The following is a 121,923-nucleotide window of genomic DNA, read 5'->3' as shown; positions in this document are numbered from 1 at the left end:
GGGAGTTTTTTTTTGAAAAGGACAAATTTAAAATAGATCTATTGGTTTTGGTTGGGTTTTTTTGTTTTGTTTTTTTTTTTGCCAATAATGCAGTAGCATAGAAAAATGCACATATTCAGCTAGGTCAAAAAGAACAAGATACGTGTATGGCTCAGGGACACATTTTCCTTGTTAATGAGTAACCAGAATTTTTCTTAGAAAAGCAGTGACCCAGAAACTGTATGTGAGCGTGGGCACTTGTGTTTATTCACATGTGCATTCATGAAAAGTTGTGGCCAAATCAAACCGTGGTTCTCTTTGAGCTCTGACTGGTGGCAGACTGGCACGGCCTACGCTGCCCTCAGCATGTTCGTACATTGTATTAAGATATTAAGGGCAATTGAAACAACATGCCCTCAACGGCTGGCAGGTTGCCACTAAGGCAAGATGTTTTCTTTCCAGTGTTTAGACTGGTTTTTACTCCAGTAAAAATACCCGCTGTGATCATCCAGCTGGGATCACCGTGGGCTGAACTGACACGATCTGCTCCCTTTTATTGCGAGGCTCACCGGGAGGGTTGAAACTTGGAGTTTTCTCACTCTGGGGCACAACTGAGCCTTCTGAGGATCAAAATGTTTTAGCCTAATAAAGACTCAGGGGCTTGACAGTGGGAAGCCTGAATAAGCCAGCATTTATGGGAAATTCAGCCAGGTGACGTAACAGTCCCTTTTGGCAAGAGCTCCAACACCATCAGTAAGGACACTGTGATGAGAAAGGAGGTTGCACTTCACTTCTGGAAACTTAGGAGTCAGTGACAATACTTACATGGAGCAAAGTCCTCACTTGGTAACAGCAGGCAGAAGCAGGCTGTGCTGAGTAGCACAGGGGCAACGTGGTGCAGAAGCCGAATGTTACATCAAGCAAACTCCACCACTTACACCTACACACAAGTTTTGCCTCTGAGCCTCTTTCATCTTTATTTAGAAGAATTTTAAGTAACTTGAGGCAAGGATATCTCTTGCTGTACATTTTTAGTGAAATGGGTCCCTCGTCTCAGTAGAAACTGTTTACTGCAATACAAATAATAAAAAGAACACATTTAAACATCAGTTGCACCAGTTTTATAGGAACAGACTAAAAAGGCTCAGTCTCAGTCTGAGCTTTTTCCTCTCATTATGAAAAAGTGTTGAGTCTATGCCTTCTATTTGGGAAAATACTATGGAAGCTAAGGGAATTTGTCTCGTTTCTTTGCAGTGTGTTCTGAATGTGTGAGGATGAAGAGAGAAGCTGTAACGTGGAAACAAAAAGGGCAGCAGAAACCACAGGTACTTTTGTGCCTACATGCATATTCATGACTTGCCGTGCAGAGTCAGGGACATCTTTGTATTTTTTGAGTTTCAAAGCAATGCGAGTTTCTTTACAGCCTATTCTGTAGATTTTTAGTTGTTGAAATCTCCGCTATGAATAAAACTGAAGAACAAAATCCACACAGCCGAGCCTTTTTTTTTTTTTTTTTTTTTTTACTTATTATTCTTATTTGACACTCACATTACAAAATTTAGAAACCAGACAGTTCAGGCAAACTGTTAAAACACAGTATAAATTAGGGGGATTTAATATATAAATTCTATACATAGGTAAGTTAGCTCGAACATGACTGACAAAAAAATTCCATAACAATCTTACCACAACTGTATAAAAAGGCATGGGAATAGGATGGGCACTATAATCATGAATGCAGGTTAAGACATTTTCCACAACAGCTATAAAGCGTAACAATGACCATGCTATTCTTGCAGTGTTTATGTGGGGTACAGTATGCATATTACCATTAACATTTTGCAAGATCTATGTACAGTCACAAAATCATAACAGCCACTTTCAAGTAACTTCACTGTTTCCTGCCTGTGCAATTAATAAAGTGTCAATATTTGTTCTGAGGACTTCTAACAAAGCTACATCGTTTGAGTATTATGGATGGTAGATGGATTTCAATTTGACCTGAAAATGCTAATCATAACATGAAATTGTTCAATTTAAAGAAAAAGATACAGGAAAAGCACAGCTCCTCATTATTATCACTCACATGATCAGTATATACCAGTCTTGTAATCCATATTTATTTCCTAGCTTAATTTTTTTGAAAACGAAAACAATAATTTAGTTCCCATTTTTCTAATAAGCACAGTTGTAAAAAGGGGTTACACCAGAAGAAAATCAAAACCTGGATATCTTTATGGGGTAATTTTTTCAAAGGATGCGCTTCCCAGGTGACCCTGGGGCCTGTCATTCAACCTTTGAATTTCTCAGTCTGAATATAAGGACAAGTTCTGATTACCCATTTTTACTCTGTGCTTTTAGGTCTGTGACTAAATGTTTTAGAATAGTATGTTCTTGGAGTTTAGGTTTAAGACAGCTGGCACTGTCGCTAAAAGTGAAAAAAAATCTTAAAATCTGATTTCTCACCTTTACAAGCTGATGAACACTTGCTAAGAGTTCTGAAACCCAGAGGATAATTTATTTTCCATCTGTGTTGCATACTAGCAATGGTGTTTTTACAGACAGACTCCTAAGGGAAGTACTTGTACATTTGTAAGACTCGTATCTTGAAACACTTGAATTTAATAGTTCTGTGCGCGCATCTTTCACTAAGTATTAATAATTAGAAGGATTCTATTAGAAAATTCCTTCTAGCTCAAGGCGAGGACAGACTGTAAGCGATAACCCAACTTGGGCTGTTATGGAAATACGAATGATGTCAACTGTCCGGACTACACCTCCTGTTTTCTCAACTCTTACCCATGGGACAAATATCAAGAAATCACCACCACATGTTTAGCTGTTTCAAAAAGACTGGAATTTTAGAAGCATAATTAAATAATGAAAGCAGTAATGTAGTACTGACCAGTAATTGTTCACCAAGGAAGTCACATTTCTCTGAGAAGTAGCCGGACTATGGAACTTTCTGGTCACAAATCCATTAAAGGGGCCTTGCACCTTTTAGAAGGAAGTTTCCTGTACAGATATTTAACTTACAGGACTCATGAGCTCTGAACTCGTAAGTCTTCTGCATTCAGGAAGGCCTGGGAACATTGCTGTACTGCAGCATTAGTCTGGGTTGGCAGTTTTAGGGCCACAGGGATGAAGGCAGAAGGACTCCTGTTCTGTTCTGACAGCTCTGGAGCACGACTATACAGCCCTTGGTATGGCAGAGAACTAGAAAAATGTTCCTATGGCATTCTGCAAGAGCTGCTTATGAAGCAAAATACCGCTTCTGGGGAGGGAAAGGCATCAAGGGAAGAGCGAGCAGTCTAAGCTGCTCTGAATTTACAGCATTACAGCCTGCGTCTGGCCCCAGTGCAGGACAGGGCATCTGGGCAGGAGTTACTCATACTTAGCTTTTTTCTGTAGCTGAGGTTATAGCCTGAGTTTCAGTGTTTTGCACCTGTGCAGCGTATGAAACACCACCCATACAACCTATTAGCTTCTTACCTACACCTTGCATAATGTACGAATGCAGGATGTGATGCCTTGTTATGAGCATTAGCTTAATGTATTTTTTTGCATATCTGAAAATATGCAAAAAGAATTTTAAAATAAATTAATACAAAACAGATGAGCCTCCTGATCTGTTCCATCAAAAAAAGTAACTTGTTTTCTGCCTCTGCTCAGCTCAGAGCTCAGCTGCTCCACAGAGCAGCCAACAGTGGTTGCAGGGAAAGGGACACACTCTAAGGCAGCATGCTTTCATCCCAACATATCCAATATTAAAATAAAAAGTATTGGTAAAGATTTCTGTGTCAGTATTTCACTGTGTGTTCTCCTGCCTTACCCTGCCCAGCTGCCATTGATATTAACAGGGATATATGCACAGCTATCTTGGTCCACTCTGCTGCTACGCTGTGAAAAATGGAAGTTAACAACCATCAAGGTATTTCTCATAATTTTTTTAAAGTATATCTTAAAATCTCTGTCAAGTAACTAACAAATTCTTCACTGTTGAAGTCCTTTAGAGCAGGGATCCTCAAACTTTTTAACCAGGGGGCCGGCACGCAGATGAAGTGGCAGGCAGTCATCTGTGGCTGCTTGGTTTCCCCCCCCCCCAACCCCTGGCGGGGTGGTGGTGGTGGGGTTCTGTAAATACCGGGGGCCGGATTGAGGACCCTGGGGGCTGTATCTGGCCTGCAGGCCGTAGTTTGAGGACCCCTGCTCTAGAGGAACCTCTTATAGTTCAAAGGATCTTGTAACCATTCTGTCAGATGGATAAGGAAGTAGGCTTTGCTCCAGGTGAGCTTCCAAGAACTTCCTACCTTTTCTAAGGGATGTGTCCCAGCATCAGAAATGAAAGAGTGCAGGCCTCTTGCATCATATCCAAGATATGCGTCATATCATGAAAGACTGATATGAACTGCATGTCGGCTTTGTACAGGATCATCTAACCACCTCTGCACCCCGCTGCTAGTGTGCGTGCTGCCACAGGGACATGATATGCGCGCGCTGTTCCCCAGCCACAGCTCCGTAATGCCCTGCACCAACCACCGAGGTCATTTCACTCGACACACAACGTTAAAGACGACAAAAGAAAAGAAGGTCTTTGGCCCACAGCTGAGCCTCTGAGTAGTGACAAAGGGGCTTTCCCTTTGTCACAAGTTTCCTTGTTTACTCCCTAATCTCATTCTGTAATTACAACAATGGAAATAATCAGCTCACAATCAAAGGGATTTTGATTTCCAATGAGAGACACCTGAGACACTAAGGCTAATCTCTACCAATCTAAAAAGAAAAAAAAGGCTCTTAAAGGCAGAAAGTCAAATTTTGCTCTCAGATGCAAATAAATTCATTGGATCAGATTTAGTCCTTGAATTGCTGCTGAAACTTCAACAATGTCAAACAAACCTTTTGGTAGGGCTGGATTTTCACCCTATTAAATGCACCTGCCCATCTGAGAGTTGCACCTGGCCCAAAAGAAAAGCCAATTGACTGGTTGTCAACGTGATTTAATCCTTATGAATAACTTAAAATGGTACTATAGTTCATAATTGCAGGACTGCTCCAAAACCCATCAAAATCAACTGGAGTTTTTCCTCTGGCACGTCGCTGTGCTTGGGTTCAGTCTCATTCTATGGAACACAGTCATTGTTAGGTCAAATACTGTTAACTATGTAACATTTTTACACTGATATGCAGAACTATCTCTTCTACTAACATGTCTTTTTATTAATAACTCCATTTACATGTTCAGTAATCTGAGCTGTGTTCTAAGCTGGATTTACAGTCACATGCGAGCCAGTGCTCATGTGCTTTAATAAGAGGTGCGTAAACTATTGCAACAAAACATGACAAAGTAACCAAGGTATCAGTAAGGGACTGGCTTGATTTTGAGTGATTCACTCACCACTGACCATATCATAAAGTATTTTCAAGATGAGAAAAAATATCTCTCTATGCTTAAATTGTTTCTTATTTGAAGTGCTTTAGCAGCTGTGTCCACACTTTGTCCAAGTGCCATCTCAGCAGTGGCTGGGATTAGTTTGCTTCCAGATCTGCAGCCCCCTACGTAGGCAGGGAGCTTCCAGCCAGCCGCGTTACCTGGACTGTGTTAACCGCCTGACAGAGAGGGCATCGACATGCCAGCTCAGTGTGCTCTGGGGTGCACAGGGTTCTTGTGCACCACACTCATTTCAAGAGGTTTTTGCCCTCAAGATTCAGTCACGCCCAGCAGACCTATATCCGTCCACCATTAATTAGGTAATGTGATCGATGCTGATGTGAAATTGAAGGCAAGATTGTATGGTTAAGTGCCTTTTGAAAGGCATTGAGCAAGTTCATCTACTGACTTCAACACAAGCTGAAGGCACACAATTCCCTCATCTTTTTTCACTGGGCTTTTTATCTTGCCCCACGTTGCAGAATGGCACGCTCAAGAAATTAAAAAACAGGACTTTTGCTACCACTGTGGTTACACTAGAGAAGATAAGAGTGATTTCATGTATTTGGGTCTTTTAAAATATTGCTGTATACACAGAAGCTAAGTTAATGCTTCTGAAAGACTCTGTTATCATATATTCACATCTTACTACCTTAGGGTTTTGATACTAACACTATCGGTCTAGTTTCACTCTGTTCTCTGTGTGGTATTAGTTCAAGCAGCTGTCAGGGAGGCATATTCATGGAAAAGAGTGGAATTAGAAAGCCATGACATTACTACCAGTAATTTGTCTAGATGTTAGTCTAACGACTATGTGCCTTATAGTGACCTTAGTGCTTGGTGTTAAGTGATACTGCTTTCTTTTCAGCATGGTAGGAGTTCTTTACACATTTATAGCAAGAAAACATTAATTACTGGAGGTGCTTTTCCCTGTTTTCGTGTAATGTTAATACATCTTTGGAAGAAGCCTCTTCCCCAAATTGTCACCCTTTGTTTTCAGTTGTACTCACGCTTTGTAAAACCCGTTGGTGAAGCAAGGGCTCTAACCACTCTGTCTGGAGCTGTATACCCTAGTTAGGCCAAATATGAATTACAAATGCAACCGACAGCTGTAACTTAAGGCTTACATTGTTTCTATTTAAATCAATAGGATTTTAGCTACAAAATTATGTGAAGACAAGCTATGGTTCCTAAAAATCTGTTTTTTAAAAGCGCTGTCTTCTCATTTAAGTTGCTCTGTACTCTCATCTCCAAGTCATTTTGCAAAGAGGAGACAGCATCTCTGGAGATCGAATACTACAGATCAATATGCCACACCCCCCTATAAAACAGTAACTACCTCAGTTTTCACCAAGAGATGAGGATGTTTAGCACTTCTGAAAAAAAGACCTTTTAAATGTGTGACTACATAAAGGCTTAAAGATAATTCAGTGCTTCTGACAGTCCCACTAAGCCCTTAACACCTACCTAAATCTGACCTTTATGCTTCTGTTTTAAGCACTAAGGTTTGAAAGTTTTGAACTATGAAAGTGGTTTAGTTTGCAACAGTGATAAACTTTATGAGATCTAATTTAACTCATACTTACAAAATTGCCTAAATTCATGGAAGGTGCCCAAGAATAAAGTATTATCATGAGAAATCACATTTTGATTCATCTTCAGGGTGTTATAATGTCAGCTCTACCAGCTTCTGTTGGCTCATTAGAAAAGGAGTGAGGATTTGCATTTTAAAAAGCAGGGTTTAAGAAAGGGCCCATCCACCTACAACGGGTTTCAGATAAATAATAATAAAAAAAAAATCCACAATGAAGTCACACTAAGCCTGTTAAAAAGATGCAGTCATTAAGAAAAAAAATGACCATTTAGCAAAAACACTTAAGCATTAGCATTGTTGTAGATATGTTTATGGTTATTGCTCTGGATTTGGTTGGAATTTAACAGGCTTTTAATGACATCATTTTGGAAATGGTTCTGCTTGAAGGAACGGCTATGTATATGTTTCTCTGTATAGCTCTCAGTTCGTGTACAAAAATTAACCAACAGCATATTAACAGTACTACCAGCAGAGTGATCATTCCCTGGCTGGAATGATGTTGCGCCATCCTTACACTTAGTTCTTCCATACAAAGCTTGAATAAATACATGCTATTTTTATGTTCTCCCTGCTTGAATTTATGTGCCGATAGACCTATACAAAAAGGAGAACTGAAGTTCTGCCTCAAGCCCCTGCAGATGCAAATCTAGAAGAAGCTGTCCTCATCTCAGCAGCTGCAAAAGCAGTGGATTCTGGGCGGCCATGACCCAGACTGCAGAGGTTTCCATAGATCATAACCCAACATAAGACCTGCACTGCAGACACTACAAACCTTTAGTATATCACATACTGCCTGTCCCAGGCTGCTGCACTCCCGGACCAGCTCAGCTGTCGGAGCTGCTCTCAAACACGAGCTCACCAATGCCTTACATTTCAACAACTCACTCAGGCATGGATACCTTCTGAGGCCTGGCCGAGGGCAGGAACAGTTCCAGTTTTCTGGCTAAATGCATAACCCAACACAGCCAGGTTTTGTGATTAGCCTAATTTTTCAAAACACTGAAGCCACCTGGAATCCCTCTGTATTGAAATAAAACTATTACTGATCTCAAAGAAAGGGTGACATCCTTCTGTTGTAGGCAGAGAAAGACTGGACCATCTGAAAAGGCCAGCATCAGGTCAGCAATGAAATGCAAAGTTCAATACTGTGTGGCATTTAGGTTTCACTTAAGCTTTTTCAGGCTTTTTCTAGGGCAGGTAGGAACATTCCTTCCACATACAAACGATTAGTCTACTGTTAGGGCTTAGTTTTGAATCTAATATCCATATAGTTCATTATCATTTAATATGTGTTACAATAGCACCTTAATTATTGTACAATTTTAAACACAAGACATAGTCCCTACTTCATATTACCTGTAAGGAAATGGCGAACACAGTTTAGATCCTAAAAATAAAAAAAGAGAAAAATGGCTATCTACTCACAAAAAACAAATTCTTTAGTGCATTCACTCTAGTCTGAAACCCTTTGTCTTTTTAAAGCATACCATGTAGTTCCCAAATTCAGAGCAATTACCCACCCCTCCCCCCTTCCTACCCTCTTAAGTATCATGTTGCAAAATAAACGGTACTGTATTAACGGGAACCTGATGGTAATGCAGTATTTTTTTTTCTTGAAGGGTGATAAAACCCTCTAAAAGATGCATCTCAGCATCAAGAAAATTAGGGAATACACTACATACATTAAATAGAGGTAAGCTGAGTCCAGAGTCACTTGCTTCTTCAGTTCAGCTGTAGATGGGGTGGTGGTGGGTCTTTACGTGATACCGCCTACACTGGGCCCTCCTCAGATCTGCCAAGATTCACAGTAAGAAAAGCAACAACAGTGGTGGGAAGAATTAACTAAGCAATAGTCATACTTCAGATTATTCTCTGTAAAAATTCATGGGGTTGGTACGACTGTCCCATGCTGATGTGGTCTGTGTGTGACATACATGTATACATATGAGTGAGCAATGTCAGTTTTCATCTGCTGGAAGCTTATACCTGTAGCAGTCAGTGCTTTGTTCAACAAGGCTGGGGGACTGCTCATGTAAGATTAAGTTCTTCTTTCTTCATTCAGCAATTAACCAGATTGCTGCTGTGTCTGTGTTTGATTTACTTTTGCAATCCTCAGAGGGTTTAAAGAGCCGCTGCCTGAAACACCTGCTTCTGACATTTTCGTGCGTGTTTTTTGCTTTCCCTTTTTTATACTTTTCCATTCTCTTTTGCAGTACCATGGTTCTCCACACTCCTGATTTTCTTCTGTTCTCCTTCAGAGGCAAAAGTTACAGTGATCCTGACGCAGTTTGGGCACAGCCACAAATAGTCTGTTTGTCCTTCCTATGTCTTATAGTTAGAAAAGCGTCATTGTGCGCACAGTTCTGTTGATTGCGGTGGATGAATCCAGTTCATCCATCATGTTAGGCAGTCAAAAAACCCAACAAAAACTCAAACAAAAAAATTGTCTAAATCCCAAACAGGCATCTTTGGAATCAGTAGTGCAAAATCTTTGCGGATTCTTTTCCTTGACCTACTGCAATAACCTCTTAATCTTCAAGTCTTTCCTAAAATAGTGGATCTGTAAATTCAAAACATAAGAACAATGAAGGAAAAAAAAAAACAACCCAGCAAATATAAAGGTGTGGTTTTGTTTGTTTGTTTTTTAAGTCACTCTCTCCAGGTTCTCACTTACACCAAACCGTTACACGTACATCTCTTGTTATGAGATGTAAAGTCTAGGAAGATCCAGTTAATCTAGGGCATTTTTCATCTACACCAGGCTTCTTTTGCATGCGTACAGCACTGTATAAATGCACAAGTGGAGGGTATTCTTTAAATGGTGGGTAATTTGAGATTACAATTAGCTTTTATCAGTGCAGCCTCAGCTCTGTAGATTAGTCCTAAATGAAAAAGGACTGTTTTAATGAATAATGCCAGCACTTTACAAGCTTTGACTGTAAATGCTGCATTTTGGAGGTACTTAAGAAAAGGGCTGATAAAATGAGTGGTTACCTTAACGATTTCCACCTGTCTTTTTCTGTCTGGTTTTCTGGACTTTCACTTTCATAGGAAGCCAGATACAAACCTGGAAAAGGTAAATACATATTATTCTAACAGTAACTCCCTGTCTCTCTGGATTCCTGCATGTCCTATACTGTACCACACAGCAAGAGAAACTTTAAAACTTCATGGTCCACCAGGTAGCTGGTAATCGGTAGGACACTGGTGTTCAGCTCCTATGTCTACCTTTGGAAAGCTGTAAGGTTAATCTTGATGGAACAGTATATGAGCCCAGAGTTAAAATATATTAGCATGACCGTAACAATATTAAACAGTTAAATGGTCTCTGGTTTTGCATGTAGAGATCTGGGCCCGTTTACTCCGCCACAGCGCTGCTACCAAAGTGTTACATGAACACTGAAACAGAGAGACAGTGAGAGCTGACAACTAAACAAATAAACTTCGTAAAACTGAGAATATTCCTATCACTTAACACAACTTTCCTGGTGTTTTTAAAGCTTATGGGGACATGGTATTTTAAATGGATACAAAACACCCTCAAGGTAAGAATGAGTTACAGAAACCAGAGAAGGAACACAGCAGAAGAAAATAAACAGGTCTTTTTCTGCAAAACTTTGCAGTGTAGGATGCATTTTATGACACCAAAATGTGTCTAGCCTGTAGAGCTTCCTCTGCAAAAGCTGGCACTGCATTAATATCTCACTGTCTTCACAGAATTTATTTTAGGTACGCTGTCATTTGCATTCACACATATTTCCTCATTTGACTGTTTAGTGATGCTTTATTCTTTAATGCTGGAACCATCTCAGTATTCAAGTCTGTGCTGCAATTCAATGGCATTTTAATATTCAAGTGCTGGCCCCCCATTCTGCCACTCTGTGACAAGCATCGTACAGCTGCATTTCACATACCACTGCTGCATCTCTCTTAATATATCCTCCCACCTTTTACTCAGGGCAGATCTTTCTCCCCTGCACTTCCCCCTGGGTAACAGGGAGGCCTGCTGTGCCTTCTGCAAAGGGCATCTCATGAAAGCACTATGAATAGCGGGGGGCACATGGTCTGACATGCTGGATACCGAACTGAAGAGGACAGATAAGTATAGAACGAGAGTCAGAGAAATAATTTCAGAACAGGGCTTTCATAGTTACAGCTTAAATTAATTACTAGAAAAGGTTTTCCTAAAAATTCTTTTCTGTAGATAACTCATTTCTTTGCTGTAGTGGAGGAGGTCAGCTGGACTACCATTGCCCTGGGCTGCGCTCACTGAGATGGCCGTGTTGGTTTGTGGAGGAGATTAGTTCTGGCTCCATCAATGACAGGATGAGTGGCGAGGGGACAGCTGTCATTCATGGCGGTCCACAACATAGATGTGTGGCCTCTTCGTGATCACAAAAATAGGGCCATAACGGCAACTTCCTAGACCGTGCCTTATAGAGGAGTTATGGACAGGAGAAAAGCGATCAGGCAGCAGCTCCATGAGCTAGAAGATTGTATTTGAAAAAACACATCGATAGACTGCGGATAAACAGGCAAATGAGCTGCATGACAGGAAAGCTAGGAAAGAACTGGGACTGGTCAGTGAGAGAGATCACCAAAACATGGATCAGGGTGTTAATTAGTAGTGATGAAGAGACGTATTTTCAGTGATTAGAGATTGTACAAAAGTCTTACCATCTTCAGTAAAAATGGGAGCCGTATGCAAGTAGTGGATGATGTTAGGGTCTTGTTCAAAGGGACATTCCACTTGCTTCCATGTTATAAATTCTCCTACTTGCTTAGCCAGTTCCAGAAATTTCTGTAAAAATAAAACCATTGCACTCAGATGCAGTAAGATTATCTCAGTAAAACAACCACATCCAAGCAGAAGACCAGCATCCAGGATCCCTTGTTCCAACCGCAAGGACATTAGGAGAAAAGTGCCTTGTATGTTTTAGATGGATACATTTTCACAGTTCATTTACAGGTGAAAGAGAGAAGAAAGGGTGCATTGCGCTTCTTCTTACAAGCCATCTTGGTTTGTACTTAAAATGTATCCATGAATAAAGGTATGGGTTGCACATATGTGCTCTAAGAATAGAGGACATACACTTTGATGAAACAGGAGGGAGCAGAATTAGATATAAATTACATAAAGTGGAGTGACTCCAACGCCTTGCAACTCTTCAGGCCTTCTAACACGTGTGATATAATTTAAGGTGATGCCAGACTCAGCGTTTTAAGCATTACTCACTATCTCACAATGCCAACGACTGAAGGAGAAATTTAATGCAACCAAAGTGATGCTGAAGAAATTATTTACAAAGAATTTGAGAGCTCAGGAGCTATTTTCTTGGTGACACTGGGCAGTTCTTTCAGAATCACCTCACCTCTGCCCCTCCACCGGAATGCAAGAACGCAGCCATCGCAACGCACAGCAGTGCGGAACACACAAGCGCCTGCACACTGCCACCAGCAACCAGTCGTGTTAGTGCAAAACCATCTGCTCCAGCAGAGAACTGGGGTCACTCCAGGCAGGTGACTAATACTACCTAGTGCCAGGGCTGTGGGGGAATACAAATCCTTCTACTACACTTAATAGAAATTATTCTATGTAAAACCTACAGGCAGGAGATAATACATTAAAATCCTTACATCAGCAGCATGACATTTACCTCATGGACACAGTGACTGTACCCTCTATGTAATTCTGCTTGTATTCTAATTTTTCTTTAATGACCACAAGTAATTTACGTCTTACTTTGCTAAACTTTATTAAAAATGAGAAAGGGCTAAAAAGGCAGATAAAGTATAAAACATTTTATAGTGACTTGTTTATATGCATATGTAAGAAAAATAATTTTCCATGTTTTCTGAAAAAGTCGTCTTCCCCGCCAAGCCATAAGTCTCATTTATACTGCTGACACTGTATTTCTAGCAGCCAGCTGACATCAAGCAAGTCAGGATGATCTGCTTGGAATTTTTATATAAAATATACATATTAATTCTTTTAAAAAATGTTCTGGGGTTGGTTTAACCATCATGCTATCACTTGAGATTGTCCATTTTGGAATATTCGGTCTTTGTTGGTCTGCACTGAAATTGCAGGCAAATGGTCTCAGATAGTCTGCTGGAAAAGGATAGGTAAAAACATTTTTCAGATCTTACTTCAAAGTTGACATGTCCATTTGGAAGGCGATTAGCACATCCTTCATTCAAAAAATAGATGTCTTTGATCAATAGGCTGAAGAAGGGGATCACAATCTGTGAAGAGAAATGACAAAACTATTATCTTTCCAGTTCAGTATTTTCTCTGCATGAAAGAGTAACTCAGGAGAGAGAAGGAAAAAAAAAAAGAAATCTTAACTCTTCAGTGTGCTATGGACTTAAAAAGTACAATGACAGGCAAGCAGAAGGGCTGTAGGGTATAGAGACACCTTCAGCCATCAGGAGATCACACAATGAAATGAAGACAGTGTTCACTGAGCACAGTAACATGACTAAGAAAATACTTAATAACCCAGTTTATTATGAACAGCATGAGTGTCTGATGACAAGATCAGACAGCAAAGAGCAAAACAGAACTGCAGAACACTTCTCTGTTGGGTCTTTAGACGCAAAGATGTTGAATATACACATTGAGCAATTTAAAGACAGCTAGGAACCAAAGAACCAGTATTGCCCCTGAACAGGAAAGACAGTAAAATTTGATGACCAAGGACTTGTCTATGGACAGTTAATCAGGAGCTGTTTCATTTTCAACAGCTCCATATACGGCTGCCTCTTGAGGCATGAAATTTCCTTCCTGGTGCCTGATCAGTTCAACCTGCTTCTCCAAATTAACCCGCAGACAGCAAGATTGGAAATCTTAGGTTAGTTGACAGGAAACTGCCAACAGTAGCCAGAGGGATCATCATAGTGCTCAAAATAAGCTCTGGGCATCATGCAGGGCAAAGTGGCATACAGCAGTGATCCAAGCCTTTTCTCTAACCCATCAGAGTCAGGTAATAATTTGCTATAGAAAAAGTCTATTTCTGGGTAATGCTCTTGAAATTAATGGAATTACAGCAGGGATAAATTTGATGCCAGATGTTCTACAGCAGAAAGCAGTAACAGCGCTCCTGAAGCACATCCTCAGCACTTCAGCAGAGACCCAGAGCGCAGCTGACTCTCTCCGGGTCCTCTCGTGTCACAACTCAAAGGGAAAAGAAAGATAACACAACAGAGCAGTCCATGACAAAGCTGACCCACACACCACTGGGTACTTCAGTACTCCGATCTGAGTGCACCCACCTCTGCCGCAGTGGCACCGTGACACAAAAAGGCCACCTGGAGGGTTTGAGCTATTAACCTCAGCTGCCACCCCTGTAAGTATTTTCCTGTGGCAGCAACACCTGCTTTTTAAGCCACTAAGCATAAACTTAATCATCATGAACTTAAAGAAAAGCACATCACATGGTAGTGTCCAAATGTTTCCACTGGTCTATTTGGAAATTAACTGAACTGTAGCTTGTTCAAAGCACACCAAAGTTAAAATGCCTCCATGGCATGCAAGACCAGCCAAGGCAGCAATCCTTTAGTTAAGGATTTAATGTTGTACTGTTATTCCATCTCATGCTGTACACCAGCTGTAACTGGATATGAAATGGACCTACTACAGGACTGGCAGCTGCTATTTTCCAGGGTACAGCTCTCACGATGCAACAGTGAGTGCAAGTCACAGGCACAGAAACGCTTGCGAGGAGTCTGTAAGCCACCACCAACTCTTGCTGTGAAAATGGAAGCCACTTTCTGTTTCAGCTACAATACAACATGCAGTATACTGCTGAAGATCTGTATCTCTGCTGGCTTTTTTATGGGACAGCCATAGGTAAACTCAGCGCAATAGCCATAAGAAAGCCTGGACTGACACTCCAAGAGCCACTGGCATTATTGTCGTGATACATCCCACTGATACAATACAGGAATGGAAACAAAGCACAGCCTAAGCCCCCAAAATTCTGAGCCCTCCTATCAGGATGAGGTGGAGCAATTCCTAGTCAAACTGAGCCAAGTGTGTTTCAGGATTCATTTTTGTATCATCCAAACTAGATCAATCGACCTGAGTAAAGAATACAATTCAGTCTGATGTGGTTTGTTTTCTGCCCAAACTGATGGAACTCTGTATAAGCAGCGTGGTCTTACAAGGTGGAAAGACAGAGAGAGCTGGAGCCAGACACTGATCCCCAGCTAGAAATTACTGCCAGGTTCTGCCTGCACGCAGATGCGAGTTCTGCCCTGCTCCACACTGCCTGGGGGCTAGGTCACCATCATTAGTGGTACTAAACATAAACGAAAAGCCTTGCTGAGAGGGAAGGTATATGAATGCGGGCTCAATGCCATGCTAATACAGCTACAAAGCCACCAGTCACCTCAGAGCATGGGTAGAGCTTGTTCTCATCTGCATCCAAAAGGCGTCAAAGACATACCCTAGGATACCAATTCTCTACACATTTCCAGGGGATTTCTGTCTTTGGGTCACCATTTATTTCCCTAATAAAAATATACTACTCTGTATGGTTTATTTTCCAAATTTCTGTAGAAAAAGCAACAAAAGTGGATATAGTTACGCTCTAATGTTGGCTTCAATCCAGACACTTTGCTAGCACAAAATCTGGGTTAGTGCCAGAACCTCATATTTCACTCCCTTTTGATTCCTCCCCCCCATCCCATCCAACCCACTCACATGCTGAAGGACAATTGCCTCCTGCAGAAAGAAGCAAGCTAATGGGATCAGACATGTTCTTCCTCCACAGAATCAGACAGCAACACACACAGTACCGCACTGTACACACTCCCAACGTTTCAAAGCCACAGACATGCCATTAGCACAATGCCGGGGTTCCCAGTGGAATAACTTAATTTTGGAGGTGGTATAGGTCAGCTGACTGCACAGATAAAACCAGACTTAGTTCCTAACAAGTACACCCCCCCGATTTCTGCATGAAACATCAGCCCTTCTTCATTACCAGTTCTCCCACCCTGCACTTTGGCAGGTTTATTTCTGCTGCTGTACTGCATCTCTCAGGTTTGAGAGCTGCCTTGCCGTGCCTTTTCACAAGCCTACTCCTGAGCAAGGAACGAGTAGCTATAACTATACCATTTACGCACTGTGAGAAGGGCTGGAACAGGACTGAGCTCAGGGGATCCTCATGGGTATGTTGAGCCCCTTCCCCTATAACCTGCGCTGCAGCCTCGCACAAACACCCTGAGGATGAGGATGGAGCAGTGACGCAATCAGGCAGTGCTCTTTGTGCCAGAAGGCTGGTGTCACGTGGGGGATTTGGGTAGAGATCCGTACACAGAGCAGGAGGAGGGAGGGTGTCCCAGGTCACTGGCTCACCCGTCTCCCTCTGAGGATATAATTTAGCTCCTGAGCTATCCTTCCAAGACACCAGCCCTGAGGAGAGAAGAAAGCCTGTTTTTGGCGAGTCTGCCAGTTAAATATTAGCTCCTCTGAGCCTACAGGCAGGTTTTTTCCCTGCAAGACATAACCCACTGCTTGGTCTGCTGGTCTGCGACAAGAGCACTCCCTCCAGAGCACCTTCCTTCTCAAGCAGATGGACTAAGGCCTGAAGCTTCCATCTGTGCTTCTGGCATGGCCACTTGTCGAGAAGAGGGGCAGAGAGGATTGGGACCTCAGACTCTTGTAAGCACAATTCAGTTTGAAGATGAGCTTTGCTACAAGTTTGCCAAGAAACAACATAACATTTTCTATCAAAAAAGCGACGCATGTTCCTTCAATTTTATTCAAACTCATTGAAACAAATAATTGATAATCTTGCTTATAGAAAGAAACAAAATTTCTTAATTCCTACACTAAGAATTACATGATCTGCTTTATCTGACACTGTAAAATACCCAGTGTGAGTAGCTACCAAATCATATGCTTGAACATTTTCTTGAACTAACGTTATCTACACAAGGGAAATAGAATCTGGGCTTTTTTTTATGTAAACCAGATTCCTTTCAATCTAATAAACCTCTCTGCCATCAGTCTTAACCAGCTAGGGGTTGAGATCTGACAGAGATTGCTAACTTCTACAGGAAATTAAGTCAAACAGTAAAACAACTGGTTTGAATACACATGATGGCTGCAGAACAACTAAACTTAAGCAGCATCTCAGACTGACAGGTCCTCGCTGCAGTACATGAGAGTTAAAAGAATTTCTTTGCCAGTCACAAACATCCAAAGCCATCATCTCTTCTTTGCACAGAGAAGTGCTTTTCAGAACAACTCAGCATACTCCCATTACAGCTGACTCAGCCTGCGACCAGAGGCTGATCTCATTTCACTGTAAATGCTGTGAGATTCCATTAGCTTCAGCAGATTTACATCAAATTTACAGGGATGTGAGATTAGCATCTGGCCTGGCTCCTCTAGTGAATGAATACTAAATTCTATATTATGCTTGTTCATGCAGTATCTACTTTACCTTAGCCATGGTCTGCGCAGAGATTACCCATTTATGGCTATGTGCAATTGCAATTTAAAAAACCACCCTCTTTCATAAAACAAACAAACAAAAAAAAAAGAGAGAATTGAGTAGAGAAATAAGAAAATTAACAAGAAACACACTGGGGCACAAAATAGGAGGATCCTGCACTAACATCTTGTGAATCTGATTTTTGCAGCACCAGTGATACCTCGGAAAGCTACGTATCTGCCACGAACACTGATGAAACAGTTCTTGCTCACCGAGATGGCAGCAACAACCAAATGAAATTAAAATTCACAAGGACAGAACTTCACCCCAAAATCCACTGCAATGGATTCAGACTAGACTTCTTTGCAGGACTTGCAGTAAGTTGTCTTTCCCTAATGTAAATGGAGAACCAGCTCACCCCCGAGTGCCGTGCCCTTTGCTCTCCATCTCCAATGCACACCACACAATAGGGGCTTGTCTGCACAGAGCCTGGCTGGCACAGTCCTAACAAAAGCACAGTTCCACCTGGGCTTGCCAGGCTGATGCTCCACACCAAAATAAAAGTCATTTTAGTCTGGGATACCTGTTTCCGTCGGGTTTTTCAATCTAAACTGTGAATTTTTCAGGGATATAGAGATGCTTGCAACAAGGAGCAAGTCCACAAAAGCCCTGTGATCCATTTCAGACTCCTTTCAGCCACGGTTTTACATTTCCAAGCACATTCAGCAGCGCACAAGCCTTGCACCGGTGGCCCATGGAAGGGAGGAGAGCAGTTGCATCAAATCTTTGAGCCACTGGCCCTCAGCAGCAATGCACACCACCCATTTTGAGATAAATGGGATGTGGTCACACCTACCTTCTCCCTGTTGCTGTGTGCAGTGAGGGATCTGTGAGCAGCCCCTCGCAACGCTGTTCTGTAGTTATAGAAGTTACCAGTAGGGTCCATCTGGTGCTAGATACATGAAAGAAGATGTCTGGTTAGAAAGTGACCTGCCTCCTCTGAAGAAAACGTGACCCTTAGTTGTAATGAAGCCTGAACAGAGCCCAGCCTACATCTGCAAAAATCCACATACACCCAAACCCCCGTGAACCAAAGATACAAGGACAGATCTACAGATCATGGCTGTTTGTACCCTTGATTTTTCTAGTAACAGCTTACTGAGCTTTTATCTGAAGCATACAGGCTGCATATTTTGTATATGCCAAATCCTGAAATCCTCAATACAAAACCAACCTTGAGCCTTGTTCACTCGACATCCAAGGTGTAGCTTGGAGCTTTACACTCAGCGTTGTGTCCCTGACCAAACAAAAGTGGCATCAGGGAAGCACTTTGGCTTGCATATAGGCTCATATTTTTGGGTTTTTAGCTCCGCCTATTTATTTGAGTGCTCTGATTCACCTCTACATATCAGCAGCTTCACACCTTCCTCACTGCACCTGGGAAACTTCAGCCAGAATCTGGTCCTTAGCCTGTGAAACATGTCTGCAAATATCTCACACCTGGATAACAATGTGAAAATTCATGAACAAAAAACCCCAGAATATAATTCAAGCAATGTATGAGCACTTTTTTTTTTTTTTTACCTCAAGAATGAAAAATTTGGCTGTTTTCACTTTTGACCAGGTCTTCTTTAGCCTGGAAACTGGACTCATGTTCATTCCAGCTACGAGTGAGAAAGAAGAGAGCCATGGGTAAGAGCTGGGTTTCCTTTTTCATGTGTGACAGCGGACGGAGAGACCTGGTTAGAAGCTGTACTTACAAATGATTGCCATCAGCGAATTAAAATTCCCTATGTTAAAGCACTCTCGGGCAACGTCAATGAAGAATTCGATGACTTGTGCTCGCTGTTTCTTTTTTGCAGGCTGCGAATTAGAACAAACAAATATATCTATTAAGCATATGCAGAGTCAGAGGGCATCTTAGACATTTCTTCCATGCATAGCACGGGTCCCTGCACAGCTTGGGCCATCTGCTATTAGTCGCCGGCCCTAATTCTGTTCCAGCAATCCAGTGGATCCTGGTGACTGGCAGCCTCTAAAATCAACACTTTCATTGCAGTGATACAGAAGAAATTCACAGCAATTCCCAGGCTCGCCTCAGTTAATGTCTTGGTGCTCGAACAGGCAGCCCCAGCAGCCCCGAAGCAGTGCCCCGCTCCCTGCTCGCCTCTCTCAAGGCAGCGGGCACATCAGCACAGGCTTCCTAAGGGCAGGATTTCACACCCATCTAACAGCAGCATCTTCGTCCAAGACAGACTTTGTTTCACTGCATTAATCCCTTTCCCTCTTCTTTCCCTTTCAGCAATACAGCCAGGCCAAATGGTAGCTTGCATTTTAAATACAATTTTTAATTGGACTGGAATCACCCCATATTTTCCAAAGATTCAAATGGTAATGCTTGGAGCGACAGGCTATCTAGGCTGTTTATACTATTACTCTGTCTCCCTTCTACACCCTTTTCAAAGGAGAAAACATTCATTTCATTTTGATGCAGCCAAGTTAAAGAAACTAAAACCACTACTAAATTAAAAAAATGACTAGTCACAGCTACAGTAATGGGCAGCAGGACAAAGAGCCATGCAATGGGAATTCACATGCACAACAGAGCTTTAGGATGACAGGTAACAAATACAGCTCCACTAGAATCTTTTCCAGCAGAAATCTCACAGGATAATTCAAGGCATTTTTTCCTCTCGCCTTCCTTACAGGGTTCATTATTCCACAGTGCGCTCCTACTACATCAAGACAACAGTGTATCCCCCGTGTGTCGCCAGCTCTGTTTTGCAATATGTTTGCCATTTATCAGGTTGCTTCTCCGAGTGCAGTATTACTAAAACTTACCATCAGATGCTTAGCTAGGCCATGAGAAATAAACCCCCAGATTTGCTTATTAATGTACAATCTCAAACTGGTACTTCAGGCATGTGGTAAAACATGCCACATGCTTTTCACTTACCATGCAAATTTCTGTTGCTACAAGATAGCAGAGTCTATTGAACCATTTCACATAGGCCTCAAGGTTACTGGTCTTCTTCTGTTCACTGAAACAAGTCTGGGGAGAAAAAAGCACAGAAAGCTGTGTAACTGTTTCAGTTAGCTGCCTGGTTGCCAAGATGAAGGTAATTATTGGCCGCATCTCTCTTATGCACACAGAAGACCGTGCATTAACGGCCCCTTTCAAAAAGTCAGCAGGTAGACGGTGGCTGGCAGATGCACAGGGTCTGGCTGAGTGCGCCACACCACACCATTCACACCAGTATGTAGGAAACAGCCCCATTTTGCCTGTGGCAACTGTTCACCGACACAGCCTGCACTGAACCTTTTTCACTGGGATATTAACAGCCGGGGCACTGCAGGATTCAGACAGCAGCAATATGCAGAAAAACTAAGACAAGCACAGTCTTCCACAGCACGCTCAGTTTGTGGCTTTGATTCCAGGACTCCCTTCACTTCAGTAAATGCAGCCACCCACAGCCCTTTTCTGGAGGGGAGAGACCGTAATTTAGCAAAGTGATCAAGTGATAAGCAAGAGAAAACAGCTCCAGTTGCTTCTTTACGGAAAGAAAATATATTTTCCTTATTGAGTTTTCAGGACAATAGGCTCTCTAGCAACCAGGTCTGTCTTGCTGGCTGCTCTTCAACTTACATGCCAGAGATACTTCACTGATAAGAGAAGCATATTTTTCACTTTTTTATATGAAATTTAACATAAATTCCCATAGCCGATACAGGCTGTGGGAGCAGATACTTGGCTGAACTCTTCCAGTTCCTTTGACATCAACAGATATTTGACTTCAGCGGAGTGATAGGGCAGTTCACACAGCCTGAAGATGTTGCTTGGGATTATAAGAATTCAAGTCCTTTTCCCAGCCCTAAATTCTTAGGTTGTCCATCTAGGACACACTGCTCTCTAGAGTTCATGTGATTTATTTGAACATTCATTAACATCCACTAGAGGGTATCAGAGAATACTGATTTTTTGTTTTATTAAGATGATCATTTCCCAGAGCTACCATAAATACATGCCACTAAGAAGAAAATCACAATGCATAAACACAGCTCCATTAATGTCAATAGGATTACCCGTATTACCTAAGTTAAACGGGTGACTAAGACCCCATAAGAAATGGGGCTTAGTATGATTCCCAAGGTAATCCAAAGTAAGAAAATATTCACCTGTGATTCTGCACATGGGCAGAAATCACAATACCGTGCTACGGAACAAGTCTTAACAAGCCTGACATTCCTAGCCACTTTATGAGTAGACCACATAAACAATAAAAAACGTATTTTAAAAGTATCTAAAAAGTAAATGTCAGCTAGCAGCATGTAAGTATCAAACAAAACAAAGGAAGCCCAAAGCAGCCCCAGTCTACCCAGAGCAGTTGCTTTTCACGTGCTCTGTGGTATTTCTTGTTCCCTGTGATAGCAAAAAATACACGAAACCTAGGTTTTGTTCTGAACGTGGTATTTCCATCTCAACACTGTTGTCCTCTGCCAGGGCATAAGAACCACAGCTAATACCACAAAACTTGTAAAAAATGTGCAACAGTTACAGTTGAAACAGACTGCTTTTCAAAGGTTGAGCTTTATAAATGGCAACAATATTTAGCACCTCCCTAGCATCTTCCATCTGCAACTCAGAGTGCTTGATAAACATTTGTTAAGTGAAGCCTTTTGAAGCCCTCATACAAGAAAGATGTTTAATATGATCTCCAGCTGGAGGGAATTCAGACCAGAGCCAATTCCCTGTGGATAACAGGGGTGCTCTTTGTGGGTCCACATAAGGTTTGTGCCACTGTATAAAATGCTCTGCCAGGTCCCACATGATCCCTTCTGAATAATTGCTGGGAGCTCTGGTCAGCCCAGGCAAAGTGTGGAGAAGAGTTCCAGGCTACTTCTGCTTTCACCAGCCTTGCTGACTTGAAATCCAATAATTTGTTAGTGCCATGTCTTGTGTGAAAACTTTACGGCAGCTCTCCTTTACTAAGTAGATCCTCCTGGGGGAAGACATCTCCCTGAACTTAAGAGGCAACGCAGTGGTGCGTCCCTGCTTTGCACTCGTTATTTTCTCTGTCATTATGCACTTCACTGAAGTCACAGATACTGGGCAGCACCTCAGCGTTCAGATTTGCATTTGAAGAACACGCTTAACTGTCAAATAGCTTGTCATAGTTCTGTCAGATTTCCAATCCCACCATTATTTTCAGGCTCTCCACCTCTCATTCTAATCCTTCCCATCCACCTTAGCTGATGTTTCCTTACAGTTACCTTGTAACCCCAATTTCTCTTCACATCCTGGTGGCATTCTGTGCTGACCCTGCATCTGAAATTCCAGATACAGCTTCAGCCGTTGTTCGGTAATAAGCTAATGTACACATGTTTCCTTCTTCTTCTTCTTAGCATCCCTTCCCCTCTACGGCTTTATGCTGTTTGATTTCACTCACTGCTGCCTCCATCCCACTCTTCCAAAATTCACTCACATTTATTGCCACATTTGATCTCTTTCGTTTTACTTCACAACAGATTATTCACTGTTCATTTTCAGTTTTGTCCCTCATGTTTGCAGCAGGTTGCTGAAATCTCACTGTGTTCATGTTTCTGATGCACCTTTGCTACCTTGGGGTTCCTTCCTAAAGAATGTCAGAATACTTGAAACTCTTCCTGAAACCAAGTGCAGAATCTCCATAACTCCAGTAAGAGAAGGAGCCTGATGCTGCACTTTTTATTCAACCATCCATCCATCTTTTCAGCATTACAAGCTATTCTGGCGCTCTTTGGGCAGCACTATAAACAGAGGTCTTCCTGTTATGTTCAGCATCCAGTGATGAAATTCTGCCATTGATGTATGATCACAGTGGGAGCCCATATGCAGTTCAGGGGAAGAATTTTCCACCCTCTTTCTTTTCTGGCAGCATGTGAAATCCCTGATTCTCCCTCTCCAGCCAGGAAGTCTCTTTCCTTATTGAGGCACTCACTGAAATGCTCCTTCAAACCCCACTGGAATCAGTGGAAAGACTCCAGCTGGCTTCCACAGATTTTGGATGAAGCCCCGATCAGGCACTCCATTCCCTGTGGTGCTTTGGGTTAAGAACTATTGTGTAGAGAGAGAAGAGTACGTTGATTCATGACGCACTGACTCATTACTGTGGTGTCTGGGCACACACTATGGGCATGACATCACGTCCAGAGTCTTTATGCCTTCAGCGTGGGGAAGAGACATTCCCTGGCTGGGTACAGCCACAAGCCATCTGCCCTGGTCAAAGCAGGTTCGGAGGAACAAGCCAGAAAGCAGATCTAGGGTTCTGGCCAGTCTCGGGCTGGGACACACTCTCACCAGGAAGGAATGGCAATGACCTGCCAGTATGAGCTCTACCAACAGGTCCCATCTTTGCTGCCGGAATACAGGTCATCGGTTGGCCTGACCCTGATCAACATGTGCCCCAGGCCCTGCTCTTACAGATCTCATCACATCAGTTCATCTTGAACAAACAGTGATCACAGGAGGCACTTTGCACGCGGAGAAATCATACCTTGGTGCCATCCAGAGGGTCCTTATGTACAAATGCCTGCACAAACTCCTCAGGTCCAATGTGACTTAGCCTTTCCTATTAGAGGAGGGGGGAGGAAAGAGAGAGAGGAAGAAGTAAGAGAGCAGCCCAGAGTCTCTTCTGTTTCTCTTGGTAAGACATCCCCATTATCCATCAGCTCTGAATGGTGTTACTGAACTGGTAGTCAGCCAACTACCACCAGACATTAAAATTCATAAGAACAATTACGAGTTATTTCAGCATAAAGAACAAAATGAAAATAAACAGGTCTCATTGCTGACAAGCCACAGTAAGAGCCCCCTGCACTGCCCAGAGAGAAAGGTGCTGGATGCACAGGGGCTCCACCTGGGAACCAGCAGACCTCAGTTCTGTGCTTGGTGCTGCCACAGACCTGCTGTGGTCCAGCATTACTCAATAGCCTTGCTTCCCAGCTGTTAGAATGGCAGTGACGCTGTTATCCGGTAACCATAGCAATCCATTGCTCATCTGCACACACAGGCTCTGACACTGCCTCCAAACCCACTGAAGCTCAGGTGATGCCCCGGGGTGGTGGCTCTGTACCACTGGGGAAGGCAGGCGTTGCAAGATGCATGTGCTTACATTAAAGGCATTGCTTACACTGTAGAGTGTCCCAGGCATTAACCAAAACAAGAGTAAATAAAGCTTCCAGGACTTGCTTAGTAAACAACAGGCCATCTTCACCAGCTCCTGAACACACCTGGCAGTTCCAGCTGCACACTGGCCTTCTTACTAGGCTTTTCAATTCCCTTAAAAATGATTATTAGGGGGAAAAAAAGTATTTTCAGTAGGTTTTAGGCCACACAAAGGTATTTCAGAGGAGATATTTTGGAATTCCTACAGTCCAAACTTAGGACGCTCAAGCAACAATAAAATATACAGTAATTTTGCTTAAGTGGAAATTTTATGGCTATTCCTATGCTATTTCTCTTGGCTTCTCACCTTGCCACTGATAGCTGTACAGGACCCTTACTAACACATAACTGTTATTAAATAAGTAGCAAATAATTATTAATAACAAATAAGCATCGGACAGTTTCAGTGCAGTGTAGTTAGGTACCGTAACCAGTAAGCAGTAAGTGAAGGAGAAGGCAGAGAGCATTGATTATAGTACAGTGGAATGAAAACATGAAGCTGCATCAATTTTATAAGTGCAGCAGTGCCCCAGTTACAGAGAATCTCCCCTTGGAAGACAGTTGTACTGTGGAGGACAAAAAAAATGAAGAAAAAACTCCAGGAAACAGGACTTCTACTCTCTGGCTTAAGTTATGTAAAGCAAAGAGCCAACATTGCATGCTCTGAAAACTAACCAAGATGAGATGACTCTAAATTTGGGGTTTCTGAACTATTCCACTTCTTGAAAAACAGAATATCAACTACCTTCAGAATTCCCAAGGCTAATTCCATGATATTCACTCCAATCCATGGTCCATTTCATGGTTTGTTTTCCAGCCTTCCTCTCCAGGATCAGCAGTGTTTACAGGAGGACAGGCAGCAGGGAATCATTAGAGCATCAAGAGATCTGCAGATGGCAGCAATGTTTTATGTTCTTCTGTCAACATCCAGGAGGTCTACACAGAGGACCTGAACCTGGGAGAAGGGTGTGCAGCACAACAGTCTGTCCAACATCTTGGTACTGCAATTGGAGTGGTTACCCTCAAAAGCCTGTCTGAGAGTGCGCTGCAGTCCAGCGAGGGAAACAGCAGGACTTTGTGTGGGTGGTATTTGCACACCCTTGTATGTCCATGGACAAAGTCCCAAAGGGAAAAATGAAAAACATACCAGACAACTCAGACTCTGTGTATCTGCAGGAACAGATCTGAACTGTTAAAATGTCTTCCAAATTAATAAAAGGGCTAATAACCAGCCGTTTCAATAGCACCTTTAGGTTGTGGGGCTCAGAGCACTTTACAGAAGGGAGAATCCCTTCCTGAGATTATGATTAATTTTTCATGAATAAGCAAGCTGAAAAAGAAAAGTGACCCACCCCAAGATGCGCAGGAAGGCTCTGATACATAGCTTGCTTCCCAAGCATCTCTTAACCTGTCAAACCCTGCCTCCTGCTGCAGTGCTGATACAGCATGGGACGTGCTGCAGCAGTGCAGACAATTTTTGGTTCTGTCTGGAATACTTAGCAGCTGATGGCTTAAAATATCATCTCTGACTGCAGCAGTTGGGAACCATTCCCACTTACCAGCTCCACATGTGTCAGCTGCTGAGCCAGAGTGTAAGGGTCACTGCAGACGCTCAGGATTTCTCTCTGAATTGACGGAGGTTTACTTTTAAAGGCAACCAGTTTATCAGAGACAGCAGCACTGATCTTGACAATCCCTTCTTGCCCGTGGCTGAGGGTTGCAAGCTTCTGGTTCAGGGTTTGTAAAAGCTGATTCATCTTTTTCCAGTAGGCCTGGAGAGACAGGGCAAAAAAGAAATATGAACCACCCACAGAACTTAACAAAGGAGTGTTTTTATGCTGAATTCTCCCTTCTGAAAAATACTCCTAAGTCAGCAACAGGTTACCATTTTATTTTCAACACGGCTATTTCAGAATAACCAGTTGGCTTAATTACAGTTCTGTGCTCTGGACCAGAGAAGCAGACTGCAGTCAAGAGAAGAGGCAGGCAGTGCTGGTGGGTTGGGCTGGCACTGGTACTCACATATTCCTGCCAACATCAGGATCAGAGGAGAGGTAATGCTACAACACGGGTTACTGCAGCTTTCCGGAGCACAGCAGCATTCAGTACCTACCCTTTATGTCAGCTACATGTTGGCTGAGAACTCTGCTTGTTAGTGGTGCCTAGTCAACTCTTATTTATTAGGAATAAGAAACATTTCTAATGCTCTTCTCTCCATCCTTGTGAGCTGAAAGCAGCACAAGCATGCTGCTACTTGCTACCCAGCTGAAGTGGTGAGCATCGTGTAGCTTTGAGTATTTAACATCCAAAACGTTAATTGCTACTGAAGGAAGCTCATACCGTATTCCAAGCACAGCCATGTGCTCAGCAGGATGATCATTACTAAGTTGCTCAGGTTGTTCTCGGCGCTGGAGCAGCCCTTTGCAGACTGCACGGAGCTGCTGGCCAGGGAGGATGGGCAGAAATAAACGCCTCCAACTCTTCACGACTGACAGATGCAGATATCATAAAACTGAGACAACTGGTGGATGGGCTCTAAAGACATGGATTAATTGGAAACATCCTTGGGCAAAAGCCTCACACAGAGCGTGAAGCATACCCTGGCTGAGGAACACAGCCTCATGGGCCTTCCCAGCCAGAGAAAGGAGCATCAGGCATGGGTGCAATGGGTGCTTGCTCAGTTTCAAAGAGCATGGTCACTTGGGAAGACAGTTTGCAAGCTAGCCTACTACCAGCTCCTCTTCCAGCACAAAGACATACAGTGGAAAGATCCTCTGTCTGCTCACAAGTGGAGTAACTCCTCACCCCCCATCCAAACACCAAGTTGCCAGTAACATCAGTTTGTAATCTATCAGTGTGACAGAGCCTGCAAGGAGCCTTTCCGTCACATCTGTACTGCACAGCAGCTGTACACCCTGGCACCCTCCACACAGTCCTCATCATCACAAGAGGGACTTGGCTGCATTGTGCCTTCCCACAAAGGCCAGCACACACCTGTGTCACACCCCAAGTGGGACGCAGCCCAAGTGAAGTCTTGGGAAGTACTCCTGAATCCCATGGTTGAGATCCAGCCTTTGTCTTCCTCAGAGTTTTGTAGACTGCGGACAGTTTCCAGTGTTAGGCATTGACAGCACTCACGTTTTAAGTGTTCAAGGTACCAGAAGCCAGAGTCAGTGCTCTTCTCGCCTACACAGGATCCCGTCCGCACACTGGAAGCAGCATCTCCTGCTACTTCTGAGTGAAGAATAACATGCTGACATGTACCGTTTCCATTACAGACTGAGGCTGGAAACCTTGAGAACAACCCAAGTGTTTTAACTTTTGTTGCAATACTTTATAAATTTCATACAGTTTTTTTCTAGCAGAAGGTTTCACGTTGCTGAGGAGCCTCTCTTTTCACTCAAGGAAGAGGCTCTCTTGAGCTGGGCTGGAACATCTGCCATGTAAGCAGGATGTAGTCAGGCTTTTTTGCAAAATAGCACTGGGAAGTCTGAAATGAAACAAGCACCTAGAAGGCAGGAGGGACTTGTCTTGGAGAATGGCAACACATGTTCTATTTGGAAGCAAATCACACAGGAGTAGTGAAAATTTAGTGAGGAAGACGTAAAAATAAGTAACTGAAATATTTTTTAGAAAATAAGAAAATGTTATTTCAGTTTTCATCTGTTCCTGATGTATACTAGCTCCAAGGAAGAGAGACTAGCATTCTTCATGTAAAGCCTCACTCAGACAGATGGTCACACTTCTGGTTCACAAAGAATGCCCTGGACCCAAACTACTAACCGCCATCTAAGTATTTCTCCGGTTTACATCCAGGTGTGTTTGCAAATTTCAGCACAGTTTATGAAGCTCTATGAACAGAATGTTATTTTTTTAGTAGAAACTCAAATAGTGACGTATTTGCTATTTTGTGAACATATTTTGTAAACAGGGGAATTAATTTCGGGGGTGGGGGTGGCCACAGCACTGAAATCCATGTTTCCTACTGAATGTAAAACATTTGCCAAAAAACTTTTAGCTGAAAATCCAGTTCTCTTTCAAAAAGGAGTTTGGATGAGAAATCTTGGACCAGCAATGTCTGCGCATTATCAAATTTTTCACTGTTCGGATGAAAAGCCAAAAAGCAGCACAAAATCGCTTGAAAGACATGCATATTAGCCAGTCTTTCAAGAAATCCTTTACCAAGAGATCTAGTTTCACCTAGTTTTGTAGGGAATATGGCACAAAAATACAGATATGTCTATATCTCAGTAAATACAGTAAACAAAGACTCAGGTAAGCCAACCACCTAATAAAGAATGAAATGAGACACACTTAATGGACACAAAAAAATCATGCAGAAATTAGTGCTCTTGAAGAGACTCACTGAAAATGGGTTGGATGCACCCTTGCCTAGAAAGCTTTTCTCTGTGTGTTGGGGGAGAAATAATAATAAAAATATAATCCTGCCTTTACCCTTTTAAAAGCATTTCCTGCCTTCTTTAAACTATGCTCACTAACCGAAAACAACATTGTTCATTACCTTCAACATGCTGGTAATTATCTTGCCACAAAGTGACCCCCCATTGTACAAGGGCTGCATGCTGGACTCTATCAACCGTTTTCATTTCATTGCCACATTAACAGTCGAAAGGAGCACACTACTGTTTAATATTTAAAGAAAATGTTTCGTTCTTAACTGGGAAAGTTCCTCTGAAGACAGCAGGCCTCAGCAGGTGGCTTAGGAGCTCAAATTTTAATTAAAATTTCTAACTCTAAATGCAAATCACAGCACTTACTAAGAAATGCTTCTCAGCATGGACACCTTTATAAGCACATCACAGAGCCTTTAGAAAGTGGACTCTACAAAGGACAGGAGCATACACTGCAGAGGAAAATCCTGCATTGACCTACATGGACTAGATGACCTCACAAATCTTTCAATCTTTCATTTCTGGGATTCACAATGGGAACAACTTTCCTCCAAACAACTTCGAGGCACCACCACTCTTTTGTGCTGTCCCTTAAAGAAGGAAATTTGCATTTGTAGGATATGAGCTGTTTCTTAAATTAATTATTGATTTTGCTCAGGCACAATCACTTGCAATTACAGTGCCTAGTAATATTTGAAAAACAATGATTTTAACCTAATCTAGTCTGAGGCCCCCCAGGGCACCCATAAGCATTGGTACACAGCTATGCATGCTCAAGAGCAAATGTGTGCAGCGCTTGCTCAGGTTAGGCAAATAACCTATTGCTTTGCATGCAAAAAGTGGGTATTTAGCATTTATGGCTCTTCACTGGGACAGCTACTGCTTTCAAAGAGCACCTGCAAACCCCCTGTTCTCTACCCTTTTGGCGGGTTCCTTCTTTCCAGTGGACACGTGGTGGGTCTGTATGTGTTTCTCTCACTTCAGATGCTGAAGGGCTGCAAGGTGCCTTTCTTGGTGGTTGGCAGGGGCACGCTCATTGCCTCTTCCCCTTGAGGGAGAAGTTTTACTGTCTGATCAATGGAATTGAGGCCACCTTGTCTCTTGTCTTACCTCCACCAACGTGTCACACAGCTTCCCCGTCCCAGCCCTTCCCAGCCCAGCCAGCCGATCCCTATCAGCCTACAGCTACCCAAAGCTGCCAGCCGTGATGCCAGCACAGCCCAAGAGCAGCTGTTTCCATTTCTCTTTTGTTTCATGTGGGTAGGAGCATCCAATTTAATTTTCCTTGTGCTGCAACCCTGCTAATTCCTTCTCTCTTCCCTCCACCCCTCTCTTTCTCAGCCTCATGGGTATGTGCTTTTTGTCCTACTGAATTGCACCCATCTGTGACCTGAAGCCAGGCCTTGATATAGCCAATGGAAATGAATTCTCCCACATCCCATGGTTAACCTAGAACTAATTAGAGACTCTCTATGTACAATTTGCTCTTACCCTTATTATTTTTGTGGACTTTGTAGCATTTTTAATGTTTCTGAATTAATTTATGGGGTTCATCCACCTGAATTTGGAAGCAGGTCTCCCATAGACTCCATTCACTCTGTCCTACCCTGCCACACACAAGGCTCACACATTTGAACACCAAGACCATACAGCCACCTAGAGTGATTTTCTGCCAGCAGGTGACACACCACTGTCTCTGCCATTTTCATGCTCCCAGAGAAGCTACATGTTCATAAATGTATTTTCTTTAAATGTAAGGACTGTCCCTTGCTACGTCACCATGTCAGCCAAACAGGCTGGATTCAAGAGGAGCTATCTCATCCCACAGATCCAGTGAACCTGACGGGGATTCCAGTGGCACCAGTCAAACCGTGATCAGGGTCTGCTGCTCTGCGCCTCCTGCCTGGGTCCCTGCTTGCTCAAGCATAGGGCCAGTGAACTCCTTCACGCAGGACAGGAAGGAATAAGCCAAACCCTTGTCAGACTGACTAATGAAAAAGATGACAAAACACAAAGATTGTTTCAAAAAAATTACCAGGATGAAGACATGTATGGAAGTAATGGAAAATTAGATTTTGGCATAGGTGATGAGGGACATAAATAAATGGAGAAGGTGAGACAAGAAAGGACCATAAATGCCCTTGGAGAAAGGAAGCTTTCACCAGGTACCTTCAGGCACTGATGAGCCTTTTTAGCTCCCCAGTGCAATCACTTGACAACTGGCTGCTTGCTCCACTCCTCATTCACTACAGCAAACATCCTGGAGCGCTCCTTGAGCCACTGCTCCGCCAGGATGACTGGTCTCGGGTCATGAAACTTCACTCCTCTGCTAGGCTATAACTTGGGAGATGACAGCCCTGTTGCTATTTGAGTTGTGACCACCACATTCGGTCTATACTATGCCTTCAGCTCTTCCATCTGTAAGACGCGGATATTATTATCTTACAATTCAACGTGCAGTAGGATAAATTCCGCTGATCACTCCAATGCGTCCCCCTGTCACTGCCATAGGAGCACCTAAACTGAGAGATGTGGCTTTCAGGGAAGCTACTTCAGGTTTTAACTGTTAAAGGAGAAAAAAACCCCTGTGAGACTGTTGAAGAAGAGGCGTGGAATAGAACGTGGCAAAAGGAAGATCCAAGTGGGAAAACGAACTTAACATCTCCATGCAACAGCCCAGGTCAGGCGGCCTCACCTCATCACATGGGGCTATCCTGTGAATCATGTCTTTCAGATGGCCAATCATCCGCTCTTCCTGAAAGTCATACGGGAATGTCTCTGTCCACTCTGTCAGCAACTGTAAGATTTTGGGTCCAAATTTTCTGATCCGAGCCTGAAATGGAAACCAGAATGATAGGTAGAAATTGAAACACATTTACTCATTAAAGTCTCCCAGTACATATGTACGTCACTGAAAATGGGGCCAGATTTTCAAAGAAGGCACTTATGGTTGCACCTGCAAAATCTGCACACATGCAAACAAAGAGTGTGGTGCACAAGTGGTACAATTTGGCATGCAAAATATACCAGAACTTAGATGCATGCACAACTGTCTGTTTTACATGCAGATTTAAGTATTCTGCACATGCAATTGGCCAGTTTACGGCTGGATGGACATTTTGTTGGTGCAACCTTTATACCTTTTTTAAAAACATCTGGCCTTTTTGCTGATTTGAACCATATGTTCTTCCTTTTGTACTTACAACCCTCCTATATTTTCATCCTTCTCTGAAAAATAGATTGGAATGTATTTCTTGACCAACAAGGAGACATTTTTTTTGCTTCTTTGCTTTCTGGCTGTATGAAAAAACTGCTTAGAGACCAGGGGCAGATGTAACGTGAGGAAGAAAAGATGGACAAAACACCAGCATTTCAGTCCCTTTACCTGGGCTACTGATAATGTTGCTCTCTTCCCACATGAGCTCAAGGTCGTGACAGGACAAGGGCACCCACTCACATAACACACAGCTGATTGCCCACTTTACTTTTGGTGTAGATTTATCTGAGGATGCCGCAGTGCGAATAGTCAAGAAGATATGGGGCAAGGAGGGATATGTGGGGAACAGCACACCCGGTGCATTAGTGTTATCTCAAAGGACGGCCTGTGTAGCTGCTTCCAAAGCTTTTATCCTCCGTTATCCAAGAACATGTGAAAAGGAAATTGCGTTAAACAACAAACTGCATTTTTATTTACAGAAAACACAGACCAAAACAAACAGCTTTCTTCTGCATCCTACGTACTGTAGCTAAAGTGTACCCTGTAATCAGGAAAAATTATACTCTTGAGCTCCACAGCTCTCTGCTTTTCAACCAAGGTGGTTAAAATGTGTATTTCAGCTTTCCACCAACAACAGGTTGCAATGAACCACATCTCTAAAAATAACTGCTGTCAGCTAGCATTAAGCTCATGCTCAAAGACCAGCAGGTGGCTGCTAAAGGGAAAGCTTTATTGGAAACTACAAAGGTCTGGGGAGACATTTGCTCCAGCTGTGTAAACTGCTATTAAGAATTGAAGGAGAGGACTTTGTGCACGTCACAGGACACAGGCAATGGGAGGTCATTTGCGTGCAAGGTTTCAAAGTCAGCCCCACTCTCAGGAACACAAAATCAGCTGTGTCCCACCAACTCTGCGTTACTACAGGCCAGTCCAAAATGCAGATTCACTTCAGGCGAACAGAGAGATCTTCATAAAAATACAGTATTTCTCATTTCTTGCAAAGTTCAATGAGCAACAAAACTTCACAATGCCCACATTTTAATCCTCCTAAACTTGCATCCGTTGCGGCATCAGAGAGCAGAACTCAGAAAAAACCTCAGAAAAATTGTTTTGTATGGTGCATCTCATACAGATATTTCTATTAACACCAATGTATGGGCGACCCAAGCACCAGATTTCTAAGCAGTCTGGCTGATCGCTCTCCATAGTGAAGTGGAGCTCCTGTTACTCATGCAACCAGTTGCCTAGGCAAAAACAAGCACGTGTGTTCAGGTGTTGGTGATTCAGTATTTGATGCCAAAAACAGTGTTTCAAAGCTTGAAAGGCTGATCCTGAGACTAATATCAGAATTTGGGGTTTTTTTGAAAGTTGCAACTATCGCACACTCTTCTCCCCTCCACTGCACTGAAGGTGCATCTCCTGCTCCAGTAGGATAGGTCTTCATCAGTGCACCGAGGAGAGCTTGGGTGGAATCCCGCACTGAATAGGATCCAGTGGGATCCATCTCCACCACGCTGTCTGTGGGACTGCCAGAGGATGCACATGTGTTGTTACACACATTATCAGTCTGCACAGTCCCTAGGGCAAAACAGGAGGAGTGCCGACACAGGAACAGCTTGGATTTTCTCATTCTGTTGGCTTGTCACAGCCTCACTACTGCTTTAGCTCATTCCTGGTGTGCCAGACAGCGCCGCTCTGCAGCACGGCTGTGCGGACGATCTGTCAGTGCCGGCAACGGGAGGTTAGTGGGGAGCTGCATGCTGTTACGTAGCGTTCAAACTGACAGGTAACGCCAAGAGGAAATATTACTGTACCAGAAGCAAGGAAGCAAAAGGGCAGACGCATTAAGTAAAAATGGGAGAGTGGGGTGTCGACATCTGCAATTCAGTGTGTGAGGTTTACATCCTACCTCCTTGCATCCCGCACGCTTCATCAGAGCCTTAAAGAAGTTAAGAAGGAAAGTCACCTGGGAAGACTGAGACAGGGGGAAAGGTAAAATTAGAAGAAGATTTGAAATCACTAGTGCTTGGAGCATTGCTCTTGGACATGGATACTAGGATGTGCCAATGTCAGGATCTCAGCGGCAACTGTCATCCTTTACCGGAAAGTTTCATTCAATCCAAAGGGAGATAAAGGACACACACCAGAGCCCCAGAATTCTCTGCCCATCGAAAATACATCACATTTTTCTGCTGTAAAGATAAACTAACCTTGTCCAGCACAGGGTCATCCAGCCGCTGCTGCTCAATGCACTTGAGGCAAACTCGGGACAAAAGCTCATGGGGTTCAATGAAGAGTCTGGAACTCAGCAGGAATGTAAAGATATAGGCTTTCTGCAGGAGAAAGACAAGGAGACCTGCTGTAAGCAGCCACACAGTGGGTAATATTGGCCATAAAAGCCCCAAACTCCATGGTTTTTGCATTTCCACCGGGATAGACCTTTACTTCTAAAAGACATAAGCACTCCGGACCCTGAAAATGGAACTGCCTACAGTGGGTGCAGCAGCAGCACAACTAACAGACAGCACAACTAGGGGTGCACAGAGGCCAGTGAAAGCTAAATGTGTAGACACTCAGGCATCTCTGTGTTGTACCAGGTTGTGAGCTGCAGACGCCCCCAGATTGGTCACATCTTGCTATTGCCCTGCAGGTCTCACCCAGCCTGTTTTAAGAAATATTTCATTTATTCTACTATCTCCCCAAAATTCACTTCTATCAGCCAAGCCATATGATATGCAGTCCCACATCTGTGAAGCTGTGGGAAGCAGGCCTGTTGGATAAATCCTTGGATTATTTAAAGTATTCCAGCAGTGAATTTAAAATATATGCACGAATCCTCAGTTGTTTGCATCCTAACCCCTCCTGGCACCTGAATTATCTTCTTTCCCCCAGACCTAGCCCTGCTCCCGAGCAGCAGGTCCAATATTACATATCATACGTTGCTTAATGAAAATCTCACAGCCTAATCTGTCCATTACCTATTTTTATGGCCTTTCTGTTCTTTTTTTTAATTGATATACTTCTTTAGTACTTATTTTTAGCTGATCAGAAACTGAGCTGTGGGTTATTTAAAACATGCTGTCTGCTCTGCATTGATAACTTTTATAGTCTTCTAAACTGCCCAGAAGTCAATGCCACCCTGTGCTTTGAAATACAAACCTTTCCATAGAGATATATTAGCACTTAGAAGTCTTCCAGCCAAACTCCATCCTGAATTCCCCTCAGGATGTGCAAAATCCAGTGAAGTCAATGGCTTGCAGGACCATAAACCTGCTGCCAGTGCAGATCCTCACACTGTTGGTGAAGAAACGCTGAATATTCACTGACGGAGCAAGGATTAGAATCTGGACTGTGTTGTTCAGTGACTGCAAAGTTGGTGTGAATAAACCCCAGGTAAATTATGAACCCACCAGAAGGATCATCTCTGTTGTCACTGAGGGAACGCTTTGTACACAGACAAACCTGGATGAATGCAGCAGCCACTGCAATTCAGCCAATTTAATGCCAGTTCATTCCTGAAGTTTTTTGCTTCAGTCTTCATCTAAACCTCTCTGGGATATGCTGCTAGTTTTGATGTGCTCCGACTGCTATACCACTAATTCATCACCACCACAGCTTCCCCTCTCCCCTACCCCATTCTCTTATTTAAAGGCAGTATCAACGTTGGGATCTGCTTTTTCATGGGAACAATTATAGAGCAGTGAAACAGCAGTTAAAGCAATGCATCAATTTACCAAGCTTTAATTGTATGCAGCTTTTAAATTAGCCCTCAATTCAAAATTTAACAAATTTGCACTTTTGCATAAAGTGCTGCCCCGATTCATCAAAATTAAACTGTTTATTACACTGTGAATTGCTTACTTCAGGGTAGTAATCAGTGGTAGGTATCAGATGCTGGATTAGAGCATCCAGAGATGCTGAGGTAAGGTTTCCATCCTGGAAGATCATTCCTCCTTGTTCGTCTTCTTTTGAAGTATGTAGATGAGGGCTGAAGCCACATTGGGTAAACATACTGGTAGAACTCAGCGTTTGGGGCATGCCTTCCTACAACACAGAAACACCTGTATTAGGGACAAAAGCCACCAGATTCACAGCCACATCTGTCTTCTGGTTGATACGAAAAACACAAGCCACTAATGAGAGTTTCCTGTTCACAAAAATAACATGATCCCTTCATTATAACCTCTTTCATTGTTGTCATTGGCCGGTCATGCTTGTGATGGGAAATACACAGGAAAATGGGATGTTTTGATTTATGCGTTTGGGCCAGAAAGTGTTGACAGCCACTTTGGGCTCCCACCCCAATCAACAGTGTCTGTGATGATTCCCTTTTTGCTGCCATTCCTTGTCACTCCCACACTGAAGAGGCAAGATACTTGGGAACTGAATTCAGCAGGTTCCTGAGCAGAACACAACTGTTCGTTTGAACCTCTGCCCGCCTGAGAACGAGGCAGGGAGAATTTAGGGTGACAGAGGAAGAGAAAAGGGGTGTCACCTAAGGCTTGCTCAGGATGGACCCTGAGAAATGCTCTGTGGCTCCCGTGGGACAGGAGAGCTGTCAGTGAGCGAGGAGGTAGAAGCAGGACCAGAAGACAACTGGGGGAGGATGGAAAAATGAAGGGAGTTGGAGGGAACAGAGAAGATAGGAGGAGATGAAGAAGAGATTAAAGAGCAAGGAAAAGTGAGGAAGAGGGAGAAGGCAGACACCTGCACTATTTTTGGAGCGTGAAGTTAGTCAGTCCTAGATCTATACTTAGGTACTAAATAAATGTTTCAAAAAGAGCCTGAACATTCATCAACTTCACCAGAGATGCAGAGTCCTCAGCACCTTTGAAAGGAAGCCAGGCACGTAGCCCAGTTTCAAGCTCCCTGTATTTCAGTTCTCTGGGCTCTTCAGGTTGCATTCTAGGCTCCATCTCAATTTTGGGGCTTACAATCAGCTTTAAATGTTTCTTCTACTAAGAAAAGTTGTTTTGTTCCTGAATTGGTGCAGAGGGACGACAGATTTTGCCCTGAGGGCTTTCAAGCATCTCCAGCTGCTTCCAAAATCCATCCTGGAAGCTGCTCTGCTCTCAGCTAGAGGCAGCATTATAGGACGTGGACTGGTAAACGGACAGTGCATGCTCACTCCCAGGTCAGCAAATGCATCATCCAGAGCAAGGGACCCCATTACCTGACTATTTGCTTCTAAATATGATTTTACTTAGTGTAAGGGAGGGTGGGGAAAGAGATGATGGAAAGGAAGAGTCCTAGAGCCAACCCCTACTCCCCTGAGCAGCTACAAAACTCCCAGGACTCCAGCTCTCCCTCCTGAGCATAGCCTCCGCTGGAAGAGCAAGATCTGCACCCTGCAGCCTGCTGAGCTGGCACCGACCTCCCACGCAGGAAGGTGCTGGGCCACAGGCAGCCTGCTGGTGCTCAGTCACAAGCAGCCAGCAGATACACCTGACTTTTAAATATATTTCTCTGCCCTTTTCTGTATCCTGTTCCATCCACTTTTCTGCCTCTTTACCACCGCACACAACTTCAAAAGCTGCCCCATGGATATGGCTTAAAAATTTGAGCTTGCTGTTCTCCCTGACATCCATCAGTAGGTGTGCTGTGACCCAGCCAGCTCAGCTTCAGTTACACGCATGGTATGTTGTATTTACTGTTGCAAAAGCACCTCTTTACCTGGCACAACCCATCTACTCCCCCAAAGCTCAGGCTGCTCCAGCTTGCCAACTCAGAGCCTTGGGCCACCGAGGATGAGAAGGGCAGTGTGCCTGGAAGCCAGGCAGGGTGTGAAGCCCTGGGAGAGGCTGGGGGCTGGGTCCCAGCACCGTGGGAGATCAGGCTTTACGAGCAAAACTTGGGTGACTTCATCCTTCAAAGGAGGGACTGTTCCCTGGGTGGCAGCAGTGTAGTTACTGCATCTTATCTCATTCTGGGAGGCTCACATGGGGCGGGAGCGCAGGGTGCCTCCGGGATTTGCAATCAAGCAAGAAGGAACCAAAATGTCAAAACCAACAAATTCCTCCCTTGAACAAAAAATAAAATAGATGTCAGGGATTTTAGTTTAAAGACCAGAATATTTGAGTGTCATCCCAGCTAGGATGGAAGTTGAAGTATCTAGTTTTAATGACTGTGCAGATGTGCTTGTTAATAAGGCTCTGAGAACAACTAATTGCTGCTTTTTGTACACTGCTCAGACTCCGAGTAGTAAATGGGAAAGACTGCCAAATCCCATTTGTTACTTCTAACATGCTCTATGTTAGGTCTTGTTCCTGTGGCAATAATCCCAAGAAGGATTGCACGTCCATATAGATCAGGAAATAAATCTCATGGACATATAGCTGTCTAGATGAGGAAAAGAAAACGTTAAAACATCTGAGAACTTACAGGACACATCCTGGCTTCAGCCATAGAACAGAATTTGAAGTAATAATTTATTCAGTGCAATCCCTCATTGTCAATGCCATTTTTATTATCAAATAGAAACATATCTAAACAGGATATTGCCTGAACTTCTGCATCTCATTACACAAGAAATCTTGCTGAAATACATAGTAATGCTTCCTAAGAAAAAGTTACCTTTTTTTAAACAGCTGAATAAAAACAGCTGTACAACTGTCACAGAGACATCTGTCTTGGGTATTGTGAAGAAATTAAATATGACTTTTTATCATGCAGTTCTTGGTCTAATCTCAACTTTTCAGGCAAGGCCTATGTTGTATCTGAGCTGGTGCCTCGTTGCCACCTTACTTGAAGTTAACTGATCCTGTTCTGTTCACATCAGGATGAAGGCCAACTGTACAGAGACTAAAAACCTCTTGCACTACTAAGCTTGATACTAACTAACATTAATATTTGGCAGATAGGAATTTAGGACAGGGACTTCTCTCCTTGCAACAGCTGCTTTCTTTTTATGTACATGCAGTTTCTGAAATACTCTTTCCAAAAGTACTAAATAGGAACACGACCTTGCTTTGAAAGAGCCCAAACACGTGATTGCCTGCAGTAGGCAGATGAGGTTATGCTGTCAATCACTTACAGAATACAGAAACAAGAAGGAAGGCACTGAGAGAGGAAAACAAACAAGCAAACAACCTTAAGGAGATCTGTCTTCCTGTACTGACGGTGGTTTGGATGATGGAGAAGGCAGGCGGTGTAGATTGAGACAGACCCTTCCCAGAAGAGCAGAATGACAGGTAAGGGGAAACACCCCCAGGCTGCAGAAGGGAAGTTCCAGTTGAATGTAAGAGAAAATCCTCCCCTGGGCACCACGTGAAATTGGAAGAGAGACCTGGGAAGGATGTTCAACTTCCATCCTGGGAAACTTTCAAAACCCAACTAGAAAAGGCCCTGAGCAAACTTTGAAGTTAGCCCTGCTTCGAGCAGATACTTGGACTAATGACCATGAGAGGTCCCTTCTGATTGACTTTTCTGTGATTCTAATACAAATCTTCTTCAAACTGTTCAAGTATTGCCCCAATTCTGGGCTTTTAAATACAAACCATGGCAAGCAAAAGTCAAGCCCAGAGCATTAGATCGTATTTGTAAAGAAGTCCATGTTGGATGTAAAAACTTTATCCCATTTTTCCTGGAAAGAACAGCTCACATGGTAAAAATGGCTCAAAGCCTCACTTGAAAACCACTGGAACTTAACCAGGAGTCAGTAAGATTTAAGCATGTGAAAATTCAGTAATTGTATTTATATACAATTATATATATATTTTTATATATATATCTACACACTAATAAAAGGTAAGTGCTTCCCTGAACTTTAGTCCAATCAAGCACACAATGTTTCGCTGTTCCTCTCATTTCAGATGGAAATCAGATGCTAATTTCAACCAAAACTTGCAGGATGATACAGAGATCTCAAAAGCGCCTGGCTTCTTCCACGTGCCATAAAGCCCAGCAGCTGGTAGCAGAGAATGACCCAAATTAGTGACCTTCTGGGCAGAGAGCAACAACGTGAGCTGACCTGCTGCTGGGCTCAAGAGGACTTGTAACTTGTATGGAGGTGAGAGACCGTACAAATATATGAGCTGAAGGAATGGCACCACCAACCCCGCCAGGTACAGGGAAATCTAATCATGCAAGGAAAAGCTAAACCCCCAAGTTTCACAAGTTTCTGCTGCTCTTACGCGTACTTACTAAGACCTAGAAATTTCCAGCAGTAGACATACTGGAGGGCTGGTGCCCTGACTTTGGAACGAGATAGCGCTACACACTATCCCAAGACTAGACTTCATGCTTGTGGGTTCAGAAGGAGCAGAGATGCTTTGCTAACAGCACATGGGCTCTGGTGGCAGCGACAAGGGTAAAACAGAATGCACGCCTTGAAGGACCACTTTGATAAATGGTCCTCCAGAAGGAGCGCTGCTGGCGAGGGGATCTTAGTGAAGGGCACACTTCCACATCCCACCACGCAAAATGACTGATGATACAGGTGGCTGGCTGCACATGTGCAGCATTTAAACTATCTCTGTGCTCTAAAGGACTGAGACCCAGAGACGGGAAAATGTCTCTGCACCAGTTGAAAATAGAAAGGCAGACTGTTTCTGGGACTGGTCTCTGTGGGAGAAGGCGGGGCATATGGCTCTTTCCTTGCCTACAGAAAACCAAGGTTATAGAATGAAGAAAAAAGGAAACGGGGCTCAGCACTGGCATCTGCATAAAGGCAACATAAAATGCTACTGAGCTGAAACAGTAGCATTTTGCATTAATTTTATGAAAATGTTATGTCTACCAGCAGTGGCACAGTCCGATCAATAATCCCAGCTCTGTGCAAGTCGTGCTAAGCAAGAAGGTGCAAAAAAGGTCTGTCCTCACTTGTCGGGGCACTTTGCAGTAAGGTGTCCTCGTGACCCTTCTTACTCCCAAGGAGGAGCAGGACAACTGTGTCACACTGGATCATAGTGGGCTCCTCCGTGTTCTCCAAGATCTTGGTGTTGTGCATTCAGCCAAGGATGCTCTGATTGGGAAATGCAACAGCTCAAGCAACAGCTTGTTCAACTGTGGCTTTTTTGGATTATGAAGTCTGGTTTGCTGGAAGTGAGCCCGCTGCCACTGCAGAGGAAACGCACTTCTGGGTGTTACAGTAGTAACTGGAACAGGGAATCTTTGCTTATATTTATTTCTACCTCTACTCTTTTTTTGCTGTTCTTCTGTTTCATCATTCTTGGCTTTTCATGTTTATTAAAGAGTGCCTTGCCTTTACATTCTTTTAATATATTTCATACATTCGTAAGACTAGAAAAGAAATTTAAAAATAACGGCAATATACTGCTTTTTAATCTTTCTCTATGGGCCAGGGCAGCTCAATATTCCAACACAGTGATGAAAACAGATAATCCACAGACGCTTCTCACTACAAAAGATACTGCTTACACAAAAATATTTAAGAACTTGATTCACTGATCCAAAGCACAGAACCAAAGGATCACCAATGCTCGGGAGAAAAGCTGCCCACAAACTCTACATCCACAAGTGCCTTAAAACCCCTGGAAAACCAGTGCCCCAAACCTGGAAAACAGAGCAGGGCACGGCTTACAGACAGGACTGCCTAATGATGACTGTAATATGGGCCCATCAATCTGCAGCAAGAGAGGTGCAATGTGCTAGAGGGTGGCTAACAGGCTGCCAGCTCTGCCTCCCTGGTGCCAGCCCAGTGACCTGCAGCAGAACCATGAAGGTAAAAACCCCACCAGCTTTCCCCAAGTCCACTGCCTGCTGTCACAAATGTCCCCACGGCAAGTACAGTTAGTGCCTACGTGGACATGAAACGGTCAGGAAACATTTAATGTGATTTTCAGCGGCTTTGATGTGATAAGTGTTTTATCCTTTATCAAAAACTTAATCACACTGTTTACTTTTGATCTTCATTTCATCTCTGCCTTCCATCTGCTCTGCCTCTCTCAAGGGGAAACAAGAGCTGCTACCACGTGATGAATGGAGCTGGGCTGCAGACTTATCTTCCCACCCACTTAACTTTCAGATTAACAAAATAAATAAAACCCTTCCCACTTCAGGGATGAAAGGCACAAGCTTTTGACAATCTCCCACCAGAATTACAGGAGCTAGAGTGGATGGTAAGGAAAGGTGTGGAGGCTGGGGTGTCCATCCATGCCATATGGGAGGATCCAGTTTCACTCACTATCCTGACCACGACCGTGGGCTCCTCCTTACAAGAACTCAGGGTGTGCAAGTCAGTGCTCAGTGAGCATGAGCAGGGGATAAATCAAGGCTACGGGAGACTCAGGGTCAAGCAAAAGTTGGCAAGGCACAAACTGTAACAAATATACCTAGAGTGAGTCGGACGGACTGGTTCTTACTCCCGTCAGGGAACAGAGATTGATGTCTCCCATCCCAATCCTGCAGAAGTCTTTACTGTTCAAACTTTCACCAAAACTAGAGTTCAAGAAAGTGCAGATGGTTCACTAACACATTTTGGAAAAACGTATTGGAGAATTCTTGGCCAGCATTTGTAATCAAACCTATTATCCAACCATCACCAATCTCTCTATTTGAAACTAGAAGAACTTTGCTGAAGTATTTCCTCTGCTCCAAAAGCATCAGGAACTGAGGGATGGCCCAGATGACCTAATGGGCTGCACCGGGCTGCAGCTCAGAGCAGACGTACAGATCTCTTCTCCCTCTATGTTTAGTTGCAATGACACCAAAACCAAGGTGCTGTTTGCTCTAATTCACATCCAGGTGAATCCTGCCCCAAACAGAAGTCACTATGGTGATGAACAAACAGTGGGATAGGAAACTGGAGCCAAAGGTGATCTACTTAATGCCACAAGTGGGAGAGGAACCAACTCCCACTCCTATTCATTAGGCTTTGGGGTCCAAGCTCTGACCAGTTACCATCTAGGTGGCTTGGAAAAGACTTTGACTCCTAAACCAAGGCTCAAGTAGGTAACGACTGAAGGAGCAGAAACAATCGTGCAGTGGAGCAGGCTGCACAGTGATGGCCAGTTTCAAACTCTCTCCCGTTAACAACTTCACAGGCAGCCTGAGCACACCACCTGGAGCCAGAAGGGTTTAGCTGTTCACAGACGCGTTATTTGACACGGAGACTTTTCTATCAACGATGCTTCTCATCTCTGCTACACGCTTCCTGCGGGTCAGGACATGGCACGAGTTCTTCAGCTGTTCCCCATGAAGCCCTCACTTTCTGCCCCATCCCCTGGGGAACAAGCCCTGCTCCAAGCTCTCAGCCAGGACAGCACAAGACACAGCTGGGTCTCACCTGCCTCCGTACCTGCCCGGTGCTGTCCTACAAGGCCTAAATACTGGCAGGCTCGGCAGAAACTTCAGCAACAGATACTCATTTTTCTCTACATTACTTTGAGTAATTTTCCAGCTATTCATCTTTGCAGACAAAAAAATAAAAATTCAGAAGATAATAATAATGAGTTAAAATTCAGATTTTTCTCTACTTCTTTTGTAGGGAGGGAAGTAGAGGAAAAAGGATCAAAAGAATTCTGATGTTTCAGAAAACAAAAGGAAAACCCCTGCAAAGTAATTGCTTCCAGTTGTCAAGGCCATGGTTATAAACTTTTTTTTCAGCAAGAGTACCTGGCATTAACAAACTCAATGTATTTGATGCTGATTTAATTCGGAAACCGGTAGCAGATGTAAGTTTCTTTTCACCAGGCCATGAAACATTTAATTTACAGTCCATGAAGTTGTGAGATTGCAGAAAACTCAACCTGTCAATCCCAGTACTGTTGGAAATGGTTACATGAGCAATATAATGAAGCTGTACAACTTAGAAACACAAAAGAATCACAAGTGAAAAGAACCACAGGATACGAAAAGTGGGGAAAAAAAACACTTTAACTGCAATATTCTCCAAACTCAATAACAACGATTATATCTCAATATGGGCTGGCTCCCTTCCATTGCTACCCATTCCTTGCAGCAGCTGAGGCACTTCACTGAAATTCCCATGAACAGGATTGCAAGAGCAGCAAGTGAATTTAAGGGGTTTGGGTATCTAATCAGAATTAGACAATAATTGTATTTCCTTTGATCCCACCTGGTTCTCACCTCTTACTCATCTCTCCTCCCAAATCACTTCCCTAAAGAATTCACCCCCCCAGTCCTCTCCTGTGGAGCCTCCTTTGGGCGTTGCAGATCAGGAGGGGAAGGAAAACTCCTGATGAATCTAAATCAGCAATTGCAAAAAGCAACCTTGGGCAAAGTAAGGGAAAGATGAGCAGAGCAGCGGGGAGCAAGAGGACGGTTCTACAATGTGTTGTGGTGCACGGCACTCCAGAGCAAGGGGGGGATGCAGGCAAGGAGCCTCAGCGTGCCTGGAAAACTTTTTTCTTTTTCTTCTGTAAAGTTTCTTTCAAGGAAAGAAAAAGTTTTCTCTACATCTGTTTTGGCCTGAACTGAAGTGCTCTGACCTGCCCTGGCAGTTGCTGGAGCCTGCAGCTGCAGTGGATGCTGCTGCCCACCACCATTCCTGGGGAGGAGGGGCAGCGCGTGGCACAGCCCCAGCCCCCAGCACAAGGTAGGGATGGGGATGCACTAGGAAGCTCCGACTGAGGGGGAACAGGCTACAGGAGCAGCTAAGCTGCAACTCCCATGGGAAACCGGGGAAGCACCTAGAGCACAAACCCTCTTCATCCAGTTTTTCAAGGGAAAACTGAAACCAAAGTGACCTCTGCTGTAAAAGGCGCTACAAACTCACTCACACACTAAGCAATTCTTGATGGGCTTCCAACTTCTCCATAAGAAAGCATTCTAATTCAAAAGAACAATTCCAAATATTCTGACCAGCAAACGGGCCCAGCATCTACAGTGCCCCAGAACATGCAGAGCAGCTCTCAGGTCTCCATCCTCTCCCTGCTAGCCCTTGGGCGAGTCACAGAGCAAAGGCTGGTGTTCACAGCAGCCACAAAAATGATTCCTTTGCAGCAGACCTCCACACCAGAAGGGCCTGGGGCATGTGGCACCTGCAGTGTACATTGCAATGTGACAGAAAAAAGGTTCAACTCAAACACCAAAGAAATTACACAGCTCTACTCTCAAATATTGACTCCGGGCTAGAACAAGAGCCTTTATTCTCCAAGCTACGCACACAGCTGCATTCACAGGCAGCCAACAGGACAGGCATGCCTACATCTACCAGCTAAATTTTTTCCATCATGTCAGTAAGAATGATCACAGCTACTCTTGTACTAGAGGTTTATAAGAAATATCTGGCAGTCAAAATACTACAGTGAAAAAAACAACTACACTAACCAATTACCTCGAAATCTGATGGACATGCCTCAGAAAGAGACCCAATTTATAGGTAAGGAGGCATTAAATCAATTACCAGCATGGTACAAGCAAGAACAAGGTCACCTTGCTGAAGGAATATTTCTGTTTATGCTCATGTCAGAGTATTTTTTCAATAGAGAAAAATGAAAAGCTGATTATCATGAATTTGGTAGACTGGACTGAAGTAGAATGTAAATCAGAAATGAGAAGATTTATGGCCAATTAAATTGAACTCCAATCAAAATCCCATTCAGACAACAGTTCCCTGGAGGCTTCAATTTGTTAGTGCCACATTTTTTTTAATAACTTTCTTTCTCATGTAACATCAGCAATAATAAAAGCCCTTCAAAAACAAGCTGTGCTGCAAAAGCATTATTTATCTTAAAATGCCATCATTACCTGGAATCGGAAAGCATTGAAAGGATGCACCGCAATTGCTCAGGAACAGCCCCCCATAAAACTGCAATGAGTGTAAAGCTTTTTTTTTTTTTTTTTTCTTAGTTTCAGAACGATTTCTCTGGTTCAAGTCTGAGGTATTTCTCCTGAGTAAAAGCAATTTGGCATCAACCCTGGCATAAGACTGAACGCAGCCTCTGATGTCTCGGATCCTTTCCCAATATTGCACGTGAACTATGGGGCCAGTAGCATATCTGTGCCTCATCATTATCCAATTTTTAGTATTATTAGGAGGAGAACGCCTACCGATATATTCCAGATGCCCTTGACAGTATTCAAATGTATGCTAAAGCAGCAGTCTGGATTTCTCTCACTTTAGGCTAGAAAATCTATTTTCTGCTCTAATGTGCCTCTCTCCCCTTGTGCCTCCCCTTCCTCCCGAGTTCCTGGTAAAAGCCTTAGACAATATAAAAAACATTCTGGTGCATAGGAATTTTTTTTTTTTTTTTTTTTTTGAGCAAAATTTATCCTTCATCTTTCCTCAAGAAAAAGGATTTCCTTTTCCTTAAGGAAAGAAAAAGGATACATAGAACAAAAATAGAAGGAGAAAAATGAGAGTGCTTAAGAGTGGGAATGAATTACTGCACCTTTTGTTAAACAGAGAATCACAAAATTTTCCTCAAGTGAAGTCGGATCTCAACCAGGCATGGACAGAGAGGGAAATCCCGGAACAAAACCATGCAGGCAGTGTTCCCAGAAACCACTGACATCAACAGGAGCCTTTTGGCTCAGTTCAGTTGTCGCGGACGGGCCACCACTGTGACTGCCTGGAAATCAGTCAATGCTTGGATTTTCTTGCTTCAGCAGAAGTGGTGAGGAGAGGAAGTTATTTAAGGATAACTAACAGTTGTCAATCTGAAGGGCTGTATGGTTTTGTAGGGCAGTCTGGGCTGCGGCATCGAACTCACACTTATAAATGAGAATGCTGCAGTGGGAATTTTATTTCATATCTAAATACACGGGCATGACATCATGACTGCCTTCAGACCTCAGCAGCCACCGCCTCTCAGGAACTGCTTCTTCCAAGCCAAACCTGGAGGAATCAGAGCAGCTTAAAAGCAGCATGGCAGAGTCTGGCCCCAGCAACACCGACAGCTTTGCTTGAGCAAGGACGCCTCTCCCCATCTAAATGAATGCTGTCTCCACCGCATGCTGTCAGAATTACAATGGAAAGCCCGTAAATAAAACAGAAATGCAGATCTCAGTCCTCCTCTCATGACATCTTGGTGAGAACAAGCCCTGACAGGAATAAAAAACCTCCCACACTAAGTAAAGCAATTCTGCTATTTATGCAGAAGGAAGAAGGAAAGCTGTATATCAAACAAATAATTACAAGAGCAGCTTTATCAGTCCCTGCTGATTACTCTCAGCTCGGTTTGATGATTCTGCCAGCGCTCCGCAGGTTGTTCAGAGAGGTGCATGTCACAACATTTTACTCTCAGTTCCTTCATTTATTAGCACCTACTGCTACCTGTCTCTTAGTCAAAAACCTTGACACACATTCAGAAATTGGTCTCCTGGAGTCTGTCAGGGAGATTTAAAACCCTATAAATCATATTTTTATATGTACACATGCAACCTCAGACAGTCTCCACACACGCATATGAATGCATAATGATGTATTTCACGTGTTACATATGTATATGCAGTTACATAGAGGCACACACATTTTCCTATGAGTGCACACACCACCACCCCGCCACCCCCCCAATATGCAAACACAGCAATTCAAGTAACTTGCTCATCGCTGCTCCAGTGGGACAACATTTCATTTGACTTTTCTTCCCAAATTTGCTGGACTATTAAATGGAAGAGGGTATAATCTTCATCTCAGAATATATCAATGCCTTCTGAAGAACAGCACCAGAGCTCTGACTGTCACCAATGTCAATTTATCGCCAGTGTTAATTACGCTGTATTTGAGCAATGCTCAGTTACCAGATCAGCACAAATGTTTCTTGGATTTTTTTGCTCCTAATTGCCATGGTTTGCAAGCCTCCCTGAGATTTATGTCCAACTGCAAGGCATCCTTTGCGGCGAACACCTCTGGGCTTTGGTGTGCACTGCCCAGCCGTGGGGACAGACACCCAAGCACCCGATTCATGATGCTCATCCCCCCCCCTATCCTAAGCTCGCCTTTAAGAGCTGCGCACAGGATTGCAAGACTGGAAAACCAAGAGGTCAGAGCTGAGCCTGTCTGATGAATCCAGCCATGCATGCTTCCTAGCTAACTCCTCCCAAATATCCCCTCGGCCCTGGGCTCACGATGCACTGATGATGGCACTTGAACACAGGACCTCCCCCCCCTACCAGGGAAGGTGGACAGAGCACAGGGGCTACACCGGTGCAGCCAGCATCAGGCTCCGGTCCTAGGTATAGGTTTGGGTTATTTCATCCTAGCATCCCCGGCGTGCTCCAGACTGACAAGCAGGCTCTTGTGCTCTATGAATGGCATATGGACACATCTCCCTAAAAGAAACGAGCTCGTGAGCTTCTGGATTTCCCCTTCTGGAGCACCATCTGCACCTGCTCCCAGTCCCACCACCCGCTACTGCGGCATGATGCGAGGCTGCCGGGCACACGCCAGCGCTTGGGTGCTCAGCAGCCCTGCGCTTCACGGAGGCGAGAAAGCATCATCATCTTCTGTAGCCATCCCCAAATTTAAACACATTCACGCTAGAATACGCTCAACCCACGCAAGTTCAACTTTCCTTTGGAGAGGCAAGGAGTCTTCCGCTGACAGATTTTCTCTGGCTGCATCAAGCACTTTAAAAAAAAAAAAAAAAGAGGAGGAAAAGAGGAGACTCTGCTGACATTTAGGATGACATTTAGGATAACACAGCAAGTCTGTAGCTGGAAAATAAATCCCTCAACTTCAGAAAGAGGAAATTTTAGCTGCAGCCCAAGCACCACAGCAGGTGGGGGTGCTGGGCCCACGTGGGTCCTGCTCAGGCTCCCACACCCCAGGGAAGCACCACACTCAGCCCTGACCACCTCTTCCCCAGCAGGCGAGAGGCACGGGGGAGTCACCACTGAGCTGACTAATTGCTCATTAGCCAAAATTAACTCTGCAAGACAATTCTGTGATCACTGCTAAAAGTCTGTCATTAAAAGGGACTGCAGACATTAGTTCTTTGCTCCCTATCAAAGCACCAGCAAGGTGACGCTCTGGTTTCAGGATCAACAATCTGCTCTTGGAGAAACACGGGAATTGCCCATGGTCCAGCCAGCTCACCCGCCTGCCTCTCACGCTGGCTGCCATCAGACGGATCGTAGAAAGGGACAAGAGCACTGCAGAGGGCTGAAATACAACAGTTTGCTCACTACAGCTGCCTCTTTCTGCGCCCAAGTAGTTAGAGACTAGTTGATACCCCGAAGCACAAGGTTTAATAGCCATCCAAAACCTGCTATTGTTAGTTATTCTCAGAGCCCATATAAAAATTACAACCTTCAGGAACCAGCAAGCAGAAGCCTTCCGAGAGCTACGGTAGGGAGCTCAGTGAAACACATGTGTGTTTGAAGAGTTGACTTTAAATATTAGAGGACTATTTTTTTTCTTGGCATCATTCCATTGATTTTTGTGGCATAAAACCCAGGGGTGAATATGGTCCAAGATATACACAAAATGAGCTAAATTCTGAACTGCACTTGCTGACCTCATAACTCTCCAGCAGTCGAAATGTGGGTTACAAAGCCAATTTCCATAAAGGACATGTTCAGTTAACAGTGGGAGACTGTGCTGACTCGAGCTGTGTGAGCACACTGCTGAGATATTTCCCACATAATCTACATTCATTCCATACTTTTTGGAAGTGCTCCTCAAAAGATGGTGTCAAGGGTGCAAATCCTATAGATCAGAAAGATATGTGACCCGTCAGGAAGCACAGAGCTTTTTTAACTCATTATTCTGGTGCTTTGACAAGCCACAAACAACACACACTGTTTTTCTTCCCCCCAGCCTCCAAGGCTGCAGGGTAGGAGCTTGCTTAGCGTATGGGCAGCCCAGCTGGGGACATATACCACCCTTCCACAGTGCTTGAAAAAGGACATGCTACACAGGAACACAGTGAAAATCCCAACTTTTGTCTATGGATAGAGCCCAACATCAAAGGCTATATTCATTCATTCATTCATTCATTTCGCGCATTACTTGAGCAACAGTGAGGTTTTTAAAGCAGCAACTACCATTGTTACGAAATTGTACCATTTTAATAATAACAAACTACCTGACATAAAATTTGAATGTACACCAGAGCTGTTACCCCGTGGCTAAATATCTCACTCAATCTTCTAAGACTCCAGACCTGCCCAGACAGACATACACAATAGGACTTTAAACACTATAGGGGAATTTCTGGTAAAATTATGCATGTAAAGATATGCAAATACGCAGGATTTGCAAAAGGAAGAGACTAGTGTCACCTGTAATCTCTCAAGGCTGTAGATATATATATGCAATTGAAGAAAAACCTTGACTTTCCACTCCGCATGGGAAATTGGATGAATCACATGCTCAAATTAGGCTGCCATCACCAGGTAGCTGGGGCCATATTCTAACCATTTTATTTCTGTTCAGCGGCCACAAACTCAACATGCCCTTGAAGTCAGTGTGACTATACAAAAAGTACACTTCTGCTTCACGCGGATAAGGGGAGTCACCTCTGCTCCCCAGTTAAAACTGACTGCTCACGTAAATATTTACGGCTACAAGGTTAGACATCACATTTAAAAACTCAGTCTCTGGTTATTTGCAAATTTTATAACAGTGCTAATACCAAAACCACAAATGTGCAACTTGTCTTGAAATGTTTATTCAGCTAAATAATCATTTCAGTTTGAATAATTCTAAAGGAGCTGAGCCAGCAGCCTGTTTCAAACAAAGAATATTGACAGGAACGAGCAAACACTGGTTTATGCTCAATTTAAGGCGATAACTAGAAGAAACATACAGCCCACTGTCAACTGGATACAAAATAAGCAGTAATACATGATAGGAGAGAGAGCCCTCAAAGGCTATTTTAGTACTACTTAGAATTTAAATAATAATAGAGATTTGTGGTCAAGACAGCAGTGCATCCAAAACTTGCATGAATGTGTTCCCAGTGCAAAACACCCTGCACAGACCCAAACTTTGGGCACAGGACTCGGGTTGTGCTCACACAAACACTTACTGTCACAGGAGTTTGCAGAAGGATGGACACAGGACAAATGAAGATTTCATCCCTAAATGCTTTGCTGGCATGTCCCCAGCTGCAGCTATGATGGACACAGGGTATGAGAGCCTGATTAAGAAACAAGCTGAACTCCATAAAGGAAAAACTGTGGAAGTGAGGAATGCAGTGAAGTGTGCAGCACTTGATGCAACCCAGACGTAGGTTTGAATGTTGGTTTGTAAACAATGCTAATTAGACCAGAAAAAATAAAAACGGCTCTCACAAGCTTTTGTGAAAGTTTTCAGTAATACATCTGAGGAGGTGGAACACCATATACAAAAAGCAATGCCCCTTCTACTGGCTGCACTACAAGACCATTCTTGAGACACGATGTATAGATACTCTGCTCTTTGGGATGGCACTTTAAGAACCAGGATGCCTTCCTAGCATTTCAAATATTCAATTCCCCATTTCAGCAGTCCCTGCTGTACTTTTAGATGGCGCTGAAATTTCACAGTCTGTATTTCCTTAGTGACATACAAAACTACTGAAAGAATCTATTTAGAAGGGAACCGGGGAGGTAAGCAGCTGGAAACCCATGATGAAGGAAAGACTACTGGTTACCTCCCTGAGGGAGATGGAGGAGAGTAAAAGTTAATGGAAGGATAATCAGGAACTCTTCAGGGATATCAGTTTATAGGCCAGGAGCACATATAACTGAGACTTGTTTGCATATCAAGAGACTACAGAGGAAGGTGTGACAGCCAAATGCAGCTTATAAAAATATGGCTATCTGTAAAGCTGATAGCTTCTTCACATGTGAAAACACAATCCTAATGCTCAACTTGGCAAGTGAAGGCTAAATTACATCAATATGTCTGTTCTGGGCAGCCTGTACAGTGAAATCACTTCTTATGACATTTACAGCGTTTTCAGCAGACACGTGTGGGACTCAGAGAAACAAGTGGGTTTTTTAGGAATTTCAAGGATCCTTGCTTAAATTATCCACAAAAATGAAATACTCAAGCTTTAAAACAACAGGGTGGAATTGGGTGCCTTTCAATGGTCAGCGAAGAAAAAAAAGAACAACTGAAGAGATTGCTCAAAACCACATTATGCTGCAAGAACAGGGTAAAACGTAATTCAGCTTTAGACAGAGCTCTGGGTATTTAAGTTTTTCAGAGTTTTAACAGATTAAACTACAGAGAAGCTGCAGTGCCCAAAAGGCAAAGCTATAACAGCTATTTACCTACTCCGAGGACACAAAAAGCAAAGTATGTCTGCAGTCATGTCACCTCACATGGAGACCTCCCTGTATCTCAGCACGGCCAAGAGTCCCTGTCAATACTGGCATAGGAGCCCTTTAGGGACATACAAGAAGTTTGTCCTTATCTGAATTTCTCCCATACTGTTAATAAGCATTTTTTTCAAGTATTATCTTCTAAACAGAGATATTTGTACAGGTTCCCTCATTCACATCAGTACTCCCACTCACGTCTACTCTGCACATTTAACAATTCCCCCAGCTAGTCCCTGCAAGTGCCACCGCACTCCAGCCAGATCCGTGTCCCGACCTTCCCGCCAAGGCCAGCACAAAACTCTCCTTCCCTTCCTGCTCTGGACCGGCTGGCAATATCGCTGCAGCCCATTAAACAGTGTGAAAAGGAAGGACTACTAAAAACATTTCACTGGGCTAAGCAGTCAAACACAAGATTTTATTATTAGAATCTGTTTCGTCAAAAAGAAAGATATTGGCCAAGATAATCTCAGTCTATTTTGTGATCATTTCAGTGAAATCTTTCACGTTGGCCAAATCCAGAAATGTGTGGGAAATCAAGCTATTTAGCCCATTAGGTTTCTTTTACCATATTAATGACAAATATTACTCTTTATTGTCCAGGGCATTTTTAAGCGTGTGCCTGTCATTCATAAATATATAATTGATTCCTTGGTTATAATTTTTATTAACATACTGAGTATTTAGACTTTCCAGGACTGTAGTCCATTTTATGATCTGACTCATTTCCCAGTGGGAACTCAATTCTGAAATTCCCAAATCCTCTACCATTAAACCATCCCTTTTCATGTTACATTGGCTCTTCATTGCACTTCACTGCCACACCACACACCATGAGAAGCCGGAGTTAAGAGGTTATTAGGATGCTCAGTCTGTCATTACTCAACACCCTTTCCTATAAAAGCTTCCAGGAGCTTCCAGTTTCCAAATGACCCTCCCACGAGGCAAGGTTTTGGCCCAGCACCATGCTTCCATCCTCTCTAGTATCCTGTGATTTTTCTTCTCGCTCTCACATGAGCAAATCTTTGATAATTTTCACCTTCTCTAGGCAGTTCAATGAGACTTTTGATTTGCAAGGGAGTTCAGGCAGGAATTTTACCGGATGAATAGATTTGCTATCTGCATGCATTTCACTATCACATCAGCACTGGCTTTCTTCCAACCAGGAGACGTGGAAGAATCGTGAAGAGGTCTTTGTATTCAGACCAAGCTTTCTGCTGATCTGTGGGCACTATCTGTGGAGTGACTCTATGAAAATGACATCACTGTGTGGCAAACATGTTCTTCCTACAGTAAATTTGTTTAGCATGCAAAGTCAAAACTGAGCTTTTTCAAATTGTCAGCATCTTGAGCTCAGTCTTGCAGCTAAATACCACGTTGTGTTCTTTCTACTCCATGTCTCACACATCAACAACGATACGAACTCGCCAACCAAACCTGAGCTGGCACTTTTTGTGATGACTCACAGAGCTGATTAAAATACAATTGCTCTCACAGACCTGGGCTGGTTCAAAACAGCAGCAAATGTATCAAAGAGGTGTCTGTTAATTCCCCACCCTTAGTTCAGAAAATTAAACACATACAGAGAAGAGACAGGTACAGTAATGGAGTATGCATTTTACCCTTAATTGTAACCACTTCAGCTCTTAACTAATGGGGCTTAATGTAGCTGTACCTTATGATTTCAGATAGGCATCTTTACTCAGGCTGAGTTATGCACTCCACGAGTAGCAGTAACAAAACCGCGCACTCACCAACTGAAGCACTGAGAAATAAGGCCGGAATGAGACTCTGTAAGTTAAAGTGACATTTAGTAGCATAACAGCCACATAACCTCGAGATAGAGGCTCTTAACCTATAGCAGACTTATTTCTAACGCTGTGTTTGTCACAGATGACATGGCGTTACGTGCTCCCCAGACAGCAGTGACACACAATAGAGAAAACTTCAGTCTCTCTGAAGGCAAAAATATTTGTCCTTGTCACCCAGGGAAAGATGGCGACCCTAGCCCAGCATGTGTTGTAATCACACCAGCACAGCGAGACCAGGGGGAGGAAAATTAAAGCAGCCAAGAGGTAGTGCCTACCTTTGGAATCGATTTATCTTAGGGCATGCCTATAGCCCTCCTCTGCGAGACACCACTGCTGTGCACTTTCTAAAGGAGTCAACACATATCGACCTCTAAACGCCAGCCAGGCTTTCCTGTATGAACCCTGAATGTGACTCAGCGTGGGAATACATCTTCAAAGGTAAGAGTTTCAGACTGCATTCTCTTAAAAAAAAAAAAAAACCACCTCCCAAACAAACAGTTGATTTCAAATCACTCTTCCTTCTCCCTTTTGTTTTTGTTTTTAATTGCACCAGGAATGAGCTTTCTTGGGCTACTATTTTAAAAGTCTAGGCCTAGGAGAAGTTCTGCCAAGTCCTAGCAAAACATAATGTAATTCTAAAATTACAGTCTGACAAACTGCTGCTTTGAGAGAACAATCATCTTCTAAATGACTAGGCAGGCTGTCTCAAATCGCTGCTTTACACGAGCTAGAGAAGGGCCACAAAAACGCATAGTGGTCACTGCTCTAACTGTGTAGCCCCCAGACTTCAAAGACATCCGAACATCACCGCATTGCTCATGAAAATCCTGGGGAATTGCTCTGCACTGTCCTTGCTTGGCCTGAATTCGGTTACTGAGCTGAAGTGTCAGGATGGTACCAAGGCAAGTCTGCTCATATCTTGTTACAACTCCAGATTGGTACCACACAGCTCCATCAAATAACAATAATTCATGTCTCACAAACAGAATTAAATCCCTTTGTGTTATTTAAGTTTGAGCTAGGCTGAGCACTAGAGAATATTGCACAGACACTGCGCGCACAGGGAACAGCCACAATCACCTGAACGAGTCTGATGCTCTCTAGACAACAATCCAGGTTTGAGATGGAGGTGGGACTCAAAAAGCAGTGACGGATGATCTCTGGGTCTCAGCAGAGAGAGGAGAATCATATATTTTTATTCCTCCAAACCCTCCTGTCAACAATAAAACATTGCCCAGCAGAAGCAACGTACTCCGGGATAATCCTGTAACATAGCTCTTCCTAATAAACTGGTGTGAAATGGCACCTCCATATCAAGGCCTGCTCTGGAATCCCACTTGGCACTTCTGGGGCCACAATGTGCTGGGAAGATTTGAGAAGCTCTCAAAGGGTGGAGAAAACACAGCGTGGCCTGCCCTTTTCTCTGCACAGCCACTCTGCAGGTACCAAGACGATGCACTGCGCAGAGCTGGCGATAAAGGGCCAGGAAGCAGCGGGCTGAAACCGAACCCAGGCTTCAGGGACACAACGCTACTCAGCGAAGCAGTCTGGAGAAAGTTCCAGCCACAGTGCTGTCTTTTAGCCCCAAACGAGCAAAACCAGCCCATGCCCTGCAGCCATCCACCCCGAGTCCAGGCTGAGGGACAGCGTGTGACGGGCTAGCCGCACTGCTGACAGCCTTGCTGGCACGCAATGAACGGCTTTTTGTTGCTGGATGTGAACCCATGTCCTTCAGCTGGTTACCCAGAGGCCATCAGACTTTGAACCTGCATATCACCATGTCCTTATGGCCAAGGCCAGTGCAAACCACCCACAGTGCCACCTCCCAAGGTGCAGGACCCCAACACCACCAGCAGCACAACCTGGGGCCACCTGCACTACAGCTGCTGCCTCCAAACAAGCAGGGTGAGAGGGTGAAAGCAAGGAAAATACGAGTTTTCAGGTGAATATTCGATCATGGCACAAGCTGATTTATCCAGGGTGGAATTCACCCCAGGAAGGAAGGGCAAATTCACTTTTAAGAGTTTACAGACTTGAAAAAAAATTCAAGCAGCTTGCCACGCTGCAGCCCAAAGCACGCATGTGTCCCTTCTTCCAGCTTCAGCAATCTGCAGAGCTCTACTTGCTGCTAGCTGCAACCTGGAGCATTAGCGCTGTACAAGATTTATGTTTAAAGCATATTAGTGACAGTTTTTAATGATGAAGGAGGCATTTCAGCAAACAGTAAATTCTGCAGAAGCTCTGTTTGGCAAAGTTATCAATAATCCTATTAATGACAAGATGCAATTTACAGCAAACTGGCAGTGGAAAGGAGATAACAGGACTTACGTGAAACAAAAAGATAATACAATATTATTCCATTGACTCTGCTTTCTCTTAATTGCCTTGTTATGTACGCTCGGGGCACACAATCTATCACGGATGAAGTTGTTTGTTCATAAAAGCAGCACACAAGAGGTTTTTAATCCAAGATCCGTCTAGCTGCATTTCAGGATTTATTTCAAAGTTGTCTTTAATTTTTCTATTTTATGTAAGTTTATCCTAATATTAGCAAGCATTATTACTCTGAAAAGAAACTGCTGTGCTCAATTGTGCTATTCGTACCAGATTATGTGACTGCTTACTAAGGCTTTACCCAGTAAGGCTGTACAAAGAGACGTAATTTGCAAAACACACTGCAGACCTCATGTCACTCGTCCCTGTCCCCAGGTTTGCAGAAGGGCTGCTGGCCCTCAGGACAAGATCCAACTAATACTCATTTGTGCATGTCCACATGACCCATGTTCAACGTGCCAGGTTCAGTGCACGTATTATAAGAGACATCAAGAATACCATTTGCACAATTAGGAAGCAACTCTACTAAACTGAACGCCGTAATTTTCACATAACAAGCAAACTTTACCCCTAACAATGTTTCTGTCCTTCTAACACATGAAAAAAATGCTGGAAACTTTCAAGATTCTAGAAAGATGCATTTGAGGCTTTAAATTTTTTTTTAAATTGTTTTCTTTTCCACATTAACTCATCTTCAGGTGTCCGTGTAGGAGGGCAGACAGATGGTTACTCAGCTACGGAACTTGAGGCTATTCTGCTTTTGTAACAGTTCTGTCTTGGTAACAGCCAGCAGTCTAGAAAGAAGATAGGCTTCAGACCGGGCCAAAGTCCAAATACAGGGTAAGAGACTGTGGAAACATCATTTAAGGGAACTGCTCAGATCTGGCTTTTGTGTGGTTTTGCTTCAGCTTCGATTCCCAAGACTCACACAGATGGATTTGGTCATTATGCCATGAACAGCTAAAAAGCCCAAGGTGCACAATTTTGTACCATATATAGTGCTGAGAATGTAAGCTATGCTGGGAATGAAGATGATGATAAATGAATTTATTTTATTTGTAGTTTTAATTATCGGGTAAATTCCATTTACCACCTAGAATGTGAATGTGTTTTATTACAATAATATGCCTCCGGCGTGAAGCCAAGACCGAGCTTCCAAGCAAGGGGGAGGGGGCATTAAATTGTGTTGGCTGGTGTTGAAAGCACTTGACATTTCTCCATTTCATTTCCTAGGTGCAACGTTATAAATAAGCTCAATAAACTGTTGCTTACAGACCTGGCCAATTTGAAACCCTACCTGATAGATTTATTTCAAGTATACCCTGTCCTCCAAAGCTGCTGGGAAACAACAACTTATCACTGCCAACCTGTTATTTCTAGATCTGACATTGCCTAACATCAGCAAAGCCACTTCCAGTGCTTCTTTGCAGAGTTGCTGAAAGCAACTGGAAGCTGATGGTTGCCTGCACTCGTTTCTGAAGACATAGCAGATAAGCCAAGTGACACTTAGCTGTCCTACATCAATTGCACTTGCCAAAAACAGAGACCACAAAAATGCAGAAACAGATTTTGACTTTCTCTATTCCACCATTTAGGAGAACTAGAGAATTATTCTTTGCTCAGGATAAAAACATTGGCCAATCTTTTTCTATAGCTCTACTCACATAGCAACCAAATTGACTTGCACTAGAATAATTCAAAATTTCTCAGAACTTTCTCTCATAAAAGCCATCAGCTTGGCGTTACCTGTCTGTGGCAAACAGAGCAAAAAAAAATAATCAGCTGAGGGTGTTTCTCCAGGTATGTGCTTGTTAAAACACACACATATGGCTGGCATCCTCCATGCAGATGACTGATGTTAAGAGGACTAGAACTTGGACTTTCCAATTTGTGGAGAGCCTTACCTTAAAACAAACTGCAAATGAGATAGTCACAGTCTGCTCTATTAGTTCAGGTACACAGTGAAATTAGTGAAACCAATTCAGTCCTGGGATCTGACGCCTTAGTGACAAGCAGCACAATTGCTTTGTACAGTTGATGCAAACTGAGAGCTCACACCACAAGATGCATTTGCAACACACACGATCTTTGGGTTCTCCGATTCAGGATTTCGCACTCATGTTGTTACACTGCTCTGGCTGATTATTTCAGCTTGCAAATCACACCCTACCCTGTTCATCCCTTGACAAGGGGCGGTTTGCCACCCACCATCTTCTGCATGCCCAGAGTCCTGCAGCAGCATTTCCCTCTCACATATTCAAGGCAGCAGTTTGGCCTCTGATCCCAGCTGGAGCTGCTGGGCAGAGGGAGACAGTCCAAGAGATTTCCACATTATCGTGGCTCTCCATGAATGACTTCAAAGGAATGCACAGATCCTATCTTCATGAGATTAGCTGGAAGTGTACTGCCTGCGTAGGCAAGCTTGTTCCAGTCTTTTATCCTGTGCCTTACAGGATCTCCATACAGCAGAGACAATTCAAGACCACATTTGCCAAAGCCTCCTACACTGCACTGCGTCTGCAGGATGGTCATTTCCAGCTGCCAGAGCTAAAAGAGAGGATGGGACAATACTTACAGCCTCTCCTATATGTCAGAGAGGTGTTTATTCCAAGGTACACTGCAACTACCATTGTTTTGGTTAATAAGTATTCAAATCCTGTCCTGTTTTGAGTTCCAGAATTACTTTTACTAGTTAGTTTACACAACATACATAATTACATTTCCATGAATACAAACCCCATTTCCTGACATGCCTTTACATTCAAATAAACAGCTCAGCAACACATAAATGCATGTCTGAAGGACAGCAAGTCCCTGGGAGCTTTGGGTGCATCCTTACAGGAAGGAGCTTTGCCTGCAAAGTGGGGAACAGGAGCTGCGCCTGCCACGTACAGTAAACAGCACCATTTTGAAAAAGTACGTGTGGGTTCCTGTGTGCAGCTGCGAAGCCCAGGGGAAGCTCCATAAGCTGTTAGATTTCTGCTTAGTGCTGTCAGATAGGGGTTGCTTGGGCTCTGCACAAGCTGATGTGGATGGGGCTGGGTCAGTCCCTGCTCACAGCTCTGTACGAACCCAAGTGCTCTTCCACAAGTCAGATTTCCAGTAGCACTGCAGCTGCACCAACTGCCAGGTATGCAATGAAGCTACTCACACTAATGCTTTCGGTTGCACTTGTGAATTTTCAAAAGCATCTCCAAGTTTGACATACCCTCTGGATTTCCAAACACCCTACCAGGACAGCACTGGAGAACCAGGGACAGAGAAAAGGCACGTTCTCCGTACATTTCAGCCACTGCAGAAGTTACCAGAGAGATCTCAAGTGAAAGAAACATAAGCTGAGCTTCACCTCCACATCCTGCTCATGCCAGCTAGAAAAAGAATGATAGGGCAGAGAGAAAAATCACACGGTTGTGGTTTTCTCCCAACAACCAGCTCAGTGTACTGGCAGGCTCCAGGCTGGGCTGCTGACTGCCGCCCCAGCTCCAGGATCCAAACCCCCTTCGCTCCTCCCAGCCCGTGCACGCTGGGGGCACCTGGCAAGGCCTGCCTGCAGGGTGGTGCTGTCTCCTCACAAACTGAAATGTGAATGCACCTCAAAGTTACAGGGTGCCAAAGGTAAAGATGGTGCAAGTTTCCCTCTCCTAGATGAAACCTGGGTTGTGCCAACCGGTCCTGCATTGTGCACATCTCAAACTGCTCCAGCTCCACATTAGCATTCTGGAGCACAGCTTTATCCTCCTGCCTCAGAGACCAGCCCCTGCTTTACATAAACCTTTAATGAAATGTTCTGCCTCAAGCACCAATGCCTATGAACAAAAGGCAGAGTGGAAGGAAAACATGGGTTTGCCTCCAAAAAAAGCCAGAACAGTTCTACAGAGAGAACATGGAAATCCCACTCTCTGGGATCCCTGGAGCACCACTAAAGAGAAGGTAGGGCATCATGAAAAGCAAGAAGCTGGGAACAACTGTAAGTACTTTCCAGAAGTCAGGGAGGAACGCCGTTCAACTGTGGTAAGTGCTAGAACACAGCAGGACTGATCCAGTCTCCCAAAACACGTGTCTGGTTGATGCATATACAGGAGGTTGTAAAGCTGCATGTGCCAGGTCGCCAGCATCAAATGCTCCACAGCAATGAAACAGGCTTCCCACTGATCAGAAGACTGATGCTAAAACCTCCAGATTTAAAAACACATGCAGAAATCTATCAACTTTGTATTCCCTCTGGGATTCTGAGTGCTTACACTTAATGCTGTCAGGTGTTTCAAGTGCTTCTTTTACAAATTTAAAGGCTGTAAATGTTCATCTCCCCTTGCAACACAGGCTAAGTAGAAATAAGAATAGAAACTGATGCTGTACCATTGTGAATCAGTTTTAAATCACAGTTCCTAGTTCTAAGTACCATGAAACTAAAGAAAAAAATTGCAGGGGCCAGCAACAGAAAGCAGTAAGGACAGTTACGGTCCTGATGCAAAACAGTGACCAGGAAACGTTACAAGGTCCACAGAGCTAAGAACACAGGATTGCAATGCAAAGACATCAAGCATTTAGGGCTTCATACTATAACACTTGATTGATATTTTTCAGTCTATGGGAGTTAAGGCATGTATCTTCCATTAATCTTAATAGAAGTGTTTGTTTAAATCCCCAAGACTGCCTTGAAAAAAGTATTTCAGCTTCACAATCTAGATTGGATACCTAATGTTCATTTTTAATATTCACATCTGCATGTGGGCCCCAGGTCAGTAAATCATTTAAGAGTGCGCTTCAAAATGTAACAGCTAATAAGGCTACTCGTGCTCAAAATTAAGTAAACATAGAAATGTCCCATCCAGCAGAGATGGGGTTGCTCACATAGTTCTGTGTGTTGAACTGGTGCCTAAAACCTGCAGAGAGGCTGTGATAAGGAAATCACCATCTTGCTAATAAACACTATAGTGTTACCATGCTTATTCTTATAAAAATCAACAGGCAACATCCGAGACATGCTACGAGACAGACTGGTGTCTTGGAGACATCAATTACTTGTGCACCTTGGCTTTCTCATACATGTTTTGGGGTCCCAAATGAGGAATCTGAATGAAGTTCAAAAAGTGGACCCAACTGAACATGTTTCAAATATTGCTTTAGTTTTTCTGAGCAGCGAGACTCCTGGAATGGGTTTTCCACATCATATAAACAGCTATTGTGAAGATTAAAAACAAAGCAAGAAAACCCTCCAACCCCGCCCAAACCAACACCTTAAAGTAACAGTAATGTGGAGTAGAACAAGCCCTCCTCCCCAGCTAGATTTCAAATACACAAAATACAGAGGGCTTTGGCAATTTGAAATACCTTCAGCTTTGGCTCTCCTTCCTTCTGCAGGACAGCACAGAATGACCTGTGACAGCAACTAAACTCAAGAACCTGAGCTGAGTATCCAAAGATGGGCAGGGGGTTGTTACGCCCTTTGGGAGGAGGCATTTTGGGAAGGATCACCACCAACATTTGGACCTAATCTCCAACTTGGTAACTGAGGTCTCTGGAAGCGTGGAAGTATTTGGATCCCATCATCTGATTCTCACTTACCCCCAATCAGCATCAGTTTGACAATAAATTAATGACTTCATGCACACAACATTTTAGCTTTTTAAAGCCAAACCGCTATTTGTGGCTATATTTTGAAACTCAGAACCCAACAATAATCATATAAAAGCCCAGAAGTTTCTACATGCAGGCACATCCAAGGTAAGCAGTAAGTACATAAGACAGCAGTTGGATGTTAAACGTGATCTGGTGTGACCATGTGTGGCACAAAGGAGAGATCCCACTCTCCTACCGCTGCCTGTTGCCTTCCTTGCAACAGGCACAGCAACTGGTAGAGGAGCTGAGTAAGTCCATTCAACCTGATGATCTAGCAGAAAATTAACACGCCAAGAGGTAAAAAACCCTCCAAGGACTTTTCTGCCCCTTATTAAAACCAAACATGGCCCACAGGATGAGACCAGGGAGTCTGCTCCTTGTCAGCCACACAACCTGCAAACCTGAGGCAAAGGAGAGCGAGGAGATGCACAGCTCCAAAAGAAGAAAGAGACTGTCCCTTTTGGCATCGGTTCATGGGTAGGATCAAACCTTCAAGCCACGCTCTTGGTGAGCAAGTGGCATCCAGCACATGTGGGGGAGGAGACAAACTTGTGGGTTTATGGGGCTAGCCAGCAGACAGAGGCAGGTTTGCAGAATAATACAGCAGAACCAGTGCATGCAGAGATGCACACAAAAATCACAGCACGCTGTTGGCAATCTGTGTGATACTTTCCCACAGCTGTGCCAAGAGGCACACTCAAAACGGGGCACATTTGGCCTCCCTCTGTATAGCTGTAAGCCCGGACGAAGTCCTGCCAAGCACAGAGGAGTGCCCTTCTTCACACCAAATCCCTCCCCACTCCCTGAAATCCTCCATGTATTTTATAATTTGGAAGGAAGAGCAATGTGAAGAGCACATGTGAGAGAGGCAAGAGGACTCACCTACCCAGTGTGCACTCACGGTGTGGTGCTGAAGGTATATGGACTGTTTGTATGGGGGCAGCAGGCTCACACCAGCAGGTGCCAGCCACAGTAGCTCACTGTTGCGTACTGCAGAAAATTCCACCTCCTGTGCCCACACTGTCCTAGAGCAGTACGCAGTTACCCAACTGAAAATATCTCTTACCCATTGCACTGGTACTGCCAGCAGAGAGAAAGCAAGCTGCAGTATTTTCTGCAGCCCTTTAGTCATATTCTCTCTGGTAAAGTTATTATCCCTGACTCTTCTGCAGGCAGACACGTTCGGGACCCACAGAGACCCCTACTCCTACATTATGGCAAGACAAGGACTTATGCGAAAAGGTACTTGGAGTCACAGCATGCCCTGCATAAAGAATGGGATTTCCTTGAACTCATTTATGTGTGAATGACAGCATCGTTTTCAGAAAAAGCAGCTCATTTTGATCCTTCTGAGTAATTCCACTGATTGGAACCACCAGTAGATTGCTCTGTGGTTCATTGATTACATGCAATCTGAATAATTGCGTTACTAAAATAGACTGGCTCGGGCACCACTGAAAACAAGTCAGAGCAGTGAGGGATGGCAGAAGCAGTGCACACACCTGTACGAGGGCCACCCGAGCACCCCCACACCAGGAGGACAGCAGAAGGTGCTCGTGCAGCTGCACAGAACTGATGTCCAGAGGGTCTGCAGCTCATCTGTTCTTCCCTATGGCTGTATCTTGCTCCCAAGTGGATGGGCCACTTCATGCTGTGGTCCCAGACGTGAATTTAGTATGCATGACGGTGTTCCTGAGGGCAGCGCCTACATGAAGTGATGCTAAACATGCTGACAAAAGCAAGGGAAGTGACCTGGAAATGATAAAGTGAAGCAAGGCAAAGGAACAAAGATGAAGTGGCCAAGGAGAAACGTTTGCATGCTTATATTGATAAAGCCTGCTGTGGAAAGGTGATGAGTTTTGTTTGATACAGTTAGTGCAGTGCAGGCATTGCTAGGTGTCTCTGGTTTGGGCAAAAGCTCTTTAGATTGGCAGCCAGAAGATTAATCTTGTGCTGCCCAGAAGTGGTGGGGGCTACACATGGAATAAAAAAACCCTACTTTAGTTTTTTGTCACGTAGAATATTATGTCAAATGGCAGAGACGAACTGTCCTGAGCACAGTAACAGCTTCCTGGCAGCAAGCACTGAGCTGCCATGCAATTCTGAGCAGCTTAAACTGTAATTCTCAAAGCTGAGGTCCCTTTCTCATAAGCAGCAACAGCAGAAAAATTAATTTTAATATGCAGAAGGAATCACTTGTAAAATCAAAGATCAATATTAAAAACCTAAATGAGCTACTTTCATGACAGATGATATTTTAAACACCGCAAGAGAGAAGAAACTTCCCTTAAATAGGTGCCAGTTAATTAATGAGATTTGGTAAATGAGTGCATTTCCTGCGCAACAAACTACAGACTTCCACTTCCAAAGTACATTATGTTAAATTGGACAAAGGCCCATTATTCTGGAATAAAAGATTGCCCACTGGAGGGTTCACACTAAAATAAGCATTCCAAGAATATCTTCATCCAGGAACACAAGCAGTGTATTTGCAAGCAGAGACCAAGCAACCCTTAAATATACTATTATCTCGTAAAGGAATTAGTACAATCAAAGATTTAGCACTTAGTAGCTAAAGAAAACACGGCAGCTGGGCCTACTGGTTTATACAAAAGCTCAGGAGTCAGAGGGAAGAGCTGCCTCTTGTGCATATAAGACCCTCGGGGCAGGTGTACACTCTGCAGCATAAAGCCATGAGCTCGCTCTGTACCCTGCGCTATACCACGCAGACATCATGTCTCTCAGTACCCAGGGAGCATAATATACTTTTATTTAAACAGTCAATTACAGAGTGAGCTAGTTTGTCTGGAGTTAGCTGACCATTTGGGCACCATGCCATATTGCGGGGTATGGACAGGACCGGGTGAGCATCCTTAGCATTATGCATAAGTCCACGGTGGACTTGGGCATTATCATCAAGTGGGTCTTGAGCACAAGATAGTGGTGGAGACCACAAATGGGATACGTGCTCCCACTTCCTTCTGGAAGACACCCTCAACACCCAGACACCCTAAACTTGGTAAGACATAGCAAGAGCATCACTAAAAGTTGACAGAAGGACCAGACACAAGACCAGTGTGATTTCTAAGGACTCTCCCCAGCTCAACCTGTAACACTCCAAAGCCTCCACTTCCAAATTACTCCCCAAACCTTGCCTACAAAAAGCTTTATGCCAGCAGCGTGCTCAGCCCAGATGAAAGGATGGTGGACTTTAAGTAGATAAGTCATTTGGGACAGACACCATCTTGATCACACTCTCTGGGTGTCCATTCTCTAGGCCAGCAGAAAATAATCCTTAGCAGACTACGTGCTACTGACACAGAAAGACTATTCATGTTATTCTCTGGAATAATAAGCATCAACCTTACCTCCTCAGGAACATCTCTGAGCTCTCTCCCTGTGAACAGCCAAAGTCAACTCACCAGGATGCCAAACTCTTGACTTTCATTATGGCAAATTATTCACAGCAGAAGTGTCGCTTTAGGACTGTAAAATTCCTTGCCATTATAAATATTTTCATATCATGACTTTCCTTCTCTTATACCTGTGGAGTCTTAGACCACACTGGTTTCTTCATCTTTAGACTATGCATAGCTGTTCCCACACAGAGGACAGTTCTCAACTTACTGGAACACAAAACAAGACTCACAAAACCCTCTCTAGACCTTCAGAAAGAAGCATTAGTATTAATTTCTTACAGCATGTTCCGTGATTTTTCCTATTCCCCCAAACAAATTTCCCTTTCCTACCAGAAGGCCCAATGATGCACACACCACCTTCAGTACATATCAATATATCGATACAAAAGCCAATGCCTTACAGTACATCTCTTTGCCGCTTTAATACCCTGACTTTTCCCTATGGCTGTTTGAACTAAATCCATTCTAAACCTTAACTGTATTTCTGTACCAATGATTTCCAATTCAAGGGCTTTGCATTGCCAATTACACACATGCACGCACATACCTACATGTGCATCTTCTGTTAATACTTTAAGCGATACTTGAATACTTTAACATCCTCTTCAAAGCCTTTTATGATTTTCCTCACAACGCTATTTAGGCTACCAATTAACCCCACTGAAACATCACTGTTAGCTAATGATCTTAAAACAGCGGGCAGAGCCAGGACCACGCAGTCACCTTCTCATATGCCGGTACAAAGTCCTGGCTTGCCTATAACCATGGTTTTTTTCTAACTTACCTAGGGAGGAAAACACTCAGTATTGCTTATTCACAACTCCACTGACCGACATCTGCTTTGGTAGTTCAGGGCAGGAGTGCTGCGCCACGCTACACGAATCATCACTTTTTCTTCAGTGATCCGTTTGGCACGGCCAGTGCTATTAGTTAACACAGATTTTGCACACTAAGAGAATGACTAGGACTGTACAGCAGCAGGACAGCAGACAGGCACGCCACAGCAGCTAGGACACCTCGTGCTTCTGACCTCCTACAACACGCCAGCAGGGAGGAGCACTGCCTTCCATTTCCAGGCCCCATCTCACGCTGGCAGCCACCCTGAGGTGAGGACGTGGGCCGCAGGGTAACCTGTCACAGACAGGATAGGGCTGAAGTCTACGAAGGGCTTAACCCTCCCCACAGCTTGTGCCAAAACAGCTGGGGAAACAGCGTGGAGTCTCCAGCAGGCTCAGTGCCTGGCCCTGTCCATGGGCACACCAGCCCCTTGGGCCAGGGGAGGGTGGCTGGGGGGCTGCCCAGTGGGAAAGGGCCTGGGGGCCAGTGGGCAGCGGCTGAATGTGAGCCCCCAGTGTGCCCAGCAAGGCCAACGGCATCCTGGCTGGTATCAGACATGGTGTGGCCAGCAGGCCCAGGGCAGTGCCCGTCCCCCTGTGCTGGGCACTGGTGGGGCCACACCATGACCCCTGGGGTCAGTGTCGGGCCCCTCACTCCCAGAGGGACGCTGAGGGGCTGGAGCATGTCCAGGGATGGGCAGGGGGCTGGGGGGCGGCGGGGGGAGCTGGGGGTGCTCAGCCTGCAGAAGAGGAGGCTCAGGGGGGACCTTCTGGCTCCCCACAGCTGCCTGACAGGGGGGTGTAGGCAGGGGGGGTCGGTCCCTTCTCCCAGGTGACAAGTGACAGGACAAGAGGAAACTGCCTCAAGTTGTGCCGGGGAGGTTTAGGTTGGAGATTAGGAAAAATTTCTTCACGGAAAGGGTGGTCGAGCACTGGAACAGGCTGCCCAGGGAGGTGGCGGAGTCACCAGCCCTGGAGGTATTTAAAAATACCACGTAGATGTGGCGCTTAGGAACGCGGTTTACTGGTGGGCTTGGCAGTGTTGGGTTAACAGTTGGACTTGATGATCTCAAAGGTCTTTTCCAGCCTAAAATGATTCTATGCTTCTCCAGAACAAGCAGCTATCTGTGTATCTATGGAGTCTTCAGGACCATATTGGTTCTCACCTGTAGATGATACAAGGAAAACAAGAGTAGAAACAGTCCCTTCCACAAGCCCTGGCTGCTGGGTTTTCTTGCTGGTAGCAAGTGTTTGACTTCTCATAGTCTGGGTGTTTTTTAAGTTGAAGTCACCTGCAGTGTCCTGTTTGGGAAAGCATTTTCTAATGCTTTTTTGTGCACTGGGATAAATGCACATTTCTGTGCTCTGGTTAAAAATTCTGTCTTTTCCCTGATCAAAGGAACTGGAACTTCTGTGGTGCATAAACCACTACAGAAATAAAATTACACTTTTCCTATTATGAGCATGAAAAAAAGAAAAAGCAAAACCTTCCTACATAAACATGATAGAACAGACACTGAAGTCGCATACTAAGCGTTTTGCAGTGGTTTGAGAAAGAAATACAAAATTTGAAGTTAATATTCCTCATGGAATGAGATTAAAGATATTATTTTACACCCTACTTGAAACATCATAGTAATTTTCATCTGCACTAATAAAAGTAAATCATAAGCTGATCTTCCATGCATTAAAATTACCGTTTCATGCAACGGTCACAATGTTTGAGACTTATGTGCCCTTTGGAACTTCTGCCACAAACAGAGCTGAATTTAGGGACTGCTGCGTGCAAAAATTTATTATATGAATTCTTTCCAAAGGAGGATATTGTCATGTACAAAACGCAACGTGGGCAGCTAGAGAAAAGCATCCAGTACTGAGTAAAGACTCTAAGCTTTCAGGAGGAAAATATTTAGAACTGAACACTAAAAAAAAGAAAATAAAAATCATATGGCATGACATCAACTGTTGGGTGATCAGCAGAGCCCTGTTTGGAGCACAGTCGTCACCCAGACATATTAATGAATTCACGTGCAGTCCCCTTATCTGCAGCTCAGCCTCTACCTTTGTAGAGCAGAATACAACTGGCTGTTAGACAGAAGTAGTTCAATATTAATTAGCCAAAAGAGCCCCCACTTTGTGCTGCTGCTTGCAGTACAAATCATCTGCCCAAAGGTTTTTGTCAATCCCATCACCTGCTGTTTCATGAACACTGTGCCTAAAGACACCGTGCAATTCATCAACACTTCTAGACCTCCGCTGGGGTGTTCTCATAGCCTGAGTCCAAAGCTGGGAAACTGCAACCACTTTTTCAGCGATTCAAACAGAAAGCACTGGAAAGACAGAAGGTTTAACCTCAAATTTGCATACAGTAACTTATCCTCACAATAGTCCACCCTTCGAAAACTTGCTACGTAAAAATGGAGGATTGAAGCGGGCTGTTGCACGTTGGGAGTTTTTACTCCAAATCCTCCCAGGGAGTCTACAGCAGGCTTGCAAGTGCACGCTTTTCTTCTGCAACCCAGGACAGCAATACATTCAACTGTGCCAAAGCAGAATTGTCAGGCACACAGATTTAAGGAGGTAATACAGTAAGGCTCAGGGAGTAGATACAATCATAAAGAGATGCAGGCAGAAGTTGCTTCTTCCTTGCTCTTTACTATCAATCATCCCTATTGTTGTATGGGATGCAGAAGGCATAGCACAACTTCTTCAGAGGGAAAGGCGGCTGGGGTAACCTTCTCCTCTGCCACCCATGGCATACTCTGATGACTCAAATCCAAACCCAGCTTCCTCTGATCATCCTTGCTCTTCTGGCTAAGAAAAACCCAGCACAAATGGCTGCATTCAGGGGTGTGAGGCACCAGATGTACAAGGGTTTAATCTGCTCTAGCCAACACTGTCAAGTGAAAGTCTAAGTTGCTTAAGAGGTCAAAAATGACCTTTCTCAGATTCTTCTGTGTCTGCATTTCTACTGCTGAGCTCTGCAATAAGTCTCGGTGACATGCAGATTATCTGAAAAGCTCAGTAAAGCCATGGATAGGAAATGCCTAGGTACGGTAGAGATCCAATCTACATAAGCTGTCAAAAAAACTGCTTTCAAGTCTCTGGAAGCCATGCAGAAAAGATCTTCATAGCCATCTGCTTAGTTCCTGTAAGCACTCAGTCCCACAGGTCACACCGGGAAAAAAGTAATCCAGCAAACTGGGAAGCCCCATAACCATCTTTCTAGTAGCACATGGGCTGAAGTCTGCTACCCCAGCGCTGGTGACGCTTGGTCACGCACGTTTCTCTCTCTCCACTGTATGCTTGAAAATGCTCTTTAAGACACAGCTATGTCAAATAGTCTTGTCACCGTCTTCCAAATAACTCACATGAACGTCTTGCATTTTTCAAGTGGCATCGTAAAACACAGGGCTGCACATGCCACAAATACTGACATATTTCAGTAATACAATCCAGTAGCAGCATATGGAGAATATTTATATAGGTCTTTATTGTTTTTTATGAAAGGTAAATGACCCTTTTGAGGAAATGGTGACTTGTGCTGACTGTATCTTTTGTTTTCAGAAAAAAACCACCAACAGGGGGAGGGTCAGAGGCTTTGCAAATCTAACTTCAGGGTAAAAATCCCTTTGCTCCTTTTTTAGGAAAAAAAAAATCTTCACTTCCTAAGGTTTTACTGTCATTCATCCTATAAGTTGGTCTTGCTAAACTAGTTACTTGACACAGTAATTAGTAGAAATAATAAGATACATATAAATACAATCCAGATATTGAGTCTTGAGACACAAATTCCCATGATTTAAAAGTCACCTCATTGATATACTTTCATATCTTAAGGTCAAGTACTTCTAAATGAGGAAACTAGTGATTCTGCTCATCAGTGGAGAACTAACACTGTATTAGCTAGCTGCATGCACTGGTCTGCCACAGCATTCCCAAGCCATGGAAGCAGTAAGATTTCAGATGTCTAATTAAGTCCTTTTACTTGTTGTTTTACTAATTGGGGTGGAGCAGTCTGGTCACAATTTTAGCTGTTGACAAAAGCAATTAAGTAGAATGGGGCATTAATTCCTTCTTGATCTCCTGAAGAAACCAACACATGTTCAAACTCAAGCGAGAGAAACCAGAACTAGCAGGAGCGATGCGATATTAGCACATGAAGTCTGACGAAATAGAAAGCCACAAAACCAGCACTGGCTCCCCACAGTGCCAACAGCGGGGACCACTTCAGCGCTCCCAGCCCAAGCTGGTGAGGCACCAAAACCTCAAGTCTTCGCACCTGTGCTTTGCTTGCTGACAGCAGGAACACCCTTTGAAGGTCATGCCAAGGTGACTCTTAATTACTTTTTTCCCCCCTTACGTTTTCTGGTATTCTGCCTTTGCTTTATAATGTACCAGACTAAAGACTGCTTGCATTTCTTATGATATTCCATATTAGCTCATATCTATGCAAAAAGATCTCTTCCACTGCTAGGAATGAACCCAGCCCTCTTCTATTCTACTAGGAACAAGATTTTCAATATTTCTCAGTACTGTCAGAATGCAGAACATACGCACAGCCTCTTGTGAATCAAACAGTGCTTGTTCACAGCAGGGAAATAAGCCAAGGTCAAAGCTGAAGAGGTTTGGTGTTTGGGGTTTTTTTTATTATTATTATTATTTTTTAAAGCTGGCCTATTGATAAAGGAGGACCTTGGCCTCACTCCCTCCTGTCACAAACCAATGAAGGAAACTGCTGGCTGAGCTGTGCCTTAGACACTTTGCAGGTGTGAAAAGGGAAGAGGCCATCATGTGCAGGACCACTGCTCCATCCCAACCCAGCTCTACTGACCAGGACTTTGGCCCTGAGTTTGGGCAGGGGGTATTTTCCCATGGAATCAACCAGGCAGGTGCTGTGTCCACATTCATGGCTCTGGCACCATGGAAACCAGGAACTGTCTAGATTCACTGGGAAAGAAATTGGGCAAACCCATCCCCCTTCTGAGCTCCAAATTACTATGGAGACTTCAGCCAGAGCCACGTGAAAGACTGAAGTGATGCTCTCCCAAACACCTTTCCCCTGGGAGGATGTTTAAAAGTAAGACCTGCTAAGTTGAAAGTGTCAGTTTTTACTACTTCCCCTACAATTTTTGCTTTGGTTCCCCTCTCCATCCTTCTGGGACACTACTGGCTGGCTTCTGCCTTCAGTCCCGATGCACTTTTCCAAATCAGATCGGTACAAGGTCCCCAGGTCCTCAGGCAGCTTGTGAATCACACCTCAATGGGAATTAAACTGGGTTCCTTACTGTGCTCTTTATTCAGATGCTGGAAGGCCATTTGCGCACTGATGCTCATTGGCTTTCCAAACCTTTGCAACAGAGGGCTAAGATTAGTCTTCAAGCTCCAGAGGAAGGTCTGCACCGAGGGAGAGTTTCTGCAGTTACCATGATGAAAAATGAGGAGCAGATCTCTCTTTCCCTTTGCAGCTGAAAGGCATCTGCTCCCCACTTCACCAAGCACCCCAGCGCACTGATGGGACAGGTCAGCACTCTCTCTTTCCTGTCTGCCTTCGGGAGGCCGGTGCAAGGAACAGTGCCAGATTTATGTGGTATTTGTTTGCCCTCCCGAGGAAGGGCAAAGGCACAGCATAGCCCAAAGGAAGAGCAATACACGACTCAAGGGACCAGTCTGGCTTTTAAGGTGCCAGCACTTAACTCTTGTGCTCTGCTACATCACACAGCAGCCTCTGAACAAGTCCCATAATCTCACTGTCCCTCTGTTTCCGTCTATCAAAAGTGGGTAACAGCCTGTCTCTTAACACGGAAGGACGCCTTGACAAATGCACTAATTATCACCAGACACCCCACCCAAGCAAGCAAGAAAATAAAGGCCATTTATTTGCCTAAAACTCTTCCAGTTATAAAACCACTACCAGGAAACTCTACAAACCAAGACTCTGGAACCCCATTTAATTAAATCAATGAGAATTATATCATTAATTTATAAGAAAGCTCAAACCTAACAGGAAATTGTTTATACTGACCAGCATACAAAATCCTTTCATCGAGCCGCTCGGCGGTACCTCCGCTATCAAACAGCCTTTGCAGCCCAGCTGCACCTCCGCTGCTCCATTTGTCATCTCAATGCACCATTTGTTCCTCAGAACACCGATCATCTTACACAAAGCAGTTGTCATGCGTCTTCCTAGTCCCTACCATCCCAAGCACTTTACACATTCCTCTCCACATGTGCTCATAAAAATCACTTGCCATAAGAGTTTTTAAATGGGACTTGTCAAAACATCAAGATAGAAGGTGTGCAAGACAGAACCTCAGATTTCTTGTGCTACATGCTGAAACACTCATACACACAGCCTTATACAATAGGCTTTTCTTTCCACAAACATACCACTGAGATATTTGGACATGGCTTGTAAAGGAGAAGAATCATGCTAGGAGGGGAGGCAAGAGAGAGAGACAACAATCTTAAAAGGGAACTTCATGCATGTAAAAGCCTACAAAAAGTAAAACCTGGCTATCCGTAACAGAAACGATTAGGAAGTGATTTAAAGGAGTTTCGAAATACTGTTTCAGCGGTTGGTTGAACACCTCCTTTAGAACACAAACATTTGGCAGGCTATTTATAGGCCAAGGGGAAAAGCTCCTATTTCCCCTACCCAAGCACAGCAGGCCACAGTCTATTCTCAGTAAAGAACATAAATTTTGAACAATTCCAATAGACATGAACAAGTCACTGGATTTATCTCAATTTAACAGATTTCAGAAAACTTAAAGAAGTGATACTAGAGACAAGCCCTCTCAAAGACACTCAAACGTCTACTAGACCTACTATCGCGTAGATAGCAATTGCTGATTTATTGACCGCAAAACGCTGTGGATCAAGCCTTAGTATTTGCTAATATCTCTGCTGAAATTGGCCTTTAATGGTCCAATCCAACTCCCATTAATGAGAAAGGAAAACCACCTCTCTTCTTTAGTGGAGTTGAATGAAGTTGTAGCAGTTAGCATCTGATCAGTAAAAATAAAACATTTGGATCAATTAGTCTTACTGGCTGCATTTTCTCTGATATGTAAACTTCAAATCTAGAGACACAACAGAGAAATTACACTGCTGTTTCCACATTAAAAAAACCAAACAAATGGTGTTGAGAAGTGGAAATCTACCTCTAATGCACTTGGGCACTTGGGCGTAATTCAGAAGTAACCCTGGCGAAGCCAGGGCAGCTCCAGGAACATAAATACGAAGTGACAGGGAAATCCAGCCTACTATTCACATCACATATTTCATGGTTCTTTCTATTTCACAGTAATACACCAAGTTAAGCTGCTTATTAGATGGGCACATTCTCCGAACTGCAGCCAGACTTGTATTTTATGTTGGGCTTGCCATCAGTACTGACTGCCCTTTAATCATAATTCTGCTGTCATTTGTGGTTCCGCTTGGGAAGATGCTTGCTTTAATTCACAAACTGGGTAGCTGTTAGCACTGCTATGCCCCAGAAGAAAGAGGTATATGGGTAATGCCACAAGAGGGACTTAATCGTAACCATCCCTATTTATACAAACCTCTTGCACATTTCCTTAATCTTATCTATACCCTCAAATACTTCTGTTGGCCTACATGACGCTGTGGCACATGCTTCCCAGCCCCACAATCCACCAGTCTGCAAATAATGACATTCCTGAAATGACATAATAACAGCTAACAACCGTGCCATAAAGAACAAAAAGATGTTGCACATCTTTCATGGAATGAAAAAAAGATGACATTTTTATTGGCAGAATCACTAATGGACACATGGTTCTCACGTGATTTATATTTATTTTTAAGAAATGCCTAGTATCAGATAATGAAGTTTCCTAGAAAACAAAAACAAACCCCAAACCAGCAATTTCAAAATGCACACTGCAGTCTGGCAGCTTATGAATGAAATGCTCCGTAGGTGTTTATGTACATTTATAATTTACTACAACACATTAAGAAATAAGACAACTGCAAACAACAAGCTGATGCTCTCCCAGCTGTGTACACTATGCAATATCTCCTACCAAGGCTTAGCCAGCCTCACAGCCAACTTCTCACTTGGGAGGCAGACAGAAGGATTCAAATCTCCATCAACCAAGTAACAAACAGCAGCGACTTTGCCTTTACAGAGTTTGTATTGCTGGTGTTTTAAAGCAATACACACTGTACAGCTGAAATGCTGTTTAACATATGCACAGTCCAGGAACAAAAGCACAAATCCTGTCCCTGACGCACAGCATCAGCACACAAGGCCTGTACTGGCAGCCTCCACAGGCCGCAAGGAACAGAAATCTCTCCTCCAGGTCTAGGGACAGCAGCAGCCGTGAGAGAGGCTGCTAACTTTGTCCTCCAGCAGTGCTCGGAGATGAGGAGCACTAATTGCACCTCTCCATTGAGTAGGACAGAAAATGCCAAGGGACACCGCTCCTTAGCGGGGACAAGTACCATGGCTTATTGCCTGGTTCTCACCTCTCATGTTGTGTGCACAAGGCACAAGTGGTTCACCTCCAGGTCCTGAAAGAGAAGGGTCACATCTCACCTTGCTTTCATCCTGCATCCCAAACTTGTATAAAATCACTGCTAATCTCACACAGAGGCAAGCATCCATATCTGACAGCTCACGCAGGACCAAAGAGCCAAGAAATTGACATGGCAGCAAGAAAAGAGCTAAATAGCTAAGAGCCTGTAGCCTATGCCCAGGCTCACATACTGTCCTCCACTGACTTCTGAAGAACGGCTCACATGCTTCAAATTATTCAACTATTTAAAATATCTGCAAGATTACAGGTTTAATATACACTTCAATTTGTCGTAACAATGGATTTTAAAGAAAGAAAAGTAAAGAGACTTCTAGCCCTGATCTTCCAAACCTTGCTTGCTTCCTGACTTGTGTTGGATGTGATTGATGCAGTAACCATTACTAAAATGACAAACACTTAAACCAATATAATAAACAATAAACACAATATACAAATAAATAAACACAATATATGAATAAACAAAAAGACAAACCACGAAACAACCACCCCAAACAAAAACAAAACAACTTCAGCAACAGAGCTACTTGATTCTGTCAGGTCAGGACTCTGATCATGTGCCATGACCCAAAATGATAAATCAATAAGCCAAATTAACTCCTTCACTTGTCATTCACTTTTTTTTCCCCTCTCCCCTCCTTCTGCCAATAGGTATTGTACCTGCACCTCTGAGAAAAGCACAGAGGACCCCACTGTATCTGTGACCAGGTGACAGTGGGGGTGATGTTAGAGACTCACAAACACCTCCAACTATTAAAACCACTGGATTTGCAGCAGCTCCAGCTGTCAGATTACAGGAAGGGAACCGGAACAAGCTGTTACTGAAGTAAAATGCACACCCAGTCTCTAAGTGGGAAGTCAACACAGATTTTAAGATTTAATTCCCAAACCCAAGGGATGCTGCTTTCTGAAAGATGTGGAAGCCAGAACCACGGACACTGGGACTGCAGGGTGAGTCCCTTGTGGACCACGGCACCAAACTCAGCCAGGTACATGCTTAGTTTTAAGCATGCTCCTAGCTCAGGAAGAGATCTCTAGATGCAGTTTTAAGCATATAACTAATCCTATGGAACTTGGTGAGACATAGGCTTTTCTTTACATCCTCACCAGGAGTAGACTCAATAATACAAGCGTGCACAGAAGTGCCTCACTGATTCAGGTCTCATGCAGTGACTGGGCCACAGGATAATTTATACAACATTTTCACATGCTCTTGATCTTTCAGACTGAATTTCTCTATTGGATCCACTGTTTGTGGTTGCACCTGTAACCCCCGTGAATTGTTTCATACTGTATCATCCTAATGGCCAAAGCACTAGTGACCCACGGAACTGTAACCCCAAACCCCTTCCTGTGCATGTGGGTAAGGAAGCTCTGCTGAATTTCAGTTCCATGAACAAGACGACAGATTTGAACGAAGTGATGGAAAAAACTTGAAAATCTCAACAGCCATCTATGTTCTCTGCAGACCCACTGAGTACACATAGCATCTTGCCTGTGTACAGCTAAAGTCCCCTGGCAGCTACCCAGGGATGGCCACTGAGCAGTGGTGCTTCCTCTCCAGTCTGCAGGGCAGAGCAAGGGACCACGTGAAGATGTTCCTAAAGTCTGTTCTTGCCCAACTTCTGCATCCCCGCATGACCCTCATTCCCATACCCTCTTCTGAGGTCCAGCCCTGCAGAATGGTGCTGGCAAGAGGCCTGAAGCTATGTGGAACACTGCAGCTTTCTATCTGCTTTAATTTGTGGAAGAAACATGGAACATGAGCTCCAGTCCCAGATGACCAGGCTGTACATGGTGTATGATGTTTATACACGTGCATTGGAACAGACTATACGTACACATTCAAAATTACTGTAATCAGGAAATGAGCCATGAAATGTGTAAGCGACGGCACATTAATAATCTGTTTTATAGCTTAAATTAGAATCTTTGGAATTTCACAGCCGGAGATTTTTAAATAGGTCAAAAATGTGGTAATCACACTTAATGATCACACTGTGATATGCACTGCATCAGAGTTAGGAGCGAGGAAACCTGAGCAGAATGCATATGAGCTACTGGCACATCCAAAAAAAGCATTTAATGAACCTCAAGAACAAACACATAGCCCAGGTCAGAAGGTCTTTTTTGCTTTTGGTCCTGCTCTTCAGAAACGAGCTGCGAGATTCCATATGATCACAGCGATCAAGTGCTGCGCCTCCATATCTTCTGTTTAGTTAGCACTACAGATCAGGAAAGGATACGACTGCTTACAAGTAGTGAGCATTTAGTAGTGAAGAGTAAGCCTTCCCCAACTGAGGAACGTGGCTTATTATTGCACTTGCCCATGCACACTTCAGCCCAAGTAGGCACAGTTAAAACACACTCCTGGGTATCAGCATTTTGATTTCGTTAAAAAAGAAAAGATCAAGAATCAACAGATCAATCACAGTAACTTTCTAGGCTCCAAACCTGGGAAACCCTTGACAATTTTTCTAAGTTAGACACATGCTTATGTTCTCTTTACTTGACTTTAGGTACAATAAATCTGATGGAAGAATTGTGGAAAGAATGAGAATTTCAGCAAAGTAAGACAGTCGCTGCTAATTAATCCTGTCCTGTCAAGCTGCTGAGGCATAACCAAAAAGGTAAACCAAGAAAAAAAATGAACTAGCTATATTCTGTGAAAACAAAGTCAATGTTTGTCTACTGTGAAAGTACAAAGTCAGCAGGGGAGACTGCTTGGAAGCTTATAAGAAAGCAGGAGAGAAATGTTTTTTTGGTTTCTTTTTTCCTCCAGTCAAACTTGGCTTCTTCTAAAAAACAAAGCAAAGCAGAAGATGAAAGGCCTTCTTTTCTGAAGCCAAAGATGAAGAATACAAAGAATATTAATGACTAACAACTCTGTAAATGCCACGAGCTCAGCTGTAGTAGGGACAAAAAGGAAGAACAGCACTGCTATGAACTAATGAAGTTTCTGATCTAGCGAGCAGTGATGAAGGCTGATTGGGTCACATGTGGACGGGAATGTTAGTTCAGAGAACACAGGTTCCCTACAGAGGATAAAAAGAAAGAGGGAAAGATGCCATTACATACACGGAAAAGCTAAGGATGGCTGTGGCTCATTCACAAAGCACGTAAAGGTAGTAAATCCTCAATTAGGGCTTGTATGTCCCTCACGCACGTTTATACGTGCGGGTACAGCAGATAGCTATCCTGCTGGAAGCTCAAGGATTGTTGCAAATTTGTCACTTGTCCTATATTACAAGACATTGGATTTTGACGAATCACATTTCTTAAAGGAAAACTTCAAAACATGTGGAAGCTTGCGTTTGCCACTGTTACTGGATCTAGTGAGAGCCTGCTTGGCCACCACAGCTTCAAGACCCCAGCATCCCACAGCGGTCTGGGAGGATGTTGCTACCCAAGGGCTGAGCAGCGAGGATGGCAGATGCCCACCTCTCACCTCCACGCTGCCCTGCCCGAGCGCAGCCGGGCAAGAGCAGTGCAAAGCACATTCCCTCATGTTTGAAGTTTGCCCGTTCTCTTTTGAGAAATTCTTCTAATTTAAGGAAATGAAGCATAATAAAACCAGGAAGAAAAAGAAAACAACCAAAACCGAAAATGAAGTACAACCAGCTTGGAGCCAAAAGTGACACAACACAAACCTCAGATTTGGAAACAGATTCATCTGCCAGACCTAGTGTGTGCATATTTATATGCATGGATTCAGGCTCTCTGCTCTGTAAAGTCAATCCGAGTATTTTTAAATCGGCAAAAGAAATCAAGAATCACTGCACTTACAGGAGGAGAAGATGGAAAAATCCCCCTTCCTCTTAAGCTCCAACCATTCAGGTTACCGGAGTCTTGACACAACAGCTCTCCAGCAAGACTGAGAGTCAGGACAGATACAAAATTTTCTCAGATTCTTTCCCTTAAGAGGCTACCGCTTATTTCTGCGGACAGACTGTATTTTGGATTGGAGTCTGAGCCAGTAGACTGTATGAGAAGCCTCTGTGTTGGGATGGAAATCTGGGGAGCGTTCTGATCCTGTGAAAGATGGCAATGTTTAATCAAGTACTGCCAGAGAGCTGTGCTGCTGCCCCTGCCTTACAGCGCTGGGAATTAAAAGCCTAAAGTTCAACGCCCAGCTTTGTCCATAACCTGCAGTGGTCTCAGCAGATCACCAAACTCTCGCAGCATCTTCTTCTGAAAAATGGGGATAACAACAAGTCTCAGCAGCATCACAAAGGTTTGTTAATGCTTGTAAGCGCTTTGTAGATAAGGAACATCAAGACAGCAGTTAGCAGAGGGATTTGGGGCACAGATAGACATAAATACAAAGTACTCATATCACATACTCTTTTTAGACAAGCATAGCAGCAGATCAGCTCCTTGCGTTTAGTGGTTGTGGGCTCCATCCTCTCAACATACTGAGCATTCTGCCTTTGATCTAAAAAATTAGTCTGGGGAGAATATTCACATGTTTAATGTTAATCATATGCTTAAATCCTCTGAATCTATAAAGAGGGTAAAAGAGAAAAGTGCTCCCCAGCTCCAAACCAAACACAAATTCCCAGAAATTATATTTAGGACATGAGCAAACATTTGACCAGCAAAGGAAAGGCCTTTGCTGCACACCTGCTAAGCTTCTGCATCTCTGAAGAAACCTGCAGGTGGGAAAAAGCATCCCGAGTGAGTTTGCTTAGATAAAACATTTCTAACTTAACCAATGTGATGCTACCAGAAAGCTGCACTCCAGAGCGTGTGAACTACTATTCTACAGGCAGAGCAGTCTCTCAGCAAGGAAATAAGAAAAAAAAGAATAAATGAAGTTTACTAGGGAACTCACGACACAGATTTAAACAGATTAAATCTACTACTATTACTTCATTTATTAGCTGTCTACTGTGAGAGAACAGGTCTTCCTCAGAGGACAGGCACTGTCACCCAGTTCCCACAAGCACCATGTGCCATCAGCAGCAGCCAGAACACATTTTCTCCGAACTGATATACAGAAAGCAACAGTACCCAGCAAAAGGCATTGGATCCCCCTTGTTCATTTTAATTACACCTGCTCTCTCTCATCTCTGCTATCTGAAACATGTAACTCAATTTACATCCTGCTAAACCCCTGGGCCTAACTAATGGCTCGGGGCTACAAGTTTCTAAGGTAGCTGACCAGAGCATCTAGAAGTCTCTGCTCTTAGATCTACCCCACCTGGACTCATTTCGTGCAGGTGCCTCAAGTGAGTGGAGAGAGGACACAGCACTCTGCATGGGTGCACTCAGCACAGCAAGAGCAGGTACCTGCAGCTTTAGGGTGCACTGAGCTCCACATGGTCACAGACACACCCCTACAGAGCAGAGGCTTCAAGCTACATCCTTGGCTGCAGCATGGACACATCCCTGACCAAATCAACAAATAACTGACTCCCAGAGATGATTTTCAAAACTCTGTTGAACAAGCATGTATAGCATGACAAGCCTCAGGCAATTAAAGGACCAGTATCCAGAGCTTCATGCCTTTAGCAGATCTGTAAACATTATCCAGCACCCGCACAGCAACATCACGCTTCGCCAGTGATGTGAAAAGGACAAATCACTCTCTCGCCAGCACAAATCGCCCAAGATGCTAAATAAGGCTGCTAATTATTTCTATGGATTTTTAAGGAATCCTTTTAAGATTATTGTCCCCAAATTTGATTAAATAACACTTTAGATCTTTTCAGCTGAACATCATTAGGTGACGTTGACTTAACGGTATAATAGAAATACTTTCTCCTCAACTTTTTGAGAAGTGTGCTGTATTTTAACAGTGCACACAACTTTTAAATTCGTTAACCAGAGGGAGCTGGATCAGTCACACCTTATGAAGGGTTAACAAGGTAATTATGTTCCTTGGTTAGCTAAATTAGAGCTATACAACATGCTGTGCCTCCGAGGAGGCAGAAGTATATTCCTAACTTCACCTGCCATAAACCAAGAACTACAAGGGATGGAATTATGCTGCCGGGGGAGGCTGTAAGGAGTCCAAGAGAAGTTAACGCAGCAGTAGAAGTGCTGGTTCTGTTTCTCCACCTCCTTTGCAAGACGCTTTGCTGTCCCAAGGTTTGCAGGTACTACAGAACACCACAAAGTTCCCTGGTATTTACAGCTCATTAGCATGGGCTGGCAGACCCCACCACTGGGGGGGACCGAGTACCCCAGAAGACACCACCCACCTCTCTCACCATCTTCCTGGAGGAAGAAGCACAGTCTCTCATGACGGGGTAAGCTACCTGGCATAAATCAAAGCCTGTGCAGTCTCACAGCAACTCTGACAATAAGCTAAGACTTCTTAGACATCTCTGGTGCCTTCACTTTGTTTGGTGCCTCCTCTAGTATCACCCAGGAGGACAGCTCTAACAGACTTCATTGCCAGGCACATTCCCCTGGCTAAAGCCTTGATTCCTCCTTTGCTTGTAACCACTTCTTTGTCATAATCTATAAAAAGCTGAAGGGTAATAAATGAATTCACTCCCCATCCTCACCCCGTTACCCAGTCATCCTTACCCATCCTACACAGGCAGTCCACTCCTCCTCCTGTCCCTAACAAAGTGAGATTTAAAGAATCTTGGAAAGCAGAGCACCAGCAAGGTGCATCTTTCAGTGCCAAGGAGGGCAGAGACACCTCCAGGCAGGAGGTGCCATTGGCTGCACCACAAAGCACAGCTATCCCACAGCACGAGGCGAGGGCTGCTGGAACACACCTTTTGTGCTATATTGTCTTGAGAGCAATAATTAAATTCCAGTTTAATTTCCTTCTGATCTACAGCTCTAACTCCTGAATGACTTCCATTAAGTCAATTACCAATATGGTGTCACTCTGGATTTTTGCCATAAAAACAGAGCCCATGAAGATACTAAAACAATGATTATCTTTTTATCTACGAAATACCTGCCCAGGAAATCTCTTCTGCGGAATATAAGTGTCAGCATTTTAGGTTTCAGTAATGACACAAGATGTGCCACCACTACCACCCTGCTCCGAAAATGCAGGGGCAGGGAATTGTATGAAAGGACCATCAACTCTAGAAAATACAATCTGAGCACCAATGGTTCTGCCTCTGTGCTTCTCTATTCCCCCTCATCTCCGAGTGTTTCATACTGTGCCAGAGCATCGCTGAGGGACCAGTGCGCAGTCTGGGCCCCCACACAAGCCATGAAAATACCCCAAGCTATACAGTGTCACCCAGGAATACCCTGGGTATTAAAGCCATCACTGACAGCCAGGGTCTGTGCAGCTGCTCCCGTGCCCTGTTAATTAGGTACTATGGACACGCTCATGCTGTAAGCGCATCTTTGACATAACATAGCATGACAATTTCTTCAGAGTCACCGAAATGCAGAGCATACAAATAAACCTGAATGCTGAAACCATTTCATTGTTCATAAGAATATGCACATTGCACCTGTTACGACCAAGGGCACTGGCTGTGCCTTGGAGCTGATTATTCCAGCCTCTAACAAGCCTGTTTTAGAGGACTGTTGGAATTCCAGGAGTAAATAAATCACAACAAGATTATTTCACAAACATAAATCATGACCTAATATAAAGAGAAAGGTCTTTAAACCCAAGGTAAAGAAAACAGTCCTCAAACTGACGTTTTCCCCTGAGCTTCTCACAACTGCCGAGCCAGTTTAAATGAAATTTAGCTGAAAGAAAATAACTCCGAGATGGATATGAAGTCCTACCCTGGAACAAATGTTCGGGAGTCCCACTGCAAGCCCCCCCTGCCCAGGACGCCACCGGAGCGGCGGGCAGGGCGCTCGCCGCCAGGAGCCGGGAGCGCTCTCCCCAAGCCCATCCCGGCAGGAGGGACCGGCCCGCCGGGGTGACGCTCCCGCCGCCGCCGCGGGGAGCCGGGGCCGCGCCGCAGGGAGCAGGTGGCCCCGCCGGCCGGTCCCCGCCGCCGCCAGCCGGGCCCCGCCGCCAGCACGCGTGGGGCGCGGGGGTTGCGGCGGGGGGAGCGCGGGAGAGGGAGGCAGCATCCTCCCGGCTGCGGCAGCGCGGTGCGGTGCGGGCTACCGGCGGGCAGGGTGCTGGGGGAGGGGACGGCACCGGGACCGGCCGCGGCGGGACTCACCGAGCTACGCGCGCCTGCTGCCCCCGCTGCCGTCCATGGGGGCGGCGGGGGGACGGGAGCCCGCTGCGGGCGAGAGCCGCCCCACGATCCGCCGCATCTGCCCGCCGCCGCCGCGGTGGAGGAGGAGGAGGAGGAGGAAGAGCGGAGCGCGCCGCACCGCCCCGGAGCCCCGGCGCAGCCCGGCCGCAGAGCGCCGCCTGCCCGCCGCGCCCGGGATGGGACCGGCTGCGGCGGGAGGGGCGGCCCGGCCGCGGGGGCAGGTGCAGCCGCCCGGGGCGGGGGCGCGGGGGGGCGGCGCGGAGCCGGGCGCGGCCCCGGGGCGGTGCAGCTGCGGGAGCGGGGCCGGCTGTGCCCGGGGCGGTGGCGCCGGCGGCCGCGCACGGTGGCGGGGGGCGAGGAGCGGCTGGGAGCGCCTGTGCATAACGTGGCCGGGCGTGAGTCCGCCCCGCGAGGGCTTTTAATGAAGTACAGATGTTCCCTAATATAATTATATCGTCTTCTTCCTGATAATTGGCTTTGGCAGCCGTGCTGATCGAAATCCCCCGGCGCGGCTGCCGTGCGCCCCCCCCGCTCGCTCCGCGGCAGCGCGCAGCCCCGGCCGCCCCCCGCGCTCACGGACCTGAGGGTTCAGTGGAAGCGTCTGGCTCGCAGCAGGTTAAAATAAGGGGCAACGTTTATTTACTTATTTCTTAAAGTGCATGTCCTTAGAAAGCAAAGCGACTTGGTCTCCCTGGGAAGGGAGGAGTAAATATCCTCCTTACGCAAATGAGAGGTTATTGCAGGTGTTGGGGAAGGGCCATCTTACCGAGCAGGAGCGTGGCACTGCTTTAGGGTGGCAACAGAGGATGCTCTGGCTGGCTGAGCGGGAGCAGCATCCCCCCTCCGCTGCTCCCTTGCTGTACCTGTGCTCTGGAGGGGCCAGGTGAGCTGCAGCTGGTTCAGACGCTCCTGTTCTCCCCGGCTCAGTTCATCTGTAGGGAAATTGCCAATGAGGACATGCCAATACAAGCCAGATGCGTGGGCGTTTTATGCACGTATGTGGGGAAAACGGATCAAGCCCACAAATTCATCTTCCAGAGGACAAGCAGCCAACACAAGGTAATGATTTCTAGTTGCTACAGGCCCCAGACCAGACTTCTTTCACCCTATGACTCAAAGCTGAAACGTGGCCATGCCACACTTGCCGACACTGGGACATGATGAGGAGAGTAAACACTTCAGATAAGCAGGATTAGGGAATTCTCCTAGTCCAGGGTTGTGGAGGGGAGCAGCAGACAGCCTGCACATCTGTACCTCTCTCCATACATCAGCCTGGGTGGTGTCTAAGGAGTTGGGCATTCCTGCATGTTAATACAAAATCAACATAACCTAGAAAAACATGGCTTGAACCAGAGGACAGGCAGCCTGATAGACTGACTCTGCAATTTCCATCTTAAGGTCTTTTCCCTAAATGTTAACCTTTTTATTTTAAAGTCCCATCATAATTACAGGCTCTCACTCAGACTTCCCAGTCTTCCTCTAAAACCAACATAGAAATAACTTCAGAGAATTACCTAGTTTAGTTTTCCCTCAAGGACAGATGCAGGAAAACATTCACCCAAAATGAAGTCCTCCAGCTTGCAAGCTCTCGAGTAAAGATACAAGTAGACTCACACACTTACCTTATTAGCAACATCCTTGTTTTTCTTATGCTTTATGGACCTTTCAGCAGGAGTCTTCTTCCCCCAGTTGTAGAGATCAATAGTTTTCAGCTGTCTCCCCTTGACTCAGTTTTTCTACCATCTTTCCAGGTGTTAAGCTGATTAAGTTTGTGATTTTCAAGGATCAGCTTTCTCAAAAGAGGAGGAATAGTATGCTTAGTCCTCTCTGACCTCTGTTATGTTTCCCATCCTCCACCAGTTGTTAAAGGTAGATGGTTCAGAGCTGGCTTCAACTTGTTCCTTAGATATTCCAGGGTAATCTTCTCAGGCTTTGCCCATTTCAGCGTACCTTTTGTTTCTGTGCCCCTCTGCAAGTAGATATGTGTTGTTTCCTGAAGCTGTTCTCCTAGAGGTAGAAAACAAAAAAGCTAACTGCAGAATTCAACCAATAACAGGACAATCATTGATTTTGTTCTTTATTTCATTCCATTTTAAGCATAAACTCTTTCTTAAAAGAAACAAGGTAATATAACTGTTTGATCCTGAGCAAATAAGAACAATGCCTTTTTTCCCCTGGTACAAGGCACCTGTCCAACATTTTATTAACTTTGCTAATTGCATTAAGCATCCTGCAGTGCTGAACAGTCCTCAGCTGCTAATTCCCAGATCACTATAGTTTAGTTGACTGTTAAATGAGAAAAATTCATAGCAGAAAAAAAAAAGACATTTTAGACCCACAGTAGCAACCAAATGATCATACAGTTCTGAATTCTGATCACTCCTGCCAGTGCTCATATTTTATGAACTACTGGAAGATGATGTTAGGACTCATATAATAAATATGACATGCTTCTGAGCTATATGGATACAAGTGAGATTGATTGATAGATCTTACATGTTCAGACATTTATACAAACAAGAAAAATTAGGTTTCCATATGTGAATATTTTATGCAGATTTTTATGCAGATAATTTGTATCTGCTCTTTCATTTTGTTACCTGTAGTATTACATGTGAACTAATAGTAATCTGAATTTACATACACAAATTACTGGAAGGTCTGGATCTGGCACATTGGGGAGTAATTTCTGGCTGGAAACATTAGCAGTGTGCTAACTATTTAGACAATTATATGAAATGAAATAAGCAGTTGTCAAAGGAAAAATGCATTGTTATGAAAACTGGAATTGGTATAGTCTCAAATAAAAATGTAGTCTGTGAAAAAGAGTTAATCAGAAATTCTTTCCTGCCACTCTCCTGTCTTGCTGCTTTTCTTTTTCTTTCGTTCTTTTCCTGGGGTGAAATTCTGCCACCCAGAAGCAGAGAGCTGGGGCGGCAGATGCAGCTGTACCATGCTGCAGATGTGGGAAAGCAGTAAATCACCACCCAAAGCAGAGGGTTGGCAGGTTCCCTGCAATCTGGGCTCGTGGCTCTGCCTGCAGGGATCAAACACACATGTGCCAGAGGAGGATGAGTGTGTGCCACACACAAGGACTGATGGTACATGCATGGTAGGTTTGACATGGGAAATGCGGGACTTCATAGTTTTGGTCCTTACAGTAGTCAAGACCTAAATTCTACTCAAGAAGTAACAGGAGAAAAAGTAAGGTTAGAGGGGACGTATGGAAGAAGCTGCAACTGTCCTGCAGCCACTGTCAGGCAGTGGTTTCCAGATGACGTGTCCACATTTTCCATTTTTAAGAAGAACAAGGGCCTTTTGACCGTGGTTTTGTGAAAGGAATATTATTTCTGCCTTTTCATATTTTATCACCAGGGAACCCATTCTATAGCCAACCAGAAGAAAACTATATGGAAGGATGCAGGGGCGGAGAAAAAAAAAAGAAGAAGAAAGAAAAAAGAAAAAGGCCAGTTTAGCTATTGCTAATCGTATTAATTTATATATGTTGTTTATAATCAGCCTGTTTAAACATTCATTTCCTTTCTTCAATAAAGAAAGACCCTCTCTCTCTAGGACCCTCTCCATGTCCATTGTCTGTGACAGACAGTAGAGATCGGTACCAATTACTCAGCTGTTATTTGGTAAGTACTCCGAAGTACTTTGATGCAGTGGCATTGTGAATTCTCAGTAGCAGCTAATTGTGCCATTTTAATTCATTTTTAACAAGACACCTGGGAGAATGAAGAAACATCACAAAACCACAAAACCCCGAGAATATTTTTGAGTTGGTCTCCCTCTCTCTCCTTATTTCTGCCTTCCTACAAAAGGACCTTTTGATATTAGCACACAAAGGTGAAGCCCCTTAGCTTCACCCAGCTGGTGACAGTGTCATTCTCTGGCACTGAGATGTAACCCGTCTCCCACGGGCAAGGGAAGGCAATGGTAGAATATATAAAACACCACAGAAGTCGTCCAGTGAGAAGAGGCCTCTGCTTCTCAGACATTCCACATCTTTATCACTTCTGTCTCTCTAGGCAACCAAGCCACATTTCCTATGTTGTCAGCAGCCTGTAGAAGGAAAGGTGAGGTTGTTGCTCATCATCATTTGACATGCAGATGTAATTCTCAGATGGAAAGGAAAAAAAAGGTGGCAAAGTGATGTATTTTCTTCAGCAGCAGCTCACTCACGCCATACTTTTTTGTGAAAAGTGTTCTCTGACAGTCACCAGTTTGGTTTCCCTCGTTAATACGCACCCTCTTCATTCTCACTCATATTGCTTAGTGTTATGCTCTGCGCTAACTTCAACATACATCTTTTACTGGCTCAACAGGGGCACTAATTCCGGTAAGACAGAACTGTCCAGATCACTGGCTTCAGGAAGTCATTGACACAGGATCCTGCTGGTCTCTGCAGTGGCTGGAGGAGAAAGGAGCACGCTCCAAGGCAGCCGTTAACCAAGCCACACAAGATGCTCATAGATCAAACCCAGCACTGTAAATTGCACCCAAGAGAAAGAGCACTGGACATTGAGGAATAGATGTGGTGTGTTCTTAGTTTAATTAGAAAGGTACCTATGGCGACACATTGCCTATGTTTTCACTGAGGGATTTATCAAAAATTGAAAGGCATATCCACTAAGCCATGTGATTTCACTGTCTAAAATATTCCCCTCTCAATTTTGGTCAATATCTGTGCTCTTTTGTTAGTGTTGTGGTAAGTTTTACCAAGTCAGGCCTGTCAGCGTAGGGCAGGTGGAAGACCCACAAGTTCAGTAGTAGCTTAAAAGTAGCTGTGGATGCTCTGACACAGGGCTATGGCTGTATACTCACAGCTAGGCACAGACAGCAGATGTGCACCTCTGGTTAGTGCTGGCCTGCCCACAAGCCTTAGCCGGCAGTCACTGACTGGCTTTCAGTGGGGAAGAACTCTGGTCCAAGCTCAGTAACTTTGAAGCTTAACAGTATAATGACATTTAATACTGCTAGTATGCCAACAAACTGGCCGCTTCTTTTGTATGTATTTTAGCTGCTGTAATTCATAAAGGAGCTTTGCACATTTGGAGTACTGAGACAAAGGGATTCTTGATTCCAGCAGAAGAGCTCTCCAGCCTGTGGTACGGCCATGGTAGAGTGCCTAGCACAAATGCTCAAGATTTTTATCCTGCTCAGCTGCAAAACTCCCCTTGAATTTTGCTGCTTCTGGGAAATGCCCAAGAGTGACGTGAGCTGGCTCCTTCCACTGAAGGCTGCTAAGCTGCTGAATTTGTTTGAAGCAAGGGACTGAAGGTCATGTTGCGATCATAGGACCAGGGAGAGCGTCACTTTTGGGAAAAGGGCACTGATGTACTGAATGCATTTAAGAGTCCTTTGTTGATGACGATTACTTTGACAAGACCTCCAGGAAACTTACTTTATCACTGCAAACCCATTTTCAGGCTATTTTTGCCCTTACTGTATTTAGTCTCTTTTTCTAAGATGGGTGTTTTTCACCACAGATGAGATCTCAATTTCTTTCCAGACTTGGACAATGGTGCAGTTCAGGAGGATGACAACAACAAGCTGCTTCTCAAACTACCACACAAAAGACTTCAGTCAGGATAGTTACAATAAATACAGGCACCAAGTGTGAGGGTTCCCATTTCCTGGCAGCGCTGCTTTACGCTGTGTTTTCTCTGGAAGGAATCTATTACATCAGTGACCTTGGGAATGTATAGTGAGATGGTTTAATCAGAGTTGAAAATCACAGTACAGAAAGGGGCTTCAGTTCTTCTGGCTGGACACGACGTACCCAATTTGGGAGCCACTAAGGAATTTCACTGATACCAGACACATTCTTTAGCTCATCTACATGCAGTGTTAACATGGCTGGTGGCAGCACTATGGCCCTGGTTCGGCAAAGCACTGAAGCACATGCTGAACTCTAATTTCTTCAATTAGACTTAAACATGTGCTTTGGGCTGAGGATATGCCACAATACCCAGAGAAATCACAGCACTGTTCTACAGGTGATTTGTTTTGGCCAGTGAATCCCTCTGTAGATAAAGGTTTTGCCAAGTTTCCCACGATCCTGTCTGTTGCTTGGATCTCCCTGCTGACTTTATTCTTACATTTCTAGGCAGTCTTTCACGACAGAACACTTCCTCCTCATGACATATTAGTACAACATCAAGTACAAATGAGGCTGTAGTTTCTATAGCTCTCATAACACCAATAGTTAAAACAGGAATGGATTTAAGCCCAGGCTTTATTGTCCTCCTAAATGGAGGTTTATAGAGTCCTTATCTTTCTTGTGTTTTCCTTCATGTGTGAAATGGGTCTTTACTCAACCCAGCTTGCCTTAGATCCCCATGGGGCAAAGTGTCTGTGGGTAGAATGACATCTATTTGAAGGGAACAATATTAGGCTAGGAGTAAAGATTAAAAAGTCTGGAAAACTTCTAAGACTTCAGTTGACATATTGAGTAATGCCAAGGTTGTGGCAAGATGACAGAAGCATGTTCTTGTGTGGCTTGGAAGCTATGGAAATGCAGAATGTTTCTGCAGTAAGTTAATCTGCTGATAAGAACTTAAAGCGGTCGTTAATTAGAGAGCAGCTTCAAGGGAAAGCTCAGCTGATCCTACAAAGTTATTGCATCAATTGTACAGTGTGAGGTTTGAAAGGATGTGCTGAACATAGGCAGGTAACCTGCAAGAGATGGGCCCGAGCCCACTCTGCTCCAACGGTGTAAAACTGATTGTCAGCAGGAGCAGATACGGGCTGATAACTGTCAGTGAGTTTCAGCGAACACTGGAATCAGCTTCTTAATTGCGTGAGAGTTGCAAGAGAATGATAAAGGTGGATCTAACTCATTATCCAGGGGCAAGTTCTGACACTGCAGGACAAACATTTTGCTGAAGGGTCTTTCTTAGGTATCAGGTTTTTATCTGGATTCTATCGACTGCATTCCTAGGAGGAGGAATAAAAGCCTGCAAGAGCAAACCCTCACCAAGAGAATAGTACATGTTTGATTGACAGTCATGTACTTTATGTTTTAAATTAGATTTTTCAAAGGGGCAGGGTCAAGGGCTTTCTCTTGCAGAAGATCAAAGGTTACATGCTTTGCTCATCTAAACAAACTTGGCTTCATTGACTGCTTTGTTGATTTGCAGCAGCCAAGTGTCTCTACCGAAAATATAGACCAGACACAGAATCAGCAGCACACCCATGCCTGCTCTCCAGTCATGAAATAAAATATGATTCATACCCCAAGCACAGGAGAAGTGGAATGCAAAAAGCAAACAGCAGACAAGGTGAAAAGTAATTACATTCCCTTAACTGCAGATAAAGAAGAAAGAAAAAAAAAGCCCAACACCAAACACTGTTCATTAGATTTTTTTTCTCTTTAGAAACCACTAAAACGCAAAGGCAGGCTCTTTACTGAATCCCATTTTTGGGCAGAAAAATAAATATTGTTGTAGGAATTATTGGAGCGTACATATAATAAAAATCTTCAAATAGAAATGCACTGCTAATGTAAGAGCTATTAAGCTGGGCTGAAATATATAGATCATATTTAAAATGAAAGGAGGTAAATAATCCATTGCTGTTATGTGATTGCCATTGGCAGAAAAGGAAATAATGTGGAATTATGATAAACGATACAGCCAATAATGGAAGCTGTGGCTAGCATCCCTGAAGGAGATATCACCCACAAATGGTGAATAAAGAAAGTAGTAAAGTAAGTAAAGTCATGGCAAGACTGAAAGTACAAAATCTATTTCATAAACCACAGGTTTGAATGCGGAGAGAGTTCTGTTCCACTGACTGAAATCACAGGACGTAGTAACACTGGGGCAGCAAAACTTTGGCTAACCTGACATTATGATTTGTTGCCATTCAATCCTACAGGCAGGTGGCTGCATGCGTGCGTGTGTATTGGGGCACAGACTGTTCTCCATTTCAGCCCAACCTGGAAGGTGACGGTTTGCTTTAATTAGTTTTAACTGGTTCAAATTATGTAAACATTAATTTCACACTTACAGGTTGAGATAATAGATACTGTCAAAAGACAATTTAAAAGACAAAAGTAGAATGTGCACAAGAGTAGAAAGGGCTCAGCAGCACAGGGGAGAAGAAAACTCTGCAGAGCTCTGAAGATGAACAAAGCAGCCATCTCGACCAGGTCTTACCCTGTAGGAGCAAAATATTTTCTTAGTGACAATGGAAAGTGATTTTTATTTTTGCCACAGAAGATGTTTAGGCTCGCTGTCTGTGATAGAGTCTGTGTGCCTTGAGAACCAGCAGAATAATACCCTGTGTGTCCAATATCATATTGCAAAACACAATTTATTTGCCTTTTCCATCAGAACACACTCTGTTCCTGTGGGGGCATAATTGTAGAGCTCAACTCACGCTGGCTCTGAAAGCTTCTATTAAGACAGAAATCTCCTAGATAATAGAAAACTCTTAGGCCCATTCTCTTGCATCTCAGGCTCTGTCTGTCCATTCAGGACTCTATAGCAAGCTCATCTTTGCAATAATAGAGAGACTTTGAAGGAGGTCTTAAAAGGCCAATGATTTCTAACAGCATGCCTGTCCCTCTTCCTCCACTGTTGTCTTTTTTTCTCCCTTGCTTCTGACAGTCAGTCATGACTGCAGGTCAGCTCTGGTAAAGAGAGATCTTGCACCGTGTTTGGAGGGTGTTAAGATTTTATACCATTTTGACCTCTTGTGGCAATGTACCCTGCAGCCGAAGTTTCCTTTTCTGGCAACCTCCCTTCTGAACTGGCATCCCACCCACACCATCTGTAACGCCGTGTGGATTAGTCTGGTCCTGAATGTAAAGCTAGTTCCTGAGACACCTCCCCAGAGCACTCCATTACCACACCAGGACTGCCCAGAAGAGCAGCTGCTGCATTTCCCCACTCTCCCCTCGGGGTACCTGTGCTGTGCTCTGACACAGGCTCTCCTCCGGCCAGTGACTGCAGCTGCTTCTGGCTGTGAAACAGGGAACCCAGCACAGCGGACCTGAGCTACTCCTAAACCCCCTTCACTGTTTCACACCCCCACTGTGAGACAACTCCAGGTAACATTTTTTCCTAGAATGATGTTCCAGAGGTTCAAACAACGGTGAAGAGGTGACACTAGGAGCTCTGAACCAAACCTGCTCCATCACTGGCACTGAAATCCCCTGGCAGCAGTAGTCCGTGCCCTTGTATCTCCCCAGCTGCAGCAGGGCAGCCAGACCCACTTGCCAGGCTTTCCCCAGAGGGGAACCTACTCATGCTTTTCTCATAGGAGGGCATCACAGACCTTAGGCTCTTTTACAGAAAGATGAATAAATAAAAAACAGAAATGCAGCAGGCACCTGCATTTTATTACTTTCTGATTTAGTCATCCAGAGAGTTAGACATACAAAGTGATAGTAAACATTGTTATCACCATGTACTAGGTGGGTATGAAATATAACTTGAAGGACACATTCTTAAAGCTATTATTGGCTTGCCTTGTGCTGTACTTTTCTAGGAGAGATGAATTAACTTTCCTGTACTGTATCACAGAAGCCTGGGTTTGTTTAATATCTAAAGGCAGGTGGCAACACAGCCCTCCATCAGCATAGTGAGAGGAAAAATACAGCCCTGTTCTTTAGTATATTTGTTTTAACGTTTTTCATTCCTAGCATTCAATTAGTCAGTGAGGTTAATCTTTAGCTAGGGCTCATTGCAAGGACTGCGTTTCTTCCTTTCTGCTGGAGTTTCCTGTGCATGGAGCCTTGAGTTTGTACATCTGCAAAGGTAGGGACTGACCAGGGGAAAATGCAAAGTTATCCCCTTGTCCCCCGCATTCTCTCCAGCTGAGCAGGCAACATGAGGCTGTGTTACTACATCCCCTCTGTTACCGTGTTTCCCACTGACCCAAGCCTCATCCAAAACAACAACAGCTCCAGCCAAACCATCAACGATGTTATATTTGCTCTTAAATGTCAAGCTGAGGAATTTGCTCCAGTCATGTCACTTCCTGTGCTGAAATCGAGTTTCAGCAGCTGCACCGTCCGCACCAGTCAGAACTAGCTCTTGGTGCGCTTCTGAGTGGGTTTATTGCAGCTCAAAGCTGTCAGGAGAGGCAGAGCAGAGACGCTTCAGGAAAAAAAATAAAAAGAACTGCAGTCATACTTCACACATGAACTCATTTTTTCTGAAGAAGAAAAAAATTGTTAAACCTCAGAAGAAAAACTCCAGATTGTGAACTTTAGATCTCTTCCCAGCAGAGTACCCTTATGTTGCCCCAGACTGAAACGCAGCCGTGAGAGTGCAGGACAGCTGAGATGTAATCACTCCTTTTCCTTTTGTTATGCGGAAGTTATGGGAAGACCAAGCCAGGACAGATGATTTGTCTGTGCATTAGTCAGCCAAAGAACTCACACTCTTGCAAAACAAAACCACTACCAACAATAATTCAGGCTCTCCAAGGCACATGTCAGGAACGTAAAAGCTGGAGGCTGAAAGACAAGTTGGGAGGAGGGGGAATACTTGCCTCCCCTTGACAGGAGCAAAATCCTCACGTCAGTCATACCCCCCGGTGCACCATGTTAAGGTCCCTGATAAGCTCTGAGCGGCAGAGCACAGCCCCGACTGTGCAGGGCTGGACAGCGGGGCAAAAGCACCTCCTGTTAGTGCCGTCCTAACTGCAGAAGCTGGAAAGCTCCTGTTTGTGGAGCTACCTCAACCAAAATTAGGTGACGTAACATCACACTTGATTGCACAGTATAGACTTGAGCCTTTGTATGTCAGAAATGCATTTAGGGATTTATCTTCTTTGATACTTCAGCAAAATAAGCTCTGCAAGACATTGTTGGTTACATACAAATGCAAAATACTGAGCAATGAGAGGATTTTAAGAAGCTCTTTACAAGAATTTGTTATAGGTCCTCTAAGCAAGGAGAATAACTGGACTATGAAATAACCAGTCAGTATAAAAGGATACAGAGAGGCCAAAATCCTAGTAATAAATTTTGTCTGTTCAGACAAACTGGAAAACACCATCAGGGAAAATTAGATTGGAAGTCTGTTTGGTTTTGGTGCAGAATTGTGTTTTTAGAGCTGAAGTGTATCCAATGGGGAATGAAGTTGTACAAAATTTGATTAAGCAATACAGGGCTAGACTGAAGTTGGGCAGAAGGAGCAGAATAAAGCACAGACTACAGAGATTTTAAAGGCAAAGTGCACCAACGGAGAAAAACCAAAGCTCTCTGAATAGTAGGCAGGCAGGCAAGATCATTTTCCAAAGTACATTATTCTGCAATTAGATGATAAATCTAGGCATGATGTTATTTATTCCCTACAACATCCCAAACTTTAATCTACATTATTTACAAAGTCCGCAGCTATTTGGCAATCAGGACAGAAGGAGAAGTGTCAGCTGTAAGGGGCTCCTGCTTTGAAGACAAATAGACAAGCAGACAAAGAGTCAAGGAAAGGCTCTAGTGTTTCAGCTGCGTGGCCGAGAGCCACTTCTTTGTAGCATATGGCATACACTAACAGGTTTATTTTCCCTGAGGAGGATGTATAAACTGTCTGCAACTGCTCTTCACACTTGTCACTCTAAGTCAGATAATTTTTCCAAGGCATCCTGCAAAAACAGCCCCCCGCTTAAAGCTGAACAAAGAATTTGTGGATGCCTTGCAGGTTGTTTGGGGAGCAAAGGGCTAAGTCTGTACAGAGCGTGGTAAAGCACACGGGGAAGTGTGTCAGAGAAGCCGACAAAGGCAGACGGACGCGATATGAAATGAGAGCAATTAAATGAGGAGGGGAAGGGCTGGAGGGGGGGCACTGCTGGGAAGTGGAGTTAAATTCGGGTCAGGGAAGAGAAGCAGCAAGTGGCAGCATGTCTCTGCAGCTGTCCCGGCCGTGCTGCGGTCCCAGCCCCGTGAGGTCTCGTCTGTGCCGGCAGCCCTCTGGCTCTCCCCCCACGCCACGCAGCGCCCGGTGGGCGTGAGGGCTGGCGGGCACCTGCTGCCGGCCCCACCGAGCTGCAACCTGCCCCGAGGCCCATTAGACGCCGTGATTAATATGCAGAGACCAAAGTGACTGGCAAAGATAATTACACAGCGAGTCAGTTGGCTGGCAAAGTTAATTATACAGGGAGTCAAATGAGTGGCAAACCAAGTGACTGAGGCAGAATAAAGAAACATTTGGCAGTGACAAATGGCAAAACAAGTTACTCAGACAGGGGGTCAAGCGAGCTGGACACTGGATGTGTTTTCGGGCAGCAGAAGCTGGCACGGCGTCAACAAGAGCTCACTGCCTGGCCGCATGGCTCCCGGCACGGCTCCCCGGGCAGGGCAGGAGCACTGGTGGGGCAGCCCTGGCTCCGGCGGGACTTGCACCTCGATCTGCCTCTGCTTCAATTACCGCGTAACCTCAAGTCATTTAACTTCCCTCTGCCTCAGGACTGCTCACTGTCCCCATTGTGCCACATGAGGAAGTATTTTGCATTCTCTTCAGCCGAATATAAAGCAGACGTATCGACCTGAAAGGGAAAAATATTAACTAACCCAGAAGCGAACTGTGTGTGCACCCTTGCATGCATTCTCAGTGCCACCATCAGCAATAACCTCCCAGCACACTCAGGAGCTAAAAGGAAAGTAACCATTTTTCTTCTGCTATTAGCAGTCCAAAGGGGAGAAACAGTCACAGGCTCAGAGAGGTTTTTACCAATGCATACTAGCAGGCCACATCCTAACTGGAAAGCAGCTAGGTTTATTTCTCCTGACTACGACCAATGGCATATTTTATGAAGGTTTAGTGAAAGAGGATGGCAGAGTGATTTGGGATCCCTTTGGGAAAAGCTACATACTTTATTTCTGTATATATTATATTATAAAAATAGTAAAAAATATCCCTGAAGTGACAGTCAAAGAGCTCGAGGGAGGCAGGTAACTGTGACTTTTTTACTCTTTGCAAGGTATAAGCAAATCCAGAAGCGCTGAGATTCTCGAGTGTTTGGTTTTGCTTCTCACTTGTTTCTACATTAGGTATCTCACAAGAATGTCAGAGCTAGAGACCCCCAAAATTATGTTATACCTAGAAATTACAGAAACAAAATCGAGCAACTGATAAAAGAATGATTAATCCTGCTACCTGCAATAGGTTTGGTTTTGTTAGTATTTACTTAATTCTGCTGGCCAGTTGGCAAGTTTGGAGAATGGAGGGCTTCGAGATTACATCTGTTGCGAAAGCTCAGGTATCTGTAATGCAAATTTGCACACCAGTTCTCTAGTAAAATAAAAGAAATTAAAATCAACTTTTTTAATAGTCTACAAAGACAGTTTTCCCAAACTATATGTAGCATTTGCCAGAATGAACTCTGTGCAACATTTTTATATCTTACTCAAGCATTTTATATGAAAGCAATGTATTTCGAGTTGAATAATGTTACTATGGTCACAAAATTAAAAATAAAGAAAAAAAAGAAAAAAAAAAGAAAAAAAAAAAGAGGGAAGGAAAAGAAGGAAAGGCAACCCCAAAACACCTGGCAAATTAAAACAAAGAAAACCAAATAATAGCAGAGAATCAATGCGGTACATGAAAAATAAGTCCTTTCTAGGTCACACTTAGATTTGCATTAATGGCCTTCTTGTCAAATTATCTCAGGGGAACTTTGGATTAGCATGCAAAAGAAACATGACAAACTAGAGCAGTAATACTTGTTTTATTTACCAGACCATTTTCTCCGAAGGAACTAAATATGAGAGTTTTGAGGGATCAGACTTTCATCTTTTGTAAAGGAAGCACAGTCAGGAAGAGCTCACCGTAATTAACAACTAGTCAAATAATATATTCTTCCCTGTATTTACTCAACAGTGTGTACTTTAATCATGGAAAACACTAAACTGACCCTAACCGTCTCCTTCTATAGACTGGCTCAGGAGCTCATTTGTTCAGTTCTTGGATCAGCGCTTAAGAAAACAAATCTTACTGACTGCATTTAAAAGTAAACACAGGGTATTCCCAAATCAGCATCTGAAAACATATTTGATATGTAAGGTAGAGAGTGGAGGAAAAAAGAAAAAAATTCATAAGCATTTCATCTGCCAGTCCGATGTATGAGAGAGGTGAGGTCACCTAAGAGTTGTTGCTGTTGTTTTAGAGTAGCAGCACGGTGTATTGACAAAATTTGGCAATTAAGAGAGATCCTTGCTCTTATTGTCAGCTGGAGTCCCAGCACGTGGTGAGTAAACGGGTATTCCTGCTGCTTCAGCAGATCATGTGGGATACTCACCATATCAGTTTTGATCCACGTATTCTATCAGCATGAAATGAGACCTCTGACCCTTATCTTTCCATCTTACCATGCAGCTGTACAGAAAGTATTTATTGAGGATGCTCCACATCTCAAACGTTGTCAGTAGGTGGAATCTGGAGGTGGTTTTACACTGCTGCTTCTTGCCTGGCAGTTCACGGTACAACCCATCAACTAAGATTTTATTTAGCAAATCTGTTAAGGTTTAGTATGGCACCAACATACCGCTTGCACAAAGGGATCCCAGAGATAACAAATGGAGTTCTACACTCAACTCTGAAGGGCATGAGAGCACACAGATATAAAGGCTGTCTAACCTACAAAGGTAGCATCATTTGTGCCATCAAATCTGTGCCATCAGAGCAGGGAACTGCAGCAGGAAACCTCTTCTCAAATGCTAAAACCTCACCACTGTCCCAGCAATATACAAGATACAAGAACACTGCTGTTATCATTACTTCAGGCTGAGAAAATAGAAACAAATCTTTTGAATTAACAGTCATTTTTACAAATAGCCAAGAGCTGCCAAGTTCTTGGACTTTCTTGAAAATCCTCTGAATTTTAAAGCTAGTCAAGACTTTGCAGCTGGAGTGGGAGTAGATAAACCAGCCGAGACACTGCTGTGGGAAAGAGAGCCAACAGGGCAAGAGAAGAGACATAAAACACGGTGGCTGGCAGAAACTACATAGAGTCACTGTGTGGAGTCACCAATTGTTCCAGGGAGCACAAGGCAATGCAAAAATCATGCCCAAAGAAAATTTAAGGCAGCCAGGGAAGGACACAAGAAAGCTGCTGAAAACTTGTTTTTAAAGATTTGGCACCTACAGGAAATACACAGCTACCTGTTTTCATCCTGGTATATTCAAACGCTGATTTTCAGAAATGCAAGTTCCATATATTAACATAGTTTGATCAGCAGTTTTACACTGCTCAGCCATGGCTGCTTTCATTATCTGCCACCCATCTGTACTGTTGGTATGCTTGGCTCTTTTACAGTGTTGATCATGTCTGATTTAACATGCCAGGTTACATTAACAGCTCTGAAACCCAAATGGCCACACAAGTCCTGAAAAAGTGGTTGGGCTGCTTTGCTGCTGTTATATGTTATATTCCCCTCCCCAATGTCACTAAATTCAACCCAAGAAGCACTTCTAGGGGGAGACCATTAGCCACTGAACACCCCAGGGCATCACAGCAGCCCACAAAGCTAATACTTTCTGCCAGCCAACCAGCAGCTCTAAAACACGCAAAGCTTGTAAGGTTTCTGGGCACCCCTCCTCCCCCCAATTAGTCATACCAGTGACTTCTCTGTGCAAGGAATTAGGAAGAAGAAAAAAAATTAGCTTTTCCTCTGGCTTCCAATTTAATGAAAGGCTTAAAAGTTCAGTGAATTCAGAGAATGTAACCTTTGGGGCTCTTATGAAGAACAATGAAAATAAGCAAGTCTAATGTTTCTCATGTAAGTATATCCCTTAAAACTGTTAGAAATCTTAGCTTTTTTGGTGGAAACTTAAACCAGAGGCAGCTCAGTCTTGTCAGACTGCTATAAGATTAAATAGTCTATTAATCAGAAATCAGATTAACAACACTTTGTTAAAGCTAATTACGTGAGGAAAGCCAGCCTCTTGTTGCATTGCCAAAATATTGGATATAATTTCTTTTTCTTATTCATTGCACCATTTTAGACCAAATGTTTTGGCAGCTTAATTAGAAGCAGGTGGTGCCGTTGCCATAATTACATAGAAGTCCTCATATTTTGTCATCATGCTTAATTAGAGCCGTTGATTCAGCATGAAAGGGAAGCATCCTGGCCAACCAAATATTGCAGCAGTCTTTATGGGAAATGTGATGCACCTTTAGATGAGAGCTGTCTGGTGCAGAGGATGCCAAACATTTATTTCAGGTTTGGGACAGTACTGCCTTCTCCAGTAGGATATAGTTAAATTAAACTGAAAACTGTCAACCACAAATGAAACCCAAGCCCACTGCAGTCCATGTCAATATTCCCACTGACTTAACTGAGACCAAAACCTAGCTGGCTTTCCTGAACAGGGTAAGATGATTTATTCAGGATGAATATAGGACAACTCTGCAAATATAACTGAGCTCAGAATCTGGTTTGTTAATCTCACAGGAGTTGGGCTGGCTGTGGCCAGGGAAGGCAGAGCTGGATTTAATTTGCATGACACCCTCAGCTTGCTCTGTTCTGAAAGGGGGTAACACTGTTCTCACGAGGTCCTGGGAAGACATACTGAAGCTGTCAAGAGAGTGGTCATCTTCAGTTCAAGGTCATAAACAGAACCTACAGTTCATTCACCTAGAAGTCTGAAAAACTTGATAAAGCTTCAACTGCTATTGCCACCTTCACAGATCTCTCCAGTTAAAATAGTCCTGAAACTTGCATTGCACCAGCTGGTACGAATGGGAAATTCACATCTTGTGCCAGCCAAATGGATGATTTTTCAGAGTGACAGAGCAAGTGTAGACGGCAAAGTTACAGTCTGTACATCCCTAGGAGTCAAATAACCTCTCAGCCTCAGATGGTCCTTCTGGGCTAAGCACATTGTGTCACGGCACACAAAGGAGTGGCTCAATCTGCATCACATCACAATTTTCAGCACTCCAGACTCAACCCCATTCAGATACACCAGGGTAACAACCCAGAGTAACATCTCTGAACACACAGCCTGCACCATGGCTGATCCTTACTGAAACAGGTCTAATAGATACCTGCTTTTTTAACACATTTGTCCATTTTCTGATTTCTGCCATCCCATTTTTTACAGTCACACAAATTATCTTATAATTGTGCCCCTTAGACTGAGCTCTGGGATCCCTGTACAGCTCCAGTGTGGAGCTCCCTCTGATCTGGGTATGATGCTTCTAGCATTAGAGAGCTATTAATCAAAATCAGTGCTACAGAATGTAAGTAATAAAGTCCTTTAAGCAGCACATTTGCCTTAAGCCTTCTAATTTATCCCTGAGACCTTACACTGCCAGTTCAAAGTTAGTGACAGGACTCAATTTCCTATCTGTGCTTGCCAATTTCTCGCTGATCTTGGAGGTTTTAGACCATTCAATCCACATAACTCTTCTACATGGAATGGGGCCAACCTAACATCTCAAAAAGCAGGAAAATCACTGTGGGGAAAATGCCCAGTTACCTTAGTCTCCTTGGTCATTTGGGAAATGGTTTGAGGAAATCAGTGCTATGTGTCCCTCTGCTGCTTTGAATTTGGAGCCCACCTCCCACTTATGTAAGAGAAGCAGATCACATACCAACTTACATGATATTGTGATTTCCCTGTCTCAGGATATTTTTGTGAGCCTGATTCTATTAGTGCAAAACTGACGGGAGCTCAGGTTATTATCAGCAAAAAAGATCAGGGTTTTCACAGTTCATCTGGGGACAGCACTGTCTTAAAGAATTGTGAATTAATGCCAGCATAATCAATGATACAATTTATCCCATTTCTAATGTATGCAATAATTTTAAAATCTTGTGGCTACTGTTATATTTAATACTAATAACCTACCAATAATCTTATTATAGCTGTATCTTCAATGAAGTACTTGTGATGTCACAAAGTCTTGTAAAATGCAAGCAACTCAACAGCCTGAGTAAAGATACTACAGATTATCAGATTTTAGGGTGTTTTCCGTATACACAGCTAATAAACCCTGAAAGGTATTATAAAAGCCCAAGAAAAAATAAAGATTGTGAGGCTATAAAAGACCTTATTTAAGACATTTTTGTAACTAAAAGCCCCAACAAGTATGTCCTGGCTCTTCATGTAAACTCTGAAGCCTTCAATGGGGAAAAAAATTCTCATAAAATGAATCCCTGGACTTTTAAGTTGTCAGGAAATAGAACAAGCTTATCTGATAGAATTTACCTGAAACAAGGGCTCAGCCAAAAAGTAAAACAAGACCCAAGGCCCGAGACCAAAACTTGCATTGTTTTTTGTACAGGGAGAAGCAATGGGAGGACAGGATTGGGCAATTGTCAGAATCACAGATTTTCTGCATTTCTATTTTGGATGGACTCCAAGCTCCAAATGAAAATGATCTGTCCTATACTACAAGGGAGTTTTAATCCACCCCAAATTTAGCAGCAGCAGGATCCATTCCCCTGTGGCAGTGAGCATTTAACAGAGCGCTATTGCAGTCATTTCCCTCTTTTCCAAATCCACCGCTACAGAGAAAATCTTCATGTTTCATTTTTATTATTTTCCAAATGAAATGGCAGGGAAGTTTCCCCAAGGGAAAACTCACCACTCAGTCCTACAAGCTGGCTGGTTCAACACGCAGCTGAGGAGAGGCAAAAACACTGTGAAGACTTCGGCAGGACTAGCAGTGCCTGTGAAAGGCTTGGCCAGTGCTCCCAGACACACTGGCACAACTCCACTCGGTCGGGTATTGTGCTGAGGCCAGGCTAGTTCAGGTGCTCCCAAGCTGTTGCCTGTGAATACAACCCAGGCAGCTGAATGCTTCCTTCTGTATGTGCCTACAGCTAGTAGTGGTAATGGTGGTAAATGGGTAAAGCAAGCTTTGGGAACACTAGCTGAGTTGAAACAAGACTGTAACTCCTTTAATTTCTTTGCAGGAAAGAAAGGAAACATCGGTACTCTGCACAATCACAGCTGGATGGCACATTCCTCACTGCAGCATTTTGCTTGCTTTAATTACCCAGACTTTTTCTATTTGAGTTAAAGGTGTCTCCTGGAAATGGAAGAACTGCAGACACAACACAAGATTTGTCTGTAGATTTTAAGATAACACTTATGACAGTCATAGCCAGCTTAATGTAACTGGTCAGAGACACTCCACAAAGCTCTCAGCTTGTTTAGACAACTGTACCTTTGAGATGATATAGATTTGTCTCTCTATGGACATCTCCACTGATGGAGAATCCAGTCCCAGATTTCTGGCGATAGCAGATCTCTACATTACCACATGAGAAAATTCCCAGATATAAGCAATTTTTGCTCAACAGACACGTGGAAGCCCAGCCAGCAATAGGGCTGATTTTTCTTATGGAAGTCTCAGAAGCAAAAGTAAACACTTTGCCTAGTTCCATGAAGCATGCAAATGAAGCAGAACACTCATTATTCCTCTGCCCACTGAAGTTTGGAATACGGTACTTCCTGAAAAGCCAAATTCACACATCAGTGAAAGTTACTTTAGGCTGATTCTGAATCCATAAATTACTTTCGATGAGAAAGATTCCAATGAAGAAAATAATTTTGGATGAAAATCAATTCCCTTTCTTTGGTTTGGGTTTTCATGGTTTAACCAAACCAACATCCTACGGCAGCCAACATCAGCCTCTTTGGGAGGAGCTGTTAAGATCCTCCATGAGGCTGTTGGAGTACACCTTCCTGGCTGACCCCTTAGCAATAAGTATAAAAGATCTGTTTCTTCCCTGACACATGAAGGTTTACTGTGTACGATAGTCTCTCCTGACCTGTAACATATCACAGTAATCTAGCACTGCGTTTGTACGCGTCTTGCCTTGCATTCACCAGGGCTCACATGCTCCAGCTAAGCTCAGCCCTGGGTCTTCAGTCCCTGCTTGAGCTATACTGGAGGAGTACCTGTCCCCAGCTCTCTCACACAACTTTTAACTTATTTTACTTTCAATTTTAGCAAGTCCTGCAACAGCCTACGAAATGTATGTTTTACCCTGCCCACTGTAATACCTATGCTATGTAAGTTTGGGGTGGGGTGGGGGGGTGGGGGAAGTGTTTTTCTCTGAGAACCGCTCAAAGCAAGATGATCCCTGTCAGTTGTGTTCATTCCATGTTTTATAGGAAGAAAGAGTACTAAGCAAGTGTTGCTTTGGCACCGATTTCTCTCTTGCTAGCTTGAAGAAAATTGATAGTTGCCACTACACAGACGCATTGTGGGCAGGGCATGGTTGTAATACCTTTGCCGGTATGGAATAGATATCCAATGACTTAATGTAATATTCTTATCATTAGTAATCACCCTTTGATCATGCAGTATTGGCTTTTATGCTGGTTGATTCACACCCCAAATAAGTAACAATAAAGAGGGCTTAGTTCAGCACATGTGTTTCCTTTATGAAGGCTTTGTAGCAATGGTGGCTATTTGTTCGTTGTTACCCAATACTGGTGTCACTAAAAACTTGTGGGAGGATGCAGCAGCTCTCTCCCTCCCTCTCTGTTGCAACCTGTTGCCTCCAAGAAATGCCAGCTGAAGGAATTGATTATGAATGAAGGGTATTTCTGACCATGCCACTATGAGTGGTGCTTGAAACAGCCACAAAGAGATCCCGTGCCATGCAAGATCTCCATGGTGTGCTCAATTCTGGTGTTGCACTGCACTGCTCAAGTGAAAATGAATTAAGGCCATTCTTGATCGTCCAACTGGTTTTTTCCTACCAATTTTCATTGCTGCTATCCTGGTCCAGTGTTCCTTGACACAAAGCAGTCATAAAACAGGAGAGGCTCAGAGGTGTCTGCTTGTCAGGTAACTAGCACAGACCTGGCCATGCCAGCATAAGCTCCTTTCCACAGGCTGGTGTGGGGAGATAGGGCAGCTTCACAGCTTTCCGAGTTTGCTGAACAAGGCTGTTACTCATCAGTCCCATCAAAATTCGGGGTATGGACACCAGTCCTGCAGCCACAAGCTTGAGGAAGTGTGGAGTCACTTTTGACAGGGACTGCAGTCTTGAACATCAGAAGCTGGGTGTACCATTACCAGTCCCCCAAGCCCTGTCTCTGCCTTTTTTATACTTTGAAGCTTTCAGCTGTACTTCAAAGGCTTTGACCCTGCAATCCTTAATCAAAGAAATCAAAAGGAATTCTACTAGATTAAATCAAAAGCAGATTTACAAGATTAAAGACTGTGGAATCAGGAATTCAGGTTGAAAAGGAGAAACCCTGAAGTGCTCAGTGTACAGTAAAGAAATATAGTTTTTCTTATGTGTCTGGGACAGAGATTTCCAAGTAGGTGTGATGCAGGAAGGCACCCAGATCCCACTGAAATTCCTGGGAACCTGGCACCTAATTGCATTAGGGCACTTTAAAAATCTCAGTCATGCTTATTAATTGTCTGTGATAAAATTTAAGTGATATATTTGACCTTTTGTTTTACAAGGCAATAACCCAATTAATGTGTGGATAAACTAGGAGGCCAAAGGGAATTGGATTATGTCTGAGGAAAACAGAGGAGCAATTAAAAGTATCACTGTTATAGGAGAGCTTGAATTAACATAGTAATGAAAACATTCCTGCCTGTTTGGGAAGTGGAGGCTAGGTCTCCGGTTTTGTGGCTGAGGATTATAAGCAGTGAGAGCACCTTGTAATACTCTGTTAGCTGGCATCACAGCCGTCATTTCATTGCACATGAGGTGGCTGTATAGGAAGACGGAAAAAGTAGAGATTTTATAAAAGAGTAAAGGTCATGCACCTCCTTTTGCCCCAAAGCTCCACCTTCCTGCCAACCTCCACCTCCCTTTCACATCCCCCTCAGGGGCTGCTGCTCTCCTGCTTCCAAACAGGACTTTGAGTTAAAGTGAATGTTTTAATTAACAGGGAGCAACTTCTACCCAGAGCAAACTCATTAAACAGAAGAATCCAACACTGGTCATGATTTGCCCTCAAAATTAAAATAGTGCCTCCAGGAAAACATAAGACTGTCTTACAAACCCACAGAAAAATATAACCATAAACTGCAATGCCTTAGAGTAACAGAATAGCCTTGTTTTGCCCAGACTACCACGGCTATGGCAGGACTGTAATTCTAGTCCATGGGCCTGCTTGGCTTTACTTAGTATAAAAGTCACAAGCGGAAAAAAGTAGATGCAATGGTTATTGCTAGTTTATGGCTTCTCTTCCCTTGTTGTGCCAGTGCCAGGGTCTATCTTATAGCTCAGGCAGTAATATTGGTGTGCACAATGGTGGAAAATAAATTATTACTTGGTGCAACAGAATGGCTTCTGAAATCATGATGATAATGCTTAATCACATACTGCAGACTACATTCCCCAGAGTCATAAGGATGCAAAACAGGGCTAGAAAGACATTAGCAAGAGAAAGAAGGACTTCCACCCCTCTTACAGCTTTGTTAAAACTCTGCGTTTTGCATTGTCCTTTATGGGGATGCAAGCTTACCAGCTTAGACCTGAGAAACTTTAACAAACTGACAAGCTAACGAGTTTTGCCAATGATTAGGCTTTCAAATTTAAGGCTAGATTTGGGCTTCTTTTAATTGAGAATTTTGATAAACCCATTTTTAGTTGTGTGCTTAGAAGTGTTTGTTCACACACCAGCATGGATTATTTTATTGCTCAACTGGAAAACCAGTAGCAGAAAATTACCATTCCTAATCCACTCATTTATGTTAGCAACACTAGAACAACCATATAGCGACTAGCTAAGATCATGTGTAAACAAGCTGGAAATGTTTTTTGTTGTTGGGTTTGGCTTTTGTTTGGGGGAGGGGTTTGTTGGTTGTTTTTTTTTTTCTCTTTTTTTTTTAATGAGAAGAATGCCTGTTATAGTGACAAGAAGCCAAGTTTCAGACCAGGGCTCCTATATGCCCTACTTGGGCAATTCAGCTGCTCAGTGTCCAGGCTCAATTTAGCACATTAAGCTGAACATCAAAGCCGATTTCATGGACTTGCCAACATGATTTAGAGGCATCAGTACCACTACATGCACTTTTAAGACTAACAACAATTTGTAGGTGAACATCCTGTTTGGGGGATGTGACATATTGGTCATTATATGTAAAGATATATTTTATCTTAATTAGAATATAAGGCAGGAAGATTATGATGTTACAGAAGTCAGGCTGGATGATTTAAATGGCTTAATCTGGTCCTTAAAATATACAACTATGATTTTCAAAGCCAGTAACACTAAACCATACCAGGCTATTACTTAATTCCCTGGATTTCTGGAAATCTGTCTATCAAGGTGCATGTCAGCCAAACAATCAGGGTTTTGCAGAGCTCAGTTAAGAGTTCAGGGTATCTTCATTTGAGGGTCTGGGTTCAAAGTCATTACCAAATGTCTCTTTTGACTAGCTAGGTGTGACAGAATCCTAGCAATGGGCCACCCCAGCACAGTTCAGTGCACCCATAAGTGGTATGTTTGCACCAGCTGGAATGGGACAGGAGCTCAGTTTGGTCTCTGTGCCTGCTGCATCCTCACATCCTGTGCAGGTCTTCAGTGGCATTAGCTCAATCTGTACCAGCACTTGTACAAGTAAGCCTTGAAATGCAAGCGAGTAGAATTGGGGCAAATTTCTTGCTTAAGCAATCCAAGCTAAACCAGAAATATATCTGAAAAACACTAAAAGTCCAAGGCAAATATTCCCACTAAGTCCCTTCCACAGAACATGACACATCTGTAAACAGACTTTCCCCATCTGTATGCTGCTTGAAATGAAACATGGGCTTCTCAGGATCCCAAAGGCTTACAGCTGAACAAATGGGTAGGGCTGTGCTTCACAAATATTTTTACGTCCCCTTCAGGTTAAAACTCTTAAACCTATCCTCCTAATCCACACTAACAGCAAAACTGTCTTTAATAACATGTAATCTAATCGAATACTTTCAATATCCATGTCTGTAAATCACAAAACAAACTAACATTGCACACACATTAGCGCAGTTTTGCAAAAATAAAGGTATATTACTACCCTTCCAGAGAGTCAGGGCAGATCTGCTCCCAGCGCAGGATATTGCTCCACAGATCATCCTGTTAACCTGTAATAATCTCACAAAACCTAAGACACTTCGCAGTAACGAAATCTTCCTTGTTAACTCTACTTCCTGGGGCAGGCAACAACAGCCGAGATGCCAACATCAAAGTCAGAAGTCCTGCTCTCTGCCTTGCTTCAGCTCTGATATTCATCGAACCCTGTGCTGAGCCAACTCTGTGGCAATCCAGAAAAAAACAAAAAAAAAGAAAAAAAAAATCCTTTTGGTTTTGAGAGGTTAATTTTCTGCTGGATTAACAAATGGGTTCAGCTCCATGCAGGGCCCGAGAAACATCAGATCCAGCACAATGCAGATAGAGCAGAAGGGAATAGGGGAGAGGCCAAGCAGTCCTTTCCTATTTGGCACCAGCGGGTTGAACCCATGGAGAACCTGCCCTAGTTTTTTCATATGTGGCAAACAGACACACAGAGATATCCCAGACACTCGCCCTTGTGCCAGTCTTGGTAGGCAAACTGTTGCTCGTTTGAGATGAATAGCAGTGAAAACTTGCGACTGATGCCTGTCCTCACCCCTACAGTTACTGTGATATGCAGGCTTCATTCTCATGCACTGCTTCATCCCAGGAGCGTGCCCTGTGGGAGCCCAGCTGTGCACTCCTACAGACAGATGTGGCGTGAACTTACCCTCTACCCAAGCCAGCAAGCACCATGACAAAGATACTGCTCTTGCTTTAGAACTGGCTGACTTTGCCCTTCTTATTTAAAGTTGATTTGATCCCATAGGTTATAGCATTTAAGAAGACTGCAGGGGATGCATGATATTAAAAAGCAGAAGTGCGAGGAGAAGCCATACCTGAAGATGCCTAACCAGAGCTAAGCAATGTCTATTGAGCAATAAATATAAAGTTTATTAATTGTTGAGGAAAGAGAAGCCTTTTTCATGCAAAATGTCCTTATCAAAATTAGATAAATCACCAACTGCAAACTAAATATTTGAACTCTTTATCCTGGTTTTAGCCAATCCCAGGTTCCTATGAATGCATCCATTATTCCTAAATATTTGTCAAATTTTGGATCCAGTTGCTGCAGTAAGACCATTACCAGTGCAATTAGCCTGGGCACATGCACACCAGGTCCAGTGTCCCAATGCAGACATAAAAGACTGATGCTCACAGAAGCAGCCAAACAAATTTTCTGGCTCATTTGATTTTAAAGTGTGTAACAGGAAGATCTGAAAGGACATTTATTTTTCCTCAAATTGAAATGCTTTTAATCTTCCTTGGACAGGAAGTTTCTTCAGATTCCTTCCTTACTTTCTTCTTTGCCTCCCTTCAAACAGCAACCCCTTTGCTGTTTTAATAAGCTTCCAGTGTCTTAACACTTCATTGCATTCAAACATTTCTTAACAAGTGCCTAAGAGGAAATAGGAAGAAGGAAAATTGCTATTTTCAATCCATTCCCTAGTCTAACTCTTACATTTTAACTGCACTTAAGCTGAAATTCATTAGAAAATTATAGGTAAAGGATTCAGAGTAAGAGTCATAGCAGCTTTCTCAGAGATGATTCCCTGCAGTCTGGTTATTGAACGGGTAAGGAAAAAAATCCACAGGAATATAAACATGTGTCCTTTAAAAACACTTCTTAAAAAGCTGTTCCTCTAAAACAGTGACATTTTTCTTTAAATGGTTAATATTAATAATTCACTAGTACTGAAGTGATTCCAGCATTTTTTTTTTCATTTTTCAGCTAGAGCTCTGCTATTATTGTCAGTGGTTTAAGTCAGCCAACACATAACTGAGGTGATGTTAACGTAACAAGACAAAGATCATTCTGTGGTTAAGTCCCTACTAATATTTAGGAGCTGTAAGTTCGATTCAGCTTCTGCTCTGGAGTACATGTGGGACCATGGGGAAGTCATTTAGTTCATTTGCTCTCAAAGGTATGTTTTCTCCATCTTTTCTATTAGACAACAGATAGAGCTTAATAGTAAATCACATTTCAGTTGCAGCAAAAAACTCAAAGTTTCCAGGATCATTTTTGGCCAAGACCTCCAGCCTTTTCATTGACTTGAAACCCACACTATTTATTCAGTTTTTATGGGATTTTGGAAAGGCTGTCACTTTCTTAAAAAGTAGGAAATAGGAGCCATTCAGACATGCATATACCCTGTCAGTAGTCTGGGAAGTCAGGTAATTTCCACAAAACTGCTCAGATTTGACAACTGGAAAATTCCCTTTCAAGAAGTTCCCTATGGGTCTTGCATAGAAGCTCCAACTCTAAGTTCTTCAGGATAGAGATGAGCTCTAATTACCCAAATGTATAGATACTAGCAACAGGGGATACCTGGTCGATACCTCCATGTGCTAACTGATAGTGTGTGCCTAACGAGGGACAGCTACTTCAATATGTGAGATTGGCATTATGGAATTAGGAAGAACCTTTGGACAACAGCCGCTTTCAAATGTCTTATTTACACTGTAAAAGCTGCTGCTTCCTGTAATAATTGGGAGGGAGAGGAGGCAAACCCCCGGTAAGCTGATCTGCTCCCCCAGGTGCCTGCGCACGCAGCTCCTGCCAGATCAAAGCGGAGCCACGCATGCACGGAGGCTGAGGGGAGAACTTGGCCCCTGGCACTTTACAGAGAAATATGCCGCAGCATGCCTTGTATTTAATCAGGACCCGGCATGTATCTTTGATGTGTGATAACAGGGAGGCAGGTAAAAGCACAAGGGGAGGCCTAACAAGTCATAGCATAGGTGGGAAAGGTAGTTACAAGTCCAAGGTAAGTTGAATCAAATAACTTTTATGCTTTTCTAGGAGGGCCCAGACATCTCTCAACCATGAAATGATCCATGCAAAGGTAGAAAAGCACAAGATCCAGAAACCTGTGAACAGTTAATAAACTTGGAAGACGAATGACCTGAGAAGTGATACAGCTGCAGTTGGTGCAGGGAATCAGGAAGAGGTGATTGAACCACAGGCAAAACCCCTCATTTTATACACACAGAATAGCCTGTAGGATAGCAGCTCCTTGATACCAAGGTGGTGGGACCACTTCCAGACGAGTGTAACTCATTACTGACCAGACTTCATAGACCTCAAGAACCAGGTTGTTCTCAGTTCCACTAATGTTGGCAGCATCGGGAGCAAACTGGATGTGAGCAATGCATTGGTTATAAATTTGGTATATTTGCATCACATTAAGCTTTCTCTCTAATGACAGAGATCAGGTAAGCCACTTAGGTTTTGGAGGTCTTTTCTTTTTGAAAATGCACAGGCTGAGCCTAACCATCACCAACGCTGCAGATCATGTCTGAAATTTGGAGGTTTCTAGCAATCTTATGTAGCTCATCTTCTCTCTCCTTAATTTCATATATCTTTCTCCTACTCAGGAATTAGCAAGGACAAGAAACAATTCTTGCTACCAAAGTTGTAAGGTACCACTTGAATAATCTATATGAAGCTTAGAGGAAGGGAACTTTTCTGCCTGGTTACACGTTTGAAGCATGGGATACTTCAATGTGTAACATTCATATACATTTTCCACTTACAGGCCTGGAGCACAAAGATTAAAGTCTGAATGAATGAAGTCAGTTTTTTGCTCTCTATTTCACATTTATTGTTCTTTAAGGAAAACAAATCCTCACTGGATTTTTAAAACAAGACTTAAATAAGTACAGTAAGATTGTTCAGGGGGGTCATGTTTGTGCATGCTGCACACGTTTGATTGGCAAAAATAAAGCTACTACATAGAAATCATGATGTTAGGCACCTAACAGAAAGCCAAAGAAAACAACTTGGCCTGATTTAACTGGTTTTATTTTTGTAGGATGCCTTCAGCAAGATTTTGTTCACCTTTGACTTCACAAGGAAGCAAGCACAAAAAGACTGGAAGCAGTTCCTTTTCAACTTTTCTGTGTAAGGGAAAGAGAATTTAAATTCCCTAAAAAAAAAAAAAAAAAAAAGTTTCAGCTGTTTGTGAAGATTCTTATTTCCTAAAGGAATTATTTTCTGCCCCTCTTAAAGATGTGATTGGTCAGAAAGAACACGACTATTGAATGCACTTGTTAATAGGTATGAATCATCAGCCTTCAGTGAGTGACCTAATGTTGGTTTAACCTTCTTAATCCTAAAAATACCACCAGCAGATCTGATGACTTTGGCCATCACCATCACCCCCAAGAGAGGAAGGAGGAAGAAGGCTTGACAAGGTGGACAGTAAATAATAGCACCAGATAACCTCTGCCTTAGATACCAAAAACCTCCTAGTACAAGCAGAATTGTCACTTAGAGCGGATAGCGATTACTTTTTTTTTTTTTTATTGTGATATTCTGACAAACTCCAATTTCAAGCTCAGAGTCCTTTTACAGAATAGTCCTAGAAGACTATTCTGCATGAGTATAAATCTAATTATATCTTTGCCTTTGTCCAATTAGCTTTTAAAACTCAGCTTTTAAACAACAGAATAAATTTGTTTGAAAGGAAAAGGATTTTTTAAATAACAAGATGTCTATCATAAAATTTTAACAAACTTCACACAAGAGCATGCCAACACTTTTCTAAGCCATATGTGGACTTCTGTTGTCAGTTAAAAATCTTGAATACCCCATGCGGGAACTACTGAACAAAGCTGTTTATAGTATAGAAGTAAACAGAAAAAAATTGGGTGATTCTTTGCATTTCATCATCATTACCAACTTAAGGCACTTCCAAACACACTGAAGTTTTTATTGTTCAAAAAAACATTAAGTTTTAGTAATAGAAACAGACATTGCGTTTAATGTGATCTTTCAAGCCAGAACAGCTGTAGCTGACTACAAAGCTAATGCTCTTCAAGCCAAGAGCCATCTTTTTGTGTTGTGATTATACAGTGCCTCACGCCAGAAGATTATCCTTAAACTAGTAACCCCTCTGATGGAGTTTTATGCTTTAGGATCAACGCAGCACAGCACTAAAAAGCTCCATTTTCCACTGAAGCAAGTTCTTGAGATTTGTGCCCTAGGAAGGCTGAGGATTCTAACTTACTATCACAGAAAAAATCCAAAAGTGAGAAACTCCAGGGCGTCAGTTTCCTGTTCTATCTCCATCATCATAAAAATACAAGAGCAAGGGCCAACACCGCAGCTCACTCGCACTGAGAACTGAAAGCCACGATCCAGCTGCTTTGGCTGGTGCAGCCCTTTAATATCTCTGGAATTCCCCAGGCGCTGCTCTCGCTTTGCACCAGGATCAGCCTGAGCAGCTTGTTTGTACTCAGGGTAATGCTCAGCACACAGCGTCCTCAGCATGGATAGAGCCGTCTCAGCTGTAATGAAAATCCATGAAGAACAGCAAACTGAAGAAATACTTTTTTTTTCCCATGGTTCATCATCTCCTGATTCTGTTTTCCTGGGACAGCTCAGCTAATCTACAGGAGGCCATGGAGAGTGCACCCAGAGCTGGTGCAGATGGCACTACTGGCTGCAGCAACGGCACGTTAACTCAAAATCCTGGCATCCTACACTGATGAACTTTCCAATCATGAGAGGTTTTACAGCTAGTGGTGGGATTTTAGCAGAAGCCACTCCTCTGCATCAGTGCTCACCTCATGCAGGGGCAGAGCTTTGGTGGAGCAGACAGGTCTGAGGTTAAGCAGAACTGTTAAAGATCTGAGCTTGTGTTTTCTAAAGTAAGAGTACTGGGCTCAGCATACAGGTTGATACCTGGCTCTGCCACCAGTGTTTCTCCTCTTACCTGTTCTAACTATGCCCTGTGGTTTCTGGGGATGTGAAAGGGTCTTTCCTGTGCTGGGCAGTGGTTACTATCCCAGCTCTGGTCCAAGCTACAGAAAGGACTGCTACTAGTTACCCTCTTGGGGTGGGTCTAATGTTCTGATATGCTGCTGGAATGCAGGTACTTTCAAAACAGGAGAACCTGAGAGGCCATTTCCAGGTTTCCCACTGCTATTTATTGACATTCTTGGTCATATAGCCTTCTCCCTCCACCATGGACCTCCTCTTCCTCCAGTGTGCAGTTCAGTGCTTTGCCATGAGACTGTCCTCACTTGCTTTCCTACCCTGTCTTCCCCTCCATCCTCAGAAATGCAGCTATGAACTTCCAGCTCTGTGTGGAACTTATGAATTCTAAGCATGCTTTAAATGCTAGCAATATACTAAGGGTTTTACACTATGCAATGGATGCTGCAGTGGAAAGTTAAGAGTCACCGTTTCAAATTCCTCTCTTGAACTATTAAAATCAGTCTGGATTTTTGTTTTTGTTTGGTGGGTGTTTTTTTTTAAAGAATTTGCACTGACAACAGCATCCATTTAAAAAGTAATATAAATTTTTATCAAAACCTACTAAAATGCAAATAATTGAATTTTTGCTATTTTGGAGAATGATAGTTATGAGTTGACAAACAGTCTACTCACCATCCAAGAGAGCTTGTCACAACACACATAAAGTAACCCTCCCCCATACATAAAGTACGGTAATCTAAAAAAATGGGTTTTGCTTTTCTTCTACTACAGCCCATGGAGAATTATCTTTTTTGCAGAGCTTCTTGTGATGTATTGCTGCTCAATCATGCATGCACCTTTGAAACAGCATCACAAGTTCTTCCTGACAGAAAGGAATGTGTTCCTTCTCCAAGGTTACCTTTGTTCAAAATATACAATAGAAACTAGATGCTAATGAGAAAATAAATGCACAGCGCAGTCTTTGGAAATGGCACTGCTGAAGCTATCACCTTGCCTGAAGCAATAAATTCCGGGCGAGCACAGACGGTATTTTTAAAATTTATCACCTCACAGACTAACAAGCATTGATTGTATGTTTTTCTTTGAGTAATTGCCAATATCATTAATATGTTCAAAATTATACTTGAAAAGAAAACAGATTCTGAACACTTCTACAAAGGAGAAGATGTATGAAGAACAAAGACTAAAATTCTCTGCCAGAGGAGAATCCTGACAAGTCCCCAACTTCAGTTAACTGGGACAAGCTCAGTGAGGAAATAAGATCGTCTCTGAGGTTAAGAGCAGTGAGAGATCACAGAGAAGTCCTTAGGCCCCACAGCTGGGTCAGCCATCACCCTCACATGGGACCCAAGCCCCCATCAGTAGCCCCAGGCAGCAGCCCCTGTTCTGGACCTCATGAAGAAACAGAGTTCAGAAGCTCTGCAAGTGCTCCCAAGGCAGGAGGCTGTCCAGTTCCCACTGCTCCTTCATCTCCCAGTTGAAGTGAGTTGTGTTTTACTATGGCAACCTAATTTACATCCAGTTAGCTTAACCAAAAATTACTTTGGGGGCTTCCTTCCCCTTCATTTGGTACAGAAAAGCCAGAATGAAACCCTTCTTCAGAACTGTTCCTGCAAGTTAATAGCAATCCCTGACCATAAGGATTTAGCACTTATTTCAGCACCGCTTCCACTGAAGGACAAGCCAAGGGCAGGGCATAGCAGTGACTCACTTACCAGTTGCTACCAAGAAAACTGCAGAAAAAAAGTGAGTAAGGAGTGGAAAGCACCTTATTTTCTCACTGCATTTCAGTGATGCTCCCTGGTGTCTGCTACATCAAGGCGTATCTGTACACAACAACCACATGTCTCATTCTGGCTGTCAAAGAGCTGACTCAAGTAGTATGGAAGATACTAGTTAAAATACCAAATCAAGGAGGCTTCTCACTTCTAGGAGAATTTAATTAACAGTATTTCCCAGGGGAAGAGCTTGCCCGGCCTTCTTTAGGGAGTTCCAGAGGTGCTCTTGGCTTAGTGAGACAGGTGCAAAAGCAGAGAGAGGCTGCAGGGAAGCCCCATTCCATAACTCTCTCTCCCACTCTAACCAGAAGGGCCCTTTTCTCAGGCCTTCACATCCCCTGCCCTCTTCACCAGAGCTTTCAGAATCAAAACGAGACCTGGATTAGCATTTGTCACACCTACCTATGTCATATTTCTCACATTGCCACTGTACATTTCAGCCAAGATCCTGAAATCCTATCTGAAAGAGGCGGCAGGAACAGAAAAGCTTTGGATAAAGAGTGACACGTTTTTCCCTACACAACATTATAGATAAGAAAATAAGCAGCTCATTTATCGATTGTCACCATTGGAACAATGCTAAAACTCTTTCATTTCTGAATATCATCCTTAAACGTGTCCTGAACAATCAAATAGCGTAAAAAGAACAAAATAACCAGAGTGCAGTGCAGATAGAGGAAATATCTTTGTGGAAGAGGAGCTTTTAGAAATCTGTGAACATTAGATATATATCACACCCATTCTAAATTTAAGATTGAGGGTAATTATTTTAATGTGGAACTTTCAATCACTGCTCACCCTACAGAGCTTCCCCACGTATTCGAGTTTGAGTAATGTAGTAATGACAGCATTACCACTTGTAATAGAAAGAATCATTACAGCATCATTATCAAGGAATTACTCTTGCAATTAGTAATAATTCCCACATTCACAGTCAAATAAGTAACACTTTCTCCAATAATTCCCACATTCACAGGCAAATAAATAACACTTTCCCCATTAATTTCATTTTCCCTTTAAGGCTAGAGTAAGCACCTATTCTTATCACTGTGTTTTAATACACCTGTCTGCTTCTTTGTCTAAATAGTTCCTAATCCTCCGCTTTTGAAGAGCACTGCATCTAGTCAGATAATTTCAGAAGGATCGAACTACATGATCTGTCATGTTACTAGGCAGGTAAAAAATGAATTCCTCATGTTTGACCTGGTTCTATAATGTACTCTAAATGGAAATCACGCCCTTCAGATGCATTTACAGCAGGAGAAGAATGATAACTGAGGACAGCTTAAAACACTACCCTGTGTGCATCTGGTTGTTTGCAGTGGCTCCCTAACTACTAGTTGTAAGCAATAGCTCGCATGAGTATTGCTGTGTAATTACTGGAAATATGTTCCCATTCACACAGGTTGATCCAAAGCCTGTTCAAGGTATGAAGAAGAGAAGCCCAAGTTCAGAGTCCAGACCCATGCAGTATATGGGAAGGTGTTTTGTTTGCTCATTTTTCTGAGCATACATACTCCTCTGGGGAGGATCAGTTAGTGAGGCCTTCCATCCTATTTTATCAGCCCCTCCATCATGGCCTACCCCTTCAGACAGGATTTCAAGGAAGAATTTAGACCTGCAATTTTATAATATGTGCATGAAGTATTTTGTATCACAATGAACCTATACTGAGGCTCTGGAATGTATAATTTCTTAAGAGAAGGAGTCTCCCTCTTACCAACACAGAGCAAAGATGCAATGCAGTGTAGAAGGAGAATGAGGGTTTTTCCTGGAACTTCCAGTGATGCCACTGGCGGAGGTTCACTTACAGAAATATACAGAAACAAACAGTTCTCTTGGTTGTTTATCCTGGACAAAGGTTTGGCAACTCAGATCATTTTTTTCTATGCAAAATTGTCCTACATCATGCTATCCCACATCCAGTCCTACTGAAGAAACTGCTGCAGAATTCAAAACACTGCACTCCCTGTGTACTATTACTACTCAAAATGCCTGTAGCCAGTCTCTCTGTCACTGCAGGCATTGGGGAGCTAGGAAGGCCACAGCACTCACCTGTGATCTGTTCCTCTTGACGGACTGTGATGAATGGCTTTTCTCCATGGCAAACCTAAGGAGAAATTGCTGAGCACAGCACTGCATTCAAGGCCTTCACTTCTTTGTACAGTGCCTAAATGAGAGCCAGAATCTTACCCTAGGTATGGATGCTGAATTTCTGGAATCCTTTTGTAAGTTCTAAGCACACAGAGAGAACAAAACAACCAACCTTATGACACAGCCTAGGTAGTACATTAGATGTATGTGCCAATCTTATGTATAATTCTATTACATTCCCCTTCATCCCCCAGCTTAACTCTTCGCAGAAGCCCTCCTCAGTGAGATCTTACAGCTGCTTTATATGAAAGCTGATGAATACATTCATTGTTCTTACACAACTCCAAGGCATATAGTTTCCTAGTAAATCAGACATTCAATACACAGAGGAAAACACTGTAAAATAGTACAAGAGACAGTAAGCAGTACTTGGATTATTATCAATAATTAAATAGAAACCACTGGATAGTAAATATGCTGGTGTTCCTCATGCAGATTTTCCCCACTTCACTGATGTTAGTCTTTTTATTTCAGCTCACATTCCCTTAGGGCTGCAGAGGATCAACAATCCTGCTATCACGTGTTCCCATGTCATGCAATCCTTCAGATACTAATCAAATGCCAATTTATAGCTATTTCAGGTGCCTTGCCTACACTATATTTACTGTGAGCCTTTTCCAGATCCCTGCAGCTCTTATACTTGGAAACCTCCTCAGACTATATTTTTTCTCAACTAAATTGTTAATGTTCCAACTCTAGTGCCAAGCATAGAAATACCATAGCTGCTATGGTCCAAGACTAGAAGAAAAGCGAAGTCCGCAGAGAGAGGTAATATCTTTCATTAAGTTAATTTATACAATGGGAAAGCACTGGTCAAGCTTACAGGTGCACAGGCCAACTACAGAGCTCTTCTCCTTCCTGCTATCCATTCCTCTTGTATTTATAGCCAGCAATCAAATTTTGTCCTCAGTTTTCATTTCATGAAGCAGTACAAGCCAAGATGTTTCTCCTATGAGGGTCTCAATCTACTGTCTTAGGATCAGAGATTCCTTGTTTCTCATAGCAAGACCATCAGCCATAGCATACCTCTTCCAGGCTGGGATGGCAGTCTGCTGCTCTGCTTTTTCAACTAGTGTCTGAGAGGCAGCCCAGGGTCTCCAGAAGAATTCTGCCTGGAGGAACCAGAATTTCAAGCATCCTCTGAAACGATTTCCCCCCGCCCCCAGTCTTATCACAAAGGAAAACCATGGCACGTTTACATTAACAATTCTAATATCAGTAACAGACACATGTTGTCTGAGCCTGAATGGTGATTTCCATTCTTTGATTCTTAAAATAACCCTGGGTGCTTTGCTTCTGCTCCCTAATAGTATTCATAATTAGAGATCCACTTCTTGCCTCACTCATTGCGAAAAACATTTCCCAGCTTTAGCATTGATGGGAAGCAATGGTGAAGTACTCATCACAAAAATGTAGAATGCCACGAATAGGAATTCTGTCCCCACATCACTTGCACAAATTAACATGTAGTTTGCTTCATAGGAAGGTCTTGTTCTTGGATAATTCTACCTCATTGTGCTTTGTAAAACCCTGAGGTCAGATAAGTTTTTTTGGTACAAGCGAATGAAAAAAACTTGGCATTCCTCCAATCATAGTAAAACAAAAACCACCAAGATCTCTCAGAGCAATTTGTTCTAGCAGAGTGCTCAGGCTATGGAACTTGAGCACGATCCTGAAAATCAAAGCTCTACAAAACAAAGCCCTGTATTTATAGCAGATTTCCTCCTCTTGATGTTGCTGGAATTTCAGCTTGCAAATGACATACAATGACATACCATGACATACAATGCTGCTATGACATGCCCTTATCTTATATTCCTGTGCAGGGAACTAGTGTTCATAGCAACACTCTATACAGAATCCTGGAGCCCAGGTGGAAGGAAGATGGTGGAAACTATCGTTTGAATCAGATTTTTCTCCTTAAAAAACAAGGAAAGGAAGTCCATGTCCAAGTGAGTGTGAAACGGTGGCCTCTATGCCTTTTGGTTTTAGCTCCAGAACAAGAAGCTGAACTTGCCTGACCCTAGGCCCAAAATAATAAATTGTATTACAAAGCAGCTAAGTTGTTTGCAGTCATAGGAGACCGTCACTTCTCTGCTCTGTGATTGCTTTGTACAGCACCTAGGACTATGTGGGGTGAAGGGGGTAAGAAGGGTTGGAGACTGTTTATTGTCTTATTTGTGTTGCAAGTATTTTGTTTACTTTAGCAATCACTATGCTCAGCAGACTGAGGGCTGCATAGAGATCATGAAGAGAATTTGCCATGAATTAAAAATGAACAATACTTAAACATCCCATTTTGCTATTCTCTTAGCAGCATGTAGCACAGCAAGGTAACTTTTCAAAGAAAGCCTCATCAGTTCTGACACTTTGTAAATGCAGGGCCTGACCTGTTCAGCATTTACATAGTTCACTGATCAATTAGGATGCAGCACTAAACAGCAGTGCTCAGGACACAAGATACTTCTCCACCTTGGCCCTCTCTGACCTCCCCACACAGTAATGAATTTTCTTCCTGCTTGCCCTGCAGAATGGATCAACCTTAATTATCCCACGAAAGACCAGCATTGACCCAAATTTATCAGAAAATTGAGGGACTGTCATACCAAACTAGAAGTCTGATGTCACATCAAAGTTAACTCATAGCGCTGTTACATACCTCTGCAGCCAGCACTGCAGCGCAAGTCAGCTCACTCGGACTGAAATGCATGGCAGCCTCGCAGGGAATCAACAGTCTGACACTGTCAGCAGTTTTCCATACTCCCCTGGCTGCTGAGGGGTCCCAGCATCCTCTAAAGTCAGGTCAGATCTGAGGTCTCACTAGAGCTGCTGAGTGTCCTGAAGATGAAAAACAGCAGCCACAAAGCCAACCTGCCTGGACAACAGTATTTATCCACAGGCACAGTATACCCAGTCCGTGGGAATGGGAGCCTGAGGACCACAGCACTGATTTGGTATTGGGAGACCAGTGCTCAGAAGAGACCCCGAACGAGTCATTCACCTTCTCTGTAATATAAAAGCTGAGATCTTCCTCACTAATTGCTCTCTTAAAGAATCTAATCCTTTATTAATTAAAGCTTGTGGCTACAAGGATATTTCCATGTGCAACTTCCACCAGTCTGAATGTGTTAGGCCTAGACTGCAAGATCTATTAAGTATATAGGTAGACTCCAGACAAGAGAAGTTAATTAAAACCCAATCATAAATCACTGTAATTAGAAATAAAATAAATGTGAGAAGTAGCCATAATGAGAGTGCTCTTCATGAATACAGAAGAGACAAATCATGCGGTTGGGTCCCAGCGCAGAGAGACTGCACACTGCCCTGTGAAGAGCGTTTCCTGATATCTAAGTTACAGTTGAGCTGTTTGCAAGCATAAAAGCCTCTGTGGCATTTCTTTTCATTTTTCAGTGCCATGCCTGTCCTCGTACATGTCCAGAGTAGTGGCAGCTTGTAAATATAATCAGTATGGGTTGATGCACATATAACTGTTCTATTTTAAGTATTACATTTTCCAAGGCACTTGCTGGGACTGAGAGCCGAGCTGGAGGACAGAGGCAGCTGCACAGCAGATCTGCGGTAATGCAGAAATTCTTGCTGGGAAAGTCCAGGGTTTTTTTAAGTATTAAAGTGAAATTATGGATGGAATATCAAATGTGCACAATAAGCCCAGCTCACTGACCAAGGGAAGTACCGCTGCTTCAGCACTGGTCTCCCGTGCGAGCAGAGGTGTCTTGATTGAGCAGTGCTTTTTCTGAGTATTGATGGGAAATGGTGCTGTTCAGTGTGTAAAAGAATCTTTGCATAGACGGTCATTCAAGTCAAAGGTGTCAATTTTATCTAAGTTATAAACAGCAATTACAAATCCTGTCTCTCTAACAGATTTTTTCTTTCTTCAAGGAACACTCTGCGTATTGAATCAAAAGCATTAAAATGCATTGATGAGCCTGCTTGTGAATGAGATGCTGATCTACCCTAACCCTCTGCTTCTGCTGAACCCAAGATGCTCAGACCAGAGCAGGTTACATTTCAAATGACATCTGAGGACCCAACAACAACACACAACCCAATACAGCCTCAGAGCAGTCCAGGCCTATGTCTAGGTTTTGCACCTCTGGTCCAGTCTAAGGACTTCAAGAGAATAATGACAATACCACTGAATGTCCAGCTCTTAGTATGAGCCAAATACCTGTCCTATGAAATACTCAACAGTAAATCCCTTGCCCCAGTGAATTAGCACAGTAGGACTCAGATACTCCACACAATCTCCGAAATGGCTTTTAAACAGCAACATTTGGAAGATTTATTATTTATACTGTGGCAGAACCCGAAGAATTGAGTTAGGATTGGAGGCCTACGGTGGTAGATACTGTATAAACACATAAGAAATTATTCTTCTCTGCACCTTCTTCCCCAAGGACCTGCAATTTTACTGGAGATGAGGCTTTGAAAGTACTGGAAACTGCCCTAATGGGAACTTGTAGATAGAATGCAGCAGTGCAGATATATAGTCCAACAGCTCTGAAATGCTGTCACCTTTAAAGCAACTATATAGTATGTATCAGCAATCCCTGCAGATTTATGAACTATCAAATCTAGCCTTTTAGACAAGGAATCAGTCTGAGGCAAACTGCATGAGATCCAAAACCGTATTTTTTTAAAAAACCCCTCTATTTCATAGTCTTCGTTACTGATTGTTTTACAGTGGAAGTAATGAAGCAGGAAAACGATGTACTTAATGTACTAAGTAGCTAACTTGAAGCTGTGCAGTACGTGAATTTAAATAGCTGCTTTAACTCCAATGGAAGCCGGTGTGGGTTTTTTTTATTTTTGTCAGTTTCTTTGCTGATGTGTATCAGTGTAATGTCCAGGGAGTGATACCTCTTCCATCAGATATGAACATTTCATGATAATATCTGCCTGCCCGGAATGGCTGGCTAAAAATCTGACTCCCATGGGTCATTCCAGTCTGGAGAAATAATTAATGGTGGAGTCTGATAACTTTGACACAATCCTGTTTGCTTTCAAATTACATGCAAGCCTTGTTTCCCTTCACACACCAGGAACGAAGCAGCAGGAGAGA

The 121,923-nt window shown here is 43.5% G+C and overlaps 1 protein-coding gene across 1 annotated transcript; it reads right to left on the bottom strand.

Annotated features, from left to right (window-relative positions):
- Positions 1 to 2,540: 2,540 nt before the first annotated feature.
- Positions 2,541 to 83,340, bottom strand: RASGEF1C (RasGEF domain family member 1C). The gene is made up of 14 exons (XM_056349789.1): positions 83,155 to 83,340; positions 36,144 to 36,326; positions 34,493 to 34,615; positions 31,761 to 31,898; positions 26,213 to 26,425; positions 23,983 to 24,057; positions 20,406 to 20,501; positions 19,210 to 19,312; positions 19,034 to 19,113; positions 18,306 to 18,401; positions 13,152 to 13,247; positions 11,679 to 11,802; positions 9,996 to 10,068; positions 2,541 to 9,561 (listed from the first exon to the last, which is right to left on the bottom strand). Exons 2-14 carry the CDS (start codon positions 36,318 to 36,320, stop codon positions 9,537 to 9,539), a joined length of 1,419 nt encoding a protein of 472 aa, XP_056205764.1. The 5' UTR covers positions 36,321 to 36,326; positions 83,155 to 83,340; the 3' UTR covers positions 2,541 to 9,536.
- Positions 83,341 to 121,923: the final 38,583 nt, after the last annotated feature.

This window comes from Falco biarmicus, chromosome 8, assembly GCF_023638135.1.
Source record: "Falco biarmicus isolate bFalBia1 chromosome 8, bFalBia1.pri, whole genome shotgun sequence".
NCBI lineage: Eukaryota > Metazoa > Chordata > Aves > Falconiformes > Falconidae > Falco > Falco biarmicus.
Note: the sequence above shows the minus strand (reverse complement) of the source record. Positions and strands in the feature narration are given on the sequence as shown.

Coding starts and splice junctions, on each gene's coding strand:
- RASGEF1C (XM_056349789.1), bottom strand. CDS start 36,320: ATGCCCCAAACGCTGAGTTCTACCAGTATGTTTACCCAATGTGGCTTC. Junction 26,426..31,760: donor GGATAGCCCCATGTGATGAG/GTGAGGCCGCCT, acceptor CTGTCTCTCCAG/GCCTACTGGAAAAAGATGAA. Junction 18,402..19,033: donor CCAAATTTTTCATTCTTGAG/GTAAAAAAAAAA, acceptor TCATGTATCTAG/CACCAGATGGACCCTACTGG.